The sequence below is a fragment of the Trichosurus vulpecula genome, chromosome 3 (assembly GCF_011100635.1).
Source record: "Trichosurus vulpecula isolate mTriVul1 chromosome 3, mTriVul1.pri, whole genome shotgun sequence".
Taxonomy (NCBI): Eukaryota; Metazoa; Chordata; class Mammalia; order Diprotodontia; family Phalangeridae; genus Trichosurus; species Trichosurus vulpecula.
In genome coordinates this window covers 290,031,943-290,168,441 of record NC_050575.1, presented here as the reverse complement: position 1 = coordinate 290,168,441, position 136,499 = coordinate 290,031,943, and the positions used below count along the sequence as shown (strand labels likewise).

The 136,499-nt window shown below is 43.6% G+C and overlaps 3 protein-coding genes across 3 annotated transcripts; all 3 read left to right on the top strand.

Annotated features, from left to right (window-relative positions):
* The first annotated feature begins 42,981 nt into the window (after nt 1-42,981).
* DUSP2 (dual specificity phosphatase 2) lies at nt 42,982-46,870 on the top strand. Its single transcript, XM_036751467.1, has 4 exons — nt 42,982-43,517; nt 43,929-44,056; nt 45,112-45,331; nt 45,710-46,870. The coding sequence occupies exons 1-4, from the start codon at nt 43,130-43,132 to the stop codon at nt 45,922-45,924; spliced, it is 951 nt and encodes a 316-aa protein (XP_036607362.1). The 5' UTR covers nt 42,982-43,129; the 3' UTR covers nt 45,925-46,870.
* Nucleotides 46,871-60,580: 13,710 nt separating this feature from the next.
* Nucleotides 60,581-94,641, top strand: ASTL (astacin like metalloendopeptidase). Its single transcript, XM_036749984.1, has 11 exons — nt 60,581-60,596; nt 61,630-61,740; nt 66,789-66,850; nt 75,317-75,407; nt 77,410-77,527; nt 80,558-80,739; nt 82,958-83,039; nt 83,252-83,397; nt 86,929-87,065; nt 94,028-94,094; nt 94,607-94,641. The coding sequence occupies exons 1-11, from the start codon at nt 60,581-60,583 to the stop codon at nt 94,639-94,641; spliced, it is 1,047 nt and encodes a 348-aa protein (XP_036605879.1).
* Nucleotides 94,642-98,557: 3,916 nt separating this feature from the next.
* ADRA2B (adrenoceptor alpha 2B) lies at nt 98,558-102,546 on the top strand. The gene has a single exon (XM_036752640.1). The coding sequence runs from the start codon at nt 99,136-99,138 to the stop codon at nt 100,438-100,440; it is 1,305 nt and encodes a 434-aa protein (XP_036608535.1). The 5' UTR covers nt 98,558-99,135; the 3' UTR covers nt 100,441-102,546.
* Nucleotides 102,547-136,499: the final 33,953 nt, after the last annotated feature.

Here is a 136,499-nt window from a genome sequence, read left to right as displayed (position 1 = left end):
AATGGGCTCAGTTGAACTCCATTCCTTCTCATGTGCACATACCTACTTTGGCACCTGATGTGTGTAGTGGAAATCATGGGTCTGTGGGAATCAGAATACAATGCAATTCTAGCTCTATAACCTTGATCAAATCTATTTGACTTCAGTCAGAGCTGGAAGCAATTTAGCCCTTCACTTACGAATGAGAAACTGAGGCCCAGCAAAGCTAAGTAAATTGCTCAAGGATAGCCTTCTATATTGCTTCTAAGGATTTCTTCCTTTCTCTAGTCCCATTCCAAGTCACTCTCCTCTGTTTATTGCAAGGAGCTGAGGGAAAGGGAAGTTGCAGCCCTTGGGGACCAGTTTCTGTTTTTGGCTCGACTTGAGGACTTGGCCGTTGCTTTCTGAGCAGTAGAGCTTGGGGCATGGTTTATCGCTGGGGACGGGGGTAGTACGTCACCTCCTTTATACAGTCTGGCAGCTGTGAGGCTCTTCTGTGGGGAAGTCTGTGTAGTACAGAGAGGGTGTGTATGTGGGGGGTGAGTCACCATCTGGGTCTTTCCCCCATAATTTTCTGGCTGCCAGCTTTTCATTTCTGGGACCTCCCCTCTCTATAACTAGTACTATCTCCTCCCCCACTCATCTGAAACTCTTAGCACCCACCCCTCTCACATCTGAAATGCCATAGTCGCCTCCCCTTCTATTTCCTCTTCTCTACATGGGCTTTGCCCGGGGAATGGGGCAGGGAAATAAGGGACAGGATTCAGCAAACCTCCTTTCCTCCCACCCTCTGTCTGGAATGAGGATGCCTAAGTTTGACTCCTAACTCAAAGGCTTGGAGGATGAGCAGCTAATGGGGTAGAGAGAAGCGGCACAAAGGTGTTCATTGTCTGACTGACTCACTGGGTCTCCTTCTCTGTACCTTAATGTCCCCATCCACGAAGTAAGATTCATTAAATACCACGGGCCTTGGGATATGAGTCAACACCCCACCCCATAACCCCTGGAAATGTGCAGTTCAGACCCAACTCCAAAGATTCAGTCTTCCTCCACCCCTTGACCCCTAGAAGCCTATAACCTTGCTGAAATGAGGAGGCAGTAGCTGGGATCTCCAGGCTACAGGGCACATGGCTGTCTGCACTTTGTTGCTCCAGAAACAGCTTCATGCCAACTGGCATAGACTTCTGTGAAAGTCCCAGAATTTCAGTCATTCTTTTCCCTGGAAACCAACTCTACTTTGCTACCAAAAGTGTGAGGTTTGTTTTTATATCGATGTCCTAGAATCCTAGAATGTGAGAGTTCTCCTTAGAAAATCATCTTATCCAAATGTTGTATTCTACAAGGAAGGAAACAGGCCTAAAGACATCTTTTAAAAATTATCTTTTGCTTTTGTATAGCCTTGATTTCTGAATATACCCCTCCCGTCCCCCCAGTGAACCTTGTAACAGAATAAAAAGAGAGGACATTTCAGCAAAATCAACCAACACGTTGATCTTGCCTAATAGCAAATACTATATTCTACACCCGTAGTCTTCTCCCTTTTCCTCACCTCAGCAAAGAAGCAAGGGAGGTGCATTTTTTGAAGTCTTTTTCAAGGCCAAGCTGGGTCACTATAATTATACAAGTACAGTTTCTTTTGGTGGGGAGGGTGGTTGTTTTTTGTTCCATTTACATCAGGGGTTCTTAATATATTTTTGATAACTATTTTGATATAATTAGTTTCTTTTATAAACCTATATGTTTATTTCGTGCATTTAAAAATATTTCAAGAAAGCACCCATTGGCTTTATCAGAGTGCTAAAGGGATCTGGGTCCCAAAAAAGTGAAGAATTCCTGATTTGCATTGTGGTCATTTTTTAACCAGAGTTTAGAGGATGGAAGAGGGACAAACAAACAAACAAACAAACAAACAAACCACTCATCTCCCGATTTGCCCAGAATCTAAAACAAAGCTTCAGGGCAGTCAAGGCCTCTGGGTGCCTCCTTTCCCAGGAGAAAGGCCACCCATCTGGCCATATGATGGGTTCTTTGGACAAGACCAAGTCTAAAATTGGGGGCTGGAGGATTGTGGTGATGTTTGTGTCTGTGGATAGGGTTAGACACGGGTAAGGTGGACTTAAAATGGCAAATAAGACATACATGTTTGGACATAGGTCAATGTAGGAATTTGTTTTGTTAGACTGTGCCTATTTATTATGATGGCTTTCTTTTTCCTTTTAAAAAATTATTGTTCATTGTGAACTGATTCAGCCATTCTGGACAGCAATTTGGAACTATGCCCAAAAGGCTATAAAATCATTCACACCCTTTGACTCAGCAATACCACTTCTAGGGTTGTATCCCAAAGAGATTACACAAGTGGGAAAAGGACCCATGTGTACAAAAATATTTATAGTGGCACTTTTTGTAGTAGCAAAGAATTGGAAATCAAGTGGATTACCCATCAGTTGGGGAATGGCTGAACGAGCTGTGGTATATGAAGGTAATGGAATACTATTGTGCTATAAGAAATGGGGATGATAACCCATTCATTATAACCTGGAAAAACCTACATGATACAACGCTGAGCGAGGTGAGCAGAACCAGGAGAACATTATACACAACCACAGATATATGGATTCTGTGATGACTAACCCTGATAGACTTTGCTCTTCTCAGCAATACAAGGTGCAAAGACAACTCCAAAGGACTCATGGTGGAGAGAGCTATCTACATCCAGAGAAAGAACCATGGAGTCTGAATGCAGATTAAGGTACGCTTTATGCTCGCCTTTCCGCCCCCCCACCCCGCTTTTTTTTCTCTTTTGTTTTTGTCTTTTTTGTTTTTGGTTTTGTTTCTTCTTTCTCATGAATCATTCCATTGGTAATTCTTCTTTACAACTTGACTATTGTGAAATAAGTTCAATGTGAAGTTATATGTAGAAGATATATCAGATTCCATGCCTTCTTGGGGAGGGAGAGGGGGAGGGGGGGGAAAACTCACAGTTATGTGGAACTGAGTGTTGTAAACTAAAAAATCTTAATTATAAAAAAGATAAAAAAATAAATTCATGGAATTGAAAAAAATTATTATTCAATGGGGATAGGAGATAATAAGTGCTCATAAAAATCAATATCAACAAATATTGCTGTCATTGTGTATTTCCCCTCCCCTCCTGATCTGCTCATTTCACTCTGAATCAATTCATAGAAGCGTCCCCAGGCTTCTTTGAATTCTCTATGTATATTGCTTCCTTTTGTCGTTCAGTCGTTTTAGTTATGTCCAACTCTTTGTGACTCCTTTGGTGTTTTCTTGGCAAAGATACTGGAATGGTTCGCCATTTCCTTCTCCAGCTCATTTTACAGATGAGGAAACTGAGGCAAGCAGGGTTACAGCCAGTAAGTGTCTGAGGCCAGATTTGAACTCAGAAAGGTGAGTCTTCCTGACTCCAGGCCCAGCACTCACTGTGCCAGTTAGCTGCCCGTATTATTTTCTTATGGCTCAGTAATACTCAGTTGCATTCATATACCACAATTTAGCTAGCCTTTCCTCAAGCAAAGCTACTTCAGTTCTATCCACCAAAAAAGTGCTATAACAGTATGGGAGACCTTATTTGGTTCCCTGATGTGGACCATGGGGATGATCAAATGTTTTTCTTTACTAATACAATGAATGTGAAGCCTTCCACCCTTCCCACTCTGTTACCAAATCCTGATGTATTAGAAGAAGGTCTCTCCTGAAGCTTGAGAAAATCAAAGAATCACGGGACACTCCTGTGGTATCCAGAAACCCACATTGAGAATGAGTTGGAGAAAACTTAGCCCTGATCCTCAGAGGAGGAAGAAAAAGCCATCCCACAATTGCTGCTGAAATGAAAAGGGGACAAAGACTGGGCGGGTCATGCCTTTTGTTCCAATTTGAAACAAGGATGTTGTTCAGTCGTTTTCAGTGAGATTTGAACCCAATCTCCTCACTCTTCCCACTATATCCCATCACCTCCTAAGCCTCCTCTCCTGATCCTTCTAGGTCCCTCATTTCACTAATCTTCTGGGGAAAGTTTCTTCCTGCTAATTTTAAAGAAAAAGTTATCTACAACCGACATTTCTATTTCCTCATTGTCCACCCACTCTCTTCTGAACCTCTGCCCCCATCGCTACAGAAACTTCTCTCTCTAGGGTCACCGATGACTCCTTAATTACCAAATCTTTTTTTAGTCCTCGCCACCACTGACCTTTTTTGCAGTTTTTGAGTGTTGACCACCTCCTACTACCAGATGCTCTCTTTCCTTGGCTTTAGAGACACTGTAACGCTTGTTTAGCCTCCTAGCTCTCTCCCTCTCCTTTTTTGGCTTCTTATCCTCTTCCCAGCCTGTTGTTAGTGGCCCCAGTGGTTGTTTCCCAAAAGCCTGTCCTCCATTGTCTTTACTTGCTCTACATTCTTCCCTTGGTAGTATCATTTACCCCATATTTTCAAATGCTACCTCTCTGCAGATGACTCTCAAGTCCTTTTCTTCATTTCCTCATCTTCCTTCTGAACTCTAGACCTTCCCTTCTAAAGGACATTTCCACTTAGAGGGCCCAAACCCCCCACAGAAGTCTTAAACTGGGATTAATGTCTTGACCCCCAAACCTGGTTTTCCTCTTTTCCCTTCCGGCCTCATTATTTTTCCTTGTGTCAGCACCATTTCCTGATCTCCCAGCTTTGTAACCTTGGGTTTATCTTTGACTCCTTCCTTTCTCACCTCTCATACTCATGTTAGGTCCTATCAACTCCACTTGTGAAACATCAGTCACATCTGTGTTATCTTTTTTTTTTTGGTCTAAAAAAAGTTTTATTGATAACTTTGTTTTTTATAACATAATCATTTCCTGTTACAACACTTTCTCCACTGATTTCTGCCTTGAAACAAAAGAAAACATTCAAGCAAAATTGACCACCTCATCTTACAGTATATGGAACCTTCCACTCCTATCATCTCTCCCTTCTGTATCAAGAGATGGGAAATTTATTTGTCACTATTTTCTGTAAGATAATTACTGCAATAAATGTGACTCTGACTACCTTCCAGCATTGTTTTCATTTACATTATTATGGTCACTGCACATATTACTCTCCTGATTCTGTTTACTCTGCATTATCTCATCTAAGTTTTCTAATGCTTCTCTGAATTCCTTGTATTCACCATTTAATATGGAGCAATAATAGCCCATTGTGACTTAGCTATTCTCAGCAATACAATGATCTAAGACAATCCAAAAGGACTAATGATGAAGCATACTATCCACCTCCAGAGAAAGAACTGATAAAGTTTGAATACAGACTGAAGTGGGCTATTTTCCACTTTTTTCTTTCTTTTTTTTTCAATTATTTGAGTCTCCTTGTACAGAATGACTAATATGGAAATGTTTTACATGATTACACATGTATAAACTGATTGCTTACCATCTCAGGGAGGTGGAAAGGTATAAGGAAGGAAAGGATAGAATTTGGAACTCAAAACTTAAAAAAAATTATAAAAAATTGTTTTAGCATGTAACTGAGGGAAAAATAAAATATATTTAAAAATAACAGTCCATTCTTTTCATGTACCCCAGTTTGTTCAGCCATTACCCATGAATAGCTAACTACTGTGTTTCCAGTCTTTTACTCCTACAAAGAGGGGTTGCTGTGAACATTTTTGTATGCATGGGACTTTCCTTTCTGTAACCTTGGACTGGCACATGTGCAGAACCTAATGGTTCACTCAACTGATGCAACTTCCCCAAATGGAGAGACTGGGAAGCCTGTCTCTTGGAAAGTAATGATGGAGTTTAAGAAAAATGCCTTGGAGAAACTGTGGAGCATGTACAGATATTCCATAAGTGGTTGGCTAACTATGTGGTGAGTGGAAAACTCTGGTTTCAGAGGCATTCAAAAAGCCTAGTTAGCTTTCTCAATCCTTCTTTGGCATCAGCGCTTTCCAGTGCTCTGTTCCTGATGGTGTAACTCATTTACCTGTGATGGCTGATGTGAAAGGTCTTCTCCTTTCTGAGACTGTGAACTAAGAAATGGGCCTCAATCCTTGACCTCTGAGTTTTTTCTTTTTCATTCCAAGTGAAGGGTATAGAGCTTCCATAACCTTGGGAGTTTTGAAAGGTCCAAAGTGTACTTTAACATCCTGGATAAGACCCCACCTGTAGTGAATTCTCTGTGGTTCACTCTCCTAGAGCCAGGCTGCTACATCTGCTTCCTCAGGGTTCTAAGATATACTGAGAGTTGGCTGGGTATCTTCCTTCTCTACTGCCATTGGCTTGAGTCCTACCAGCTGGGTTCCCACTTTGTTTGGGGCCAGTGACTGCTTCAATTCAATTTAACCACTTGACATTGATTAACTTTTACAAAGAGATAATTTATTTTGGAAGATACCATAAGAACAAAGTACGAACATTCCCCTCAATACTTTGAGGGGCATACCTTCTATGGGGCAGTAGGCTCAAAACTTAGATGTCTTCCTTAGCATTGAGGTTCAAATCCAAAGGCAATGTCTCTGCCAGATGAGTCTTGTCTCAGGTATTACTGGGATGGGGTCCAGAAAGTCTCTCCCAAAGGTCACTTCTTGTTTCTTAAGGCATCAATGGTGTACACTATTACTCTGTTGTGTATGGGATTTATGGATCAGTCCAACCATTCTGGAAAACAATTTGGAATTATGCTCTTAAAAAATGACTAAAAAATATACACACCCTTTTCCCCCGAGGTTGCCCTGCTAGGTATATATACTAAGGAGATCAAAGACAGAAAGATAGGACTCATACACACAAAAATATTCATAATAGTACTTAATGCTGTAGCAAAGAAATAGACACAAAGCAGATGAGCCTTGTTTGAGAAAGGGTTAAATAAACTATGATATGTCAATATAATATAGGCTATCACTACATTATAAGAAATGATGAATATCAAGAACTCAGAGAAGCATGGGAAGAAATATGAATTGGTATAAAATAAAGTAAATGGAATATGGAACACAATGTACAAAATGACTGCAGTGATGTAAATAACAAAAAGGGAAAATAGCTGTCGTGTAATTATGGTGAACAAGAAGTTTGACCCTAGAGAAGAGTTGATGAAATGTACCTCTCTCCCTTTTTTACAGAAATAGAGAACTGTGGGTGTAGAATATTACACATACTCTCACTTGATTGATGTGTTGGTTGGTTAATTTTGCTGAACTGATTTTTTTCTCTTTTTTATTTTTAGTAACAGAGGGTAACCGTTTAGAGGAGGTGGTAAGGATATATTTGAAAATAAAGGTGTCATAAAAACAAAAGATAACAATTCATTTAAAAAAATGAAGTTGATTGTCACCCAAATGGCAACGAAGGGGTAGAGTATGAGTAGACCATAGCATATTTCAAACAAGGGATTATGAAGGAAAAGCAATGTAAAGGATTTTATCAAAGAAGTGTATGACCAGAAAAAGAGATGGAGCAAATCGTGCAGCAAAAGTTAGAGATAATTCATTGGAGGACAACCTTCATAGGCCACAGAAGCATCCACATAATGTGAGCTAGGTTTCATAGTGGATAGAGTGCAGGATTTGGAGTTCAAATCCTACTTCATTCCAAAAAAAAAAAAAAACCACAAATCCTACTTCAGACATTTCTATCTATGTGAATCTGAGAAAATCATTTAGCCTCTCAGCCTCAGTTTCCTCATCTGTAAAATGAGCTTAAAATAACACCTATTTCAAAGTGTTATTGTGAAGACCAAATGAGACAACACATGAAAAGTGCATTCCCCTCTCAACCAATTTCGATGAGATGGAGATTCAAGCATTGCCTTCCCCCTCACATTTTGCCTTTCACGGTAAAAATTTGTCCTTCTACACCTCTTTTATGTGAGAAAAAAAATTTCCCCATCCTACCTCTCCTTTCCTCCTTTTCCCAGTGCATCTCTCTTTCTCACTCCATTTTTTAGATTATCCCAACATAATTAACTCATACCCATGCCTTCTGTCTATGTAGACAGCTTCTAACTACCCTAATAATCATAAAGCTCTTAGGAATGACATGTATTGTCTTCTCATATAGGAATGTAAAGAGTTTAACTTTATTAAGGCTTATGATTTCTCTTTCATATTTACCTTTTTATATTTCTCTTGAGTCTTGTGTTTGAATGTCAAATTTTCTATTTGGCTCTGGTCTTTTCATCAGGAGTGCTAGAAAGTCCTCTATTTCATTAAATATGTATTCCCCCACCCCCCAACCCGCTGCAAAGGATTATACTCAATTTTGCTGGATAGGTTATTCCTGGTTGTAATCCTAGGTTTTTTTTGCCTTCCAGAATATCACATTCCAAGCTCTCTGCTCCTTTAACATATAAACTTCTAAATCTTATGTGATTCTGACTGGTTCTGTGATATTTGAATTGTTTCTTTCTGGCTGCTTGCAGCATTTTCTCCTTGACCTGGTAGCTCCAGAATTTGCTTAAAATATTCCCAGGAGTTTTCATTTTGGAATCTCAGGAGGTAATCAGTGAATTCTTTCAATTTCTATTTTACTTTCTGGTTCTAGGATATCAGGACAATTTTCCCTGATAATTTCTTGAAATACTATGTCTAGGCTCTTTTTTTTTTAAACCATGGCTTTTGGGCAGTCTAATAATTTTCTCTCCTCAATCTATTTTCCATGTCAGTTATCTTTCCAATGAGATATTTCACAATTTCTTCTAATTTTTTTATTCTTTTCACGTTATCTTATTGCTCTTGATGTCTCATGGAGTGATTAGTTTCCGCTTGCTCAATTCAAACTTTTAAGGAATTCTTTTCTTCAGTGAATTTTTGTACCTCCTTTTCCATTTGCCTATTCTGCTTTTTAAATAGTTCTTTTCTTTCTTTTTTTTTTTGAGAAGCAGTCAGGGTTAAGTGACTTGTGCAGGGTCATACAGCTAGTAAAATCTGAAGCCAGATTTGAACTCAAGTCCTCTTGACTTCAGGGCCAATGCTCTGTCCACTGCATCATCTACCTGTCCCTTAAGGGGTTCTTTTCTTCAGTGGATTTTTATGCGTCTTTTACCATTGGACCAATTCTGATTTTTGAGTGTTATTTTCTTGGGTATTTTTTGTGTGCCTCTTTTACCAAGCTGTTAATTCTCTTTTCATAATTTTCTTGCACCACTCTCATTTCTTTCCCTAATTTTTCCTCTACCACTCTTTCTCTTCTAGGAATTCTTGTTGGGCTTGGGCGCTTAGTTAGCATTTTTCTTTGAGGCTTTGGTTGTATCTGTTTTCCCTTTTTGTTTTCTTCTGAGTTTGTCTTGGTCTTCCTTGCCACCACAGTAGCTTTTTATGATCAAATTCTTTGTTGTTTGCTCATTTTTCCAGCCCATTTCTTGGTTTTGAACTTTTATGTTAAATTTGGACTTTACTCACTTGGGGCCAGGGAGGCACTATTTCAAGCTTTGAGCTGCTGTTTTCAGAGCTAATTCTATGGGTCTGCGGGTTTTTGGTGCTTCCAAGGTGGTGTGATCCAGGGAGAGGTATGGTCAGTGCTCTTTTGGTTTGCACTCTGATTTTTACCCAGGAAGGGCCCCTACTCCCCTGTAACTGCAAGCACTTGTGCTTTTCTTGGCCCTGACCAGATCCCCTGCTCTCCTGTAGCAGTAAGTGCTAGTACTCCTCTCTGCCCTTGAACTCCTCCTCCCTTGTGACCAACCACAATCACTCCTTTCTACCCTAGAACTGTTATGGGCAATAACATTGCCAATCAGTTCCAGCTGCACCCAGTGCCAGCCGAGGGTCCCCTGTAATCTCTTTCTGACCAATTGTCTGACCCCCTTTACTGCCTCTGAGCTGAGAGTCCCCAAAGCTGCTGCTGCCTCCTCTGGCCCATTGCTGGTGCTGCCACTGCTGCTGCTGTGGCCTGGCTCCTGCCCTGGTATCACAGCTTCTCCTGGCTGGAAAAATGTCTCACCCTGACCTTTTGTTGGCCCTGCCACTCCAAAATTTGATTCGAGTTGTAATTTTTTTTTTGGGTTAACAATCTCACTTTAATCAAACATACATATATCATTCACTTAGTTCAGGGGAAAAAACCAGCACTCTGGACTTCAGAACAAATACAAATAGAAATTACAGAGACAATATCAACAGAGCAAACAGCACAAACCAAGTCTATCCATAACAATACATAGTTACCAGGGAAGCATCAACATGTGGGTTTCTTCAAAACTGGAGGGGGGGTGGAGTTGGGCGGGGGGCAGGGGCCAATGGCTATCCAGAGTCTCCATGCCAACACTCTTCAGTGAGTGAGAGCCCCAAGGCAAAATGCCAACCTCTGAGTTTATATACCCTGTTCAGGGTCAAAGGGTGTCACAGCCATGCGACTCAAACCTATGTGAACTAGGCTTTCCCTTGAGGTAAGCAGGTCATCAAAGACTCCTGATTTAATCAAAAAAAGCCCCAAAGGCTGGGCTCATCAAGGGTACTTGATTAAATAAGTGTCGAGTTGTAATTTTAAGTTTGTTTGGAGGGGAATGTTGGGAAAGTTGGGTTGTTGACTCTAATCCACCATCTTGGCTCTGCCTCCCCCATTCCCCCCATGAATTTATGAGAGGACATGGACAAGTGTTGAATAAGATGGTCAAGCATAGATGGGTCTTGACTGTGCATCGCTGAAGGAAATACCCACATTAATAAGATCAAAGATCCATTGCAGTGTTTATTATAATCTGAATCCTCATTGTGGTATGGAGGTAGTTCTGAGTTCTCGAAAGCTACGTCAGCAGAATGTACCCCAGACTGGCAAGTCCCATTAACTGAGATAGGCTTTGAATATGAGCCCAGCATTATCAAAAAGATCAGTTTAGCTAAGTTCGGAGAGGCTCATCACAGGGCAATAGGATCGCAGTAGGTAGAGTTGGTCTTCAAACCCAGGGTTTTTTGACTCCAAATCCAGGACTCTTACTACTACACCATTCTGCCTTCGTGAGAAGGTAAGTTATTAGGTGGTTAGTGGATAGAGCTCTGGACTTGGAGGTAGGGGAAGACCTGAGTTCAAATCTGGCCTCTGACACTTACTAGCTCTGTGACCTTGGGGAAGTCACTTAACCTCTGTCAGCCTCGATTTCCTCATCCGTAAAACAGGAATAGAGTCGTGAGGATAAAATGAGATCATATTTGTAAAGTGCTTTGCAAACCTTAGAGCGCTATACGAATGCTACCTATCATTGATGTTGCTGTTACTTCCCAGGGATGAATTGTTTGGCTACAATAATTCATGAAGCCCAGAAGGCGTGGAGCCATCGTTGTCTTTCTCACTGGGAAGTGTACCTATCCCCGGTAAAATCACTAATCTACAGAAGCATTGATTTTAAAAGCGCTTTCCTTAATAATATCTAGCATTTGCAGAGTATTTTACAAAGGTCATCTCATTTTATTTGCACAACAACCCTGAGAGGTTGGTGCTATTGTCACTCGCATTTTACAGATAAGGAAACTGAGGCAGACAGGGTTTAAGCGACCTGCATTTTCCCTGGCTGTCCACCTTACCTGGGGTGTTGTCCCTTCTCATTTTCCTGGCTCCCCGGGTTTCCTTCAAATCACAGCTCAAATACTACCTTCTACAGGAATCCTCTCTCGATCCCCCTTTAGACTAGGACCTTCCCTCTGTTGATTCTTTCCAGTTTATCGTGTCTATAGCCCATTTGTACATAATTGCTTCCATGTTGTCTCCCCCATCAGACTGTAATTTCTTTGAGAGCAGAGCCTGTCTTTTACCTTTCTTTGTATCCCCAGTGCTTAGCACAATGCCTGGTGCTTAGTGAATTGGCTCACCCAGACTGCAAGGACCTGAGGCAGGATTTGAACTCGAGGTCTGGTATTCTATCCACTCTACCACCTAGCTGCCTCCTTATAGCAGCCCCTTGAGGTAAATAGCAAGTACTATCCTCCTTTTACAGATCAGCACACCAGAGCTCAGAGAAATTAAATGATTTGCCCCAGTCTATCCCATGGGTAAATAGAGCTGGGACTAGAACCTAGGTTTTCTGGTTCTAATTCTAGGGCTCTTTTCATAATAACCATGCTGTCACAGGAGAAGTGAATAAGAGGGCATCTAGAAGTAGGGAGTTTCATTACATTATATTAAAGTTACAGTAGCTTCTCTACCCACCTCTTCCTTCCTTCTCCAGCAGATCTTCTCTAGGTCCTTAGCCCACAACCTCCTACTCTGGTGCCCTTTGGCTGAGGATCCCAAAGCACTTTACGAGCTTGCTGGGTTACCTGAGTCAGAGAGGGGGAGCATGAGTTATTCCTCCAGGTCACCTGAAGTGGCCTCTGAGTCTGTTCCTTAGATTGGATTTTATTCAAGAAAAAACCACATCTGTTTCTTTTGGCTTACCTGAGAGTTACCTCATTGGGTTGAAAAGCATGGTGAGTCTGGGGTGGGGATGGGGGGGGTGATTTTGTGAGAATTAAGGAAACAAAGGTGAGAGGGAGAGGAAGTTGTATCACAGTGCGCTGGGTGTCAGGATTCCTTAGTTCCCTTACCAGACCAACCACTGACTCACCATGTGACCAAGGATGAAGTCATCCTTCCCCTCTGTGGCGTCATTTATGTAAAGGAACTGCGACTTTGAAAGCCCTTGTGAGCAAGGGATCTGCCTGGCAAGCAGAGGCCCCAGGTATAGATTGAGAACTTTGAACTACATGAAACTGAGAACCGTGGGTTTCATTTTTGTCCATCCTCCACTCATCCTGTTGATCTGTGGGTTGTCTGTACCACTCGTTGGGGCCCCTATAAGGAGATTTAGTTTAGAGACTTCATGGGGTCAGGCTGTCTATAGTCTGTGTTGCTCTCTTGCCCTGCATGGGGAACAGGGCAGCTCCTTAGATGATGGATTCTAAAAAAACACTGTCAAAGTTTCATGTTATCAGTCAATCAGTAAACATGTAGTAAGTGCCTACTGTGTGCCAGACACTGTGCTAAGCTGTGGGGCTACAAAAAAAGGGAAAGGACAATCCTGCTCTCAAGGGACTCACAATCTAATGGGGGTGTTGGAAGACAGGGGAAGAGAGACAACATGCAAACAATTATGTATGAACAAGATATATACGAGATAAATAAGAAGTAATCAGCAGAGGGAAGGGACTAGAATTAAGAGGAATTGGAAGAGGGATCCCCTCTTATTCACTTCTCCTTTGAGTGTGGCGTTTTGGAAAGAGCACAGGAATTAGAACCAGAAAACCTAGGTTCTAGTCCCAGCTCTTTTTACCCATAGGACTGGGGTAAGTGGAATTTTAGTTGTGACTTGAAGGAAGCAGAGAGGAGGAGGAAGAGATTTTCTATGTGTGGGAGACAGCTCATGAAAATGCCTGGAGTTGGGAGATGGAGTGTCTTGTGTAAGGTGTAAGAAGATAGAAAAGGTTGGGGCGGGGAGGTTATAAAGGGTTCTAACAACCAAACAGAGGATTTTATATTTGATCTAGGAGGTGATAGGCAGCCAGTGAAGTTGAGGAGGGGAAACATGGTCAGATTATCGCTTTAGGAAATTCATTTTGACAGTTGAGTGGAGGATGAATTGGAATGGCGAGAGCCTTGTAGCAGGCAGACCCACCAACAGGTTATTGCAGTCGTTCAGGTGGGAGGTGAGGAGGGACTATACCATCGTGGTGGCAGCGTCAGAGGAGAGTTGACCTAACCGTGGGGATCACTGATAACATATGAGCCAATTCAGTGTAAACACTCATTTAAGAAGGGTGCAAGATTGCCCATCAATAGGGACACAACTAAACAAACATCAATGTGATGGATTCTTAGTATGCCATAAGAAACAAAGAATATGGAAAGTGTGGAGAAGCATGGAAAGACATATGAGCTGATGCAAAGTTATAGAAGTAGAAGCTGGAAGACAATGAATACAATGATTACACCAGTGAAAACAACAAAACTCCTGAAAATGTTTTATTATAATAATAATGCTTGTCCCTGAAGAAGAGAGGAAAAATCCCTTTTCCTCCCTTCTTTGAAGAGTGGGGGATTATGGGTGTGTAACATTTTTTATGTTGCTAGGCTTGGTTGATGTGTTGTTTAGTTTTGCCAAATTGCTTTGTCTCTTTTGTATTCTTTGTCACAAGAAATGGCTCTTTGTGGAGGTCAAGGGGTAGAGATATGTTTGGAAATGAAGGTGGTGTAAAAACAGGGATATCAATAACTTTTTCTTAAATCAGGGTACATTCAGTCAGTCAATAAACATTTGTTAAGTGCCTAATGTATGTTAATCTTGAAGGATACAAAAAGAGGCAAAAGACAGTCCTGGCCCTCAAGAAGCTTACAGTTTAATGGATACAAGATGCGTGCTCTCACTTTGAGGTTATTCCTAGTTCCTGACTGGCCTGGTTTGAACTGAAGCTGCAAGGCCTACAGTTTGGCCTAGCGCACCCTCTGGTTCTGGATGACCACATGATGCTCAGAACGACACCCATTTTATTCAGGGTTAGAGAGCCAATTGATAAATTTTCAGTGAGAGCATTTACACCTTTGATATCAGTAAAATGCTATACATCGGGGTTTGGTTTATTGCTTTATTGATGATCTAGATTTAAGAAAGTGAGGGAGAAAATATTAATAATGAAGATTAAAGTGTGTTGGACATTTCCCCTGACTAGAAATCCAGTTGTTAAACACTTACCTGGTTTTATATGGAAGAAGAAGGGAAATGGATGCTCCAATTGGTAGCTCTGGAGTAAGCAAATCAGATCTGTCTTTGAATACATCATTCACAGTTAAACTGGAAAAAGTTACTCATTGAGGTTAGAAGAATTCTCAGAGCTGCCCTCATGGATCAGTCACTTTAGCTGTATCTATCTGCATATCCCTGAAGGGATCCCAGATCCATGCCTGGAAGGAATCTCAGGAACATCTAGTCTAACCCTTTCCTTCATAGATGAGGAACTGAGGCCCATGGAGGTTGAGACGTGCTAAAGGCCACATCCTTTGTATCTCTTCTCTTCGTGAGTGAGCATGAGGCAGTAGGAAGGTCAAAACTGAGCCTGATAGGCTCTAAATCCCTTGAGGACAGCAGACTTTATTTTTGTTTTAGTTTGTCCATGGCCTATCACACTGCTTGGGTAATACTTAGTAGCCTCTAAACAAAAGCTTCTTGAATCGAATTCAGTCAGTCAATCAACATTTATTAAGCACCTCTGTGTACCAGGCACTGTGCTAGGCAGAACATATTTTCACTACAAGAGGAGCTTTAATAAAAGCAAGGCAGTTATCACTGTCCCCAGCCCACAGTAGGGAGAGGATCAGCAGGCAGGAGGTCCAACCAACAGGTCTTTATTTAGTACTGTGCTAGGTGCTGGTGATAAAAGACAAAACAAAAAATAGTCCTGTCCTCAAGAAGTTTCCATTCTCCTGGGTAATCTCCCCAGGGATTTCCCCATTGCTAAGCCCTACCTCAATTTCCCTCCTAGACCTTCCACCCTCATCCCTACTCCCCAGTACTGGGCCACATTGGAAGCCTTTTCCAGGGATACTGATTGACCTTACATTTATATCTGCAGGGACCTTGCACACGTAGCAAGCCCAAGACCCATGCCCAATATAGGATTTCATCTCTTTGGCACATTGTAAGTCATAAAATTGAAGGGGCAAGAGCCAGAAGGAAGATTCAAGACATTTAGTCCAAACTCTCCTGCAAGCGGAACAGTTGAGTCACAGAGCTATGAGATGATGTGCCAAAGATCACATAGCAGGTAGATGAGAGAGCTGGGACCTGAATCTGGGTCCTCTGGTTCCATCTAGAATGTCCTGTATACCACATCGTCCTCAGTGACTGCTTATGCCAACTCAGAGCCGTAACTAGGCTGTGATGATCAGTGCTTTGCTCTCAGGTGACAAAATTGAAGAGTAGGCCAACAATACTTACACTCCTTTATCAAAAAGAAAACGATTGAGTTTGTCACCTAGAATAAAGAGCCGCTGAATGGGGTGGGGGGTGGGGCTCTTCTCTACTTTAGGTGAACGCTTTCCTCATCTGATGCTCTCCTACTTCCTCCTCTGGTGGTGCCTGGGGCTGATGCTTCAGGGTCTCTGTTACTCACAGGATCTTCTGTTTCTGAGCTCAGAGGTTTCTCCCCAACTGGATTTATTTTAAAGCTTAATTTGAAACCATCTTTTTTTCTGCTCATCCTGGGTTGGCGAATTGGGTAGTGCTCGTTATGACTGTAGTTCAGCCACCTTGTTTGAGGGAGCCTGGGTGATATCACTAGGGCCAAGGAAATCCAATCCAAGAGTTAGTGGTTGTATCTCTAAGGAAGGGGCTGAGTTCTCTATAGCAGTTTGTGAGAGCTAGAACTTTGGGGGCAACTAAGTGGTGCAGTGGTCAGAGCATTGGCCCTAGAGTCAGGAAGACCCTGAGTTCAAATCTGGCTTTAGACATTTACTAGCAGTGTGACCCTGTGTGCCTCTCCCTCCTCCCTCCCCCCCAAAAAACCCAAAACAAATTAGGGTTTTGTTTGTTGGGATTAGTTACTCAGCAAACATACAGTGTATACACCAGTGTTTATGCCTGCTGAGTGGACTGGGGAGATGTTGACATATTGGGGCTGGGTAGGATGAGGAGTAAATGTGGAAGGAAACTGACCGTTGTGCTTTGGTCAGCGAGAGGTTGGTAGGAAAGGAAACAAAACTGAGCACAGGATCCTCCCGGGCCAGAGAGGCTGCGTGCTACAGGGGATAGAAACTGGTGTCTGCAGTGAGGGGGAAGGGAGGGAGAGAAAGAAGAAGAGAGGGAGCCCCTATGAAGTGCCTAATATGTGCCAGGCCCTGGGCCAAGTGCTTTCCAATGGTCAGAGGACTTGGGTTCAAATCCTGCCTCTCGCTTCTTACCTGGGTGACCCTCAGGAAGTCATTTAGCGTCTTAGCCTTGGTGTCCCCATCTGTAAAAACGAAGGCATTAATAGTGACTTCCTCACAGGGCTGTTAGGAGGATCCATTGAGATAACGTGTGTAAAGGGCTTTGCAAACCTTGAAGTGCCATCCAAACGGGAGCTGTTCACATCTGCGTAACTGTGGGCAGGTCGCCTGACATCCCTTGGTCTCAGTTTCTTTGTGCATTAAAATGGCCAGAGGGGGGACTCGACTACCCCTTAAAGTCCCTTCCTACACCAATCTCCCATCCTACGATTTGGGGTAGTATTTTTAAACAGACCTGTGAATTTATTGATTTAGGGAAATCCCAGCGAGGAAGAATCAGCTGGCCAGGGTCTGTTCTTCCACTCCCCGTCTTAGAAAGATGCCACTTTGGACACTGAGAGGTTAAGTGCCTTTCTCAGGTGACACAGCCAGTTATCAGCAGAGGTGGGGCTTGCGCCCCAAGGCCCGAGCCCTCTTATGCCATATTGCCGGCTGAGACAGTGATTGTCCTGCAAGCTAGGAGGCAATGCTGGGAACCAGATAGAGGTTCTTCGCTGCAATCTGGGGTCTGAGCTTTTTTTTACCAGTATACGTGACCATATGAATGTGTTTGTACATGTGTATATGTATGCCCCTATGCATATATACACATGTATGTATCCACATATACCTTATATACTAAGTATATCTCAATATGTCCCAGAAATATATGTATATATACATATACATATATAGCTTACATATTAATTATATCTCAATATATGTTATATATGCACATACATATATACATTATATACAATATGTGTAATATACATGCATATATACCTTCTGTATTAAGTATATCTCAATATACCACAAATATATGTATATATAAATGTATATATAAACAGACATATATACATACACATAGAGCTTACATATTAAGTATATCTCAATACATGCCATATATACACATACAGACATACCTTATACACAATATATATGCATACACATATACCTTATATATTAAGATAGATCTCAATATATATGTGAATTGTTATTTATATTTTTATATCCCTATGTTACTACCCCTTATTACTCAAGAACAATGACTTTATCCTATAAAATACCTCTCTCTTTAGTGCTTGGGATTGTGCCTTACCCGTATGGCAGCCGCTTAGTACGTGTTGATTCTGTTTGACTCAGTTTCCTGTGTCTCTTCCCTGCGGGGCCAAGTCCATCTGCCCACTTAAGGCTGTAAGCTCCAGGTTATATGGGATCGTAGGGTTTAGAGCTGGAAGAGACTTTAGAACACATCTAGCCCAAACTCCTTCTCTTTACAGATGAGGAGACAGAGACCCCAAGGAGTGACTTGCCCAAGGTCACACAACAAATTAGTGGCAAAGCCTGAACTAAAACTCAGGTCTCTGATTCTCAGTCCAAAGCTTCTAGTCCTAGCTTTACCATTAACCCACCAGCTGACCTTGCTTCATCTCCCTTGTTCTCAGCTTCCTCAAGTGAAAAGATAAGAGCTAAAAGATAAGAGGGTTGGATGATCTATTTGCCCTTTAGAAGGATTTCCAAAGGCATTTCTTGTCTTGGCTGTCACAGCAGGTCAGTGCCTTCTTTCCTCTTTGGTTTTGAATGTCCTGTAGTATAAAAAGCAGTGGATTTGTTGGAGTTAGCTTGAACCAGGGAGAGAGCTGATTATTAAATTTCCATTGTAAGCCTGTACACCTTGGAGAAGGACAGCTAGGTGGCACAGTGGATAGAGCATTGATCTTGGAATTATCAAGACTCATCTTCCTGAGTTCAAATCTGGCCTCAGACACTTACTTGCTGTGTGACTCTGGGTGAATCACTTTACCCCATTTGCTTCAGTTCCTCATCTATAAAATGAGCTAGAGAAAGAAACGGCAAAAACCACTTCCAGTATCTTTGCCAAGAAAGTCCCAGACGGGGTCATGAAGAGTCGGCAACAACAACACCCTGGAAACTGGAAATGATACACATCAGGGCTTGATTTATTGTTTTGTTGATTGGATAGACTTTAAAAAGTGATGGAGAAAGTGTTAATAGTGCACATAAAACCTAAAACTGTGTTATGGGTATATTCCCCACTCACCCACCCAGAGAGCCGGTTATTAAACATTTACTAGCACATCCTTGAAGGAAATTCTGGTCAGATGAGCAATGAGTTACACACTGCCTTAGGACTATGGAATATGGGACAGGCAGGTCTGGACTGGAGGTGGTTAGGAACTCTGGAGTATGTTCTCCTCTTTAAAAATATGCATCTCTCCCCTCCCCAACCCCTAGATGACCATTAGCTTTCTCATCTCCTCATTGTCTTGTCATCTTTCTTTCCAAGCTGATAAGGCTGCTGAGAGGTTCAAACAAGGCAATGAATGGAAAAGCATTTTGAAATTTTACAGTTCTATCTATACATGGCAAGACTATAGGAGGACTTGGGCAAAACGACACAATGTGGGCAGGTGATTGTCATCACTGGAGGGAATCGTTTGTCCTTCTTTCTCAGAGAGGACCATAGCATCAGGACTTGCAAGTGAATTGGATTTAAGTGGGGGAGGGCTTTGGGGCATCACCAGCCTCGCTTTCTCCTCCAGAGCCTTCTGGGTCCAGCGGCCAGATATGGATCAGGATGACTGGAGATGGTCCCCACTGGAGGGAATAGCCAATCAGTGAAAGCCCAGGCTCAGCTGAATGTTGGAATAGTCACATGCACCTGCACTTTCAGAACTGCTGGCAGTATTTTGTTAGAATTACGCATGTCCCCTAATAAGCTTGGCAGTGGTCATAACAGAATGCCTTTTGTGAAGCGAGGCTTGGAAGGAATGGGCAAGTTGAGGCTTGGGGGGAATGAACTTTCAGGGACAGTAAAGTACATTTTTATGGTGCTACAAGTGCTCCCCTATGTGAAAGGCAACTTAATGTTTTGGAAAGTGTTTTGGATTTGGGATCAGAAAATTTGGTTTGAATCCCATCTTTGCTACATATTATTTATTTGTCAGCTAGGTGGTGGGCCTGGAGTCAGGAAGACCTGAGTTCAAATCTGGCCTCAGACATTTACCAGCTGGGTGACCCTGGGCAAGTCATTTAACCTTGTTTGCTTCAGTTTCCTCATCTGTACCATGAGCTGGAGAAAGAAATGGCAACTTGCTTTGGCATCTTTGCCAAGAAAACCCCAGATTGGGTTATGAAGGGTTGGACACGACCAACAACAACAGTTACTTCCCCTCTCTGGGCCTTTTTCCTCATTTGCAAAATGAGGGGAGAATTAGATAATTTAATTCTGATTGGTGAATCCTTACTATATCTAGGTAGACCCTATCCAACTTTGGTTTTTCACTCTGTCCAGTTTTTCACCTGATAATTAGCATATGTTCTGCCTCTCTCTTCTCCTTTCTGCCCCATTCCTGCCTATTCTCATCTGCACCCTCATCTTCCACTTCTTGCTTTAGTTGGTCAGTCTATTAAGTACCTACTATGTGCTGGGCACTGTGCTATGCCCTGGGGAATACAAAGAAAGTTAAAAAAAAACCAGCCCCTGCCCTCAAGGAGCAATAGAAACTGAAATAGAATGGATTCTGCCATTGCTTCTGGGAAGGATGAGTCTGGTGACTGACTGGGTGTTCTATTGTTCCATTCCGCAGTCCTGTGATTTCACAGAGCAGGACACTTCCCTGGCCACCACTTCCCTATGCAGCTAGGTCCTGATCAGTATGAATAATGAATTCCCTAAAGTGGTCTTGCGTATTTGAATCTGTACTACTGGAAGTTATAGTTATGTAAAATATGGAAACCATTGTAAAAAATACAAAAAAATGATAAAAGCCCAATGGAAATATGTGATAGAATTTGAATGAAGTGACCATTTTTAAGGGGATTTATTATTCACACTTACTGGGACCTAGGTGTATGTATGAATTGTCTCTCCTTTTTTGGAACAAAAGGAAGTTCCTTGATGATAGCTAAAATTTATATGGAATGTTGCACATTATCACATTTGTCTTGAGGACAAGCATCTCTTGCTTTTGTATTTGTTTTCCCAGTGCTAAGTATAATACTTGGTACATAGCAAACCCTTAATTGAATCATTTCATTCCAGTCGTATCTGACTCTCTGTGACCCCATTTGAGATTTTCTTGGCAAAGACACTGAAATGGTTTGCCGTTTCTTCTTCCAGCTCATTTAACAGATGAGGAAACTGAGGCAAACAGGTTAAGTGACTTGCCCAGGGTCACACAGCTAGCAAGTGTCTGAGGCCAGATTTGAACTCGGGTCTTCCTGACTCCAGGCCCAAAGCTCTAACCTAGTTGTTTGTATGTTGTCCTCCCCATTAGACTATGAACTCCTTGAGAGCAGGGACTTTTTTATTTGTTTGTTTGCTTTGGTCTTTCTTTGTATTTCATCATTTAGCACAATGCTTGACACATAGTAGGTGCTTAATAAATGCCTGTGGTTTTTCAGTCATGTCCAACTCCTCGTGACACCGTATGGGGTTTTGTTGGCAAAGATTCTGGAGTGATTTGCCATTTCCTTCTCCGGCTCATTTTACATGTGAGCAAACTGAGGCAAACAGGATTAAGTGACTTGCCCAGGGTCATACAGCTAATAGTGTCTGGGACCACATTTGAATTCAGGTCTTCCTGACTCCAGGCTCCATGCTCTATCCACCTAACTACTTAAACCCTTGATAAATGTTCACTCCCTCTTTTATTCATTCATCTCTAATCACCTGTGGCTCTAAATCTATGATTCTTGCTGTCTTTAAGGTCCCTTCTGCCTCTAGCAATGTTGTTACTTGATCTGCTTGCCATTCTAAATGGAGAGACATCTGCTTCGTTGCCTCGAGGAAGAATGGGGGCCTGACAAGAAGCTGACATTTTGGGGTCCCTACAGAAAGAGAGACAGCATAATATATTGGATAGAGCACTCCACTGGAAGTCAGGAGATCTGGGTTCAAATTCTGTTTCTGTCTCTTATTAGCTATGTCATTTAACTTATTAGCAACCTCAGTTACCTTATATGGGGATAGTAATATATTCACTATCTACTTTCTGGGCTTATTGTGCAGAAAATGCTTTATAAATTTTAAAGGGCATTGAAATATGGATTTTTGGGGTAGGAGCACTGTTAGAGAGCTGAGTATTTCCTGGGGAAGTCAGACCACTAGGCAGAGTTTCTAGGGTCTTCAGATGCTGTTACCCTTGCCCTTCACCCACCTGGAAAAGTGAAAGAGGCTTTAGTCACCCTGCAGAGACAAGCCATCCACAGCAAGTTCCCATGTGGCTTTTAGGTTTACATAGTGCTTTCCCCTTAACCCCAGGAAGTAAGTTGTGCAAATATGATTGTCCTTCATGTGACAGTTTGAGGAAATTCTTTTAATTGTTTTTTTTTAATTAATTAATTAATTTTTAGTTTTCAACATTCACTTTTATAAGATTTTGAGTTCTAATTCCCCCCCTTCCCCTACCCCCTCCTCAGGATGGCATGCAATCTGATAAAGGTTATACATGTACAATCATATTAAACATATTTCCACATTAGTCATGTTGTGAAAGAAGAATCAGAGAAAAAGGGAAAAACCACAAGAAAGAAAACAAAACAAAAAAAGGAGAGAAAATGGTATGCTTCAATCTGAGTTCAGACTCCATAATTCTTCGCTGGATGTAGACAGCATTTTCTATCATGGTCTTTTGGAGTTGTCTTAGATCCTTGCATTGCTGAGAAAAGCTAAGTCTATCATAGTTGATCATTCCACAATGTGGCTGTTACTGTGTACAATGTTCTCCCTGGTTCTGATCGCTTCACTCAGCATCACTTCATGCAAGTCTTTCCAGGTTTTTCTGAAATCCACCTTCTCGTCATTTCTTATGGAACAATAGTGATGGAGTGCTTGGGTATTTGTGCTTGGACCCCAATTCCAAGATCACATTTCTCCCTAGCTTCAAAATACTATCTCTGACAGTTTTCTCCCCAGCCCAAGTACACTATGCCTAGCAATAACTCATGAGTAATTGTAGGGAAAGGTAGTTTGCCTTACTGGGGCAATGGGTTTCTCCCATTCATTCTAAGTCTTCTATACAACACAACTAATGTGAAAATATGTTTAATAGGAATGTATATGCAGAGCCTATATCAGATTACAGGCCATCTCGGGGAGGGAGGGGGAGAAAATTGAAAACTTTTGGAAGTGAATGTTGAAAACTAAAAATAAATAAGAGTTAATAAAATGTTTAAAAAGTAAAAAAAGAAGCTTACAATCGAGTTGAAGAAAGAACAATGGGACAGTAGTGCAAAGGGGATACAGAACCACCTGGTAATAGTTGGAATAAAAATTGTAAAGCTGTGTATGTCTGTGTGTGTGTGTGTGTGTGTGTGTGTGTGTGTGTGTGCTGGAGGCCTATTACTTCTTCAATTCAGTGTTTCTGTTTCTCCTGAGCCACATCTCCAGGGCCTAGATACCACTCCCTCTGCCCCTCAACACCCCCCCCAACACACGTAACACAACGGGGAGCGGGGAAACTGGAGCTTTGTTACACTCTGTCCATCATGGACATTAGGTGCTAAGACACCTTCTCAAGTCAGAATTATAAACCATAGAATGTTAGAGCTGGAAGTACCTTAGAGATCGTAAAATCCAACCCTTTCATTTTACAGAAGGAAAAAACTAAATAGGAAAGGTTCTTCCTTGTACCTGACCCAAGTCCCTTGGAATCCAACCAACACTTATTAAACGCCTACTATGTTCAAGGTACTATATGCTAGACGATAGACAAAAATGAGACCATTTCTATCCTCAAAATGCTTACTGTGAAAGGGCATGGACCCATTCTCTGACTATCCTTTAAGGAGATAAAGAGCAGAAAGCCTCTTCTAAAGAAATCTGTCCCTAGAATGGGGTCTTTCATTTCTTTATTCAGATTTTTTTTTCCTTCTATAGGATTCTGTTGAGTTCTTACCTCTGGGTTACAAAGCCAGGTTGAGCAGGAGCCAGACTCTTGGAGAGCCATTGTTTATTTTCAATATGAACAGTTGCACCAAAATTGATAAAAGCCACAAGTTAGGACTTGATTTATTGTTTGTTGATTGCATAGACTTAAGAAGTGATGGAGAAAATGTTAATAATGCAAATTAGTCTTAAAATATGTCCAATATACTTTTCTTTGCAGAGCTAGTATACCCCAAGTTCCAACCCCAATTCCTGTTGTCATTATGCTATGCTTTGGAGCTTACCCAATCAAATCAACACATTTATTTTCATTAAAAAAATTAAAACACTTTTATTGTGAACTTTAAAAAAATCAACATACATGAACATTTCAATATAGAAAGAAAAACAAAAAAAGAGATTGAACATGAAATGAGAAATTTCTGACATATATACGTACATACACATGCATATGCATATAGTTTGTCCCCCCCCTCCCCATTAGGTTTAGCTTGTTTTGTATTGTAGGATTCAGGTTTAATGTGGTAGGTTCAACACTGCTTTGTCTTTTTCTTGAGTTTCATTTCTCTCTTCTATTTATCTTACTAATGAATCATTGACATTAATTTTTTTCTTCCTTCCTTTATCTTTTTGGTATAACTATCACTTTCCTATATCCCTAAATCTTATGGCCCTGATGCTCCACCCCACTTACCAATAAAAGCCCTCTCTTGTAACAAATAGTTATAGTCACCAAGAACAAATTCACACATTGGACGTATCTGTAAATGTATGTTTCATTTCGGCAGCTAGATGGGTGGGTCCAGAGTCAAGAAGATCTGAGTTCAAAATCTGACCTTAGACACTTACTAGCTATGTGACCCTGGGCAAGTCACTTTAACCACTGGAGAAGGAAATAGCAAGTCACTCCAAGTATCTTTGCCAGGAAAACTCTATGGACAGTATGGTCCTCAGGGTCATGAAGAGTCAGACATGACTGAAAAACAACAACAAATGTCTCATTGCACATCTCTAGGCTATCACCTCCCTAGCAGAGGTGGGAAGCATACTTCATCATCAATCTTTTGGAGTCATGATTGGTCATAGCTTTGGTCACAGTTCTTAAATCTTTTACAGTTGTTTTTCTTTACAATATTGTAATCATTGCCTATAAAGTTCTCCTGGTTCTACTCCCTTCATGCTGCATCACCTTGTATAAATTCTGAATTCATTCCTTTTGTAATGTCTTATGGTAATGTAATATTGCAGTAAAACATTACGTTCTCATACTGTTTCATCATTCCCCAATTGATAGGAATCCACTTTATTTCCAGTTCTTTGCTACTGTGGAAAAAAGTGCTCCATAAATATTTTTGTACATGTGAGTCTTTCTCCTCTTCTTTGGTCTCTTAAGAGTATAAGCCTAGCAGTGGTGTCTCTGGGTCAAAGGTCATGCACAATTTAGAACCTTTCGGGGCATAGTTCCAAACTGCTTTCCAAAATGGCTGTACCAATTCATAGTTCTACTAAATGAGCCACTGTGTATCCATCTTCCCAAATTTCTTCTAACAAATGTCATTTTCCTTTTTTTCCTGGTCATCTTTGCCAATTTGTTGGGTATGAGGTAAAACCTCAGAGTCAATAAATATTTATTAAATATCTACTATTTGCTAGATACAATAATACAAAGAAAAAAGTAAGACAAACCTCCATTCAGGCATTGTCTGGTACTCTTTTTCTCTACCTTAATGAGAGGGCTCATTCCTTTAAGATCTCCTAGACACTGCCTGAACATGGGAAAAATGAAGACTGAAAAAAAAGAAAGTGAGCCTAGGGAGCCAAAAAGGGAGAACTTAGAGACAAAGGATAAGCTCTTTCAAATCGAATTCTGGGGATCAATGAACTGAGCAATCAATGCATGGTATGTAGTATTTCTTTGTGTACATGTGGCATCCTTTCAGTAGATTGCCTTGAAGTCAGAGAATGCTTTTCATTTTATTTTTGTATCTTCAGTTTCATGAGTGATGTAAAAAGTAAGTTCAGGAAAGGGAAAAATGACTATGGGCTGTTGACAGTTAAGGAAGGCTTCCTGAGGAAGACCTTAAGTGGGTTCTGGAAGGATTAGCAGAATTTAGAAAGGAGGTGAGAAGGTTCCTGGTGGGCAGACTACATGACCAAAACCAGGCAGAGGAATGGAATGTAACATGGTACATGGGGGGGGGCAGTAAATAGGTTGACCTGCTCTTGCTGACACAGGGCAGTTCATGTAAGAAGGTAGTAGGAAGATCAGATTGGAAAGGTGGATTGGGACCACAAAGACTTCCAGGTTAAGTAGTTTCATCTTTAACCATAGAAAATGGAGTCAGTGTGGTAAGTGGCATCTTTGGAATCAGTGGTCCTGGCTTCAAATCCTCTCAATAATGCTTACTACCTATGTGAACTTGGGTAAGTCTTTTAATGTCTCTGGGCCTCAATTTCCTCATCAGTAAAATGAGGGGGTTGAACTAGATGTATTCTAAGGTCCCTTTCAGGTCTAAATATACGATCCTATGAGTCATGGGAGGATTTTGAGAGGCAGCAAGGGTGATGTTATAGAAGCAGTGTTTGGGGGAAGTTGGATAAGGATTGGGGGTGGTAATGAGAAGAGAGTGGGGGAAGAAACCAGGAAGGAGAGTTAGGAAAGCAGGGTAAAGGGGAGGAGAAGAGAGAGAAAAGTGAAATGGAGATGACCCAAGGGTCATCTATGTGTCTGATGGAAGAAATAGAATAATAGAGCCAGAGTCAGAAGGAACCTCAGCGGTCAGCTGGTCCAGGCCTCCTCATCCTTTCCACCCCTTTGATAGTTGAGGGAAATTGAGGTCCTGGGAGATAAAGTGATTCACACAATACTGGGTTTGAATCCAGAGTCACTGATCTAGAGCCACTATTCCAAGATATCTTTTGAAGTAAAGGAATCAATCAGGAAAGGAAAGAAGAATTAATCTTTGTCTTAAGTTGTACCTCTAAGCTAGATGTCTGGAATCTGAGCCAATGTATTTGGGGTGGGGGAAAAAGGGGGAGATCAATGTAGTGGGTGGGCTATGAAGTGCTGGTGCTCAAGCCTCCTTCTGCCCTGCTCATTCAGGCTCCTAATCGTATCTCTGCAGGTCTTCAGCTCCTCAGCCCACCTTCACCCCCCTCGCTCCCCCTCTTGAGAACCTCTATAGGAACTCCCCCTGCTGAGTCATTAAATTGTAGGCTTGGAAGGGACTTCAGACACCATCTTAGTTCACCTGATCCCCAAATCATGTGTCTCCTGTAGTCCAGCCTCTGGAGATCTCCAGTGACGGGCAACCCAGCACCTCCAGAGCAGTTTATTTTGTTGTTTATTTCGTTGTTTAACAGCTCTAATTGTTCGGAAGCTTTTTCTTGTCTTGAGTTTAGACTTGCCTCTCTGTATTTTTTTTTTTTGATCCATTGTTCTCAACTCTGCCCTCCAGGATAATCAGGGAAATCTAATCCTTTCTCCCCAGGACATCCAGTCAAGTATTTAGAGATCACTTTCCTGTTGAGTTCAAATCTCGTGTCCCGGCTAAGATCTCCAGGACTAGGTTTAAAATTTCCTCGGCACTGCCAGGGTCCAAGCCCCAGGCTTGGAGTGGTGTCCCAGCATCTCCACCGATCTCCGGGCTCCTCCTCCGGCTGTGCTCTGGGGCGGTGGGGAGAGGGGGTGGATTAGCCAGGATGAAAGGATCAGACTAAATGTGGGTTAAAGCCCTAATTACTGTTGTCATTGCCCTGTACTTTGGGGCTTACTCCTCAGGGCCCAAGGCAGCTGAGAAGGCTGCTGCCTGTGTCTCCCTCTCTACCGCCTCCTTCCTGCCCCTCTCACGTGGGGCACATTCCTGGGCAATCTCCCATCTCCTCTCTCCACCCTCGTGACAGCAGGCTGGCAGCGCTGCCTTTGCCCTTTCTTCCCAGTGGGCCAGGGGTATGGTTTATAGGTCCCCTCAGTCTGGGTAAATAGAGGAAGGGTCTTCCTGGGCTGGGTCTTTTAGTCAGCAGTCTGAATCACAGCCTGGAATGGCACTACTCTTTCTGACCCAGGGTCAGTCCAGCAGAGGTGAGAGCAGGAAGGAGAAGCCTTGGGGCTTAGAAGTCTAAATGACCTTTCCTGACTCAGGTGGAGTTCTGACCCTTGGGGCTTTTCCTCTGGGGATTTCAAAGCACTGGCTCCAGCATCCTGGGGTGGAGAGGAGAGAGGGAAGCTTATGGGGAAACTGAGGCATGGGTGCTCCTCAAAATTGCTGTGAGTCAGGGCCTAGGATAATAGAAGCCAGGCCTCCTGACTCCTAGGCAGTAACTACCAGGCTGGCACTGACATTAGTTTCTTCCTGTCCTAAAAGCTCATTAAATGCCTTCGTCATCCAGCTTTTGCTCCATTTCTTCCAATAACAGGAAGTTCATCACCTCTTAGGGCAGCCTGTTTCACTAATGATTCTTCTTTACGTGAGAAAACCTCACTTTGTGATATTTGAAAAACACTTTGTAATTTTTGTTGACTCCAATCTGGCCTTCCAAGTGTCCTGATGCTCCTCTACATCTCTCTATAGAATGTAATCTTCTTGAAGGCAGGGTTTGTCTCTGTATGTCCATTTGCCTAAAATGCCTTGTATATGGTCCACGATGGGGCTTAGTTTACCTTTTTTTTTTTTTAAGGATCATAGGTAGGATTATAACCTTGAGCCTAAAGGGACCTTAGAGGTCATTTAATCTACCTTTGTTTTACCAAAAAAAAAAAAAAAGGAAGGTCCAAATAGGTCTTAAGTGATGAAGACTATTAGTAAAAGAGTTAGGATTTGAACCCAGGTTCACTCATTCCATACTCCAGATTCAGATATTTTCAGTCATGTCTGATACTTTGTGACCCCATTTAGGGTTTTCTTGGCAAAAGATACTGGAGTGGTTTGCCATTTCCTTCTCCAGCTCATTTTACAGTTGAGGAAACTGAGGCAAACCAGATTAAGTGATTTGCCCTGGATCACACAGCTAGTGAGTATCTGAGGTCACATTTGAACTCAGATCTTCCTGACTCCAGGCCTGGTGTTCTATCCACAAAACCACCTGGCTTTGTCTAATTAACAGGGGTTTTTAACCTGGGGTCTTCGAATTATTTATTTTTTACTGTTTGGTTGTGTTTTGATATAATTGGTTTCCTTTGTGATTCTATATATTTTCTTCTCTTTTTTACATTTAAAAACTTGAATCCGAGAAGGACTCCATAAGCTTCACCAGTTTGCCAAAGGGGTCCATAATGCAAAAGAAGGTTAGGAATGCCAGGTTTAAAGAGACTTAAAATACCATCTAATCTAGTCTATACACGAATGAAAATTCTCTCTACCTTGGACTCAATGAGTGGTCCCCTCACCTTTGTTTGAAGACATGTAATGAAGAAGAACCAGGGGAAAAAAAGTGTTAAGAACCCAGAACAATAATCCCTCTTTTGGGCACACCCCTGAAGAATATTCTCTCCAAGCTACTCAGTTCCTCTTAGACCATCTCTTCTCAAAAGCTGGCCGGAAGAAAGCCACAGGTGATCCAAAGATAGTAATCAGGAGAGATCCTCCCTCTAATCAATACCTTCCTAATCCCTTCCGGAAATGGGGAGAGGATTGCCTTTAAGTGGGTCATTACTCTAATCTCCTCTAAGAGCGGGGGAAGGCTATGATTGTAACTAGTCCTGAGGTATTTCTCATTTTATGTTTGGTTAGCACCACTATTCCATTTTCTGGAGCCTCAGTTTGCCTCTTAACCTTTTATCCATTTTCTTAAGGGAAAGGGATTTAGTCTAAGAGAAAAGGACAAAGAACATTTTAGTGCAGGGCATTATTTTCTGAGAAGTTTGATTAGGTATCGATAGAGTTTCCTTTGGCTCTGGTAAATCTGGTAGAGACTATACTGGAGAAGTATTTATTTCTTGATATTTTCAGTTGAACTAAAAAGGAAGTTTTAATATGCTCCCGTGTCGGGCAAATGATGCCTCAAAGAAATCTCCAATGTAGGATTTCCTAATTGTCCCCCCACCCCATCCTACCCCATGCCTTTTCTGTTGTCCTGATTTTTTTCTGTTACATAATGTTTGGGGATGTTTTGTGCCGTGTCTGTGTTTGGGGGGAGGAACTATAAAATACTTTGCTTTACTTCTAAAGTCCTTCATAACTGGGCCCCTTCCTACCTTTCCCAGTCTTATACATGACTTCCTTTCCAAGAACTCTGTTGTTGCTGTTCAGTCTTTTCACTTGTATCTGACTCCTTGTGACCCCATTTGGGGTTTTCTTGGCAAAGATATGAGAGTGGTTTGATATTTCCTTCTCCAGCTCACTTTTACAGATGAGGAAACCCAGGCAAACAGGATTAAGTGACTTGTCCTGGATCACACAACTAATAAGAGTCTAAAGCCAAATTTGAACTCAGGTCTTCCAGACTCCAGGCTCTATCCACTGAGCCACCTAACTGCCCTTAGATCCAGGACCTCTAGGATCCAGCCCAACTGGCCTCCTTGTTTCTCGATCAAGGCCCTCCATCTCCCACCTATGGGCATTTTCTCTGGCTGTCCCTCATGCCTGGAATACTCTCCCTCTTCACCTTTGCCTCCTGGCTTCCCTGGCTTCTTTCAAGTCTTAGCTAAAGTCTTACTGTCTACAAAAATCTTCTCCTTTATGCTGATGCCTTCCCCTGATCCCCTCCCCCAGGCACTGGTGTCAGGTGTTGGAGTTTGGTGTGGGCCCTGGTTTGGTGTTTGTATGAGTAGGATGGTGCCGACTGGGTGAGAAAATATTGGATAGATTTCACAGGAGTAGGTGGGGGGTGGGGCAGAACAGGAAATGTCCCCGAGTGATTTGTGTGCATTAGAACATGTAGGAATGATGATAATATGATGTGTCTTTGAACGGCCAGTGGCTGAATGTGCGTGAGATGATGTTTGTGTACAGATGTAAGACCATAAGGGTGTTCTTTTGTTTGGCCATCCATATAACACACGCATTATGATTTGGGGAGTCTGTGGGGTATGGTAGAAAGGACACATGGAGTCAGGAGAGACCTGGGTTCAAAACCTGCTTTTAACAATTATTAGCTACTATGACCGTGAGTAAGCCAATCAACCTCTGTGAACCTCAGTTTCCTCATCTATAAAATGGAGCTAATAACACCTGTAGTAATGACCTCATAGGGCTGTTGTGAGGGTCAAATGAGATAATATAAGTAAAGTGCTTTGCCAACCTTAAAACCCTATATAAATGTCCACTGTTAGGGTTAGCTCCACCTGACAAACATTTAAGTGCCTACTACGCATAAGGTGAGAGGCTGTGTGGCACAGAGGGGAGTGGGCTAGCCTTAGAATCAGGGAGACCCCAGTTCAAGCTCTGCCTTGGACATATACTCGCTCTGACAATTTAACGTCTCTGTGCCCCAGCTGACTCTCTAAGACAATAAATTACAGATGAGTGGCCGAGAAATCCTCTATACAGATGAAGTCACAGGTGAAGATTCCGAATCTCCTCTCCTCAACCCCCCACCCCAAACTCTACTTATAGCTAGAATGAGAAAAGACAAAACAGAGAGTTTATATCATTGTAGGGGAATTTCTGTGGGGAGCTAGGCTGGTCGTGGTAGGGGTATCCTCCTATCTTTACGGGGCCCCACTGTAGTGATTATGTGAGTATGCCCTACTTTAGGTGGGTAAAGTCCCACGTAGATGGCGCATAAAGATGAATTGTACACTAGTGAGTGAGCCAGAGAATGATAGCATTAAAGATTACCTTGTGGGGACGTGGCTGTGTGTGCATGTATGTGTGTATGAGTGTGGGTCATATATGTCTACTCATCTGTGCCAGGAGGTTACTTTGTGGTGGTTATAGGCTCAGCAGGAAAGGAACTTTAATCTAAGAGGAAATGTCTAATCCGATTTGAGGGCTGTGCTGGGTACATTTATCTCTAATCCTCTCTCTGTCACTTCCTCTCCAGCACCCACCCCTGAGCCATCTGTTCTCCTAAACTAAACTTTATTGTCCGAGTGACTCCCACCAACCTCCTTCCCTCCCCTTTCCCCCAGCCCTCAACCCTTTCCCCTTAGTGTGGTGAGCCTCCTTAGAGAGGTGAGGGCACCACTCCTTCAGCTGTCTGAGGTGGGGAGCAGTATTCTTCTCCATGCCCCCTAAAGCTGATTGTCCTCTTCCAAACAATGAGGAACTCAGGCTGAATGCCCCATTCTCCCGATGGGAACCCTGAATCATGGACACACGGAATAATTCGGAGGCAGGGGTGGGCACACATAGAAAGGGCCACCTGAGCTTTGCCCATTTGAATTGTCTGAGACCCAGGAGAAAGGCTTACCCTGGTGCAGATAGTAAAATGCCATCTTTTCTCTGCCAACTGCTCCCTTGGCCATTCTCTTCTCTAGGGTTGAGCAAAATAAGCAAAACCAGAGATTTTACCATGCGGACTCCTGCTGTAACTGATACTGGATTTAGAGGGAAATTCAGAGAAGGGGGAGCACAGCACTACAAAGTAATCTTGGAAACTGACATTTGTTCTCTAGGTATTTGTTCCTTTTCTGATTCTGGAATTTCTGGGAACATCTTTAGGGTAAGGGTGATTAGAACCTAGAGGGAAGGAGTGCATTGTTGATCATGAAAATGTTCAATAAAAGTAGTCCTGATTTAGAGATCACCTAATCAATCAATCAGCCAACATTTATTCATCACCTACTGCATGCCAGGCACTGCTCTAAGCACTAGGGATATAACAGGAGGAAATTGAGACCAAGAAGTCATTTCAAGTGACTTAAAGTGAAGGCCCAAGTTCACATAAGTAACCAGAGCCAGAGTTCCAATTCAGATGACTTGGCACACCTCACTCAAATTCAATTCACTTGTACATCAAGACATTACCCTCGAGATGTCATTGGTCATCTTTGAGAATGGAGAGTGAACCAACCAACCATCCAACTACAAATTCAGAGCTCTTCCTACCATGACTATCCCAGTCCCTCCTTTCTTGTTAGGGTCAATTTTTTTCTTTGATAATTGTTTTCAGTTCGATTTCAACTTTAAAAGTTTATTTCATTGCCTTTTAAAAAAATACTGCATGTATTTCTAGATCTACCCCCAAATGGAATCCTCTTTCGTAACTGAGAAAAAGTGAAGCCAAATCTTCCAATAAGCTTACTGCATATGACATTGTATTCAATTGTCCCCATCTTTGTACTGAGAGGAAGGAAATATATTTCATCACTCAACACATACTATTTATTGAATGCCTTTTCTGTACACTATGGGGGGACAAAAATGTATGAGAGGGAGAAGATCTCTGCAGAGAAGACTTCCCCAGTTACATAATCCAAGAACAGTAGACAGTTGGTTACATGATAAAAGGTCAGTAAGCAGAAATGTTGTGGGAGTTCTGGGAAGGAAGGGATCTCAGCACTGGGTGATCACGGGATCACAAGGTCTCCACGGGGCTAGAAAGAGCCTTAGAGATCTGATAGTCCAATCCCTTCTTTTTCCTAATGAGAAAACTGAGGCTAAGGTGAGGCCTTTCCTGAACGAAATGGGCTGTGGTGAGCTGGGCCTTAAAGATGGTCAAGATTTAAATGGGTGGAGAGCAGGGCGAGGCATGACCCTTGAGAGAGTAGGTGGAGGGTCCACACAGTGAAGCCTCCGGTCTTGCTTATTGTGCTCAAGCCTAGGGAAGAGAACAACTAAGGGAGTAACTAGGTTGGCAGAGGGAAAGGATGGTATTTTGTTTTCTCCTCCAGATGGGAGCAGGTTCTTTACTCCTTTTTTTTTCTCTCTTTCTTCCTGTGAGCTATGCTTCTGTGATATACCAGAGTAGCTATATCTTGGTGCAGGGCACCATGGTAAGTTTATCTCCTGGGTCTCAGACAATTCAAATGAGCCAGGTTCAGGTGAGGGGGCATGTGTGTTATTTTTGCCCCCCTTATGCAAAGCCTTCCCTGGGGCAGGGCTTGGCTTAGTCTCTATGTAATGGGAAGGGAGACAGGGGATGTAGAATCAATACATTTAAACAAAAATGGCTGACTGAATTCTGTTGGGTTGTGGTGAGGCTGTTAACAGGGAAAGAAGGATCTTAATGACCTCTCTTAGATACCAGGTGTCTCTTCACTCATGAACTCCCTTCTTCATTCTCAGTCCTCCTAAGACAGATTCTCCATCTCTATTGCCTGTGTCCTAATCCCAAGCCCAGGGAAAACCACAGGGCCCCAGTGTATTTGTCCCATGTGGCATCCTGTTGACTGTGCCTGTCTCCACTGTCACTGTGTGTGGAAAGTGTGAACATCACCTGTGGTAGTATACCCCTCGTAACCACAGCCTCCGTGCTATTCTGAGAATCACACGCTTGTTGCTCAACTGTTACCACGTCGGGTGACAGATCATTTCCTTAGCAACCTCTGTTCCTCCAGGCTTGTGCCATGGGTGCATGGGTGTTGGGGTAGGGGTGTGGTAGCTTAGGGGGCCAAAGTCCACAGTCCGCTGCTGGTTGCTATTGCCAGATGTAGGGTCAGGCATGTGCTGGGAGGGTGAACTTGGAAAGGAGAAATCAGAAACAGCTCATGATGACACATGGGAGGAATCCCCTTGTAGCTAACTTCTGGGAATGAGTATACTTTGTTTTCTCCACTAATTCTTCAGTTCTTTGGATCCTAAGAGTCATAGGGAAAGACCTTAAAAGTTATTTAGTCTAACTTTTGTTTTACAAATAAGTAAATCATGGCCCAGAGAAATTATAAGCTGAGATTGCCTCCTGACTCCAAATACAGCACCGTTTCTTCTTTAAAAATAAAAAAAAACTTATTGATATATTTTGTTTTTCTATCCCCAACATTTCCTATTAATACATTCCTCTCCTTTACCCCTCCTAGAAAATGGGTGGGGAGAGAAAGGAAGAGAATAAGTATTTATTAAGTGCCTACTGTGTACCAGACACTGCGCTAAGCGCTTTACAAATATTATCACATTTGATCTGTGCTTGTATTACCTCCATTTCATAGTTGAGAAGTTTGAAGCAGATAATGGTTAAGTGATTTGCCCAGGGTCATTCTGCTAGAAAGTGTCTGAGGCTGTTTTTGAACTCAGACCTGAGAAGCATTACTTATGACAAGGATTTTTTAAAAAGAAAATAATTCGGTAAAAACAAATCAACACATTGACCAAGTCTGACATTAATAGCAGAATTCCCCCACCCGTGGTTCCCCATTTCTGCAAAGAAGGAAAGGAAACCCATTCCTTTGAGACCTAGCTTGGTCATCACAACTTCGCAACATTCAGTTTCCGGTTTTTAGCCGGTGGGGGAGGGGGGTTGTTGTTCTTTCTGTTTACATTGTTGTAGTCACTATGTGCATTTTTTTCTGGGCCTGTTTACTTCTGATCTCATTTCATATAAGTCTCCCTGTTCTTTGCATTCGTCATTTGTTACAGGATTGTAAATATTCTATCACATTCATGTGCCGCAATTTGTTTATCCATTTCCCCAGAGATGTTTACTTAGTTTCCAGTTCTGCTATTACAAAAAGTCAGCAGTATTTATTTAAAATTTTTTATTTTAAAACTTTATTTTAAAAATGAAAATTTTCTTGATGTCTTTTGTTTTTGCATTTTTGTAGTCATTTCCCAGTAAACTGCCCCCCTCCAGCTCTCTCTCCTCAACACACACACGTTGAATCCTTTTTGCAAGAGCAAAAGGAACAATTCAACTAAATTGTGGCGGTTAATGTGTCCAGCAATTCACTGGGTTCTTTAATACAAAGGCAGAAAGAAAACAGTCCGTATCCTTAAGAAGCTTCCATTGTATCACTAGGAACAACACGGACACATAGAAGTTAATGTAAAAAATGTCCCATGTAAGGTATTTGGGAGTGTGGGGGTGGGGAGGAAGACGTTCACAGCTGGGCTTATCAGAGAGGACCTGGAACTGGCTTTGGAGCTAATCGAGGAAGGAAGCGAAAGATTCTAAGGAGCAGAAGTGAAGAGGGAAAGGATGAGTCCAGGTCAGGAAAGCAGGGTCTTATGGAGATGTCTCAGGATGGAGAGCCAGAGGGAGGAGTTCCCTGCAGTGGTATTACTGTCCTGCCTGCCTAGGAGTTCCTATGGGCTGTGGAGTGTTCTTCAGAATATAAGATCACAGCACCATCCAAATTCATAAAAGTTATTACTGGACAGGACTTTGAAGATCCTTTAGTTTATCTTCGTCGTTTTATAGATGTGGAAATTGAGACCCAGAAGTAACAATGTACTATTTTTTAAAGCCACGCAGGTGGCTTGGCCAAATAGAGTCAACATTTGAACACAGGTCCTTGGACTCTAAATCTGGGGCCCTTCTTTTGGAAGTGGGAGTGGAGATCCTAGTAACATCATATCTGCGAGGTTGGAAGGAGCAAGGAGTGAAGCTGGGGAGCTGGCTTTGTGTTTTAGAATCTAGGACAGGGGTGGGGAACCTACAGCCTCAAGGCCATATGAGGCCCTCTAGGTCCTCAAGTTCGGCTATAAGGAGATTCCTCCCATGTGTCATTATGAGCTGTTTCTGACTTTTCCTTTCCAAGTTCACCCTCCCAGCACATGCCTGACCATGCATCTGGCAACAGCAACCAGCAGCACCATAGACTTTGGCCCCCTAAACTATCGTACCCCTACCCCAACATAGGTGACAGTTTCCTTAGCAACCTTTGTTCCTCCTGGCCTGTGCCATGGGTGCATGGGTGTTGCAGTAAAGTGAAGGAAAAAAAATAGGGATTTTCTTTCTCTCCCTCAACCCCCATAGAGTGGGTCTCTAAATGGAGATGGTTGGGTCTTCGACTCCATATCTTTTTCTTTTTTATATATAATATTTTATCTCCCTCAATTACATACAAAAACAATTTTAACATTTTTTTTTAAAGTTTTGAGTTCCAAATTCTCTCCCTCCCTCTTTCCCTTCCTCCCTCCCCTCTCCTCTACTTGAGACAGTAAGCAATCTGATATAGGTTGTACATGTGCGATCATGTAAAATGTTTTAATTTTGTGGAACAAAGAAAGAAATTTTGAGAAGAAAGAAAAAGAAAGAACGAAGGAAGAAGGGAGGGAGGAAGGGGGAGAGAGAGAAAGAGAAATAGAGAGAGGAAGAAAAAGAAAGAAAAGAAAGAAAGAGAATATAAACCCTTTGGTTTATATTCAGATGCCATCAGTTCTTTCTCTGGAGGCAGATAGCATTTTTCATCATGAATTCTTTGGGATTTCAACTCCACATCCTGATCTTCAATCAACTCTTTGGGTATCCCTCTTGTCTCTTTGATCTCTTTAGCCACCTGTTTTGGAAAACATCAAAATTAGGGCTTTTCCTTTCTACTTTCTTTTCCCTCCCCAATCCTAATGATTTTCTGGATCATGTCCTGGGGGAGGGAAAGTCTGGAGGACAAAAGGTTTGTGACATTGAGAAAGTGTTTTAGGACGTGGGGGAAGGAAACTTTTTTGAATGAGGGTGGGTGGGGGTGTATGTGTCTAGGGGCAGGGAGGGGCTGACTGGGAACCCCCGAAGGCAGTTGGCTGAGTTTTGTTTGAACAACTTTAACACTGGTTAGAGAACAAAAGCACATTGAATCATTTTTTCCAGTTGGTCTTTTCTTTGACTTTTCTAAAAAAAAACAAAAAAACCACACCAACCTGAAAGCTCACTGAACGGTATTTCCTACTTGGGGAAGAAGCCCCCTGCCTCTCTCTGCTGCTGCCTCCTTCCCTCCCCCCAACCGCTTTTAGCTCCTGACTAGAGTCTCAGTTGGGGAGAATCTTTCTCCTGGCCTTGTCTGACCAGAGGTCCCCCCTTGCCTGGGCTCTTATTAATTGATTTGAGGACTTTTCTTTCAAAACCTTTTCCTATTTCTTTGCTGCTATGTTCACCATAACTTAATTCTCAGCATCCTGCTGGTCAGCTTGTTTGGAGGGCTTGCTGGGTTAGGGACTTGTGTATACTTGGGTATCTTCACTTTGTGGCAGAGTTCCTTGAGATGGATAGAGGAGGAAGACAGAGAACTCCATGAGTGAGCATCGTTCCCACTGGACTTGGGGATTCTCTATTGAAGTAGAATTGGATTATGTGTGTTCCTTTCCTTTGTCCTAACCATAAAGCATAAAAGCCTAGGCTCTCACTTAGTTTCCTGCCAGACATTGGGGGTAGGGGTGGGGATTTTCCCAGCTTTGATGGATAAAAGAAAGCAAATGGGGGCTTCCCCTCCCTGACAGATGTCGGACCTTGATAAGCCCAACGTCCCAAGCCTGGGAGGGGAAGGCCCCGAGGTCTGAGTGTAGGTGAGGGGTGACACATGATGGCTTCAGGGGTGACTGTACAAGAGATAAGGGTCCCATATTCATCACAGAAGGGAAGGAAACCAAACTACAGAATTGTGGATGGTTACGACTGAAAGGGCCTTTAGTCCTTAGACTTCTTGTCTAACCCCACATTTACCAAGTGAGGAAACAAGCCTAGAGAGGTGAAGATACTTTCCAGTTGTCACATGGCTATGAAGATTGGAAGTCTTAGGACTTCAAGTCCAGTGTTTGTTCTACTATACCACAGGTCCTAGGCTTCTGTTCAGGGCAGAAAAAAGAGGAAAAGGGCCAACATACCTGTTATAGTGATTAGGACAACCTAGATGTTGAGCTAACATAGACTGACCCTCAGCCCAGTCTCCCATCCATCTCCTGTGACATTTTCTTTGTGATGAAAGGAAGGGATCTAGGGAAAGCATGGGACTGGCAGAGATGCCATAACTCTTGATTCCTTCTGAGAGTGAGCCCTGGGCCTGGGAACAGGAGTGTTTTACAATTAGCTCAAAGATCCTGATTGTTAAATTTTCAGTATGAAAAACAGGAAAATCCTACAGATCAGGGCTTGATTTATCATTTTGTCGATTTGTCCAGACTTAAGAAAGTGATGAGGAAAATGTTAATAAAAATGCAAAAATATCCTTTCTCCCTCTCTCTCTGGTGTGTGTGTGTGTGTGTGTGTGTGTGTGTGTGTCCACCCAGAGCTGGTTGTTAAACATTTACTGGCATACTCCTGCCTGGGAGTCATCAAAGGACTGAACTTAAGCCTGAGATTAATCAAAGGATCGTAGATTTAGACTCAGAAGGGACCTAAGAGACCCCTTCATTTCATACATGAAGAAACTGAAGCCCAGACAGGTTAAATGATTTATCTGAAGTCCCACAGGTAATAAATGTCAGAGTTAGGATTCAAACCCAAATCCTCTGACTGAACATTCAAAGCTTCCCCCACCTGCCATGTACCATTTTTCCCACAATGTGTGTAATGGAAAGAGTACCAGCCCTGGAGTCAGAGGACCTGGTTCAAATCCTATCTCTGTCACTTACTCCCTGTGTCACTTTGTGGAAGTCACTTAACTTCTGTGGACCAAAGTTTCCTCATCTATAAAATGCAGAGTTTGGACTAGAAGGTCTTTGAGGTCCCTTCCAGCTCTGGATCTTTGGTCCTACGTGTCTCTTGGGTTTTTTGATTGGCCACTGACAGCCCTGAACTTTCAGGAGCTGCTGAATGCTGTGCCCACAGCCTGGCAGGTGACAGGCTCACTGCTCTCATTGCTTCACCTCTGATGAAGACAAGGGCCTAACCACCCCCTTGGATGCACTGTAATTTGCTGGTGGACTTAGCCATTAAGTCGTTTGCAAGGATGATCCCTGAGATAAAGAGCCCTGTATCGGCTGGTGGGATCTGGAACCCAGACTCCCCGTCTCTGTTGTTCCACTGCCTCAGCTGATGGCTCTGGAGGAGCAGCTTCTGCGTCACACTGAAGGCAGTCTCCTGGCCCCCTTGTTGCCCTTGGCCCTATTGGGAAGATCTGGCCTCTTTGGATCTTTCCTGCTTCACCCTGTGTCCAGGTATCAACTCTGTTATATCTTTATTGGACTTTTATATTCTCTCTAGAGCCTGCCAAGGGCTACTCCTTTGGCTGCCCAAAGTCAATCACTTTTAGGGAAGCTGCTCTGATTGGTCTGCTTCTTTGATTAGATGGGGCCTGAGCAGATGCAGAAGACAGAGGAAAGAGAGGAAAGCTGGTGTGTGTGTGGGTGTGTGTGTGTATAGAAGTCTGGGAATTATTAGGTACTGATCCCTATAGAAAAGTCCCAGCTTAATCACAAAGGGTGTCACAAAGTCCAGAGGGACAATGATTTAATCCTTTGAGGAAGGGGTAGGGAGATGTAGGAAGGCATCAGGCTCTGAAAACGCCATAGGTTGTCCCAAGGGGATAGGGTCCTTGGGAAGAGACTTGGAATATCTAGTTAGTGCCTCCCAAATGAGTGCTAGAAATGAGCTCCCTTTACTTTCCCTACAGAGTACTGTGGGGCAACCATTCCATCCCTATGGGAATTTTTTTAGTGGTAGCACCATCATTCTGTCTCCCTAGCTCCTGGCACAGGTCCCGGAGGCCCTTTGTGCATTGGATTTCACATTTTGTACCTAGCTTAGAAGCAGTGGGGAAGGGGTTGGCAATTGTATTGCCTAGCTCTCTTTCCTACTCATGCTCCGTTGCTTGAGATGGTACCAACTGAAACTTTGCTTGGTTCCAAGCCACCCTCTCTACCTTGACTGGCTTCTCTCACCCCTTGTCCACATGACCTCAGAAGCATTCAGTGTCTGTAGTTCAATCCCTGTAGCTGGAACCCTTCTTTTATCTTTAAGAAGTGGGGACAGTGGATGGTGGTATCTCCCCTTTGTAGCTGGCTCTTAGCTTTGTGGCAGGACAATTGACATGAGGGCAATATCTCACCACTCTTCCCAGCCCCCCTGTACCCATGACCAGCCTGTATACTCAGCCCAAGGGGTTCTATAAGTAGGAAGGCATTGGCTAGAACAAAGGACCAAAGGGGAACGGGCTAAGTTGTAAGGGAAGGATCAACTTCTTCCTTTCACCTTTCACCAAATTGTGTCCTTGCTGCCCAGTAGAGTGAGGTATTAGAACTCTAGGATTTGTCTATGACCTCGGGTTTGGGGTGGGTATGGGGGAGCTTCTGTTTGCTTCTCCTCTCCTCTACCTCTTCCTTAGCATAGGTTCTGAAATACTCATGTGTTCTGTGAAAGGACCAGGAAGCCTGGGCAGAGTGAACAGGGTTCCCCGTTTAAGGCCTGCTTGTGGGGAAGTGCAAATTATCCAGGGTTGGGATTCCCCGGGTCTGTTCCTGGAGAGGATATACTACTTGCATTACAACTGGAAACATGTCATAGGGTCCCCCCCATCCGTAAATGTTGTGGGAGAAGGCAAAGAAAACCCCTTTGGTAGTGTGTTCCTCAATGTTGTAGGAGTCATTTTGCTATATCATAGATGTACAGAATCACAGAATGTCAGAGCTGGAAGAGACTTTGGAAATCATCTAGTCCATGGGGTCCTTAACCTGGGGTCCATGAACTTAAAAAATAACTATATTTCAATATAATTGGTTTCCTTTGGTTTCCATGGCTTACTTCAAGTCTTAGTTAAAGTGTCATCTGCAAGAAGCCTCTTCCAGTCATCCTTAATCTTAGTATCTTCCCTCTGAGACTAGCCCCAATTTATCCTGTATATATCTTATTTGTACATAGTTATCAACATGTTGTCTCCTCCATTAGACTGCGAGTTCCTCGAGGGCAGGCATGCTTGTACCTTTCCATAGGTTTCACCAGACTGCCAAGAGACTCCCTGACACAAAAAGGCTTAAGAATCCCCAAATCCAACTTTCTTATTGTACTTATGAGAAAACCGAGGCCCAAGGAGACAAAAAGACTTACAATAAGTGAAAGACCTGGGATTTGAATTCAGGACTTTGGATTCTATGTTCAACGTCCTTTTCACTGCCCCATGCAAGAGCCTTGGAATAAAAGGTCCAGGTTTTAGTTCCAGTTCTCCCATGAACTTGCTGTGTGATCTTGGGCAAAATATAACCTCAATTTCCTCATTTGTGAAATGGGGAAGTATTGAAGGTTCAACATAAGGGTTAAATGAGATTAGGGTAAGAAAGAGTTTTCAAAAGAATATAAAATAGTCATTCATAAGTATGCTGTGCTAAAAATATGAGGTATAAGTGTAAGACTTTCCTTTTCTTAACAGTTCCATTTTCTTAGAAAAAAGAAATCCCAGGTACACTGCAGGAGGAGAAGAAGAAGGCACAAGACACAACAAGTAGTGGCTGGAGGAAAAAGTGGCCTTGTGGGAATAGGGGAATGAGACTTTTAGCAGCCTGGGAGGGGGGTGCCACAGGGAGAGGATAGGAAAGCTGAGATATTCCTGAGAATGGCAAATGTCTGAATAGATCACTTTTAGCTTTGGGAAACCAAACTTTCAGGAGCTCTTCAGAGCTTGGGACAGCTAAGTTAACTGGTGACATGACTTTTAAAATAATTTCACTTCTCTGGCCTTCAGTATGCCCCTTTTAAAGACAAAGAGTATTGAATTAAACAATCTCTAAGGTTCCTTTCAATATTGTAAGCTCTTTGAGGTTAGGGACTATTTTTATTTTTTATGTTTTTGGTGTTTGTATTCCCAGTACCTGGAACAGTAGCTTCCACATAGTAGGTGCTTAATAAATGTTTGTCGGATTTGATTTTTATTTGAGAGGGCCTGGAAACATATCATTTGTTAGGGAACTTTTTAGGACTCTAGAATATATAATTTGTGGTTCAGTAAAGAGCTTGGACTTGTCAAAAGATGTGGGCTGGAATCCTGACTGCCACTTCTCTTCTGTTGGTGATCTTGGGCAAACCCTTTCCCCTTCTCCAGCCCTGTAAAACAAGAGGGCCAGACTAGCCGATCTCTTTAAGGTTCCTTCCAGTTCTGACTTCTGTGATTTCCTGAATTCATTTGGGGATTGGGCCGGGAGATCTTCTAGACAACTGGTACTCATTCCCTTCCCAGAAGATGATGAATCTCTCTCCCCCTTCTTCACACGCCTCCACACCCAGTTAACATCACTAAGCTGCACTTCCCTGGCCTTTCCCCCAGTCCTCTGGGGGCGGGGCCGGCCTAGTCTAAAGCCACACGTGAGAGAGCCGTCCTGAAAGAGAGATCCTCTTCTCTAAGGACTGCCCTTGTAAGGCAACTCGGGGGCGGGCCCGACTAGTATTTAAGTGCTCTGAGGCGCTCAGAGATCAGACGCTTGGTGGCAGCCCTAGTGGTAGGAGCGAAAAAAGGAGTGGGGTCTGAGAATTCTGAGCGGACCGGAGACTGGAGTTTTTCTCTTTGCCCACTCCTTGCGTATTTGGTGTGACTCCCCCAACCAGGCAGGATCTTCTTCCTCTGCCCTTTTCAGGAGCTAACATGGTGATGGAAGAGGTGCTGCTCATGGAAAGCCGGGAGCTTCGGGGGCTGCTGGGGGACCCTCGCGAAGTGGACAGGACCCTGCTGCTGGACTGCCGGCCCTTCCTGGCCTTCTGTCAGAGTCACGTCCTGGAAGCCCGGCCTGTGCACTGGAACGCCTTGTTGCGCAGGAGGTCCCGGGGGGCTGCTGGTGTTCATCTGGACTGGCTGATTCCCGACCGGACCTTGCTGGGCCGGCTGAGCCAGGGGGAGCTGTCCCGAGTGGTGGTGCTGGATGAAGCTAGTGGCTCTGTGGCAGAGCTCCGGGCCGACAGTCTACCTCGGATGCTGCTCACTGCCTTGCTACAGGAGACTCGAGCTGGACCCACTGCTGTCTGCTTTCTCCAAGGTAAGCGCACTCGCTCTCCTGTTCACCGAAGTCCCTGCTTGTATTTGACTGCTTAACCAGTGTCCTAAGAGAGGAGTGGAGCGTAGGGGAAAAGAACAGTGGGTTTGGGATCTGGGGACCTGGGTCTAGAATATCTGCTCAGATACCTATTTCTTGTGTGAACTTGGGCAAATAATTTCACTTTGCAAGGCTTCACTTTCCTCCTCTGAAAAATGCGAGGGTTAGACTAGATGATTTGTGAGATCTTTTCCAGCTCAAAGTCCAGTGATTCAATGACACACAGCCTCGTGCCTGGGGCTCCTGCGGCTTCTCTCACACAAGCGTCATGTGTTCCTACCCTTGCCCCGTCCTGACATGCCCCGTAGTTCTGTATCCCCTGTTCATGGCTCCCCTCCGTTGTTCTCTTTACAGGGGGCTTCGAAGGCTTCCAGGCCAGTTTCCCAGATCTATGCTCAGAACCTCCTGCGCCAGCTTTACCGCCACCTGTGACTGAGCCAGAGAGCAGCCGGCCAGGCACTGGGGCCCCTTTGTACGACCAGGTGAGTGACACCCGATGGAGTCGTTGGGTTGGTCTGGGATCCTTACGGACCACAGATACTTTAGAGACACTTGCGTCTAAGGAGTTGGGAGAATCCTTCCAAATGTGAAATACTTTTGGGGAGGGCTGTAAACTGAAGCAAAGAGACTGAGATTGTGTGAGTATGTATGTGTATATGTGTGTGAGGGTGCTTATGTAGATGTGTGTTTATATATGTGCATATATGAATGGATTTAAAACATAGCTCAGGTGCCATCTCTTACCTGAAGTTTCTTCTCATCTCCACCCTTAACTTCCCAATTAGAAGCATGCTCTGTTTTGAAAACAAACAAACCTGAACTTTGCTTTACTTTGTATTGCTTACCTGTCTACATTTTTTATCTCCCTCACTATGTTGTAAGCTACTTCAGAGCAAGCTTCATTAATTATTCTTTGTCTTCCAAGTTCTTATCACAGTTCTTACACATTTCATAAATGTTTTTTGGATTGAATTATACTGGATGTGTGATATGTATGTGATGCATCTATCTATGAAACACAACACAGCATAGTTAGTGGAAGGAACACTGAATTTGGAGTGAGAGGATAGGCTCCAATCTCATTTTTGCTACTTGCTACCTCTGTGTCTGCTCTCTGGTGAGTCTCCTAACTTCTGGGCCTCCATTTCTTCAGGTTGGGCTAAATGATCCCTAGGATATTTTCCAGCTCTGAATCCTATGATCGTGTGTGTGCGCGCGCGCGCGTATGTCTATGTATGTGCGTATGTGCTTATTATAGGTCTAGATGAGATCATTCAGACTTTATCATAAGCAACACGCATATCATTATGTGAGGGCTGACATTATTATGTAAGAACTGACGCATGCTCCTCTTCAGGCTGAGTTTGCCCCTCTGGGGATGTGTTTCTGTCTGTTCTACATTCTCTGAGACCTTTAGGGCAACAGATTAGGGCCAGGAATTGTTTTCTAGTGGTGCATCCAGATGGGCTACTCAGAAGAGTCTGTGTGACAGTGGAGCTGAGCAAGGGGTCTCACCAGCTCTTTCTTTTTCCCTCAGGGTGGCCCCGTGGAGATCTTGCCCTTCCTCTACTTGGGCAGTTGCAACCATTCTTCAGACCTGGAGGGGCTTCAGGCTCTGGGCATCACAGCTGTGCTCAATGTTTCCGCCAGTTGTCCAAACCACTTTGAAGGCCTTTTCCGCTACAAAAGTATCCCTGTAGAAGACAACCAGATGGTTGAAATCAGTGTCTGGTTCCAGGAGGCCATTGGCTTCATTGGTAAGAAACTTTCCATCTTTGGAGATCCTTTGTAGAGAATCCTAGTCAGAGAATCGAGTTAAGGAGCTGGGTTTAGGGATTCAACACATAGGCTGAGGTGTGTGTGTGTGTGTGTGTGTGTGTGTGTGTGTGTAGGCAGATTACCCCACCCTGAACCTCCTACTCAGTCCTCCATCTAGAGGGGGCCTTCTCTAGGACTGTGCTCGGAGTGGTCATGGCACACACAGGTTTGGAGAAAGGTGGTGAGAGAAACAAGCCTGGTGCCAGTGGGGATGGGGTGGGGAATGGACCCCTGGAACAAGGAAAGTGCCTAGCAACAGAAGTTTAACTTCCCCTCTTTCCCAGCCTCTCTGACCACCCCTTTCTCCTCCTCTGCAGACTCAGTGAAGAATTCTGGGGGAAGAGTCCTGGTACACTGCCAGGCAGGCATCTCACGCTCAGCCACCATCTGCCTAGCGTACCTGATGCAGAGCCGAAGGGTGAAATTGGAGGAAGCCTTTGACTTTGTCAAACAGCGTCGTGGGGTCATTTCCCCCAATTTTGGTTTCATGGGACAGCTTCTGCAGTTTGAAACCCAAGTGCTTTGCCACTAGGAGGGTGGCACCATTCCTGCCTCCCCTAACCCCTGTAACCCTCTAGGCTGCCAGATCAAATGTGGGATCAGTCCTATTGCTCTCTGTGAAAGGACTCTGCTCTGGCCCCTGCCAGTAAGGATTTTCCAGTTCATAGGAAAAAGCCTCACTTGAGTGGTGGAGAGCACTGCAAGCTGAGAGTACTGATTCTCTCTCTCTTTGGGGGGTGGTTCCCCCTCCCCTCTTCTGGGTACTCTTTATTTGAAAAGCTGCCTCCCCTAGCTGTGAATAGTACCAGTGGGAGGGGAAAGAACATGAAGAAAGACAACATGCTGGGTGTCCTGATTTGGTGCTCTTCTGCTCTGGGTGTGAGGTCAAACCCTCCCCATTGAGGGAATGGAGATGAACAGAACACTAGATCTCCATTCCTCCTCTCCCCTCCTCAACAGGCAGAAATTAATTGGGCCCCCCACACATAACCATTTCTTCCTGCCTTCCTGGCCCCTGACCCTGGTTTTGGGGTCAATTGCCAAAAATTCTAAGTCTCTCTCCTTCCCCAATTAGTTCCCCCCCATTATGAGACTCACTACTTTTCTCCAACTTGGGTCTCCCCCAAACCCAAGTCACTGAGGCATTTAACTCTGTGCTGTGAAAACCTGGCTGCCCTGGGGGTAGGGGCTGGGTTAGGGGGAAGGGCCTCCCCAGGATCAGAGGGCCTTGGGAATGAACCCAGCTCATGACAATTACAGAGAATCCTGGGAGTGCTGGATGACTCAGTGGACTAATATGCTCCATCACCAGCATCTTTCTTATGCAGGAAAGCAATACAGCATATGTATGTGTGTGTGTTGTACTGGAAAACTATTTATGTTCAACTGACATTTACCACTCCCCCCTCTGCCACCTCCCCCACTTCCCCCCAAGCCCACAAACCCTGTGGGTGGGCTTGGAAAATTAGCACTTTATATTTATACAGAACATTGTGGATGTTTTAATAAAACATTGTTTTGGTTTTTTTTAAGAAAAAAAAACAAACACAAAGCAACTCTAAGCTTCCTGTCTCCATGTAAGGGCATGAAGGGGCTCATGAGCTGTTTCTAAATCAGACCTCACTCTTCCTTTTCTTCTCAGCCAGACCTGGAAGGAAAGAGGGAGGTCTGGGTGTGAGGTGCAGATAAATAGCTCTGAGAATCAGGAGAAGTGACTCCTAGATCCTGGTCCTTTCCTAAATGGCTGGGATTTTTTTTTTTTTTATGAAAAGGATGGGTCATTTTATCAGATAGAGAAGCACACACTAGCTACTCCTTTCCAATAGCGGTTATCGAGTGAGATAATGCCTGGAACATAGTAGGCATTTAAATGATTGTTCCCTTCCTCACTTCCTTTCTTCAAGGGTGGGTTATGAGAGCCCTAGAAGCCTCCAATCCCCATCATAAATCTAGGGCTAGGAGAAGAAGGGAGCAGGATGGGGGTCCCTGAGCTATTGGGGGCAGTGGATTTCTTGGTTCCCACTAGGATCCGCTTTTCCCTCTTCTGACCTGAATTACTTCACCTCTCGTGGGGGTGCTCTGGGTGATGGTACAGGGAGGTATGGGCCTAGACAGATACAGAAACAACTCAGACCATGAGACTAGCTGCTGCCCTGAACCTGTCGGGCATCAGCCTTGCTCCAAGGAGTAGTGCTGGGCATAGCCATACTTTGCTCTTTGAAAAATTCCTAGCCTCACTTCCCCACTACCCGTCTCCCCAAGGCGGAGAATCCCCGTCATTCTCCTCCCACACCTTTAAGCCCGAGTGGCCACATTGCTCTGAACTCCTTCCTCTCCCAGGGCCAGTCAAACGTCCCAGGATGAAAGGAATTAGAGCTGAGGGACTGCTGAGCTTCCTGGGGAAGCCGTGTCTAGAGAACAGCCAGACACACATGGAACAAAGCTCATTTCCCCCAGCAGCCCTGTGAGGCAGTGATTGGTCGCTTCATCTCTTCACCGTTTTACAAACAAGGGACCCAAAACTCAGGTTAAGTGACTTGCCAGATCTCACAGTTGGTCAATGGGAGAGCTAGGACTAGAACCCAGATCTCTGAATTCTGGGGCTAGGACTTTTATTTTTTATTGTCAAAACCATATTAAACCCCCTACTAATCTCTATTTTGAGAAATGGTAGGGATGGGGGTGAAGGCATCTGTTTTCATTCTGGAGCTTCATTTTCTCCCTCTCTGCATTCACAGAAGAAACTAGATGATGTAGAGGATGGAATGTTGGGCCTAGATTCAAGAAGACCTGAGTTCAAATCCAATCTTAGACACCAAGCTGTGTGACCTTGGGCAAATCACTTAACCTGTTTGCCTCAGTTTCCTCATCTGTAAAATTATTTGTAAAATGCTTAGTACGGTGCCTGGCACATAGTGGGCACTTAATACATAATCAATAAATAAATAAATTAAAATACATCAAACAAACAAACAAATAAATAAAAGCTCCCTTCCCCACCTCCTTTCTCCAGGGGATAGGTTATGAGAGCCCCAGAAGCCTGTAATCTCCATCATAAACCTGGGGCTAGGAGAAAGAGATGGATGAAGATCCTTGAGCCACTGGGGGCAGTGGAATTGTTGGTCCCCAAGACAATAACATCTGCTTCTGAGGGTTGTTGTGAGGATCAAATGAAATAATATTTATAAACCTCTTAGCATAGTTCTTGGCATGGTTGTTTTTCAGTTGTATCTGACCCTTCAGGACTCCATTTGGCATTTTCTAGGCAAAGATACCAGAGTGGTTTGCCATTTCCTTCTCCAGCTCATTTTTACAGATGAGGAAACTGAGGCAAACAGGGTTAAATGATTTACCCAGGGTAACATAGCTAGTAAAATGTCTGAGGCTGGATTCAAATTCAGGTCTTCCTGACTCCAGGCTTGGTGCTCTATTCATTGTGCCACCTAGCTGCCCTACCTAGCTGCCCCTCTTGGCATATACTACTATATATGTGCTGGGCAGCTAGTTGGTGAAGTGGATAGAGTGCCGGGCCTGGAATCAAGAACACTCATCTTCCTGAGTTCAATCCTGGCCCTAGACACTAGCTATGTGACCCTGGGCAAGTCACTTAACTCTATTTGCCTCAGTTTCCTCATCTGTAAAATGAGCTGGAGAAGGAAACAGCAAACCAGTCCAGTATCTTTGCAAAGAAAACCCCAAATGGGGTCATGAAGAGTCAGACACAACTGAAACAACTGAACAACAACCTATGAACAAGGTTGTGTGTTTGGTGCTGGGTGAGATATACAGGTGAATAAGACTAGGTCTCTCCCTGCTGGTCTGGTGGAGTATAGATGAGTGAGGTACAATGGAGTGGAATAGATTGGAATCATAAATCTAGGAGAGGGCTTAGAATTAGCAACTATGTGACCATGAGCAAATCACTGAATCTTCCTGAGACTCATTTTCCTCACGTGCAAAATGGCTTTAATAATCCTCACCTCCCAGGCAGGATCGTTGACTGTGGGGCTGGAGGAAGGGGAAGCACTATGCTCTGTAAATATGAATTGTTCTTCAGGAGTTTCTCCCCCAGGGAGCTTGGCTGTAGCTGAGCAATATTACTAGGGCTTTACTAGTATCACCGCTTCCGGTATTATTCTCCATGAATCAACATCGGACACTAATCATATTAATTAAGAGCTAAATTGTGTGGCAAAGAGTATAGGGATTCAGAGAAGGTGGGAGACTCAAGAGCAGTGGGGTGGACAAGGGAACATTCATGGTGTTACTTTTCTTTTACTTCTTCCTGTTTCTGAACCTCTTCATGCTCCCTGTCACCAGCTTCTTTCTTTCCTCCTGCTGGTAGATGATTGGAGGAGTGGTCCTTAGATGTGTGTGGGTCTCCCTCCATCCTCCCTATCCCAACGCACCATCACACACCTACACATTTCCTTCCATTTTCTTCTGGGGCCAGAGGAAACAGCCGTGTTGGATAGAACTCAGGCATTCATTTAACAATCGATAAATATTTTGAAGGCACCTCAGAGCCTCTGGGAAGAGGTGGTACTGCATAACAAAGGCAAAGAATCACTGGCTTCTAGAGTCAGAGGAGCTCGGTTTTAATTTGTTGTTGTCCAGTTGTTTTCAGGCACATCCGACTCTTTGCCACCTGATTTGGGGTTTTCTTGGCAATGATACCAGAATGGTTTGCCATGTCTTTGTCTAACTCATTTTACAGAATAGGAGAACAGAGTTAAGTGACTTGCCCAGGGTCACATAGCTAGTGTCTGAGACAAGATTTGAACTCAGGAAGATGAGTCTTCTTGACTCTAGGCCTAGCACTTTAACCACTGTGCCACCTAGCTGCCCTTCAGTGGGTTTTAATACTACTCTGCTCCTTACTACCTTACCTGTATGACTTTCGCCAAGCCATGTAATCTTTTAGGAATCACATTTTCCTTAGGAACAAAGTGAGGGAGCTGAAATCAATGATTTCTAGTTCTAAATCCTTTGATTTTATTTATCTTTGTATATCCTTCCTTTTCTTCCTTTAGGACACGGCTTAAACACCTTTCTCCGTGAAGCCTTTCTTGAAACTCCACTGCATCCCCAAACGCCAACTGCTGGCACTCTCCCTCCCAACTTACATTGTATTTAATTTGTACTTATTCACTTTATTTTTATTCTACATTTATTTTAATATGTCCTTGTTTTTTCCCTCATTAAAATGTAAACTCCTTTTGGGTAGAGATGATCTCATTCTTTGTACTGGTATCCCCAGTGCCCAGCCCAGCTCTGGGCACATAGTAGGTACTTAATAAATGTGTTGATTGATTAATAATGAGTAACCTAATAAATGTATGAACAGTGTTGGTCAGAGAAAGATGAGCCTTTTGTAGGCACTCTCAGTTATGGCTCAGTAGCTAATTAACTCAAGGCCTCTCTTTTCAACCAGAAGCTTACAGCATTTCTTCACTTGTTTGCAACCAGGGAAAAGAAAGCTGAAGTTTCTCTATGGAAGACTTTTGTATTCACTTTCTGTTCTGGATCAGCAGACAATGAAAAAAAACTTTTCTTCATCGTAAAGTAAGCAGGTGGGAAATAGTCACAGAATATAACTGCATGTAGTCTGAATGGGGATGGGGCAGAGCCCCTATATTAACTATAGCATACTTCTAGAAGGAGGTTCACCAAGCCCCCCATGCCAGTTGGTAGAAGGTAGAATTCCATCCCTCCCCCCATGCTCTGAGGAGTGGACTCCCATTGGTCAATCCACCATTAGAACAACAAAAGGAGGCAGTATAACCAGAGGCCCCAAAGATATTTTTCTATCTTTAAAAAAATTGTCCTTGATGGAACAAAAGAAATGTCTCATTTTTGTTTAAAATTCAACGTGTAATCTAAACAAAATACATTTTTCTGGTATTATTTTATACCCACTTCTCTATCCAGAAAAGCATGACCCTGAGGCCTCATGACTGGGAAATAACTGGATTTTTTCTTGAAGGCTGTGCCAGGGTACTATTAGCTCTTGCAGGAAGACTTCAAATATGGTGCCAGCAAAAGACAGTCTGGTGCCTGAGGACCAGAGAGACTTAATGCCAGAGGCTTGAGCACAAGGCAGTTAACTCTTTAATAATCTCTGAAATGAGGAAAATTGCAAAGTAGCCCAAATTCCTGTGAGTCCCTCTACAATAATCATGGCAGGGTGATGGTGAGTTCAGAAGGTGTTAAAAATCATATAGAACAAGACCAGCCATGGATATGGTAGTGCTGCAAGTGTGAGACAACTTGAACAACTGAACTATATCAAGATTTACATTTTTGCTATAAATGAAATTAGAAAACACAACAAAACCAGGTTTAATATTAGGTGATCTCTCAGGTACCTTAAATCCTATGATCTTTTGCATATTTTCATAGACTGGATCCTTTGATTGGGTTGTCTGAGATAGTATGCTGTGGTGGAAAGAAGATTGGATTTGGGGTAAGTGGAACTCAATTCTCATCCTGGGTACCCATGTGAGGGAAGTTGCTTACCTTCTCTGGGCCTTCCTTAGGTACAAAATGAGGGATTTGGACTAAATGATCTCTACAATACCTTCCAGTTCTAAATTGTTGATCTTGTGATCCTATGATCTTTTCCCTTTAAAAAAATTTTAAAAATTACTTCATTAAATATTTCCCAATTACATGTAAATTTTTTACATACAAATAATACAATACCTATAAATAAGCCAAAAAATTCATTAAAAAAAGTGAGTTCCAAATTCTCTCTCTTGCCTGTCCCTCTCCCACCCATTGAGAAGTCAAGCAATATGATACTATGATTTTTTTCAATCTCCTCCTTGTTCTGGATTCCTTGAAGTTTGATGCCTTCCTTACTTCCCTGGCATTGTAGGTGAGTGGAATCCTGAAAACTGTTTCCCGAGCTCCTGGACAAGGACATTCACTCCCTCAGATGAGTCGGGCAGATGTCTGCAGCACTTAGTCATCACTCACTTCCCACTCAGCCGTGACCTTTCACACTTGGTACAGATGCCAGCCCCCCTACCCAGGAAGCCTCAAATCCACTTCCTTACGCTTTAGCCCTAAATATCTCCACCCCCACACTCCGTCCCAGACTGCCTGCCTTGGGGGATTCACCAGACCCAACCCAAGACACCTCAGCTGATACCCTTAGGCTCTCTGGACACCCCCTCTTGTCTGACCTTTGTTCTTCCTTCTCCTGATGCCCTAGATATGGTATAATCCTTCCTTCCTCTCTTCTGGGGGTGACCTGGCTTCCAGCCTTCACTCTTTCACTCTCTAATTGTGTGACCTTAAACAAGAAAATGAAAGAGAGAGTTGTCTAAAGAAACTGATATGGATAAACCTGAAATTTACCTACCAACGAAGTTTTTTTTTTAAAAAGGTACATACACAGGAGATGGAAACAAGGTCAGGGAACAGAGGATGAATAGAAAAGCATAGCCAAATCCTGTAAGAACAACGTCAAGAATGTTAATGCTTGAGACAGGCTGAGGAATTTTAGTTTGGAATGCTAAAGATGAGACAAGTTTTGTGGGTTCCCTTCCCCCAAAGCAATACTGGCAAGGAGATCCCAGGAAGGATCGGAGGCATTCTCAGAGCACAGAGCCATAAATGGGAATTCTAGCACTTGGGGAGGAGGGAGGGGAGAAGAGACAAGACAAAGACCTTGAGACACTCTGGGGATGACAAATGCTGCCAGAACTGCTAATGCCAGGTATCCTTTTATGGGTTACAATTTCTTTTAATAATTTTTAAAACTGGATTTAAAAAAAAATTGAAAAAAACTTTTTTTCTCTCTCTCTTCCACCTTCCCCCCTCACATTGAAAAGAACAAAACCAAAACCCTTGTAACAAATATTCAGAGTCAAGCAAAACAAATTCCTGATGATATTTGTAAAGGGCTTAGATATTTGTAAAGTGCCTCACAGTAGGAGCTTAAATGCTCATTCTCCTTTCTCTTCCTGTACGTGTCTAAAAAAACATAGGTCTTCCTCTGCACTGAGTCCATCATCTTTCTGTCAGGAGAAAGGTCGCATTTTTTCATTATCAGTCCTCTGGAATTATGGTTAGCTATTGAATTGGTCAGGATTCTTAAGTCTTTTACCATAATCCCAGATGTCCTTCACGACCCAAGTCCCCATGCCAGACCACCCTTGGGAAATCTGCCTAGTTGGATGCATTTGCACTAGGATGGGGAGAATCAGACCCTGGATGCTCATGTATAACGAGCATCCTCTCTATGGTGGTCCTCTAACCTCTTATGGTTCCTACAAGTTTGGTTTACCTTCTTTAGGGAGGAAGCCCACTTTCCTCCTATCTACTACCCACCCCCCAGTCCCCACTTCCCTTTCCATGCTGGTTTTCTGTTATCAGTGCCTCACTGGCCTTCTGCTAACTATGGCTAAAGGCAAATGGGAAGATGATAAGGAGAGAAGGTAGAACTTATGATGGAGAGAAGATAGAACTATTCTGGACTGAAAAGGATGGGATAAAAATGACCAATAGAAATCCAAGATAAGTAGGGGAAAATAAGAAAGGATCTAGCTATCCTTCACAAGTCCAAGTCATCTGGCCCAGATGAGTAATATCCTAAAGTACTGAAGAAAAATGGCAGTTATGATGGTCAGTGATCACTGAAAGACCACTGAGAACAGAAGTATCATAAGACTAGATGCCTATAATAATAGCTCATATTTGCATTTATTTCTTTGATAGGATTACTATATTGATAGGTCAGAGACAGGTAGGTGATTCAATGGATAGAGTCCAGATCCTGGAGTCAGGAAGACCTGAGTTCAAATCCAGCCTCAGACACTTAATAGCTATGTGACCCTGGGCAAGTCACTTAACCCTGTTTGCTCCAGTTTCTTCATCTGTAAAATGAGCTGGAGAAGGAAATGGCAACCACTCTGGTATCTTTGTCACGAAAACCTCAAATGGGGTCACAAAGAGTCAGACATGATTGAAACAACTGAACAACAACTACAAAAAGGTCAGGTGAATGATGTAGCCCTTGACAAAGTCTCTCATGCCATTTCTGTGCACAAGATGGAGAAATGCTGCTAGATCATGGTACAATTAAGTGGATTCATAGCTGGTCAAATGACAAACCTGAAAAAATAGTCATTAATAGTTCGAGGTCAACTTGGAAGGAGGACTCTATAGTTGAGTGCCCTAAGGATTTGTGCTTAGCTCAGAGCTGTTAAATACTTTTTATCAGTGACTTGAATGAACTCATGGATGGCCTGCTTTTCATACCTGCATGTGACACAAAGCTAGGAGTCAGAACCAATCCAGATGATAACTCTTGACAAGTGAAGGCACTGGCTTGAATAGAAAAAGATGAAATTTAATATGAATAAATGTTGACTCTCACACTTGGTTTCAAAATATCACTTCCTAAGTACAAAATAGGGGAGACAGATCCAGACAGAAGTTTTTCTGATTGGAGATTTTACGGAATTAACTCAATATGGCTCTATAGTATGCCATTGCACCCAAAAAGAATCAAAGCAATTTTTTTTGCTGCATTGAAAGGAATGGCTTCCGGGATATGGGTGATTTTCCCATTGGAATTGGCTTCAGTTCTAGACACTGTATTTAAGAAGGTCATTGATGGGGGCAGCAAGGTGGCACTGCCCTGGAGTCAGGAGGAACTGAGTTCAAATCCCAACTCGGACACTTACTAGCCGTGTGACCTTGGGCAAATCACTTAACCCCAATTATCTCCAAACAAACAAACCGAAAAACCCTAACAACAACAAGAAGGACACTGATAATCTGGAGAGCATCCAGAGAAGAGAGACCAGCATGGTGAAAGACCTCGAGATCATGTCATGTGAGAATTATATGAGGGAAATGGAAAAGATATACTTTAAGTCAGGACATGAAAGCTATTTTAAAGTATTTGAAAGGCTGTCTCATGGAAGAGGGATCAGACTTGTTCTGCCTGGCCAAGGAGACCAAAATGAAAAACAAAGTGTAGAAGCTGTAGGGAAGCAGAGTAGCCTCTTTTAAGGAAAAACGCTCTGGAACTACTAGCACTTTCTACAGTGGAATGGCCTGCCTCAGCAGGCAATAGTTTCTCCCTCTCTAGAGGTCCTCAGGTAAAGATTGGATGATCACTTCTTGGATGAGTTAAGTGTATTCTTGTTCAGATATGGTTGAACTAAGTGGCCTCTAAGGCACCATCAACTCTGAGACGCTGTGATGCTCTGTGTGATATCTCCCCAGGCCCTAGTTTCCTCACTTTATAAAGGCAGGTTTGATGAGATGACCTCCAAGGTTTTATCCAGCTCTAAATGTACATTCCCTATGATTTTAAGATCAGAACTCCCTCCAAGGATTCTTGGTTAGGGTAGAGGCTTTGGCAGCCAGCCTGTCTCTGTAGGGTTCCCTTGAAATTCAGAAATGACTCACTTGGCCCCACTGTCCCCCTCAGCCCAGCCACTTACCAGGCCTTAGGGGTTAGTGGCTGCTATGCTTTCTTTCTGAGGTTAGGCCTTTCTTTTAATGTTGTTTCTGAATCCACCCGTTAATCAAAAGAGCTATGTGGGTCTAGTTACTTCACTTCCTGATAGTCTGTTTTCTCATCTGTAAAATGAAGTAAATGGACAAGATGATCCCTTAGGGCCCTTTCAGCTCTAATGGTCTACTGTTCTAAGTATTTATTGAAGGTCATGGTTCTCAGGGCTGAGCTAAGAAAAACCAATATGGTACAGTGGTGCCAAGAGTGCCCTGGGTTTGAATCTTGGCTCTGATACTCATTATATTATCTTAGGCAAATTCAGTTGATCTTTCTGAGCCTCAGTGTCCTCACCTGAAAAACAGGCTCACAGTGGTGTTTTGAGGAAAGTGTTTTGTAAACTTTAAGGTTCTAGAAAATTTGGGTAATCACCCTGTGGGTGATACAGAAGTACTCTGCAGAAAGAAGAATGTCTTGGAGACCTACGCATAAGACACAAAACAAAATAAACAAACACAATGAAGAACAAAAGGCAGAATGCAATTAAGGGCTGGCCTTAGCCTCTACAGAAGGGGAATTGTGGCCCAACAATCTGGAAAATTAAGATGGGGACAGACTATGGAGAAGTCTCAAAAGCCAAGCAGAGGAGTTTGGGTGCATGGGAATGGTAATGATGAAAGTTATATTTTCATTATAATAATAGTTTACCCTGGGACAGCTAGGTGTCAAAGTGAGAGCACCAGCCCTGGAGTCAGGAGGACCTGAGTTCAAATGTGGCCTCAGACACTTGACACAGTTACTAGCTGTGTGACCTTGGGCAAGTCACTTAACCCCAATTGCCCTACTTTTCCCCTTCAAAAACAACAAAATATGGAAACATTTCTCTCACATCTACCCTGTAAAGTAGATAATGCAGATGAGGGAACTGAGAAGTGTTGAATCTCAGAGTCATAGAACGTTAGAAATGCAAAAAGGACTTTGGGAGTCATCTTGTCCACTCTCCCCATTTTAAAGATAGGAAGCAGGGTCAGAAAGGAGGCGAACTTGCTGGTTAGAGATGAACCAAGGGGTTCTGACCAATGCTCGTTCCACTACAGGGCACTGACCTGCTTTTATTTTTTTTTAATTATTAATTTATTTATTTTTAGTTTTCAACATTTACTTCTATAAGTTTTAAATTTTCTCCCCTTCCCTCCCTAAGATAGCATGCAATCTGGTATGGGCTCTACACATACATTCCTATTAAACATATTTTCACATTAGTCATGTTGCACAGAAGAATTATCATGAACGGGAGAAACCACAAGAAAGAAAAACAAAACAAAAAAGAAAATAGTCTGCTTTGCTCTGCATTCAGATTCCATAGTTCTTTTTCTGCATGTGGATGGCATTTTCCATGATGAGTCCTTTGGAATTGTTTTAGGTCCTTGCATTGCTGAGAAGGGCTAAGCCTATCAAAGTCATCACTGACCCTCTTCTAGATGTGGGATGTTGGATAGATTGAATGGGAGTTGGTGAGGAGGTTAAGTAGAGTTAGAGGGAGAAAGACAAGTTGGGCTGCTGATTTTGTCATCATCGAAGAAATCCCCATCAAAAGCCTTATTTTTTTGGTCTCTGGACAGGGAAGGTCGACAGGGAAGAGTTCCTTACTTATTGGGAGGGGAATAAGCATTTACTAAGTACCTACTAAGTGCCAGGTGCTACGCTAAGCAATTTATAAATATTATCTCATTTGCTTTTACAACAACCCAGCTGGTGTCATTTTATTTTTCTGTTTTGTTTTTGTTTTTTGGAGTTAAGGTGAGGGCCAGAGCTTTGGAGATGGCATGCTATGGTGGAAAAAATGTTAGATTTAGAGTCCGAAGACTTGGATTCATTCTGTTTCTGCCACCTTTGTCAGTTCCTTCAGTGAGGGGGTTGGACCCAAGAGGCTCCTTCTGGCTCTAGAGCTGTCATTCAATGGAGTGGAAGAGGCCCCTTTCCCATAGCTTTTAGGCATCTCTCCATTCAGACACACTTAAATAGCCTTGTGATTGGGGCTCCTTTCTTGTGATGTTTCCCTGCCCCCTGGTGGCCTGATTGGATCTCTTCCCAGCCTTTGGGGTGCCTTGGAGGGGAGAGAATATTTTCAGAGAAGTGCCTTTTTTGCCCTTCTCTCATTCTCATGCCTACAGAAAGAAACTGAGGTACGTGGCAAGGTATGTGATGATGTCTTCTGGGTTGCCTAACAAAGTGCAGGATCCCTGGGTTCACCTGTGCTAAGAACATCAATGCAGAGTCTGGCGTAGAAAGGGCGCAGTGGAGTGGAGGGAAATGATCCACTGGGCCTGGATGTTAGGCTTTAGAGGGGGAAGGATTGTTAGAGTTTCTTCAGTCCAGGGGTCCTTAACCCTTTTTGTGCCATGTACCCCTTGGACAGTAAGTATGGTGAAGCCTATGTCCTTTAACAATGTTTTTAAACGCATAAAATAAAAAAAATAAAATTAAAAGGAGACTCAATTATATTGAAATATAGTTCTCAAAATATTTTAAAAACATATTTGTGACATAGTAATATACCCTGCAGCGGGCATAATAGCCAGAGAAATTTCAAAGCAGTGACGAGCAGCAATGATATTTCTATATCTGCGATAACTGTGATGTGATATGAAAATATCTGTGATTTTTTTAGTGATAACGTCACATGTGCTGCTGAGCTTTGTTGCCTGTGTTTATATTGCAGAAAATGCTAAATTTCAGTTAGAGGTTAGGGAAATTAAGGCTGTGATCCGCACCCTCTACTTGCAGGTTAAGATCCCTTGATCTAGTCCAACCAATGGCCTCGTTTGATAGATGAGGAAATTGGGACCCAGAGAAGGGAAGCTTTGTTATTGTTCAGTCATTTCGGTTGTGTTGGACTCTTTGAGACCCCATTTAGGGTTTTCTGGGCAAAGATACTGAAATGATTTGCTATTTCCTTCTCCAGCTCATTTTACAGATGAGGAAACTGAGGCAAAGAGGGTTAAGTGACTGACTCGGGGTCACACAGCTAGTGAGTATCTGAGGCTGGATTTGAACTTAGGTCTTCCTGACTCCAGGCCTGGCTCTCTATCTGCCTTTGAGGGGAAGCTTACAAGAGTGATTTAAAAAAAAAAAAGAGCAGAGTCTAGATTCAAACCCAGGTTTTCTGACTAGAGACTCAAAATCTAGTATATTTCTGTGCAGGGTTCAGTGGGCTGTACCCTCAACATGCCCCTTTAGGCATAGAGAGAATGGGTCCCAGATCCCCAAATCAAAACTAGGGCCAATGTTAGTGACCAGAGAGGCTTCCAAGGGGTTAACCAGGTAAACTGGAGAGGAGATTCAGGTGAGGAGCCCCAAGCATTCTGGGATTTAAGGTGGAGTGGGTGGTTTGTTTGTTTTTAAACTGAGTGGATCTTTCTGGTCCTGAGCCAGTGGGCTGCTGGAGGAGGGAGCTGAGCCAGTAGCCCCTGTCAGTGCTGGTGGTCCCAGGGACCTGGCCATGAGGTGGGCCTTGGACCCCTGGCCCTTGCTGCTTGGTCTACTCACACTTGTAGGAGGTAAAAGGGCCGAACGACCGGGAACCTGACTAATTCCTTCCAGGCTTCACTTCTCAGTTTCTGGTTCCTGGAACTGGGACTGTGGGTGTTGGAAAGGGGGACGGGGAAGAATCATAATTGATGTTAATGGTATCTGTAAGCTCTTCCCCAGCTGGGGGCCATTCCAGGAAATCTGGGCTTAGCTCCTCAAGCCACAAGAGAAAGGAGGGGTAGAGAGATGGAGAGGGGGGGAAAGTTCATGGAGTCATAGGATATAGAGAGCTGGAAGGATCTTAGAGACATCTAAGCCCACCCCCATTTTACGGGGAGGAAACTGGGAGGAAACTGAGATTGGGAGAGGTTATGATACTTGTCCAAGGTCACACAGGTAATCAGTGGAAGAGCCTGAATCTGAATTTAGCATGGGGCAGGGGAAAGCATGCTGGATTTAGAGTCGGAGAACCTGAGTTCAAATTCTGCCTCTGACACTGATAACCTGTGTGACTTTGGTTGAGTCATAATCTCTCTGGGCCTCATTTTCCTCATCTGTCACATTGATCAAATGACCTGTAAGATCCTTTCCACTGCTCAATCTATCACCTCAAATGCAGCAGTCTTCATTCTTTTCAGTCACTTTGGACTCTTTGTGATCCCATTTGGGGTTTTCTTCACAAAAATATTGGAGTGGTTTGCCATTTCCTTTTCCAGCTCATTTTACAGGTGAGGAAATTGAGGCAAAAAGGGTTAAGTGACTTGCCCAGGGTCACATAGCTAGTGTCTGAGGCCAGATTTGAACTTAGGTCTTCTTGACCCTAGACCCAGGGCTCTATACACTGTACCACCTAATTGTTCTCTAGAGAGTAAGTATATAGAAGTTATATGTAACATATATAGAATACCATACACATAATATGTATATGTGCATGTGTTCTTCGAGTATTGGCTTAGTTTTGTTAAGTGAAATCTTTGACCTCTTTCAGTTCTTGTCTCTAAACAGCGTGGAGCCATCCCATCTCATTAGAGGCAATGTGGTCTAATGGAAAGAGCTCTGGCTTTTGAGTCAGAGGACTTGGGTTCAAATTTTGCTTCTTAGTGCCAGTGTGACCTTGGACAAGTAACCTCTATGAGCAGTTAGGTATCAGTCAACAAACATTTGCTAAGTGTAAGGCACTATGCTAGATGTGGGAGGTACAAAGCAAGGTGAATACCCCTCCCCCCAAACAAAAAAACATAGTTCCGGTCCTCAGAAGTCCTTTTCCATCCCTCCCAGCTCTAAATAAACCATCCTGTGATTATCTATTGTGCCTAAGGGTTTAGAGCAAAAAGGGACTGTAGTAGTCATCTTGGCCATCCTGACCATCTCCTGAGTCTCAGAGAATTAAAGGAACTTGTCCTTGAAGCTAAGTGATCTGACCAAGATCACACAGTAGTAAGAAGCAATCAGGAGTCAAAACTATATCCTCCGACTGCAAATGCCTTTTTTTCCATTACCCTACACAGTCTTGGTGACTTGATTTAGTGCTCATATAACACTACATATTGGGCTGTGTGGGTAAAAGAGTTGAGTTTGGTAGGATGACCTTATTTTCCCCTACATCCTGTGAGGGGGGAGGGTCCTGCTCACAGAACAACATCCTAAAGTGAAAAGGACTAAGGTACTGCCCAGTGCTGGGGTATCCCGGCTCCCGTGGGTACTTCTGTCTAGGCTTTTGTCCCTTCTTCCCTATCTGGGTTTAAGGGAAGCCTCTGTTGGATTGGAGCTACAGCTGAGGGTGATGGTCAGTTTGAGTCACGTGGAGCTATTTGGCCTAAAAGGCGGAGCGGCCTTTCTGGCAGCTTTGCAGTCAAGGTGTGAGAAAAAGAGCTTCTCCTAGGAAAAGTGACTTTGCAAAGTGCAGTCATGAAAAAAGGTCAGACATGCTAGAATTTGATGTTCCTCTTGGTCTGCCACAGTGAAGGAGGTACCTGGATGAACTAGGATGAATTTGTTCATGTGGAATTGGGGGAAACAACACTGCTGTGTCTGCCTGAAAGGCCTATTTACTAGCTGCGTGAACTAGGGCAAGTGATGTAACTGCCTTGTGCCTCGGTGTACTCATCTGTAAATTAGGGGTAATACTTATATTAACTTACTTCACAGGGTGATGGGAAGGAAAGTACTTTATAAACCTTAAAGGGCTATCAAAATGTTAATTGTCATTGTTATATCTTTCTCCCCTAGGTTTGGATCCTACAAGACCCCCAGAGGAAAATGCCACCAGTTTCACGAGCCATGTCACTCCTGAAGGGACCCAGTCCACTTGGGATGGGGATATCCCTGCTATTAACCAAGGCAAGAACACTTTGCTTTCTTATGCTTGTCCTGGAGAAAGTGCCTAGGATCTTTGGAGATGCCTGAAATGGATTAATTAGCAACTAATAGGATGCCTACCATAGTCTGTCTGTGTGGGAATGGGAGGGAGCGAGAAGGGAGGCAGTGGTGATAACAGCGGCCTAAACACATACCTGTGTGCTTAGGCTGGTACTATATATTATGTATAGCTATTATATAGCTATATATATCGCTAATATATACACACACACACACACACATATCACTTTGTTAAAGAAATACGCAAAAATGATCTCATCTAAACTTCCATAACTTTGCAGTGGGTAGTATAAGTGGGTAGCATCATTCTCCCCATTTTACAGATGAGGGAACTGAGGCCCAGAGAGGTGGAATAGCTTTCCCAAGGTCACACAGCTACTATTAGAGTTTGGACTTGAGCCTCCTGAATTCAAGACACCACACTATGTTTAGATTTATAAGATGGGACCCTGGATCTCAAGGAGGAGAATCCTATTTAGTTAGGGAAATAAGACACGGATATGTGGTAAGATAATGAATAACATAGGCAATATGAGATTAGGAGAGTTTCTCCTCATACTAACAAGCGTAGCCTTGGGGACCATCCTCAAGTGGAGGTATTGAAGGCAGGGATTGATGGCCACCAGGGGGCACTCTGGGCAGATATGCTCAGGTCCCTCTCTGAGTCCAGCTTAGACCTGTGCTTAGAAGCCAAAACTCTAAGGAGAATTGTGGTCTCATCTCTCCAACCCTCCTGCCCAGTTCCTACCCCCAACTCCCCAAGCCCCTTAGGAATCCTTTTGTTTTGTTTTCAGATGAGGGAAGTCATCTGATTCCTATGTTTCTGGGTTGGCTTTTTAGATCCTAATTAGGGGCTAACGGGGCAACCCAAGTGTTAGGCATTGAAGGATTGAACAAAGGCACTGGCACATGTACAAAGAAGAGTTCACACTACCTCTCCCCACCAAGAGGAACAGAACTTACTGCTAAGGCCCAGGGTCTCACCTCCAAGAGCCTCCTTAATCTCTAACAGGCTCCACTGGGCTGGCAGCTCTCTGTCTTCCTTGGCCTCTGGAATTCCCAGGTTCCCCTGGGCAAGAAGAGAAAACCTGTCCTCTCTTAAATCACATTAATTGCTGACATTTACATAGCACTTTTATGGCTGTCAAGAGTTTTATAGATTTTATCGCACAAGAACTTGGAGTGACATGATATAGATAAAACTCTTAGAAAACTTTATTATCTGAACACTCTGACCTTATGTGGGCAACTAGATGGTGCGGGGTTGGAGCTCAGCACTGAAGTCAGGAAGACTCATCTTCCTGAGATCAAATCTGGCCTCAGACGCTTATTAGCTGTGTGACCCTGAGCAGGTCACTTTACCCTGTCTGCCTCGGTTTCCTCATCTGTAAAATAAGCTGGAGAAGGAAATGGCAAACCACTCCAGTGTCTTTGCCAAGAAAACCCCAGATGTCTGACTCACAAAGAGTCAGATATGACTGAAACGACCAAACAATAACAACATAACCTTACATGTGATGGTCTAAACGTAGAGAGCAGAGTAACTTAATTTTTTAAAAAATTGAACATCTTGTAGGCACCTAGAATTCAGCATGTCTAAAACTGAACTCATCATCATTCCTCAAACCCAACTTCCTCCCAAATTTCCCCATTTCTGTCAAGGCCACCAGCATCCTTCCAGGCCCCCAGGTTTGCGACTTTGGTGTTATCCTCGATTCCTCAATTCTCATTCACCTTTTAGGTCCTAATCATTTTCAGATCTTGTCATCTCCATAACTTCTTTCCAATCTATCCCTTTTTCTCCCCTCAGACTTAGTTTGAGGGGAATAAGCATTTATGTAGCGCCTACTATGTGCCAAGCACTGTATTTCTGTGTACTTTTTAAAAATTCAATTTATTTAATATATTTAGTTTTCAGCATTGATTTTCACAAGACTTTGAATTACGAATTTTCTCCCCATTTCTACCTTCCCCCCCACTCCAAGATGGCTTGTATTCTGGTTGCCCCGTTCCCCAGTCAGCCCTCCCTTCTGTAACCCCACTCCCCTCCCATCCCCTTTTCCATTCCTTTCTTGTAGGGCAAGATAAATTTCTATGTCCCATTGCCTGTGTATCTTATTTCCTAGTTGCATGTATTACGTACTTTTTATAAATATCTCATTTGATCCTCACAACAACCCTGGGAGGTAGATGTTGTCATTATCATTCCCATTTTACAGTTGAGGAAACTGAGGCAAAATGGATGTTAAGTGATATGCCCAGGGTCCTATACCTAGTGAGTATCTGAGGCCATTTGAACTTGAGTCATCCTGACTCCAGTCAGTACTCCATTCAATGTGCTACCATTTGCCTCTATGGTCCTCATCGAGGGGGACAGGGGAGAAATACAGTTACGAGATCAAGTCCTCATCATCCCTAGTCTAAATTATTGCAATAGCTTCTGACTTGGGATCCATCCCTCTAGTACAGCTTCCCCTCTTCAATCCATCCTCCACAGGGCTGCCAATGTGGTTTTCCTACAGTAAAGGTCTGACTGTGTCAGTCTTCTATTCAATAAACTACAGTATTTCCTTATGAAGTTTAGAATCAAATATCAATTCCTTTGTGTGGCATAGAAAGTCCTGAATCTGGCCCCGGTCTATCTTTCCAGTCTTCGGACACCTTTTCCCTCTAGTACAGCTTCCCCTCTCCAATCCATTCTCCACAGTGCTGCCAACGTGGTTTTCCTACAGTAAAGGTCTGACTGTGTCAGTCTTCTATTCAATTAACTACAGAATCAAGTGTGAATTCCTTTGTGTGGCATAGAAAGTCCTGAATCTGGCCCCAGTCTATCTTTCCAGTCTTCGGACACCTTTTCCCTCTTCATACACATTATGATCAGGTCCCAACGTTCTTCTTCCTGGTCCTCTTATGTGATGCTCCATCTCTCCTTTCTGGATTTCTGTGCTGACTCCATGCCCACGATGCATTCCCTCCTCATTCCAGACTCAGAGAATCCTTATTTGCCCTCAAGGTACAGTTCAAGTAACCGGGCCTTCTCAGAGAAGCCTTTCCTGATTTCCTTCCTCCCCCTTTCTCCCAATATAGTTCTTTTATACATACCCATATAAGCTCATGTTATTCTCCCTGGCTAAAAGGTAAGCTCTTTGAGGGCAGAGACTCTCTTACTTTTGTGTTTGTGGTCTCACTTCCTAGAATGTTGCCTGGCACATTATGGGTGCTTGTTGGTATGTAGTTAGTCTTCTCTGACCCTGTTGAGAGGAAATGGTAAGAAGGGACAAAGACTTCAGTTTAGAGCATGGCTCCGGCACATAGTGTGGCGCCTTGATCCAGGACTCCATCTTATAAATCTAAACATAGTGTGTGCCTGGTCAAATCACTTAATTTTTCTGAGCCTCAGTTTCTCCATATGTAAATGGCTATAATAATACTAGTGACATCAGGGTTTTTGTGATGATCCAATGAGATATTGCACATGAAAGTGCTTTTCAAACCTTAAAGCCTTATAGAAAGGCCGGATATTATTATTATCATTATCATCATGAAGACTACACGAATCTTCAACCTTTCTCTCCAAGTGGGGAGGAGGAGCTGGAAAAAAGGGTGGAGCTAGGCGCTGCCACCTTCCCTTGCCTGTCCCGTCTCTAGGAACAAGGGGTTCAGTGATGGGAACAGTAATACTACTTCTTATAGGTTGTGGTTGTTCACTTGTGTCTGTCGTACTCTTCGTGACCCCACTTGGGGCTTTCCTGGCAGAGATCTTGGAGTCGTTTGCCATTTTCTTCTCCAGCTCATTTGACAGATGGGGAAACAGAGGCAAACAGGGCTAAGTGACTTTCCCAGGGTCACAGAACTATTAAGTGTCTGAGGCCAGATTATGTTTACATAGCATTTTACCAAAATTGTTTTATTTAATCCTCAAACAGGTCTATGAGGTAGGTAGTATAAACATTATTACCTCCATTTTAGGCTTGGAGAGGCTAGGTAATTTGCCTACAGTCACACATTTAGTATCAGAAAGATTCAAACTGTGTCTACTTAACTCTATCTAGTTCTCTACTATGGCACACTGTCTAGTTTCCAGTCATTTGTACCAGTCCAGGGAATCACTTTCTTTCCTCCCTAAGGATCCATTGAACATGAAACAAAGTAACAAGCAGCCAGGTACTTTGATCTCTTTGGAGGTGGGTGGGGCAAGAGAAGATCCAAGAAAGACTGGGGAATGAAACACCCGGGGGATAGGGTAGGGGGGGCAGGGGAAGAAAGACTTCCAGGCTAAGCAGAGCAAGTGCACTGACTTCCTCCAACATCTCAGGAGGGCAGTGCTCCTGGAATGGCTCCTGGATCTGGTAGCTGCTCACCACATCTGTTGTAGGAGGGCCAGAGGAGATAGTCTGTCCCACAGTCGTCCTGCGCCTTGGTGCTGCCTTGTGTGGCATGAAGGATATGAGCTAAGAAGGTGATTATGGATTGAATTGTGGCCCTGGGCTCAGGGTCAGTACTGTACTGGGACCAGAGAAAATGGAGAGTCAAGGAGAGCCCTTGCCCTGAGGCTCTGGAGAGAATAAGTCCAATGGTACGCAGGGCATGGATGGGACCTAGTTCAGGGAAAGGGAGAAGAGTGAGTACTAGGGGAAGTGCCTGAGCCCAGGTAGATGACACAGAACCTATACCACTTACCAGTCAGGTCTCCAGCTGGACTTTGATGAGCATTGAAGGTTGGGTTAAGAAAAGGAGGCTAGTTGAATTTCCACCCAGGTTCTTGTAGATGAACCCTATAAGTCTGCATCAAACCTCCTCCTTTCTTCCTCAATTTAGTTGTGGAAACAGTAGGAAGAGTTCCACCATCCCCACTTTTAGTATATGGGGAGAGGGTAGGTGTTTACCTTAAATTGTTCTGGCATATGAAACAAAGGCCAAGGGCTCTTTCTGGTCCTGTTCTTATTGGGGGGGAGGGGAAGCAGGGCTTCTCTGGTAGGTAATCTTTATCCCAAATCTCTTCTTTATAGGTCTCATCCCTGAAGAATCTCCAGAAAGCAGCTTCCTTGTCGAAGGTGACATCATCAAGGCAGTAAGTAGGGGGGAGATAATTATGAACCATTTCTATAGCACTTTGAAGTTTACCAAGTGTTTTCCCCATTAAAGTCTGGAGAGGTAGTTCAAACAAGAAGTAGTATCCCCATTTTATAGATGAGGGAACTGAGTCTCAGAGGTTGTGACTTGATATATATATATCTATATCTATATTTTATATATATGGAATATTCTTAAATGCCTTTGTTTTATGCTAGTCCAAGATTCTATTCCTAATGGGGGAACTAAGGGATATAGTACAAAGATGCAAGATTGGCTTCCTTAAAGCTTCTATCCAAGATTAGGCATTTTAAGCATCCCAAATTCCATTTAAAATTTTTTTATTAATATTTTCTGTTTCTTACATCACCATCTTCCCCTCCTAGAGAGCCACTCTATGTAATATTTTTTTAAGAGGGGAAAAAAGGTCCACACAACTGATCAGTATATTAAAACAGATTGAAAACTTGTGCAATGTGTGACACCTGTGGACCTCTCATTTCCTCAAAGAGTGTCCTTACACATGTCCTCAATCAAGTCCCGCATGATCTTTATAATTTTGTTCCATTTTCTAATTTTTTTGGTTGTGTAGTTGTTCTTTCCACTTAAGTTGTTATAGTCATGTTGTTTTCTTTGTTCTGCTTTCTTCAACTCTGCCTTAGGTCATACAGATCTTTCCATGCTTTTCTGTATTCATCATATGCATTATTTCTTACAAAAATTAATATTCCATTACATTCATATACCACAATTTGTTTAGCCATTTCCCAATTGATGGGCATTTGTTTTGCTTCCAATTCTTGGTAATCACAAAAAGTGTTGCTATAAATATTTTGGTGTTTAGAAACTTTCTTCTTATTAATGGCTTCCTTGGGATGTAAACCCAAGAATGGAGTCTCTAGTTCAAAGGGTGTGGACATTTTAGTCACTTTATTTGTAAATTCCAAATAGCTTTTCCAAAATTCTACAGCCTCACCATTAATATATTAGCGTGCTTATTTTTCCACAATTCCTCCACCATTGACTATTGTTATTTTTTGTCATTTTTGGGTCATTTTTGCCAATTTGCAGAATGTAAAGTGAAATTTCAGGATTGTTTTGCCATACGTTTCTCTTATTAGTTATTTGGAGCATTCTTTCATGTGATTCTGAATATTTGGTGATTCTTTTGAGAACTGTTTGTTCATATCCTTTGACTACTTATGTATTGATAATAGCTTGTTGTTATTTAGTTGTTTTTCAGTCATGCTTGACTCTTTGTGACCCCATAAGGGGTTTTCTTGGCAAATTTGCCACTTCCTTCTTTAGTTCATTTTACACATGAAAAAACTAAGGCAAATGGAGTTAAGTGACTTGACCAGGGTTACACATCTAATAAGTAGCTGAGGCCAGATTTGAACTCAGAAAGATGAGTCTTCTTGATTCCAGGCCTGGCAGTCTATCCACTGTGCCACCTAGCTGCCCCAGTGGATAATGGCTATTTGTTTTATATAAATTTATTCTTTATGTGTCTTAGATACTAAACCTTCATTAGAGAAATTTGATGCAAAGATATTTTCCCTATTCAGTCACTTCCCTTCTTATCCTAGTTGCATTAATTTTGTCTATGCAGAAGCTTTTTTAGTTTCTAGTAATAAAAGTTATCCATTTTGTTCTTTATAATTGCCTTTATCTCTTGTTTGATTAAAAATATATTTCCTCCCCATAGTTGTAAGAGGCATATAATCTATTTGTCTTCTAATTTTTTTTAAAACATGATCTTTCTTATTAAGGTCACATATGCATTTAGAATTTATTGTGGAATGTGGTATAAGCTTAATTTCTATCAGACTGATTTATAGTTTTCCCAGCAGTTTTTATCAGATAAGGAGTTTTTGCCTAGGTAATTGGTTTTCCACTAATCAAACAGTGGGTTCTTAAGTTCTATTGTTTCTGATTCTCCCTTATCAAGTCTGTTCCATTAATTTATCTACTTTTTAACCAATGGCATGAGTTTTAATTTTGAGCTTATTATGGTATATGCTGTAACATGTTGGTCTAAACTTAATATCTGCCAAACTGCCTTTCATTTTTGCCAGCAGTACTTGTCCAATAGGGAGGAAGTTATGTTCTTGGGTTTGTTTAACATTGAATTAGTAACATGTGATATGAACCAAACATTTCTTATTTTTCTTTGTCTGATCCATTAACCTACTTTTCTGTCTTTTAACCTAGAACCAAATAGCTTTGATCATTACTGCTTTATAATATAATTTGAGATCTGGAAGTACTATTTTCCCTTTATTCCTTCCACTTAAAATTTTTTCCCTTGACATTCTAGACCTTTTCTTCCTCCAAATGAATTTTTGTTATTATTTTGCCTAGCTTCATAAAATATTCCCATGGCAGTTTAATTGGTATTTAGCTTGGGTTTTTAACTTCCTGTTAATTGTCTTTTATCCTTCCCATCCAGAGAAACCAGAAGCGAAATGAGTCTGGTAGTTCTGTATTCTGTCATTTGCTGTCCTTCCATCCACCCTGAAGAAGGGTCCTGTCTCTTTTTTGTTTTTCCTCTTGCCTTTAACATTGTTTAAAAAAGGGCTTTTCCCCCTCTCCAATGTCTTTAGCATTCTTTGCCAGCCTTAGCTCATTCTGAGCTATAGAATTCCTGATAAGAGTCCTCTAGGGCCATTTTTTTCTTTTGTATTCATCCTCTAATACCTGCCCTCGCTTCCATCTTCTATGCATGCCTTAAAAATAAAAATAAAAATAATTTTCATTGGAATTGTTTGTCACTTCAGAATTTCATTTTCGAGACTGACTTCTCATCCCTCTTGGGTGTGCTTTCGTTTGTATTCTTGCCCACTTTTATGCTCTCTCTCAAAGCTTTTTGTTTTGTTTTGTTTTCATGTCAATCATTTTATCTTACTCTTGTGTATCCTCCCTCCCCTACCACCATTACCTTCCTGGTAGCAGTACACAACATCTAGGCAAAGTTAATTGACACAGTGACCCTGCCTGACAGCATATATTGTATTCCATGTTTGTAGTTTGGCCTGACTTTTCCTGAAGAATCTAGGGCCCATATACAGATTCATTCTCTGACCCTCTGGATACCTGTTCTCCCCAAATCTAGGATGTGTGTTAGGTTATACACAGCTCTCCTCTCTTTCTCTGTGACACATTTTAAAGTATATTGTTCCTTTCCTTTAAAATTCCTCTCGCTTCTGGTTCAGCAAACTACTTGTGGGAGAGGCAAATTTGGGCCTGAAAGAAAACACTTTAACCGTTATGGCTCACCCAAAGTGGAATGGGATGCCTCAGGGGTGGCACATTCTTCACTAGAGGACCAGAGGTCTTCAAGAGGTCTTGCTGGCTATGTTGTAGAAGGAGTTCTTTCAGGTTAATGTCAGACTAGTTACACTCTGGGCTACTTTGTGTGAATCTGAGAGTTGTGGTGACCAACTCTGGGTCCCACTCAGTTAAGGACAATGTATCCTGTTCACTTGCATCTTCTTAATGGATCCCTGTCATACATTGCCTCTGGTAGCTAGACAGGGAACTCTCAGAGCCCTAGGTAGTAGCTTAGGGGATGGGAATCTGTTCAGCAATAAGTTTCTTCTGAGATGTAAGGACTGGTGTGGAGGTAGAGAAAGAAGACCAGCTTAGTGAGGAGTCTGATGGGCTTTGTGGAAAACTCCAGTCAATGCACTGAATGCCCATTATGTACAAAGTACCAAGCTTGATCCTAAGAGAAGAAATGCAGGTATGGTAGGGTCCCTGGCCTACTAGTGGCTTCTAATTGGAAGTCTTTGGCATAGTCAATTCTAAGCAAAATTGTGAAGTTTGAGGAGGTTTTTCTTTGGCCACCTTCACTTCTCCTTTCTGTATCACTTTCTCTACCCCCTCCCCCCACATCCCTGCTTCTCCAAAGGATCTCATATTTATTGCTTAAAATATTTAAAAATTTAAATCAAGGACTTACCCTTCAAGATCCTTTGCATTTTAAACCATTTATCAACATATATATGTGCGTAGACACACATATATACACACATATATGCATACATAATGTACACACCTATAGTACCTGGACCACTCCCTTATATGTAAAGTCTCCTTTAGGTCCAAGTTACTTTGTAGATCTCCATTCACCCAAAAGTTATAGTTAATGAGCCCCTACCAATGTGCTTACTTTTACTAGTAAGTCAGAGACACAAATAAGTTCAAAGCAAAGGCATTTAATAAAATAGCATTGTAAGAAAAGTAGCAATAGGAAAGTTCTCCTTGTGTGTCTAGGGCACACTTTCCTACAAGCATACATACTATCAGTGGAAGAATGGGAATGCATTAGACACGCTCATAGGAAACATGAGGCCAGCTTATGTCTCTGACAGTACAGGATCACTAATATCTTCTGGTGATATTATCAAGTTTTTCTCTCTGAACTTGCTTCCTGTTGGGCTTGCTTCCTGTTGATCTCCCTTTCCCAGTTTGGTGCTGAATCTGTGAACCTTTGGACATCAGTTCAAGAATATGTTTACGGGCCTAATATTCTTCAGGGAAAGTCCTTGCTTCTTGATCTCTCCTGGGTTTTTCTGTTTCTGCTAGATGTGTCACCCTGCTATTCTCATACTCTTTTCTGGGTAATTTTCCCTTCCACCAGCTTCAAGTTTTCATCGCTTTAGGGCTGTGTGCCTGCCATCTAGTTACCATACACTAGCAGACTAGAACTGAGAAGCCTCTCCTTGACGAGGGCAGGCTGATAACTCCTTAGTGACAGCCCAATCACCCCCAGCTAACAAAAGATAGACAAAGAATGGCCCCCAAAATGATATTTAACAATTTTGTCTTCACCTTATATTTGGAGTAGTCCTTTGTCACCAATAACTCTCTGACTTAGAAATTCTCAAGAGCCTCTTGGCTCAACATGCAAATGAATTTGGGTCAGCACAAGAGGTAAACAAAGGTGGCAAAAACATTGTCAGCTACCTGCTTCACCTGAATTCCAACTTTTATTATGTATGTTATTATTTAGTACGTCAGCTGGAAAACCCTCTAAATTTGCCATTATATTTTGGCCGGTGGGGGTGGGTGGGTGCAGGGAAAAAACTTATTGTCTCCCTCTACATATGAAACAAATTTTAAGTCTCAATCAGCAGGTGAGGGAGGCCTTGGCAAAGGAAAGGTTCTACTTACTAGGAGTTACATAATTTCCCCTGAAACTTATCAATTGTATAAAACAAGATATGATTGGATTTAGTTTGTATGATATAATTGTGAATTAGCTTTTATCCTCTAGTCCAAAATTTGCCAACATATGGGCGGTGAACGTCCAGGTACAGTGGGGCCATGGAGCTATTACAATGGCTCCACCAATCCCTGTATGTACCAATGTTCCAATTGCTTGAGACATTGAGAGATGAGATGACTTGCTCAGGATCATATGGTCAAAATATATCAGTGGTAGGATTTGAACCCAGGTCTTCTGGCTTTTAGGCCAGCTTCATATCATCTATGCTACCCTGCCTTTCTGTCAAGCATGTTTTCTCCATCAGCAGATAATAATATAACTATTTTCATGTAGGAGTTGGTAATATATTTTTTTAACTTTTAAAAGGGCCTTCCTAATCAAAAAAGTTGGAAACCACTGATTTAGTTGTTTTCTTTCTTATTTCCTCAACCAATTTGTTAATTCCTTGAGGGCAGGGGCTGAATCTTTCTTCTAATTGTCCTACAGTACCTTGCATAAGACTAGCTACCCAGGTATTCAAGTGCTAGGTGTTCGATTCCACACCCCCATCAAGCTCCTGACATTGGTAACCCTCTTCTTGGTCTCCTGTAAGGCTAGTTCTGCTCTTTGTCCAGGAACAGTGAGAGGAGGTTTGAATGTGGGGTCAAGATGGGTGGCTATGGTGGGAGGTGGGGGAGATAGAAGCTGTAGGGCTAGCTGTTGACCACTCAGTTCAAAACTAGGCTGCAAGCTCATGGGATGGATAATATTTGGTGAGTATCTACTATGCATCTGGCCCTGTATTAGATGCTGTGAGAGCTGTGGATAAATTCCTTCCATAAAGGAGTTTATAATCTGATTGATGAAGTCAAAGTGATACACACAGGCTATGAACACATATCCAAGAAAGAACCATCTCATCTATACAATGGATATTTTTAAAAATTGCACAGAAATCCTAATATTTAATGTGTTAAGAGTGCTCAAGACAATTTTATTGATGCCTTTTGTTTTATGTCAGCCATTTCCTGATATTTCTCCTCCCTTTCCCTCTATTGAATTGCCCCTAATAATAAAGAAAAACAAGCCAAACTAACCAACCAACCAAGTTACTATGTCAGGCAGCAAATGCAAGATTTTGCATCATAAATCTTCCCTCTCCCTAAAAAATGCTGGGAAGTGTGCTTCATCATCTGTTCCCTGGGGTCAAGTTTGGTCATGACAATGGATTGGGGTCTAACTGGTAATTTTTTATTTGTATTCTTGTAGTCATAGAATATACCATTCTGGTTCTACTTTCTTTGTTCTGTATCAATTCATAGAAGTCTTCCTATGTTTCTCCAAGTTCCTTGTATTCATTGGTTGGGGTGCTCAATTAATTAAAGTTAACCTTTTAAAAAAGTAAATGACTGTATCCTAATCTGTTTTCTAAGATCAAACTTTCATGAAATGGAGTATGAATGTGCAAAAGGAATACCAAGTTAGGGTACTATCCCGATCCAGGACTGAGGTGAATGAGCCAATAAAAGTTCCCATTTATATCATGTCTCACAGTTTAGCAAAGGGCTTTCCCTCACAACTGCCTTATGATGTAAGGGCTCACACCACCTCTCTTCTGGACTATTGCAATATTCTGCTAAATGGATTCCCTCCCTCAAACCTCTCTTTTCTTCATTCCATTGTTCATGTAACTACCAAAGTGATTTTCCTTAAGTGAGGGTCTTCTCTTATACTTTCTAAACTCCTATGGTTCCATGTTGCTTCTTGGAGAAAATATACACTTACCTGTTTGATAAAGTCCTTCATAACTGGACCTCAACCTATACCTCCAGCTTCATTATACCTTACACTCTTTTCTTTCTTTTTGTTCTTCATGTAACATCACATCTCCCATTTCTCCTATCTCTACTGGTCATCCGCCATTGCCTGCAATACATTCCTTTTTCACTTCTACCTCAAAAAATCCCTTGCTTCCTTCAAGACTTAGTACAAACACAGACTTCTAAATATAACTTTTTTATTTCTTCCTCCATGAATCCCCATTCATTAGTGCCTTCCTTCTCTAAACTTTATTCAGTTATTTCAGTCATATCCAACTCTATGTGAGCCCATTTGGGGTTTTCTTGGTAGAGATACTAGAGTGGTTTGCTATTTCCTTCTCCAGCTCATTTTACAGGTGAGGAAACTGAGGCAAAAGGGTCACATGACTCCCCCAGGGTCACACAGCTATCTAGTAAGTGCCTGAGGTCAGATTTGAACTCAGGAAGAGGAGTTCAGTTTTGGCACTCTATCCACTGTGCCATCTCAAAGACCTCTTTAAAATACTTTGTATTTATTCTGTATGTACTTACAGATATATATGTGTTGTCCCCCTAGATAGAATGTAAGTTCCTTGAGAGGTAGAGATGTTTTCTTTTTGTCTTTGAATCCCATGTGCCTGGCCCATAATAGGTGCTTAATAAATGCATGTTGATGGATAGGGTAGAAATGTAGAGGAAGGAAGTGAGGATGGTGACATTGGACATGATTTGTTATTCAATTATTTTGTGGTGTCTGACTCTTTGTGACCCAATTTAGAGTTTTCTTGACAAAGATACTAGAATGGTTTGCCATTTCTTTCTCCAGTTCATTTTACATATGATAAAGCTGAGGCAAATGGGCAACTAGGTGAGTGGATAGAGTGTCCAGCCTGGAGTTGGGAAGACTCATTTTTCTGAGTTCAAATCTGGCCTCAAACACTTACTAGCTGTTTGACCCTGGGCAAGTCACTTAACCTTGTTTGCCTCAGTTTCCTCATTTGTAAAATAAACTGAAGAAGGAAATGGCAAACCAGTCCAGTTTCTTTGCCAAGAAAACCCCAAATGGGGTCTGGAAGAGTTGAGCATGAATGAAAAATGACCAAATAAAAAAAAACTACTTAGAAGAAGGAAAGACTCTAATAGAAGTGATAAGGGACAACTCTTCCTTCTCTTCATCATAGACACTGAAAAGTAGCTCAGTGGGAGTGGATCCCCCTTGGATACCTGGATTTTCTTCGATGACTTTGCTCCTGTCTATGACTATCTCCCTTTTTAGACTTCCCTTGGTATGAAGGGTAAAGAGCACTTGGCTCACCATTATAGGTGGACGAGGGTAGCAGATAAGTGACTTGGGTGTCCTCTGATGTTGAAGGGTGGGGGTGGTAGCTGAGGAGGGGACGGGAGCATTTGAGGCTCGATGGGCTCCATTTATCTCCTCTTATTCTATCCTCAGAGTCCCTTCCAGTTGTTTTCTGCTGCCAGTTTCAAATGGCCCAAGAAGGATGGAATTGTAGAGATCCCATATCTTTTCTCCAGCAAATATGGTGAGCAGAGGCCCTGGGAGAAGGTTATTAGGCTTCTTCCTAGATGTTGGGAACCTGGCAGGGTGGTGTGGGCAGCAGGCTGGGGAAATAATAAAAAACTTTGTGGCTTTTTTACTTATCCTGTTTGGGTCATTCTTGGGTCTCCCTTATTTCATGCCCTATGCCTGGTGTTTCTTTGTGTCTTATCTTTCCAACTCTGTTCACCTGGACCTCTTCCTTCACAATCTCACTAAGGACTTCCCTAGTGATAGTCCTTCTAGGGGCATCTCTGGGCTTTGAAGAGCTTTAAAAAATTATTGTTGTTGTTGATCATTTGTTCCAGTTGTGCCTGATTCTTTGTGACCCCATTTGGGGCTTTCTTGGCAAGGACATTGGAGTGGTTTTGCCATTTCCTTCTCCAGTTCATTTTATAGATGAGAAAACTGAGGCAAAGAGGATTAAGTGGCTTGTCCAGGGTCACACAGCTGGTATGTGTCTCAAGCCAGATTTGAACTCATGAAGATGAGTCTTCTTGGAAAACTAGAATTGGAAGGGGCTTGAGATAACATCTGGTCTGGGTCTCTCATTTTACAGCTAATATGTTGAATGACAGAATCAGGTTCCAAAAATATCTTAACAGGCTAGAATCCAGCAAGATGAAAATTAACAGGGAAAAATGTAAAGTCCTGCATTTAAGTTAGAAAAAAATCAATATTAAAAGTACAGTACATCCAAGAATGTTCAAGAGTCAGCTTGAACTAGCCCTTGAGAACCTAGTGTTAGAGATTTTCAATGTGAGCATTTACACGTTGGAAGTTGGTAAATGCTCCAAATCAGGAGTCAGTTTATAGCTTTGTTGAGAGTCTAAACTTAAGAAAGTGAGGGGGAAATGTTAATAATGCAGATTAAACTTAAAAGATTTCATGTACAATTTTTTTGGAGAGCTTATTGTTAAACAGTTACCACATCTCTGAGTATAGCTTAGTATAGCTCAATGGCGGTTCATGTGAGAGACTCATGGGTATTAGCTGATATCAGGTTAAATATAAGCCAACAGTGGGACTTATAATTATAGCGTATACCATACTTCTTGTTCTACTTGCTTTGTTCTGTATTAATTCATGTTTTCCCATGCTTTTCTAAGTTTCTTATATTTATTGGTCAAAGGACTAGGTATTTTTAGTGAAGCCCCCAATGTCTAGAATAATAGTGTTGGTACAAGGAAGGTAATAGTCTCACCCTAGTGGTCTGATCCCACTTGGGCCCCAGAACTGAGGGTTCATTCTGGGTGCTACATCTGAAGAAGGACATAGCTAACATATTCAGAGGTCATTTGCTAGGACGGTGAAAGGTCTGGCTGCCATGCCACAGAGAGGAGTTGGAGAACTAGGGATGGATGGTCTGAAGGAGAGAAGACGTAAGGGGCCATGATGCTGGCCTTCAGCAGATGAAGGGTTTTCAATGGAAAGAGGATTCTGGTTAGCTCCAGTCTGGTACTAATGAGTAGACATCATAGCGAGGTTGATTTCAACTCAGTATCAGGAAAACCTTAATACAAGAGTTATCCAAAATTAGAATGGGTTGTCTCAGGAAGCGCTAAGTTCTCCATCACTGGAAGGGTTCTAGCAGAATTGGGATGACCATTCATGGCCTTGAAGAAGGGATTTAAATAACAGGGGGTTGGACTAGATGACCTCCCTGGTCAACTTTAACTTTAGGACTTTATGAAATTAAGGCTTAGAAGATTCCAACTTGCTCAGGGCCATAGAACTAATTAGTTCATGTATCCTGATTCCCAAGACAGTGTTCTTTTTCTCTATTCCACACTGATCTTCCCTGAGATTCCATTTTGGGAGGTTTTTTCCCTCCCTACAAATTTGGGTTACCTACCCTGAAAATATGGAATGGGCAAGGGCTTGGGCATTTGGGGTGAAGGTAAGAGCCAGATGCTGTGTCCTCCATCTATTTGGTGGGGGGGGGGGGATGCTGCAGACAATTCACATGTGTTCTATCTTCCTTCCAGATCAGCCCAGCCGGGAAGTCATTCTGGAGGCTTTTGCTGACTTTGAGCACTTCACTTGTGTTAGGTTTGTTCCTCGGACAAACCAGAAGGACTTTGTTTCCATTATTCCTATGTCTGGGTAAGTATCTCTGATTGGTGGGCAGGGATGGGATTCAGACAACCCTTTACCGCATCTGTTCTTTTTCCTCCTGGTCCCATCCCCCTATACCTTTCCATGGAGCATCATGGATACAGGATATCTGAGCAATAATCTAATGGCTAGGTCCATGTTCTTTCCTACTATCCCCAAAGGTTGTTTCTCATATCTATCCGACAGCATGACTGCCCAGGCATGTACTTGTTGTGTGTGTGGGGTAGTTTCAGAAGGGCAGCTAGGTAGCACAGTGGATAAAGTGCCAGGCCTGGAATCAGGAAGACCTGAGTTCAAATCTGACCTCGAACACTAGTTGTATGACCCTGGACAAGTCATTTAACCCTGTTTGCCTCAGGTTCCTCATCTGTCAAATGAGCTGGAAAAGGAAATGATGAACCACCCTAATGTCTTGGCTAAGAAAACCTCAATTAGGGTCACAAAGAATTGAATGTGACTGAAACAACCAAATGACAACAAAGTTTCAGAAGGAGGTTTTGAGAATTATAGTAATAGGAAGTGGAACCCCCAACTTCAGGAACCAGCTGGGAGGGGACCTAGTCCAACTTGCTGCTTGAAAGATAAATTACCTATATAATATTCCTGGAAAATGGTCAATCCAGGTTGTAGAAGGTTCACTCTCTATCTGTGTGACCTTGGGTAAATTATTGAACTTTTCTGAAAATCGGTACTGGGGCCAGGAACTGGGAAGGTATGAATCTCTCTCACACTTGCTCTCACTCACACACACACTCACTCACACTCAGACACACACACTCATGCACACACACACACACACACACACTCTCTCTCTCTCTCTCTCTCTCTCTCTCTCTCTCTCTCTCACACACACACACACACACACACACACACACACCCACCCACCCACCCACCACCACCACCACCACCACCACCACCAGCTAAGACTGTTGTGCAGACCTGGGGTAGTGGAGGTTCTGAGTGGTCCATTGTAGCAGAATGATGCCAAATAGCAACCCTGACTTTGGTCATTGGCAATAAGTGTGGGACCCTGTGCAATGGCCTCTCTTTGAAAGAACTGCAGAGGGCAAGAGGATAGTGGTCCCCTGGCCTTCAGCAGCCCAGGCTTTGAAGAGGATAATGACCTTAGAACTTCACAGACAGTAGCAAGATGATGGGCAAGGCAGTGGTGCCCTAGCCTGTGGCACAACAGATCTGGTAGTGGTGACAATGTGCACTGGCAAGATAATGGGAAAATAGGTGTGCCCTTTCACTAGTAGGAGCTCTGAGATGATGACCTTGTGAATGTTGCAAACAGCGGTTTTGATGGCACCCGTAGTGAGGCAGAGAAGAGGACAGCAGGAGCCTAATTTGCAGGCATTGGCAACTTGGGACAGTAGTGTGGGTCCAAGGCAGCTGTGGAAAGGCCCCAGAAGCAGCCTCTGGCACAGTGGTGGGGTCGAGTGTGGGCCAGCTTGAAGCCTAGTCAGCCTAGTTGCTGGCAAATGTATTAGGTCCACATAGACACTTTTTTGGGGTTTTTTTTTTGGGCAGGGCAATTGGAGTTAAGTGACTTGCCCAAGGTCACACAGCTAGTACATGTGTCAAGTGTCTGAGGCCGAATTTGAACTCATGTCCTCCTGACTCCAGGGCTTGGTGCTCTACTTACTGTGCCACCTAGCTGCCCCCCATGTAGACACTTTTTGCCCTTTTGATGGTGACCCCTCAGCATTATTGCAACAATGAAGCATGGGCCATGTGCTACGAAGCTGATTTTTATGGCTCTAGTTGTCTATGATGGTGGCTGGGGGGAGCAGCGCTGTGTGGCAGGAAGTGGGGAGGTATGAGTTAACCTCTTAAACTTCCATAACACCAACTAGCATTGTTGTAATTGAGGGATCTGTGGTACAGAGCTGGGGCAGTTGGGGTTAGTTTTGCCCCCAAGTGGACTAATCCGGGATGCAGCTGTGGGTCCTCTGGACAAGAGGACTAGAAAAGTAGCTTTTGAGACTGGTCAGGGAGCTCCTGAGACCCCACCCCTCCAGGGATTTTCTTGTTGACATCTTTTTAACCTTGGCATTGGCTTTTATTTGTTTTTATCTTCTAGCCTGTTTTTAGACTGCCTTGAAAATTGCTTCTACATGAAGGTATCAGCATGATTTTAGCAAAAGGATTGTTTATTCAGATCCTCTGGCTCTGAGTGGCCCGTTGTGCTAGATACAAGATAGTGACCTTGGTAACTGGTTTCCCTCCTTTAGAGGGAGGGCCTTGGACCATATTGTAGACAAAGGGAGCTTAGAGATCATTTAGTCCAGTCTCTGCATTTGACAGATGAAGAAACTGAAGCCTAGAGAAGTTAAATGATTTGCCCAAGTTTACACAGGTCAGTGGGCATCAGAAGCAGGATTTGAACCTGGATCCTGTAGCTTCAGAACCAATGTTCTTTCTTTTGTACCAAACTGCCTTCTTTTAGACCAGAGGTTCTTAACTTGTGATCTACAAACTTGTGTTAAAAATATTTTTTTCATCACTATTTCCATATAATTGGTTTCCTTTGTCATCCTACGTATTTTATTTTATGCATTTAAAAGCATGTTTAGGGGCAGCTATGTGGCACAGAGCACTAGCCCTGGAGTCAGGAGAACCTGAGTTCAAATTTGACCTTAGACACTTACTAGCCATGTGATCCTGGGCAAGTCACTTAACCCTGACTGCCTCCAAAAAATAATAAAAAACATTCTTTTGAGAAAGGGTCTGTGATTCAAGAGGTCCATGACAGAATATGGCTAAGAACCTCTGCCTCAAGGGATTGTAAGTTTCCTTCCAGCCCTGAATCCTAATGCTCCTTCCTCATGACATTCCCCAGCCCCCACCCAACCCTGGTCCCTCTTTTGGACAGCTCTAATGAATACTTTCTTTATGTTGTGTCTCCCTCTCTGTTGGGCAAGCTTCCCCTCTTCTGCCTGGTGATTAAACGATTCTTTGGTACTCAGGCAGCTAGAGGGAGTGCCCACTCTGCTTCTTCCTACCATACTCTAGGTGCTTCTCCAGTGTGGGACACAGTGGTGGGATGCAGGTAGCCTCTCTGGCCCCCTTCTGCCTTCAGAAGGGCAAAGGCATCGTCCTCCATGAGCTCATGCACGTGCTGGGATTCTGGCATGAGCATTCCCGGGCTGATCGGGACCGTTATATCCGTATCTCCTGGAAAGAGATCCGGCCAGGTGAGTCCCACTGCCGGTTGCCAGGTGTCACTGTGCATGTACACTTAACCAGGTGAGGCTAGAAAGTTTCAACTTCAGGTTGGGGAGGAACAGCTAATGGAAGGGGGGCAATAGTGGTGTGGACCCCAGAAACACCACTTGGGGACCTGAAATCAGGGAGTTTGCCTGGCCTCCTTTTGTGGGGTTTCTACTTCAGGCAGTGAGACTGTCTGCCCCTTTTCTAGCACATAGCTAAGGAGGTCTAATTGTTGCCCCTGGTTATTCCCCTGTGGGTTACTCTGGTCAGGCTGAACACTTCTCTTCTCTCTGGCTAACATCTAAGCCAGGATCACCGGGTTTAATTTGTGTGTGTCTGTGTCTGTGTGTCTGTGTGTCTTCCTATTGAGTTTTTAAAGCAGGGGAGGTATCTTATCAATGCTAAATATTTCAATGTTTCTTATGTACAGGGCACCATCCTAAGCATTCTGGGGGATTTAAGTGCCTACTATAGGTAAGGTGCAGTGCTGGGTATAAAGACAAAAACGAAATCATCTCTGCCCTCAAGAAGCTTTTGTTCAATTCGGAGTAACACAGATAAAACTCTTACAACAATATTCAGATAAGGAAAAGGCTCTGAGACTTAGCCAAGATCGCCCAAGTACTGTAAATAAGAATACAGAATGAGATAAGTAATTACAAAGCAGTTTCAAATGGAAAAGAATATCCACAAGGTGGAGAGGAGATCAGGAGAGTCCTTCAGATGGGTAGCGGCACCTGAGCTGAGCTTTGAAGGAAGCTGTGGCTTCTAAGAGGCAGGAGGTGAGGAGGAGGAACATGCCAGACATGGAGGACAGACTTACAAAGGCCGGACATGGGAGATGCCGTGTGGGGATCAAACAGCTAGAGGGTAGTTTGAGAAGAATGAAGGTTGTGTGAAGGGAAATAATATGAAATAATACCAGAAGAGTGGGTGGGAGCCACAGTGTAGAGAGCTTCAAATGCTAGACTGGGGATTTTGTATTTATTCTGGAAACAACAGGGGACTGCTGGAGATACAAAAACAAAAATTCAAACCTGCAGTCTGTGCCCTTAAAGGATGAATCTGTAAGATGTAATCCCTGGCCCCCTGTTGGAGGTCTCGGTTTAGTTAGCATGGATTGTATATACGCACACGCCCCAAAGGAGTGCCAAAGGAATGATAACCAGTAAGTGGTGTAGCATTTTAAAGTGGAAGAAGAGATCGCTAGTCATCGAATGCTTTCTAGGACAAGTAGGATTTGAGCTGGGGCCAGAAGAATCCATAGAGCACAGGAAGAGAGAGAAGAAAAGACAGACATTTCCTTTGTGGGGAAAAGTATATGTCAATATATAGAATGGCAAATAAGATCTGTCTGGGGGACAGTGAGCAGACTAAATTGACTAAAAAGGAGAGTTCTCATAGGGGAGTAGTAGGAGATAGAGTCCATGCCGGGTCAAGGACTTTGGATTTTATCTTATAGATGGTGGGGGGCTACTGAAGGTCAGTGAGCAAGTGAGAGGGTGAAAGCCTGTTTTCAATGTCTTAGAAAGAATACTGAATTTGGAGTTAGAGGAAGTGGGTATGAATCTCAGTTGCTCTGAGATTAAAAGTCACTTTTCTTTCTTTGGGTTTCTCCAGGTCATCTGTACAATGGTAGGGTTAGACTAGAACTAGTCCCTAGATGATCTCAAAGGCCCCTTCTAGCCATGATGCTATGAAAACAGTGAATTAACTTGGCACAGCATACAGTGTGGGAGCCTGACTTATACCGAGGAGAGATTGGAGGAAGGGAGACCAAATAGACAACTACTAAAGTAGTAGAATACCACCACCACCACTACTACTACTACTATTACTAACACTACTACGACTGCTGCTGCTGCTGCTGTTACTACAACTATTACATACTAGGTATAGTGGTATCACTACTAGTTACTACTAGTACTACTAGTAATAATCATAACAGACTAGTCATCTGAGTGCATGAGGTTGCCGAGCACTGGGATTCATCCTGGCTGGGGAGTAGCTAGGGAAATCTATAATTTACCTTTGTTGCTATTTCCTCCCTCATGGTCCTTCTCCCACTGTCTAAGATATTGACACCCAATTGCCTAGGCCTCCAGGAAGAAGTGGTCCTTAAGACCCAGGCCCACCAGGCAGTGTTAAGGGTATAGGACGGGGGAGGATCCAGCCTACATCTGTCTCTTTTTTGGCTTTTAGGCTTTGAAATCAACTTCATCAAATCCCAGAACAGCAACATGCTCGTGCCCTACGACTACACATCAGTGATGCACTATGGGAGGTAAAGATTCCTTGGTTTTAATAACTTGGTCCTTGGTTTTGATGATCTCAGGTAGTTTTCGTCCCTGTCCAGACCTCTTCCCTAGGAGGTGGTGGGCTGTGAGTCAGGAAACTCTATGGAACTAGCCTGATTGTTTTCCTTTCTTCCTGGCCACTGACCTTAACAAAGTTGTCTTGTCTCTCTGGCCTCATTTACCCACGTGGGACGCTCAGATATGCTTTTAGCAAGAATGGTAACACCACCATCATGCCACTGGCTGGACCGGACATCCCCATTGGTCAGCGCTGGAACTTAAGCACTTCAGACATCATTCGGGTCAATAGGCTTTATGAATGCACCCAGACTGTGAAGGAGCCAGGTAAGAAAGAGGAATGAAAGGGAGAGAAGCAGTGTGAATAGGTGGCTGGCACCTAAGCTTACATGGAAGGGATGAGGAGCAACAGAGTTCCTCATCACTCTGTGGGAAAGAGGAAAAATCAGGAGAAATGCTTTGGATGATGGAGTCAGAATGAGAAGGGGGGTCCTGTAGAAGCCTTCTGGACCAATCATTTTCCAAATGTGGGGACCTTTCTCTAGCACCTTGGAAGGTAGTTTCTGCTTGAATATTTATGGTGATGAAGTACTTCCTTCCTGAGAAGGCAGCCTATTCTATCTTAAAAGTAGTTGATATTTTTAAAAGTTCTTTTAAATTCTACCTCCCTTCAACGTCTACCCTCATGTTCAGGGAATTTTCCTTTTTTTTTTTTTTCTTAAGAGGCAATTGGGGTTAAGTGACTTGCCCAGGGTCACACAGCTAGTAAACATCTGAGTCTGGATGTCTAATGGAGTTTCATAGTTATATGTATAACTGTACAAGCTAACATATCCATTGTCACTTCTCCCCAATTGTGTAAAACATGACTTTCTTTCTGCTGTCTTCATAGGATCATACCTATTGGGTCATATTTCCATCATTGTGTTAAAATCCCAAGCAAAGTGTCACATTAAAAAATGCATCTAGCATTAAGTAGTAGATATCTGAGGCCCTACATTATTGTTCTTGATTCACTTCCTTGTTTTCCCCTGAGAATTAGGGGATACCCCACCCACTATAGTTCTTTCAGTCATATGTGTCCTTCTGAGGCTCCAATTTTACAGTTTTATTTGGACATTTTTCTTCTGTCCCCCTTGAATTTCAGTTTAAAGTGCCTTTGATCAGGTTGGTGAGTCTCCTGCCAAATACATTTTCATCCATCTTTGTCCTTCATCCTTTGCCAAGGGCTTATCATTCTGGTATCATAAGCCATAATCCAGCAAATAAAATCCTGCTTAATACCACTTCCTTCACTTATCAGTTCATAGCCATTTGGGAGCAGGTAGAAAAATTAATTGCAGAAAGTTGGAGGGAACCCCAAAACTCTCCTTGTTCCCCTCTTTCTGTCAAAAGCCTGGATTTTGAGGAACAGGACAAATCTAAGCTTTGTGCCCTTCCTTCGTCTAGGGCTAGACCAATCTATGTTTGGATGCCAGCCTTTTTGTGCTTAGGAGCACCAATGAAGTGGGAGGATGGGGCATATGGTTGGGAAGATTTGGCCCCATACTTGGTCTGAGTATGGATTTCTGTCTGGCATAGAGCTTACTATTCACTCTGTTTGTTCCAGCCTAGACTTGCAGGGGGAGCTCCCTGCCTGAGAGCTGAGAATTGGTAACCAGAGACCAATACCCACTGTTGTATAGTGAACGTCCTATTGTGGCATGAGACTCAGGGGCTATATCTTTACTCTATTAAAAATTTCAGTGGTTTACTTTGATATTATAAGAGATCATTTGATTTGGTAGAGGAAAATGCTTTCCTCCCATGCACATGTCAAAATCACGCAAGAATTCTTGAAAGGGCAAGCACAGAGGAAACTTTGTCCAGCAACTCTCTGATAATTAATACCAAAGTGAGGCCTAAAACAGGAGGCATATGCTTGCCAAAGGTGTTTGCCACTCTAATGGAAGTTATACTTCACAGAGTCCAAATGGAAAAAAGGATACTCTATGGTAGCATCACTCAAACATTTCTGATCCTGGAGAATTTCAGAATCTATAAGCTCCAGTCACCCAAGAATTTGGAAGGAAAAATTACGTGGAAAACTTCTCATAGTATGCTATACAGTTAAATGGGCAACTTAGAGAATTGGCATCTCTCTGTCTCTCCGTCTCTGTCTCTCCGTCTGTCTGTCTGTCTGTCTCTCTCTCTCTCTCTCTCTCTCTCACACACACACACACACACACATGCATGCACGCACGCGCGCGCGCTCGCGCACACATAGTAAAGAGGCCCTTCTCTGCCCCATGTCTTACCTAGCCTTAATCACTGAATGGGTGCTGCCTTAGTTAAACTGAGAACTATTAAATATTTTAGCTTAAAAAGGCCAAAGTCTCCCACTGCATCCAGAGCTATATCCAGTTGTTCTGATCCGTATCTGGCCCCTGGACCCAGATGGCTCTGGAGGATAAAATGAGGCTGGTGACATAGACCTCCCTCACATTAATCCAATTCACTTGCATGTCATGGCATCACCTCCTTGATGTCATGGCCCTCTTTGAGAATGAAGGACAAACACCAACCAACCAACCAACCAACCACCACCACCACCACCACAACTGTATCTAGCCTGTACACTTAGATAGACAATGAACTGTTGCTAGAACTGAATAAGAGATTAGGTTGTATTACATTGGGAAAACGGCATTGTGCTTTTAACAATTCCGAGCTTCCCCTTGGAAAACTGCTATATCTATTTAACACTGCTGTTTTGTGTTTTCTCTTAGTAATTACAGAATATCATGACTTCTGTGAACCACAGGGCAATGGAGGGTATGGTGCACATGAACAGAGTGTAGTATGTTTCCAATGAAGTATCATGTAGGAGAGGGGTGGCGAACCTGTGGCCTCAAGGCCACACATGGCCTCTATGTCCTCAAGTGCAGCCTTTAGCTGAACCCAGACTTCACTGAACAAATCCCCTTAATGAAAGGATTTATTCTGTAAAACTTAGACTCGGTCAAAAGGCCACACCCAAGGACCTAGAAGGCCACGTGTAGCCTTGAGGCGGCTCTGATAAGAGGGTGTGATGTAGAAGTGTCAAACTCATGGCTTTTGGCCAGCACATGGCTGTCAAAACTCTCAGCAGAACCAACATAAAAATTAATTAGGAAAATTTTAACAAAATAAATAAAAATATAACATGACATAGATTACGGTAATTTGTGATTTTCTAAGTTAATATGGCCACAGGGATCTGTTTCTATTTGTCTGACACCCCTGATGTAAAGAGCTACATGAGACCAGCTCCGCCCTGGAGGCTTAACAGACTCAAAAAGAGGGGCTGGGCTAGAATAAAAGATTCATTGGGGATGACGGAGTACTCAACAACCTGGGTCATGTCAGAGCTATACCTAGAAATTGTGGTACTTGGAACAAACAACAGGAAATGTGACGACAAATCAATGTTGTAGAGAAGGCCGGGAGAGGGGGTGAACTAAGAGGTCTAAGTAACTTGTCCAGGGTTACATCTAGAATATGTGTATGGGGCCGGATTTGAATCCAGGTCCTCATGACTTTGAGGCCGTTTCTCAGTCCTCTGCTTATGCTGCCTCTATGAAAAAAGAATTGAGAAGTAATTTAAACACATCTAGTTGAGCTAGAGGGGGGAGGTAGTTGACATAGTTGTTCTTTACTCCTGAAAAAGGAGTGAATGGGTAAAATTCTGGGGCCCTTTAAATTTTGACTCCCCAGGGGAAAAGCCCAGTGCCTCACTCTAGTTAGAGCTGTTGCTTGGGTCCTGCTTGACTCCCACCCTCACACTGTCATTCTCTGGCAAAGTTTTTTACACGTGCCTTTCTTCTTCTTTTGTTTCAGGACTTCACAGTGAGAATAAGGGGGGCCGCCAAAAATTGGGGGTTATGGACTTAGTCAACCGAGATGAAAAGAAGCTACATCTAATGGAGGCCCCTTTGGAGGATTTCCCCTCCCTGAAAGCTGTGAGTCAGCCTGAGGTAGGGGATGGGGTATCTCCTGGCTGGCCTGACTTTGATCACAGTGCTCATCCTTGGGGGAAAGAAGTGGCAAAAAATACATGGCCCGCCTGGCTTACCTCAACTTCTTCTCCTGGAGCAGCCCAGCTATCAGAGTTAGTCTCCTCCTCTAAAGCAGTCCCTCAGGAGTCCACGAAGAATACACCCATTAGCTTAAACAATACAGAAGCTACTCTGCCTCTGATTGAACCAGTCCCAAGCACCCCTGTCCCTCTCCTCCAAGTGCTTCCTAGAGGGACAATGGCCAGTTTTCCAAAATCCAAGCTTCTTCCTGAGACCCACAACAGTATTCTAGTAGAAATGGGAGAGAAAGGTGGATTGCCAAGCACTCTGATTCCTGGCAGGGGGGACTGGCCTGAGGGTACAGTTCTCTTGCTTTCTGGGAATTCCTCTTTCTCCTTTGAGTTACAGAGCTCCAGCCCAGATTGGAGAGCTAGACCTGAGAGCACCATAGCAGATATTCAGACATCCCACCCCAGACTTGGCAGCATCCCAGGACAACTTCATAGATGCCAACTGTGTTGCCAGAAGGAAATGGACTCAGCTCCTACTGCTGGAGGTGGCGTCCTGCCAAGTGGAGGGAAGGGGTTGCTCTGGCGAATTCTGAAGGCCTTGACCATGGTATCAGCCTCCAGGAGCTTGCCAGTCAGCAGAGGGGTCAGAGCACAGGGTCTAGGGACTAGAGATCAACTCTTTTCTGTAGAACTGAGAGAAGATACTACTTTGCCAAAGACCCTAGGCATGGTGTTCCCTGCCCATAGGACACACAACCCAGAGGCCCCTGAAGAGCTAGCCCAGACCCTGATGGAGGGAGGAAGAAGAGAAGCAGATTCCAGGGAGGGAGAAAAACTGAAACGCTTAGCCTTTGGAGATGCAACTGGTGTCCCAAATGTAGCAGCCAGGCATGAGCCCTCCCCAAGCACAGGCCAGGGCAGTACCAGCTGGGGATCCAGGCATAGGAACCAGCTGAGCTCAGAGAAAGGCATTCTAGAACAGCCTAGGAGGGACAATTCCTCCAGGGGTCATGTGGGAGTACTTCTCTCTGGGGTGATGTTGCCATCCAGCAGCCACAACCTAGGTTGGGCATCAAGCATGTCTCCATCACCAAGAGGAGGAATTTCTGCTCTAAGGAGGGTAAACAGAGATTTCATGGTCCCCTGGGCAGTCTCAGGAAACCCAGTTACTCTAAGCCTGGGTACTGCTGGCAGTGACATCAGGAAGGAATTTGGAAGTACCCCTTATACTCATCCTTCAGTGGAGAAGGCACCAATCATCTCTCCAGAGGGGAAACTTCATTCTCTAGGGATCCAGAGCACCCAAGGTGAGGGAGGTTTTCTAAATGCCTTGCCAACAGCCAACAGTCAGAGTCCTTCCTCTAGCCACATGGTACCTGCCCTTTTCTCAAAGCCTCAGAACAAGATTCTAGTTCAGATGAAGTCATCTCCACTGGCTGCCTTCACCCAGAACTTTCACCAGAGCCATCTGATGGAAGATGTGACAAGTAACCACTTTATTTTCCCCGTTCCTTCAAGAAAAACCCACTACCTGGGAATGGAGACTCCAGATGAGGTTTTTCAAAGGTCTGGAAAAGCTCCCTCTGAGGTCAGGACCACCACAGTTGATGGAAAGGAAATGAGACAAGCTGTCTCCCCTTCCACTGTGGGGTCAGCATTTCCTGAAGGGGAAGTGGCTGGCCCCTCTGTCTCTGTAAATCCAATCCTGTCCCTGGAGGATTCTGGGAACCAAAAGCCACATTCTTCTGGAAGAATAAAACAGGGGGCCCTGGGAGTAGCTGGAAAGAACTGGATTCCTTCCTTTGTCCCTCTCAGGAGATGTCCCTCTGGAGGGATCCAGCTTTTCCTAGAGGCATCGATGATCCCCCTGTTTCCTGTGGAGCCTGAGAGAATCTCAAGGGTGTGTAAATCCAAAGGAACTTTGACTCTCCTTGCTCTAGGGGCAGAGAGAAAGGTAGCATCCTTTCTTTCCTGCATCTCCAATTCCAGCAATGTCACACTGGGGCATCCCATGCCTCCACTCCAATCTCTAGAGGATCCTGAGAGCCAAACTTTTCTTCTTGCTGAGGCCAAACCAGAAATACCAAGGCAAGAGAGGGTTCCTGATCCCAAGTCTGCTGAGTCAGGAACTGTGCTTTTAAAAAGCCCATCAGGCCTCTTGAGCCTGGTGCCCCTTTGGGAATGCCAGGGCCTAAGCAGAATCAGAAAATTGGCTTATTTTCCAGAACCTGAGTCTATGGAGAAGGAATATCCCTCTGTTTTTGGTGAGAATCCCTCTTCAGCTGTAGAGGCCATGGTCCTAACCCCATGGGCCCTCAAGACTCAAACCCCTTTCTTGGATGGACCACAAGATGACAGAGGGAGGGGCCAACTTGGAATTACATCTGTTCCTTTGATCCAGACAAAGGTAACAATGGCCAATCCAATGAGGGATGGAGTAGCACAGACCCTGGAGGAGGAACATGGAACCTCAAAGGAACTGGGAGGCAAATTCCCTCCCTTCAGGTCTGGTTTTGACAGTGATGCTCTGCCCTTGAGAAATGCTTCCTTAGGGCTTAATTCCTTCCAGGGGTTACCTGATGCCAAGACCCTGACAGCTTCAGGGGCTCAAGGGACCAGAGGGACACTTTCCCCTTTGGCTACCTCAGGAGTGGGGTCTGAGACAATGGAGTGGCTGCAAGAAGGGGGTGCTGCTTGGACAGCAACCCTCCACGGGGAGCCCAGGGTGAATGAGGGGCTCCCAGAGAGCAGACTCAACATTCAAGCCCACCCCAAATTGCTGTCTCTAGGGCCCTTGCTTTTCCTGACTGGGTCTGGGATGGACCCCCAGGTTACTGACATGCCCTCTCTGTGGGAACCCCACAATGAGAAGGATAGAGAAGAAGGCAAGACACCTTCCCTGAGCCCTTCAAGAGCTGGACATGGCAATGTGCCCTTGACAGACCACTTCAGCTCCAGGGAGCCATTTAGTGAGAATCTACTCCACCATATGGCTTGGGTGGGGAGGCAGGGGGTCCAGAGTAGGCCTACTGATGATAAAGAACATATCAGCCAGTTCCTCTCACATGGAAGTCTCCCATCTGTAGGGAGGGAAGCTGTCTCCAAGTCCCTCACCACTCTTAGAGCAGAGAGAGAGGTGGAGGAAGGTAGAAACATGGTAGGGAAAAGTAGGAGCCTGGCTGTGTCCTCTGCTGTCTATTCAGAAAGAACTAAGTCAGCTTCAAGCCAATTACATTTTGTCAACCTGTCTTCTCCTCTGGAAAGGCTGGACCAGACTCTAAAGCCCACAAGGATTAGGCCAAAAGTTCATGGCTCCCAGGGAGGGAAAGGGGCACTGGCTTCTTTTCCCCTAGTGGGTATCACTTCATCTTTGGTCAAAACTTCTGATGTCAGCATGAGGCTTTTCCCTTCCCCTTCTTCTTCCCTTTTCCCTTCTGCTTCCCTTTTCCCTTCTGCTTCCCTTTTCCCTTCTGCTTCCCTTTTCCCTTCTGCTTCCCTTTTCCCTTCTTCTCCCCCTTCCCCTTCTTCTTCTCCTTCCCCTCCTTCTTCTCCTTCCCCTCCTTCTTCTCCTTCCCCTCCTTCTTCCCCTCCCCATTTCCGTTCCCCTTCCCCTCCCCTTCCCACTTCCCCTTCCTTCTTCTCACCTATTCCCCAGCACCTAGAATTCACTAGGATTCATAAACTGTCCACAGCTGCTTCAATTACAAGGAAAACAACCACTGGAGGGAAACTACAGAAACACCAACAGGGCCTTCCCCTCCAGAAAAGTGGCTTTTTGCAGGGTCCAGGAAAGGCTAACATTGATCATCCTGATTCAAGGACTCCTCAGACCCTTCAGCGGTTCCAGTCCTGTGACCAGACAAAGCAGGGAAAGGACTGTACCCAGAACCAAGAAGGACCTGCTTCTGGGGACTTATCAGGGAACATCAACTCTCAAGGTCCAGGGTTGGGCTCCTTGCCCCGAGCAGGCTGGTTGGAGGCTGTAAGACTGACAGCACAAAGACAAAGCTCTGAGTGGGAGGCTACATCAGGGTATTCTTGGCTCTGTCTTGATGGAGGCTGCTGGGAGGTCATTTTGCAAGCCCTAGACTCTTCCCAAGACCTTGACGCCACTGATGTGAAGAATCTACTGGCCGGAGTCCTCTCCTCTAGGCCAAAGCCTCTCCAGATGGAGGTGGCAGGTGCCACCCCCACCAAAGATGTACAGATATCACAGGTGGGACTTGGGTCTCTGCCGCTGCCACCCCATGCAGAGTCCTTTCATGCAGACTGGGTCACACAGTCTCCAATCACAGGGCCCCATTCTATGGACAGTCTCTCCTTGAGGCCTGCCCTTCCTGGGAATGGGACAGATCCTTGGTCCTTTGACTGGTTCTGTGACTTTGAGACAGACTTCTGTGGGTGGCAGCAGAATGGGACTGGTGCTGCCTGGGTGCTCACTCAAGGCCATAACAGTTATCCCTGGAGTGGCAGCCCCACCTTGGAGAGCTCTTGTCATCTCCCTGGAGGTAAGTGGACTCTGAGGCTGTTACCTAGTTACATGAGGGATCATGTGTCCTGAGAATGAGAGAAAAGGGCCTGAAGGAAAGGAGGCAGTGAGAGTTAAAGATACTTAACTTGTCTGGCTTAGTTCTTCCTCTTAGCACATGTCTTATAAGTGGAAGCCTGTGTTTAGTGGGAGGGGTGAAGTTCTGAGTGCAGGCACATAGATGTCTATTAGTAGAAAGAGCACTGGGTTCAGAAGACCTGGTCCAAACCCTATCTCTGAAACTAGGTATGACGCTGGGTACGTCACAACTTACCCTCAGTTTACTCATCTGTAAAGTGGGGATAATATTTGTTCAGCCTTTCTCACAGAGTTGTTAAGATCAAATGAGTTGACATAGCTATAAAAAGTGCTTTGTAAACCTTAAAGCACTATATAAATGTTAAATTTCCTTCCTCTATTGAAGGGAAGAGGTGGATATGCCAAGGTCAATAAAGACTGCTGTGAGCCTCTATAATCTTTCAGAACATTCCCTTCAAACGAGACCCCCAACTTCCTGCCATTCAGTACCATTTGCTAAACCCACAAAATACAAAGGCTCCATGTTTGGTACCGGTGATGATACCAAGAAAATGATATTTTAATCTAACCAAAATGCTTGGTACCTTTTCTTTTTCTTCTTACAGATAGAAGGCAATTAGGCTCTGGAGAAAATAACTCATTTTACAGATGAAGGAAATGGAGATTCAGAAAAAGTAATGTGCCTTGTTCAAGTTGACATAGCTAGTCATTTGAACCCAGGTGTCCAGGCTCCCAATTCAGTGATTTTTAGAAAATTTCAATGGTCTGTGTCTGTTTTTTTTATTTGTAAAATGAAGTTAAGAACAAAGGAGTTCCAAAATGATCTTTAATGTTGATGTTTTGGGATTTTGTGGTTCCTGTCCAATGGACAGTAAAAATCCTAAAAATGTTTTTATACTGGAGATGTTAGGTCTTTTATAGTTAGATTTCTGTTTTCCCCTTGTCTTCTTCCATACCCTAGGAAACCATCTGTCTCTACAGAACCAAGCTTCTCCACAAACAGTCCCCAAAGCTATTCTGATTAGCCCAATCTTGCATGGAGCCAGATGGGTTCGATTTTGGCACGGTCCCCTGAAGCCAGGAATGGGTAGGTATCAAATGTAGCTGGGGGTCTTGGCTGCAAGGTTCTGAGAGCCTACGTGGCTGGACCCTTCTAAGGGTACTTCTGGATGGCATTCTTCCATCTTTCTGGACTGGGGTACAGGAAGACGGGAGCATTTAGTCCAGATCTGGTTGGGTGTGCTGGCTGCTACTTGAGCCTGTGTGAAGATAACCATCTCTCCAGTTCTTTGAGATAGATTAACTATTACCTGGATTCTGTTTGGAATGGAGCAGCCAGTTGAAAGCTGAGACTCTTTCCACCCTCTTCCTGAGGCATAGAGTATCACGGCCCCTATTTCATCTGGCTCTATGCCTCCATTTCAGTGGGATTCAAGACCTTGGGCATCTCTTGTCACTGGGCTCCACTTGGGACCCTCCTTTCTGGGGATGATGCCTAGAAATGAGATAAAGCATATATAAAGTACTGTGAAACCTTAAAGTGCCACATAATGATAACTGTTATGAGTAGCAAAAGATTTTATGTACCTTAAAGTATGATAAAAATGTCATCTATTAATAATAGAGCATATATACACATACGTACTATATATTTTGTATACTTATGCCTGGCATACATAATATATGTGCATCTGTCATATATTCACATATATAACACACATGTATGTATGTATGTCAGTTTGTCCATTCTATTCCATGAAATAAGGGGGCAGGGACTAGTGTGCCTATGTTACATAAGACAGCAAGAGGCATAGGTTATACACACATGCACACACATATATACATTAATAATTTATATATACAATTCATATAACATAATATATGCATATATCTATATATGTATACAAATATATTATATACATAGAATATATACTTAATATATAGTATGCATAAAATGTATATATACTCTATAAACATGACTGTACTCTATAAATATATACTATATACACATTCTACAAACACAGATAACATATACTCTAAACATATGTATGTATGTGTGTATATATAGCTTCTTGCTATCTTATGTAATGTAGGCACATATATCCCCCCCTTTTCTCTTATTCCATGAAGTAGAAAGGACAGAGACAGACACAGAGAGTTACTGGTGTCCAAGTTTATACAATGAATTGGAACCATTCCAAACTTGGCTTCTGCTAAGGTGTGTGATCTCTAAGAGTCCCTGATTCTGATCTCCTTCCAAGGAGGTGGGTTTCTTTGACAGGAACCATTAGTGTCTATGTCTACTCTCGGGCTCAATTTGGGTGGCATCTAATCTGGTCCAGTGTGGGGCACCGAAGCTCATCCTGGAGCTGGGTGGAAGTGAAGCTGTGGGCATCACGGAAGATACAGGTGAGTATTTCATTCTCTATTACAGCTGGGAAGCTATGGACATAGGTTCTGGGACTACAGTCTCCAAAGCTTTGGGAACTCTGGGATACTAAAAAATAGTTCACCATGTTCTTGGAGGTTGGAAATAGGTGTGTTGGGCCATTTAGGAATAACTGAATCAGAAAGAAGTAGATAATTAAGCTGTTGTCTAAAGAAATATCCCCTGGGAGGAAAAAACCAAGAAGATATGTGTCTTGAATTCTTGAATTTATTATCTACTCATTTCAGCCCAGTTTGATTTTAGAGTGTAGTGGTAAAGTACAGAGAGAATGTAGATCCTTTTAACCACATGGTAACTGATGATCTCAAGGATATTTATAATTCTCTAAGGATGTTTGGTATCATATAAGAGAAGAACACTAAAGAGACAGTGAAGGAAGAAGGGCTTTAAAATGTGGACCAACATAGTTGATTATGAGACTTCTTGTCCATTTTTTATGACCTTGAATATCTTTCTCTGTACTTCTCTACAGGTGATGGTGGAGGGGGTTCAAGGCCCAGAAGATGATGCTTGCTTGAGCATTGATAACCTTTCTGTCTCTAGCCACCAATGGCCAAAGGGAGAAACCAAGTTTCCTTGCCATTCCCTTAAGGAAGCCCTAAATAAAGCTTGAATTAAGAAATAAGTTCTGAGGTATCATGTTTGAGTTTCAATATTAAGGGGAATTTCCACATCAATTTGATACACTTATTAAATACCTACTGTGTGCGCAAAGCATTTTGCTAGGTGTTGGGAATACGAAAACAAGATAGCCTCTGCCCCTCAAAGAATTTACATTTTATGGGGATTTCTAAATAAAATCAAGATAATTTGAGAAGTTAGGATAGATTGAGGCAGAGGAGATAGCAAATTAGAGGTGAGGTGATGAGGGCCTGAACAAGGGTGAGGGACGTAGAGGAAGATTAGAAGAAATTGCAGAGGTAGAATCCACAAGTTTTGACATCTAATTTGACAGATGAGGGAGAAGAAATTCATGGATGGTCCTGAGGTGATTGGGAGGATGGTGGTCCCCTCCACAGGAGTAGATGTTTGGTGGGTCCCCAGACTGCCTTACCTCCAGTAGAGGTAGTGAAAGCAAGATATTCCATTACTTAGTCCTTCTACTACTACCTTTAACAGTTCAAGTGGACATATTTGTTGGCGCCTTATACTAACTGAACAGACTTTGTGCTACCTTCAGCTTCAACTGTAGGGAAAGTCTTGAGCCTTGCCCTCCAGAGCAAAGTACTCCCCGGTATATTTTGAGAAGAGGCCTGGTGTAGAGTGCTGTAGAACCATTGCCCATCTTGGGAGCTTCCTCAAGGTATAGGTAAGAGTATGTGTATACGTGACAGTGATAAGACATGAAAGATGACCAATAGCCAGAGACCTCTCTTCATCTATTTAAGAGGAATAATTCATTCCTCTACCATCCACTTCGTGGAAGTAGTTATAAGCAAAATGTTTTGTAAACTAGACCAGAACCTGTGATTTCATTGGTATAGGAAACTCCCAGGTGAGGGAAGTCCCTCTATTAAATGCAGGTCAGCACCTTCTCTGCAATTTATACTTGTCAACAGCAGTGAGAAGGCAGGTAGGTGGCGAGCAGTGGATAGAGTGCCCAGCCTGGAGTCGGGAAGACTCATCTTCATGAGTTCAAGTCCAACCTCAGTCACTTATGAGCTGTGTTGCCCTGGGCAAGTCATTTAACCCTGTTTGCCTCAGTGTCCTCATCTATAAAATGAGCTGGAGAAGGGAATGGCAAACTGCTCCAGTATCTTTGCCAAGAAAACCCCAAATGGGGTCACAGGGTCAGACGTGACTGAACAACAACAGTGAGAAGTTAAGTGTCTTGTCCTGGGGCGCACAGCCGGTGTGTGGCAGAAGTGGGATTTGAACCCAGGTCTTTCTGTCTTCAAGGCCAGCTCTTTATCTCCTCTACCAGCTTGCTTCTTATTTTGTAAATGTGAAAGCCTTATAGAAATGTAAACTAGGAACTACTCTTTCACAGGAATTTCTAGTTTGGACATTAGTGTTGCAGCCTAGAAGGGGATCTAGAGGAAATCTGGCTCTTGGCCGGGCCCTGCTGTGAATTGTTCTTTCTTCTTGGTGGATTAATGCCTATTTCTACAAGGAGTGTCATGTTCTTGTCTCAGGCAGACATTACTGGGCTTCAGGAAGTGGCATGAAGCATGCTGCCTAGGCTGGTCCAGGCTCAAGCTCAGTGCTCAGGATTAAGAGGGTGGTGCCTCCGAGGCTTCAGCATCAGCTCCATCTCAATGATACTAGCAAGACTAGTAACAGCAATTTTGGGGCCTGGGGCAAGCAACACAGAAGGGACCCCTCAAATCAACTTAAGACAAATCGAGTCATTGTTGGGGGTGGGAGAGATCCCAGGTGTGCATGTGCATGTTTGAATAAGCAGACAGACTGGGAAACCTTGAGGCTTTGGGTGGTGGTGGGTGAGGGTGGAAAGGAAGAAAGCCATCTGCTGGCTTCCTGCTTTAACAAATTATTTTGCTAACCAGGTGCTAAGCTGAATTGTTTCGAGTTGCTAGAGTGTGGCTCTAGGGCAAAGTACAGTCTGCCACCTCCCCCAACCCCCAAAGCCAAAGTTATAGCTTTTAGTACCAGGATTAGTACCTAGTCATCAAAGATCCGAGACTGAACAGGCTGAGGGACAGGCGGTGTCAGGCTGAATATAATGGTGAACTGGGGGTGGGCTGAGGGATAGATGGAATGGGGAAGGCTGTGTGTGTGTGTGTGTGTGTGTGTGTGTTGGGGCTGGAGGCACCAAGTTAAAGATATTCTTTTAACTCTTTCCCCTCCAGTCCATTAGTCTCTAGCACTGAGACTAAGACTCTCCCAGAGCTGTTTTAAAGTGTTTTGCAGAGATTGCAGGAGACTACAGCTGCAGGGTGTTTCTCTCCCTCACCTATAGGTGGTTTGGGGGGGGGGGAGGAGTTACTGAGTGAGAGTGATGTGGACCCTGCTTCTAGGAAGGAGGCAGGACAAAGAAAAAATCCATCCTCTTAATTTTTCTCCACATCACCTTCCATTTGCAGACACCGTTGTCCATGGGTCAGAGGGACACAGGATGACAGGTCAGCCTTCTCTTCACCTATCCTTACTATGAATTATAAGGGCTGTTTCTGTGGGACCAGATCGGCACATGTCTTATCTCATTTGTCCTCAGGCTGGGAACAGAGAGTGTATTTCTCAGACTCTTGGAGGAGAGGGCAGGAGGGCCTGAATAAGAAGGGAAACTGAGGCACGAACTAGGGAAATAAATGAGAGCTGCTTTTTCTTTGCATCTTAAGACCCCATTTGACGGAGAGAGGAAAAACTTGCTCGTGCGACTTCGCTGCAGATTCGGAAACCTGGGCATCTCTCCTGTTGCTTTTCTGGGATGGGGGCGCATTTAGATGCCCAAGAAGAGATGAAGTCTTGCCCCTCTGCCTTTGGTAGGGGTATCTGGAGGGAGCCCTAGCCTCGGCGGGGGTACTGGGTGCTCCGAAGGCAGCAGGGGGCGCTCTCTAACCGGCGATCTAAGTGGGTCTTGGGCTCAGCCTGCGCTCCACGAGGAGGTGCCCGGCCTAGGGGGGCGGGCGGTGGTGGTTTCCGTGCCAAAAGTCGGGTGGTCTTTGGGGGGCTGTGTGCCCACCAAATCTCTTCTGGATCCCCAGAGCTGGGGCAACGCAGGAGGGTACTGGTTGCCTCTCCCCAGGCCCCCATGCTTGGAGAGGCTAGATGGGTTCCGCCTGCAAGCGCAAGCCAGCCGTTCGTCCCACCACACCCCACGCTTCAATCGGCTCCCCCCTCTACCCACGCCCCTTGCATGGGGCCGCCCAGTCCGCATAGATGGCCCAGCCCTGGCTCCTCGCTCCCAGTCCCTCTCCCCAATACAGCCAACCCCACACATCTTCCCGCCCCACCTCAACTGACTGACCTCTGCAGCCACACGTCTTGAGCCCCCTCTTATGTAACGCTCGACGTCCAGCACTCTTGACATCCCCACTCCCCTCGAACAGTCTTCCCCGCATCTCTCCCCTTCCTGGAGCCCCGCGGCTGCAGGCAAGCTCGCCACACCCAGCCCCCCCTCCCTCTAGGACCCCTCGCCACTAGCCCTCCAAAAATAAGGGTGAGGGGAAGAGCGCAGGAGGCAGCGGAGCTCCCCAAGAGGAGGCTGCGCCGCTGCGGGCTCCCCGGCTGTCCGCCCTTTGGCCGTGCTCACCTTCTCCCCACCTCTTCCATCCCCGCTTCCCTCCCTCTTCTTCATCCCTCCCTCCCTCTCTTCCTGCCCCCCTCCTCCCCCCACTCCTTTCCTTCCCTCCGCTCCGCGTCTCCTCCCTACTCCGTCTCCTCCCTTCCACTCCCCCTGCCCGGGGCTGTCTGCTCCGTTGCCTGCCTGCCTGCCAAGCCTGCCTTGCTCGCCTGACATCACGGTTCCAGCTCCGCTCAGGGTTGGAAAGGAGAGAGTCTGCACCTCTCACAGAGCTTTTGTGGAGGAGCAGGAGATGCTCGGAGCTTCCCCCTCACTGCCCTCCTACCCCTAGCCCACCAAATCTGGGCTTGGGACAGCCTCACGTCCGGAGGTCGCAACTTTCCCCAGGAGTAGAGCGCACGGCTGGGGCACCCCAAAAGGGAAGGGGCAGAAGCCCCCAGGAACTTCACAAACTTCTTTGGGGCAGACCAGAGGGAAAGCAGCAGCCTAAGCCCACAGGAGGATGTAGAGCCGCAGCTACTGAACAAAACTGTGCCCTCATTCCTCTCCGCCCCACCTCCGACCTCTAGCCAGTCATGGGGGCTGACTGCTGCGCTTCGTCCCGGGACAGAATGGGCTGGTCCTCCAGGTCTCTGGCTTAGCCCCTGGGGTGCCAACCCCAGGGACTGCCCCCTTCTCCAGCCCCCTGCTGCTGGATGTCCTGCTTTTAACTCCATATTGTCCCTCAGCAAGGCGGCAGGGCTGTCACTCACAGCCTCTCCCTGGCAATCCTCTTTGGACTACTCCTGTCCTCTGCTATGGATAGCCCAGAGCCCTACTCTGTGCAGGCCACTGCGGCCATCGCAGCCGTCATCACCTTTCTCATCCTTTTCACCATCTTTGGCAATGCACTAGTCATCCTGGCGGTGTTGACTAGCCGCTCCCTTCGAGCCCCACAGAACTTGTTCCTGGTTTCCCTGGCTGCAGCTGACATATTGGTGGCCACCCTCATCATACCCTTCTCACTGGCCAATGAACTGCTGGGATACTGGTACTTCCGACACACCTGGTGTGAGGTCTACCTGGCCTTGGATGTCCTTTTCTGCACCTCCTCCATCGTGCACCTTTGTGCCATCAGCCTGGACCGCTACTGGTCAGTGAGCCGTGCCCTGGAGTACAACTCCAAGAGGACCCCCCGAAGGATTAAGGGCATCATTCTCACTGTCTGGCTTATTGCTGCCTTCATCTCACTGCCTCCACTCATCTACAAGGGTGACAAGGGCAAGAAACCTGGAGGCCGGCCGCAGTGTAAGCTTAATGAGGAGGCCTGGTACATCCTCTCCTCCAGTATCGGTTCCTTCTTTGCACCCTGCCTCATCATGATCCTGGTCTACTTGCGGATCTACCTAATTGCCAAGCGCCGCAACCGCCAGGGGCCCCATGGCAAGCGGGCCCTTGGTGATGGGGACACTGGGCCTTCTGGCCCTGGTGGGGCATCTGCAATATCTAAGCTACCACCTTCTGTTCTCTCAGCTGTGGGTGAGGCCAATGGACATTCCAAGCCTCCTGGGGAGAGAGAGAGAGGGGAACAGATTGGAGACCCACCTTCTACACCTCCCAACCAGAGCTCTGTGGGGCCAGAGGATGGCAGTCATAGGCAGGAGGAAGAAGAGGAAGAAGACGAAGAAGAAGAAGAGTGTGGGCCTCCAGCCCTTCCAACTTCCTCCTCTCCCCAAGGAACCTCAAACTTTCAGCCTCCCCAGGGCTCCCAGATGTTGGCCACACTCAGGGGCCAGGTGCTCTTGGCCCGACAACCTGCCTCCCTGGGGCTGCAGCCATGGAGGCGTAGGACCCAGATGAACAGAGAAAAGCGTTTCACCTTCGTGCTGGCTGTAGTGATCGGAGTCTTCGTCCTCTGCTGGTTCCCTTTCTTCTTCAGCTATAGCCTAGGAGCCATCTGCCCCCAACACTGCAAGGTCCCTCATGGCCTTTTCCAGTTCTTTTTCTGGATTGGTTATTGCAACAGCTCCCTCAACCCTGTCATCTATACAATTTTCAACCAGGATTTCCGCAGGGCCTTCCGCAGGATCCTTTGCCGCCAATGGACTCAGACAGCTTGGTGAAGTGGGATCCCAGTTAGGGTCCTTGAACCTGTCCTGTTTTATACAGTGGAGCCATTGAGCTGGGTAGCTCCCAGTGGCCTTTTCTCTCTACCTGGTACCTGATTGTAGCCCTAAGCTCTTTGAATCCCCCTCTTCTTGATCAACTGGGGAGCCTGCTAAGGAGAGTATTGTGTGTGGATGAGTGTGTGTTTGTGAGTATGTATGTATGTGTATGTGTCCTGGAGCATAATTTTATTTTTCCAGAACTTGGTGGGATGGAGCATTTGCTTTCCACTCTGTGCAGAGGGTGAGGCAGAGTGAGATCAGGATCAGAGGCCAAATCCTGGAGAAGACCTCACAATGGAAGAGAGACAGCTTTTTTCCTTAGCCCTGCAGTCCCCAATCAAACTGGGTACCTTTCCCTTCTCAGGCTTCCCCAGTCAGCCTTGTCTGAATTCCCTGGGAGGGCACCTACCTGGGAATGTTTCCAAAGAGCAAGGAAGGCCAGACTTGAACATTTCCAGGGAAGGCAAATATCTGAGGTGATAGCGGAGCTGTATCCTCCCTCCCCAACAGTACCCACTGCCCTGCAGGGCTCTGAGAATTGTCGGCGGTTTTGTATCCTGGCGCTTCCCTTTTTTCCTCCCTTCCTTTGGTTTGGGGCTCCTTTTCAGGAGAGCCTATGCTTTGTTCCTTCGACTAGCTCCCCTGTGGGAGTCAGCATGCCCTGCCTCTGCTTCACCCGGTGAGCCTGGATCACAGGCACTTCCCTACTCGGTGCCTCAGTCTCCCCCCTCTGCAAAAACCAGGGCAACAATAGCTCGCCGCCTACTCACAGCAAGAAGATGAAAGGGTTTGCAAAATGCTTTGAGCTCTGTGGGGGAATGGGCTGGAGAAATAGAGAAATAGAAAATGTGATTATCCGGTGATATAAAAATCTCCTTTTCTCTGTGTTTACCACCACCTGTCTTCCTATGGAATTTAGTTCTGTGCCTGTGTTGTATGAATCCCTACTCAAAACCTGGAAGCCAAGAGAAAGAAAGAAGAAAGTCGCTCCTTCTTTTACAGGGTCTCATTGAAAATGCGCTCCTCTTGCCTCCAAAGGTTTGAGTTATTATTTTGCATGACAACGTCTTGACATTTCACCTGAACACCAGGAGTTTCTTCTGCTGCCTTCTGTCCCCCGACACTGGATAAGTCTTTTGTCATCAGCCAGGCAAATTATTTCCCCTAAGATGGTTAAAAATACCCAGTCTGTGGGAACAAGCTGAGAGGGATGGATGATAGATGGGTGTCTGAGATTTCAGGGGAATGGGGGCTGTGCACTGGACTGGGCTGCTGTTGTCAGAGCAGGTAAGGGGAGCTCTGCATTTCTTGTGGAAGTGCTAGGGAAGTCAGGTTGCTGGAGCCCAGGATGCCCTGGCCTTCAGAGCCTTTCTCCATTTTGACCTCAGTGTGTACACGGGGATCAGCGCCTTTAGAGACTGAGTTTTGTGGCTCCGAACCTCTGTGACTGGGAAGTCTCAAAGCAGCTTATCTTTTGACTCCTTCCCAGTCTCTGAACGTGGTGTCTGGTACAACTGAGAGTATATGAATGATATCCCCAGTGCCCTCCCAGGGGAGTGTCTGGCTATCTGCCTATGATACAGAACTCCTGTAGTAATGGACAACTGGAGCCCACTTGGCTGTTCATTTCCTAGATGGGTGTGGGCAGTTCTGTAAGTCCGACTGCCTTCTAGCACTTCTGTGGTCTTGACCTCAGGCTGGCCTCAAGGGAGCTTTGGTTTTGGTGAAGAGAAGAGAGAAAGTGAGGAGGGTCCCTGGCTTAACAACTGGGGGATGAGGAGAGAATAGATAAATGGGCACCACCAAGCCCAGAGAATGTCTTCTTTGGGAGGAGGGGCAAACTGGCCTTGACTGTAGCAGTCAGCAGGAAGGTGAGGAGCATTCCCGAAGAGTAGACATGACCACCATTGTGGAGCCACAGACTATGGGAAGGGACAGCCAGGCAACCTATGCTTTCTCATCTTGTTATTTGTGCCCTGTGGCATTCTCCTGTTTTGTCCTGACCCAGCAACGCTGCATGCAGGTGTTTCTAAGAAGTCTGAGCTTTTTTTTTTTTAAACAATAAAGGATATTTTTTAATAAGGAAGTTGTGTGCTTAATGCCCAGGAAACTGCTAGGAGACTATTATGCCCATTCTTCCCCAGCTCCTAGCACTGAGGTCTCAGGGCCTTGGACGAGATGAAGAGGGGGCAACTCTGTTTCTTCCCTAGGCCCTGAGCAACTCTGGGAAATCCCAACCTTATAGCCGAATTGGAAAGGGAATTTAAGAACAGTGGAAAGACAAAGGCTGTGTGTCTGCCCTTCTTGTGGGGGCTCTGGGATGGTGTCTCTGGAACTTCCTGTCTCACGGCCTTGGCCAAAGAGAATGGAGGGTGGGATAGGCAGCCTTTCTGCCATGCATAGATTGGCAAGGCTGAATGTGTGGGCTGGGTGGGCTAAGGGTGGGCTCCTCTGCTGGGGACAATTTAAATGATAGTTCTGCTGGAACACAGGAGAGAAGGGAAAGTGGGAGTAGCTACTACCTCTCTTCAGAGAAGGCTCCCTAGGCTCCTTTCAGATTTAGAAGAGGACAAATGAGATGTGTGTCCAACAAGGAGACTCCCATTGCCCTGTGACTTCCTAGGCATATTGGGGTTCTCACTTCTCCCCTAGGCATGAATAAAGCTAAAAAAGGAGGAGGGGGATGGAGCATGTTCCTTTATCCTTCCCCAACTGGCAGAGTTAGCTCCCCTTCTTTTTGCTCATTTGCTGTGGGCAATCTCCTGGCTAGGCTTTGCTGGGTATTTGGGACCCTGTCAGGAAGGGAACAAGTAGGTTAAAAAGCTAGATTCTATTTGAGTTCCTGTTGTAAGGTAGATGCCCGTGAAGCTGAACAATAAGCTGTAATCTTTTGACCTGGGCAAACACAGACTTTATCGGGTGCTCAAACACAGAAGACAAACAGTAAATTACTTGTAAAATAAAAAAAAAAAGGTGGGGAAAGGGAGCATAAAATATTCAGCTTTTGGGCCTGACTTAATGTCCTTGGAGACCCATTCCCCAGGGGACCTTTTCTATAGTCCCAAGATTTTGACCTTCCATTATCTTCTAAATTTGCCAAATCATTGAACTCAGAACTTGAGGCACTATGCTTCCTGACTCTCCCGGCTCTTAAGGCAGTTCGACATCTTGAGTTCTCATGCTTAAAGTGCACTGACCATTTCCCTTGCAGCAGCACCATTCCCCCATATCTCCCCCCACAACAATGTTCTTTTTCTGTTACCAGTACCAGCTTTTTTCACTTGCTTCTGCCCAGTTCCTTTTCCAGCTCCCTCCACATACCCCAAGAGACTTTTCTAGGGCTTATTCACCAGGGGAAAGAGAATATGCAAATTAAGGAATAATACACCAGAGTAAGGTAATTAGAAATGTCCAACAAATAAATCTACCTAGCTCCAAATTAGTTTGTCTCTAAACTTCCTAAGCATTTCAGCCTAGCTATAATTCCCTAGCTCCAGCACAGATGGTTCACGATTGTCTAGATAGAAGACTTGAGTGTCCAGGGGACTCAGACAAGACTTGGTCTTTTGGACCAAACTGCTTTGGGGATTGGAGTTGGTAACCCGGGTTCTCTGGACAGAATTCATAGATCCATTTCACTGTCTCAGGCTTACTCTCAGCCAATCAGGAACTCTGCAGATGGCATTGCTGGTTTTTGGTGTTCCACCCATTCTGAATCTCCTAGCTAACTCATTTCTTCCCCTGACCAGAGGGACAGACAAGGAGATAGAGCAAGGTGAAGAGGTAAGTGCTCCTTTCACTTCAAAAATCAGGCTAATTCAACTCAGTGCACAAGTCATTCCCAAAGCTCACAGAAGACAACCTGTTTCCTTACAAGGGAGAATATACATTGGTTTCTTCTGGGTCTCTTCCATCCCTGTACAGTTGTGAGAGAGTGAGGCAGGGAGGATGTATGAAGAAGGGCTGGCTTCATATGGAGGACAAATAAGTAGCCAGGAGGCAGGGCAGATAGAGCCCTGGATCAGGAGTCAGGAAGGCCTGAATTCAAATTCAGCCTGAGACACTTTCTAGCTGTGTGACCCTGCCAGGGGCAAGCCATAACCTCTGTTTGCCTCAACTTTTCATCTGTAAAACAAAGATAATAATAGCATCTACCTCCTAGGGTTATTATGAAGATAAAATGAAATATTATTTGTAAAGCTCTTTGCAAACCTTAAAAAGCACTGTATAAATGCTATTATTATATTATAATTGCCTGCATGAAGTAATTTGAGGGTTCTACACCATATCTCAATCTCCACCCCACCCCGCAAGATGCCTTCCTTAGCCAAACTTGTCAAGACCCTGCCTTGCTTTGCCTAGCCCTCTTTTTTTTTAATCACATTGCTAGCAATTAGGTTGGGGTAGGTTGGGATTCATTTGTTACATTATCTGGCTGGTCCTTAGAGAGAACTAAGCTTAGTCTAATGTAGTGCTTGTCACACAGTAGGCACTTAATAAATGCTAGTTGACTGACTGACTATCCTTGAGGGGATGGAACACAGGGTTAGTAATTTTCATGGGAGGCAGGGAAAGCCAATAAAATGGGATGAGGAAAGCCACTTTGGGCAATCAATATCAATCAGAAAGCATTCATTAATCACTTACCATATGCTAGGCATCCTGCCAAGCTCTGGGGATACAAAAAGAGTTAAACCCACCAAAACCCCAGTTATTGCTATCAAGGAGCTTACATATGAATCCACAGCTTTTTAATTTGGAGACTATGAATTTTAAAAATGTTTTGATAACTGTATTTCAGTATAATTGGTTTCCTTTGTTTTCCTATGTATTTTATATTATTCATTATTCTGAGAAGGGCCCTGTAGGCTTCACCAGACTGCAAAAGGGGTCCATGACACAAAAGGACCCCTATTCTGGTGGTGGCATCAGCATATAAATAACTAGGTCCAAACAAGATATATACAGAGTAGATGGAAGTTAATCTCAGAAGGGAAGGCACTAGCAGCTGAGGTAGAGGGAGAGGAGCTGAGAAAAGCCTCCTTTAGAGGGTGATATTTTAGCTAAGACTTGAAGGAAGCCAAGGGAGCTCAGAGGTGGAAGGGTTAAGGGTGAACATTCCAGGCATGGGGCACAGCCAGTACAAAAGTGTGGAGTCAGGAGATAGGGGTGTCTTACTTGAGGAACAGGAAGTGAACTAGTGTATTTAGAAATTAGAATGGGTGGAAGGGTATAAAGCAGAGTGTGGAACCTGTGGCCCTGAGGCCACATGTGGCCCTCTAGGTCCTCAAGTGTGGCTCTCTGATTGAATCCAAACTTCACAGAACAAATCCCCTTAATAAAAGGATTTATTCTGTAAAACTTGGACACAGTCCAAAGGGACCTAGAAGGCCACATGGGGCCTCAAGGCCACAGGTTCTCCACCCCTGGTAAGGAGTAGAAGGATGGAAAGGTAGGAAGGACCAGGCTATGAAGAACTTTAAGTGCCAAACAGAGTACTTTACATCCTGCAGGTAATAGGGATCCTCTTGAGTTTATTGAGCAGGTAGGTGACAAGGTCAGACCTGTGCTTGAGGACAGCCACCCTGGCAGCCAGAGGTCAGGTCATGTTCTCTTTGGGTGGGGACTGAGTGGTTGATAAACATAATTTTGCTTAGGGATTATACTGGGGAAGTCTCCGGTAAACAATTGAGTTGATGGTATGGGGTTAAGGGATACCAAGCTCCCCCAAACTATTTCTCAGTTATATAGTGATAACTCTCAGAGACCCCTGAGGTAGTGCAACCAGTCCAACAATATCTACTGATATTGACTTAGTGGATAGACTGTTAGACTAGGATTCAGGAAGACCTGTATTCCAATTCTACATACCTTATAGCAGTATAGAGGTTGGTCCCAAAGTCTTAGTGCAGTTTTAAGCTTTAATAATTTAAAACTGCACTAAGACTTTTGGAATGCCCTGTATAAATGGACAGGCATTATTATTACTGAGAGGCAATGTCTCATACTGGGTAGAGAGCCATCCCGGGAACCGTAAAGAATGGGCTTCAAGTTCTGCCTTTGACAGTTATGTGACCCTCAGTGCTCTAGAGATAGCAACTCTCTAAGATAATGAATTGCGGAGAAGGTGCTGAGCTGCATTGGTAGAATCTGGGAGTTCTAGGTTGTCAAGTCAATAAGCATTTATTAAATGCCTACTCTACTGAGCCACTATTTTCAGTGCTGGAGTTACAAAGAAAGGCAAAACCCAGTCCCTTGCTTTGAAAGAACTCACACTCTAATGGGGGAGACAACATGCAAACAACGGTGTAGAAACAAGATATATACAGGATAAATTGGAGATACTGTCACGGTGGAGGCACCAACTAGCTAGGGATCAGGAAAAGCTTCCCTGCAGAAGGTAGGATTTTAGCTGAGACTTAAAAGAAGTCAGGAGGCAGAGATGAGAAGAGAGAGAATTCCCTCTCCCAGGCATGGGGTGTACTCCTCTGTTGAGGCATGGGTTATAGCCAGTAAAAGTGAGTGGAGGGAAGAAATGGACAGGCATGTGTGAGGAACAGCAAGGAAGCCAGTAGCACTGGATAGTACGGTATAGTCCATGTATTGATGGCATCATAGGTCCATTCTCTATCCCTATCTCCTATTGCCATATGATTAGCACTGGGCTGGGCACTAGAGGCAAAGACAGAGAGACAAGAAGCTCTCTTGCCTCACCAAATTTCTCTTGGTGCCAGAGATATACTCAGAATGCTAAGAGTACCCTTGGTTTAGAGCAGGGAAGAAGGTATGAATTGTCTGCCAAATGTTGGATAGTGGGAAGGGAAGGTCAGAGTGGGGTGGTAATATTCATTCACTTAATGAAGCACCTGGAAGGATGGTGATTATTGAGAGGTTTTTGGCACCAGAGGCAGGATACGGTCCTAGGGACAAACAGATCATTTGTCTGAACTTGGACAGCATTTTTCTGATTACCTGTTCTTTTTTTTTCATGTGAAGCCATGCAAATCGTACTTCCACATTAGCTTTTGTTGTTAAAAAAAACCACAAGAAAAATAAAGAAAGTGAAAAAAAATTATGCTTCAATTTACACTCAGAGTTCATCAGTTCTTTGTCTGGAGGTAGACGGTATTTTTCATCATGAGTCCTTTGGAAGTGTTGTGAATAATTGTATTGATCGGAGTAGCTAAGTCACATTTGATCATCGTTACAATGTTGCTGCTACTGTGGACAACGTTCTGGTTCTGCTCGCTCTACTTTGTATCAGCTCATATGTCTTCCCTGGTTTTACTGAAATCATCCCCTTCATTATTTCTTACAGCACAACATATTACAGTATTCCATCACAATCATAAACTTGTTCAGCCATTTCCCCAATTGATGGACATTTCCTCAATTTCTTTGCCACTACATAAAGAGCTATTATAAATATTTTCGCACCTATGGGTCCTTTTACTTTTTCCTTTATCTCTTTGGGATACAGACTGAGTAGCGGTATTGCTGGGTCAAAGGTTATAAACAGTTTTATAGGTCTTTGGGTATAATTCCAAATTGTTCTGTAGAATGGTTGGCCTGTTCACAACTCCACCAACAGTGTATTGGTGTGCCTATTTTTCCACATCCTCTTCAGCGTTTGTCATTTTCCCTTTCTGTCATGTTAGCCAATCTGACGAGTATGAGATGATACCTGAGTTGTTTTAATTTACATTTTCCTAATCAATGGTGATTTAGAGTATGTTTTCACATGATTATTGATAGCTTTGATTTCTTCTTCTGAAAATTGCATGTCCATATCCTTTGACCCTTTGTCTATTGGGGAATACTCTAATTTTTATAAATTTGTCTCAGTTCCCTATATATTTGAGAAATAAGACCTTCATCAGAGAAACTTGCTGTAAAATTTTCATGTTTTCTGCTTTCCTTCTAATTTTGACTGCATTGATTTTGTTTGTGCAAAAACTTTTAAATTTAATGTTGATTACCTATCTATTTGTGGAAGGTAGTGCACTGAACTTAGAGTCAGGAGCCACAGGTACCATTAGCAGATTTGCCTCAGACTCCTTGCTTGATCTATGGACAAGTCATTTTGCCTCTTTAGGGTACAGCTCAGTTATCCCCAGAGGTGAGTCAGCTCAATTTAACAGACATTTATTAACTGTTGTTGTACTAGATGCTAGAGATACAAAGAACAAAACAAAATAGTCCCTGCCATCAAAGAGTTTCTGGTCCCTCATGGATCATGAAGGGCCTATAATATGCATGCAGATAAGCAAATGCATGGTAATTTCAGGAGGGAGAACAGGAGAGATCAGGGAAGGCTTCTAGAGGTAGCACTCAATCTGAGCCTGGAGAGAACATAAAGATTCTGAAAATCTGAGATGGGGAAGGAGGATAGTTTGACCATGGAAGATGAATTGTGCCAAAGCACAAGGGTAGGAGATGGAATATTGATTTCAGGAGCAGCTAGTAGATGTGTTTGGTTAGAAAGTAGACTTTGTAAAGAGAGAAATGTGAAACACTAGAAAGGTAGGTTAGAACCAGCTTGTGGAGCACTTTAAATACCAGGATGAGGAGTAATATTGCAATTTAAGATAATAAATAATATAGAAGTAATATTAAAATATAAAGTTAAAAAATTATCATTTTATCCTGGGGTAATAGGGAGCCACTGAAGGTTTTGTTTTTGGTTTTTCAAAAAATGACATATTCAGATCTGTGATTTAGAAAGATAATTTGGTCAGCTGTGTGGAAGTAGGGTGGCTAAATGAAGAAGCTATCATAATAGTGATGAAGGCTTAAACTAAGATAGTAGCTGCCTGGGGCTCAGAGAAGGTTCAGGTATGAGGAATATTGTGGGGATGGAATCATCTTCAAGACTTGCCAGTGGATTGGTTTTGGGGGAAGGAAAAGAAGAAGTGGGAGTCAAAGAAGACTTCAAGGTTACAATCCTGAGTGATAGGGAAGGTGCCATCAGTGGAAATAAGGAAGTTAGAGTAGGTGTAGGAGAAAGAATGAGTTCCATTTTCAACATCTTGAGTTTGAGATGCTAACTATATATGAGAAAGATATCAAGTGGGCAGTTGGTGCTCGGTGTCAGGGATTCAGGAGATGTTGGGACTGGATATATAAATTTGTGAGTTATCTAATTAAACCTATAAGAGCAGTTGAAATCAGCAAGGGAGGAAAGCAGGTAGAGAAAGAAAAGAAGATGGCCCTGGTCTGAGGCCTAGGGGAGACCTGCTCTTGGTGGGAAGGGACAGGAGGTGGACAATGATCCTACAAAGGGGACTAAGAAAGAGCTGTCGGACAGGTAGGAGGAAAACCAGGTGAGAAGAATGTTACAGAAGCCACAGGGAGAGTGGATACGTAAGAGGATGGGGTAGACAACAATGTCGAATACTACATGATCGAGAGAAGAAAGTTAAGAGACCATTGATGACCTCAAAGAAGGCAATTTCAGTAGTGTGGTGGAGTTGGAAGCCAGATTGCAAGAAGTTGAAAAGTAAGCTGGTGGTGAGAAAGGGGAGGCAGCCAGTGGAGACAACTTTTTCCAGGAGTTTGTCAGGGAAAGGGAGGGGGAGATACAGGACAATAGCTTGAGGAGATGGTGGGTTAAAGTGAAGGCTTTTTAAGGATGAGGATAAATGATAGCGTATAGTGATATCTGTATTACCCAATAGTGATGGTTACTAGGCAATGAGCCAGTAGGTAGGGAGAAATTGGAGATTATAGAGAAGGAATGATTGCTGGGGCAAGGAGATGGGAGGATATGGGATCCAAGATACAAGTTGAGGGGTTAGCTTTGGCAAGGAGAAAGGCAACCTTTCACTGGGATACTTGATCGAGTAGTAGAGTTTTTAGACGTAGTAGAGTGTTTAATCAAGGCTTCCCCCTCCCCCTCCCACAAAGTAGGAGGTAAGGTTCTCTGTTAAAAGGGAGGAATGGATTGGTGTTAAGAGTCTGATTAGATTGACTCCATTTCTGGTGTTTCAGGGCTCATGAAAGCTGGTAAGGTTGCATTAAACAGGGAGGCTAGGGACTTATTTTCTTTCAAAGAAAGCCAGGTTTCTATGAGTACAAGAAGAGGAATAGAAAATAAGAAGAAAAGATCTAAGATGAAGGGGAGTTTGGTAATGACAAAACTAAAGTGCCTGAGGGCACAATGAAAAGGGAGGGAAAAGGACAGGGACTGGGTAGGCCTAGGCCTGAGCTGGACAGGGATGAGAATTCAGGGAGAGGTAACAGCAGGTGGAGACTTTGAACCATGTGGATTAGGGGAGCAGGAGGACAGATTTTTTTAGCTCAAGAACAGGGGACACGCCTATTGATGCACTTCATCGAATAGAGTCAATTTAATTCAGTAAGCATTTATGAAGGGCCTACTATGTAGCAGATCCTGGGGTAGGTTCTGGGGATAGGCCGAAGACAAAATGAAAATAGTCCTTACCCTCAACGAGTGTTTATTCTATTATTTGTATAACTTGTATAACATCCCCTGTAAGTTTTCAAAGAAACTGAAGCACGAAGAGGTTGGGCTGTTTGCCTATGATCTCAGAGAATCTTACTCTTCTGGTTCCCTGCCACAGTGTTTCAGGGGGCCAAGTGCCAGAGCCCAGAGAAGGGTGTAGTAAAGGTAGCCTGTGGTCCCGCCATTTTTCGTCCGTTTCCACCCTCTACCACAATCCTGGTGATGGGCTGAGGTCAAGGCTGGGATGGTGGTGTTGGGGCCAGGAGTAAGGACACCTCCTCTCTTCTGAGGGGCAGTAGCTCCCATCTTGTAGTTGGTCCTTCGGTGGTGGTGGTGATGATGATGATGATGAGAGAAAAAAGTGCCAACTTTGCAAAAATTAGTGGCAGACTGGTAGCTTACAGTGATGGGGGAAGAGTAGGTGCCACCTCAGAAAATGGCGGCTCTCAGGACCGTGTGCTGAGCAGTTCTCTAATCCCAGTCCCCTATCCACCTCCTGAGAGTATAGAGCTAGCGATGGGGCAAGTGTTTCATCCTTGTCAGCATCAGCAAGACTTCTTTTCAAACACAGAGCAACTGGGCTGGGGAGTCTGGGCTGGGCATCTAGATCATCAAATACCTGGTGGTTATGTCCCTGGGGGCTGAACCCAATTCTCACACCAGTTCCGTGCCATATTCCTACAATGGCAGAGTAGAGGGTTTACACAGAAGTTATTGCTCTGGGCCAGGCAAGTCCAGGCCAGGCAGGCATCAGGCAGCAGCATCAGCTCTGCTCTGTATATAATCCAATGACTGGGTAATTGTTAAGCTCCCTTGCAGCTCTAACGTTTGATGCTTTTCTATTGATACGATAACTCACCCACCTCAACAAACTTTAATCTAGACTGGGCTTCAATTGCTTTCCAACGTAGCTAGTCTTGCCTCCAGGAGCAGGGCTGTAATCATGGAAAAAGGAGATGTTACAAGAATAATCTGGCCTAGTCTAGTCTATTTGTAAGCAGATCTGAAAGCATCACTCTAAATCTCAATGATACTAGGGTTCCATCTTTGTGAGGAGCACAAGGATAACCAGGCTTGGGTGATCACTGCCTCGATCACTTATTTTCAAGAGGGATATTGAGCTGAGAATTCTATCTATCACAATCAGATATTTGTACTCTAGGGGTACAATTCTTTTTGGGACGGTCAAGATAAAAATCGTTTTCCTTGGTTGCTTGGAGGAGAGGGACAGATCTAGAAAATGTTAGCTTAATCTTAGTGACTTAGTTTACCTCTTCACCAAACAAAGGACAATCATAGATAGCAGCAAACGTACTAATCAAAGAAAGAAAGTAAAACAATTATTGGGGAAACCATACAGATTTGTTTAGGTGGTAGATTATACAAGAATAAAGGGAGTCCTGTGATCCGGAAGCGAGATAAAATTTCAGCTTAAGCAGGGGCAAAATACTCTCATCTGATCCTCTACTCTTCTCAGTCTCTGGGGGTGCAGATGCTGGGAATCAAAGACCATATGGGGTATTGGCTCCTCCCCAAATCTCTATTGCCCCAAGGACCTTCTGTTTGCCATTCAGTCTGCTCCTCTTCTCTTGGAAGTCTCTCATCCAATCAGCAGACATGTTTCTCTCTTCATAGGAAACATCACAGGGCTGTCTTTCAGGAAACCACCAAACCTGACTGGGGGGTGGGGTTACAGAGAGGCAGCTTTGTCCAATCTCCATCAGGTCAGATCAGCGGGTGAGTTCTGTTTATCTAAACTAAACTCTTTATTCAAACTCTTCCTCCTCCTCTGTTCACCATTGTTGTCCCTTCCCAGACCCTGTTCCAAGCCTGGCATCTTCATGGTTGCACCAAGGCTGCTCCTCATGACTCTATTTCTTAATAAGTGAACATTTATTAAGCACCTGCTATGTGCTAGGCACTGTGCCGAGTGCTGGCAATATACAAAGAAAGGAAAAAGACCATTCCTTCTCTAGAGAAGCTGACAATCTAATGAAGGAGACAACATGCAAATAACTATGTACAAACAAGTTCTGCACAGGATAAATTGGAAATAACCAACAGAAGGATAAGGAAGGAATTTTGGGAGAATGTAAGATTGTAGCTGAGACTTGAAGGAAGGCAGGAAGCAGAAATGAGGAGGAGGAGCCTTCCATAGGAGTTCCACCTCAGTTCAACAAACATATATTAAGTGCCTGTTAGATGTAAGGCAGCATGCTAGGTGTCAAGAATACAAAGACAAATCAAACAGTTCCTGTCCTCAAGGGGTTTACATGTAAGTGGGGGTGGGAGTAGAATACCACCTGTATACAGATAAGTAGAGACAAGATTATTTGGAGACAGACACATAGAGTAGTTATCTCTCTCTCACCCAGGCATACAAACATACCCCTCTGCATTCACTGCTCACAAGAAGTTTCATCTTCTCTCAACAAGCTCCCTCCTACTCTCTTCTCCTTCCATTTCTCATTTGCTAATGGTGCCCTTCATTTTTTTCATGGCTGTCATCCGAAAATGTTCATCTGTGGCCTCTCTTCCAGAATCAGTCCCTTCTTTTACTCCTTCTCTTCATACATGTTCCAGGAACTAGAGGCTAAGTATCTCCTTTAAAAAAGAGAAAGACAAAATTATGATTACTTTGGCAATTCTCGCTCAGGGATTCTTGATGTTTTCATGAAAAAAGGAGCTACTTTCCTTTCTTCTTGTAATAACCTAGAGGATGAGGGGTTTGGGTAATGAAGGTGGTTCCATATGCTGACTGTGAAGTCCTGAAGAGGGTTCCAGTGCCCAGAGGACAGCAACCAGAATGGAGAAGAGCATGAAGATTGTGATATCTGAAGATCCATCAAAGAAACTGGACATGGTTAGCTGAGAGAAGAGAAGATTTGGGTTTTGCAAGGGAAAGTGAAAACCTTTGCAAACTTTAAAGAGCTGTTACATAGAATTATACTCATTCTGCTTGTTTGTAGAGGGTAGACCTAGGAGCAACGAGTGCAAGCTATAAAGAAGCAAATTTTGGCTTGATGTCAAGAAATACTTCCTAACAATCAGAACTCTCCAAGAATGAAATAGGTTGTCCTGGGAAGCAGTGGCATCCCCCTCTCTAGCAGTCCTTAGTCAAAGGCTGAGTGACTACATGTTGAGTTTGTTGTAGAGAGAATTCTTGGGTCAGTCATGAGACATCTTCTCAGGGCTATTCCAATGCTGAGATTCTGTGACCCTGCCCTAATTCCAGAAAGAGTCAGGGGTTAGGGAGAATGATGGCGGCAGCCAGCTTGGAAATCTTCCAGAAAAGATCTCTCAAGACAGTTCTATTTAGTGGTTAGAAACCTCTGATCTGAAGCCTTCTTATTTGGGGAATGGGGTGGGGAGGAAGGATATGTAGGGCAACTCTAGTTGTGGAGAGGAAGAGTGGGGATGTTGACCTTTAAAGAAAGCTCTCATATAGGCAGTTGAGAAACAGAGTTCTCAGGTAGAGGATTGTTAGAAACAGGAAGTTGTCCAGAGAGGACCTCTAGTCCAGCATTCTTTCTCAAAATAATTCTCCCTCATTCCCACCCACATTGATATATAGCACTTTAGGGTTTGCAAAGTGTTTTATGAATATTATATCATTTGATTCTCATGACAATTCTGTGAGGTCGGTGATATTAGTACCTCTAATTTATGGATGGGGAAATGAGGCTGAGAACGGTGAGTGATTCGTTTAGGGTCACAAAGCTAAGTTGAGAACTAGTCCTTTTTTCAGTGAAAGTTTTTTAAAATTTATTTTTATTTTTAGTTTACAACACTCAGTTCCACAAGTTTTTGAGTTCCAAATTTTCTCCCATTCCCTCTCCTCCTCCATCCCCACCAAGATGGCATAGAATCTGATATAGGTTCTACATGTCCCTTTGCATTAAACTTATTGACACAGTAGTCAAGTTGTAAAGAAGAATTATAACCAATGGAATGAATCATGAGAGACAAGAAACAAAACCAAAAAAGAAGGAAAAAAGAGAGCAAATAGTTTGCCTCAATCAGCATTTAGGCTCTGTAATTCTTTCTCTGGATGTGGATAGCGTTTTCCATCATGAGTCTCTTGGAGCTGTCTTTGGACCTTGTATTGCTGAGAAGAGCCAAGTCCATCAAAGTTAGTCATCACAGATACTGTGTGCCTGTAATCGTGTATAATGTTCTCCTCGTTCTGCTGCTTTTAAAAAAAATCATCCTTAAGAAGGCAATTCCATTCCCGCATCACCTTTCTGCAGAGGCTTCAGTAAGTTTAATAGCAAGGCTAGTTTCAAGTCTCTGGTACTTAGGGGGTAGATAATATAGTCTATGGATTACCTGGATTCCTTACTGTGCCTCTTCTTCTGGTAGACTACATGCTTCCAGTCTCATCATTGTAGGTGCAATGGTACTGTTGTTCATCCTTCCTTTTTGAAGAGGAACAATGGCATCATGGGTGGTGTATTGACTTGCATGTGAATTGGATTTAAGTGAGGCAGAGTTGCATAAAATTGTCAGTCTCATTCTCCCTTCCAGAGTCATCGAAGTGCAGGGGCAAGACAAAAGTCAAGATGACTGGCGGTGGTCTGGGATGCAGTGGATGACCTTGGTATCTTTGATGTCTGACCAAGCTCTAAGCATTCCATAGAGCCTGCTTCAACTACCTTCATGGCCATTGGAACAAATTTTCTCATCTGCTCGTTCCACTGGAGGAAGTCTTCACATGCTTGGGGTAGACACCCCCTAACTGATCAATGGGTTTGAGGCCTGTTGGTTAACCTCAACCTGGTTTAACCCATCTGCTGATACAGTTTTACCTTACTGGATGTGGCTGCTGTGTGTGCTACAGCTTCTTGGAGACATGGATGAGAGCAGAATGCCATCCAAAGGTGGATGAACTGCCCTGAAAAGGGCTTGGCAAGCCCTCACACCAGCACTTCCCACTCTCCAGACCTGATGGTTGGCAGAATTCTTCTACCTTCTAGACTGACTCCAAGGTCTTATTCTATTAAAAGGCAGAAAATGTGTATAGATAGGAAGGGAAGAGTCAACCACAAGGGTCAAATGAAATAACCTATATGAAAACACATTGAAAAGTATAAAGTGATGTATTTGCTTCCATGTTGTTTCCCTCATTAGACTGCAAGCTCCTCAAGGGCAGGGACTGTCTTTTGCCTCTTTTTGTATCTCCAGTACTTAGCATAGTGCCTGGCACATGGTAGGCACTTAATAAATATCTACTGAACTGAAATATGAAAGCACATTGAATAGTGTAAAATGATATATTTGCTTGCATGTTTTTAGCCTTTAGACTGTAAGCTCCTTGGGGGCAGGGATTATCTTTGACCTCTTTTTGCATCTCCAGTGCTTAGCATAATGTGTGGCACATAGTGGGTGCTTAATAAATGTTTATTGATTGGTAGTAGCTAGCATTTATATGGAACCTTGAGATTTGCATGGTGCTTTACAAGTATCACCTCCTTTTTTCTCACAACAGCTCTGGCAGGTAGATGCTATTACTACTGTCACTTTACCCATGGGGAAACAGACTGGGGGATGTTTAGTGACTTGTGCAACTAGTAATGACTGGGAAGTGTCTGAGACTGAATTTGAACTCAGGTGTTCTGGCTCCAGGTCCGGCACTGTCTCCACTGTGCCACCTGTAGAAGCTGTACTGCTCAGTAGTGGAAAGAGTCCTGTCCTGAGTGTCAGAACTTTGGTTCTAACTTTAGGCCACACACTTAGTTGTGGAATCTCACAGTTGGAAGGTCCAACCTATACAATCTAGTGAGGTGTAATCTCCCTGAGGGCAGGGGCCTTGGCTCTTTACATTTTATATCTCTTCAGTGCCTACTGCAGTTGGGTTGTACATAGTGCTAAATTCAGTAGGAGTTTTTGGTTGAATAAATGAATGAAATTAACTCCTCTGCGCCTCAGTTTCCTTATCTGTAAAATGGGGAGCTTGGGTTGCCTAGGACTGCATTCTGTGATTCTGTAAACAGAATTGTCTGGTAGGGAACTTAAAACTTCCCCCAATGCCTAGCACAGCACCTTGCATATAACAGGCATCCAGTAAATATTTATTGAATGAATCTATTGGAAGAACCATGCCATTTTGCCCAAGGCCAGCCCTCTCTATCACTGCTGGTTAGTACCTCTATCAAAGGGGAAAGCAAGGTGAGCTCAGATCTTTCCATTTTGTCTCTTTTTAGCAGTTCTGGTAAAAGGTTGTGTGGGGAGGAGGTTGGAGCTCTTGGCTAAAATTAGACTTCTGGATTCTTCATGCTTTCCGTGTCCCCCATTAGGAAGGATAATTGACAGTGGGCCAGAGTTTAAAGGAGTTAGAATTAAGGTTCTTCCTCCCAACTTGTGCACTGTGTTCCTTTAACACCTACACCCAGGGTGCATTTCTAAATCCTGGGACCTGAGAGGGAAAGTCTCCTTATCCTCTATTAATAAATGGAGATTTACTTGAAGAAGGCCCCTTCCTTATTTCATAGGAAACCTTTTCTCCACTCCCTCTACAAATCTCCCTCCCTCTCTTTGTCTTCCCCTTCTTCCCCTTTCTCTGTCCTCTCTTTGCCCACTTTGCTGCTTTCTGCTACTCTCTCACTTTTCTTATAATATTTTATTTTTTCCAATTGTATGTAAAGACAATTTTTAATATTCATTTTTACAAAATTTTAATTTCCAATTTTTTCCCCTCCCTTCCGCTTTTCCTAAAATGGTAAGCGTTTTGATGTAGGTTATATATGTGCAATCATATAAAATATATTTCCATATTAGCCATGTTTTGAAAGAACAAATAGACCAAAGGAAAAACACAAATGAAAAATAGAGAAAGTGAAAGTACTATGCTTCGATCTGCACTCAGAGCCCATCAGTTCTTTCTCTTTCTCTGGATGTGGATAGCATTTTTCTTCATGGTGACTCTCTCTTTTGCTGGTTTTTCTCCAGTCCTTTCCTCCTTGTCCCCTGATCAGCCTAGTTCCCAGGATTGCCCAGGGATGACAAGGCCTTTCTTGGGCCTGCTGTAGAAAAGACATCAGAACAAACTTTAGACCAAAAAAGTCTGGAAACACTTCATCACTGGAAGGTTGAAGCTATTTATGGTGCTGACGGATCCCTCTCTGGGGCCTTCTCTCGGACAGGGAAAGGGAAACCATGTCTCAATGTCCCCAGGGAAGCCACAGGGTGCTAGGCTTTTAGGAAACTTTGACTATTCCTTTCCCAGTGTAAGAGCACTATTTCTGAGCCGATGACATGCCCCTGAATTGATAGGACACCCCTGAGCTCAAGATTGCTAGGTTGATAATCCTGACTTCTTGACTTTCCTGATGTGTAAAGGAATACCAATGATAATAGCAAGCATTTGGATAGTATTTATTTTATTGTTGGAGGCAATTAGGTTAAGTGACTCGTCCAGGGTCACGCAGCTAGTAAGTATCTGAGGCTAGATGTGAACTCAGGTCTTTCTGACTCCGGGGCTGGTGTTCTATCCACTGCGCCACCTAGCTGCCCTGATGGTGTTTAAAGGATTGCAAAGCACTTTACAATTATCATCTCATTCTATCCTCACAACAACCTTGGAAGATAGGTGCTATGGTTATCTCCATTTTTCAGATGAGGAAACTGAGGCAAACAGCTGTTAAGTGACTTGGCCAGGGTCCCACAATTTTATGAAGTTGGATTTGAACTTGATTTTCCTGATTCCTGGATTGGTGTGGTAGGGAACCAGATCTGGAGCTCTTACATCGAAGTGCCCCAGTTTTTAGCTAATGGACCCAACTTTAGAATGTGAGGAAGGGGGTGTGAGAGCCAGTTGCTGTTAAAGGAAAGGGAGAGTTAATCTCCTTTCCTCCACCACCACCACAGCAGAGTCCATATGTCCTAGTGAGAACACCAGAATGGTGGTCAGGAGAACTGGGCTTGCCACTGGCCAGCTGTGTGGGCATTAGTAATCACTGAGACTCTCCGGACCCCAGATTCCTCATGCATGATACCTTTACCAACATGGCTACGAGTAGAGAGCGTATGTGAGTACACCTAGGATAGTACCTTGGTTAACAGGGAAAACAAGTTCTGGAGAAATGGAAGTCATCAGAAAGGTTAGTTTTCTCCTTTCTTGTCTAGGAAACCTCTGAATAGGGTTAGAAAAAGCTAAATAACGTGAGGTAGCAAGCTGTAGGGGAATGAAAGAACCTAGGTTTTATAGTTGGAAGACCTGAGTTCAAATCTTGACTCTTTTATTGCCTGTATGGTCTTGTAGAAAATCACTCCATCTCTCTGGACCTCAGTTTCTTTAAACATAAAATGAGAGAATTGAACTAGATAATTTCTAAAATCCCTTCCCACTCTAGATCCTGGGGCCTTATGATGGCACTTTGGACTTAGGGTGGGCTGTGGGTAAAAATTCTTTTGTTTCTTCTATGTTGCTCATCCTTCAACATTCTTTCTTGCTCCCCAGACTCTTCCATCTCCCAAGATAACTCACTCTCCCTTCTCCTCTTTCTCTCCTGTCTCTCTCAATCTTTCTATCCTCTCTCAATCCCTTCTCTCTGTGTCTCTCTCAGTCTCTCCTCACTCTCATTCTCTTCTCTCTCTATTTCTCTCTTTCACACACACACACACACACACACACACACACACACACACACTTATCCCAAAGGGATTAACCATCATTTGAGAGCCAAAACTGGGGAAATCATGCTGTGTTTATCCCTGCTCCACCCAGAGGACATTAAATTAAAATGAAGATTTGGGGCAGTCTTGAAAGGGAGAGCCACCAAAGAGTGACCCAAAGCGTGTGTGTGAATCAGGAAGGTCAAGGACTCTGCATTCTTGGTGATTGTACATAGGGGTGGCCAGGGCTCTGAGCATTGCTTACATAAATGCACAATGTATACATCATATATGTATAACAATACAGATAACATATCTACATGTATAATATATGCATGTATACATATACATTTAGCAAGGGTGATGAGCATAATGGGCAGTGATGAAACTAGTTTCATTGTGTACTTTGTACACGATGTAATGTGTATTTTGGCTTCTTGGGAAAATGTGCTCTGGTCCTCTGCTAAAGCACTTACAGATTTTAGCAGGGCTGACCATCGAGTCAGCTCTTCCCTGACCAGGCTAAACCAGGACCCTCATTCTCCACCATTTCCCTCTTTGAGTCACTTGGTAGTCTCTTCCTGATCCTATTCCATACTCTTCTTCACTGATTTTTCTCGTGTCTCAATTCTGGCTCATGTCTGGTACTATGAAGCTGAGATGACTGAGGAGATTCTGGGGACAGTTTGGGCCCCTACTCAGCTCTGCTTTTGGGGAGTATTAGTGAGTAGTCAGAGATTAGAATCTGAACCAGATAATCCACACTGCGCCCCGCCCCCCCCAGTCCCTACCTGCTTGGAAAAGCCAATCTTGGCCCCCAATTCAACCTGATGTTGCTGACGTTACCCAGATAAGGCATTCTGTGGGGCTGCTCTGGACTAGTCAGTCTCTCTTCTTCCCTTACTCCATTAGTGTGTCCTGACTCAGCTCCAGTCTGGAACTTGGGTGACCTCAGGGATGGAGTAGCTGGAAGGGTCCCCAAAGTCAGAGCCACAACTAGGGCAGGACCACCAGGAATTTTCCCCAAGATTCCGAATTTAGAGAGGGGTACCGATGATCCTTGTAGTCCTTCAGGAACATAGAAACATCCACACTTGGCACCGTGTTAGCAAGAACAATCAGGTAAAGTTGGAAACTACCAGATGATCAGAAAGAGAGATAAAGTATTTATTAAATGCTTACTGTGTGTTAGGTACTATGGGAAGTGAGAGAGACGGTCCTTCCTCTCAAGGAGCTTACACTCTAAAGTGGGAAGAGAACATGGTAAAGGGGAGCTGGGAAGGGAGAGTGAGGGGAAAGAACAAGGTGATAGACCAAGAAGATGCCGGGAGAGTGGAGTTGGGAGTGGAGGGGAGCACTCTTGTGGTTCCTCCTGAAATGACGGTCAGGGCAGGCTGTCACTGCTCAGGAAATGGGGGCAGGAGACTGCAGCAGAAGTCTATCCAATGTGAAGAGTTGGTTGGTGAGGAGGTTAAAAAAAAGTCTATAGAGTCAAGCTGGGAGTGAAGAGGGAATGATGGGCTGGGATGAGCTCCAGCCCCTGACTTCCTACACTTCCTATGATATACCTGCTCCTCCTTCCCCACCCAGCAGCGGCCTCATGCTGGTGCCCCAGAAGGTGCCATGCCACTTCCACTCAGGGCTGACCCCAGGTGCAACAGTTGCCCAGGGCAGCCATGCTCAAAGCCCTGACATCTCCTCAGAAGAGTTGGGGAGGAGGTGAGGTGAGAGAACTTAGAAAGAGGGAGAAGACTGAGCCGGAGGCCTCCAGGATCCCTGCACTGCTGCTTCTTGGGAGGCTTCTTGGGAGGCTTAGAGAAGCAACAGCTTCTCTAAGAGGGTCAGGGGTCAGGGACCGGCAGGGTTCCAAGGATCCTGAGAAAATGTACATCTGGAGGAAAGCAGCTGGAGGAAAACCGGGAGAGTGACAGGGAGAAGGGCAGCCAGGGAGTCAGGTTTAGCCCACAGCTGGGTGTGGGGGGTGGGGTGGAGGATAGGGACAACAAGAAGTCCAAGGCTTCTCACAATCAGCCCAGGGCCCTCGGAGACAAATGTGGGAGTGGAATGAGTGTGCAGACACCCAGGCAACCTGTACGGGAGCACGGAGATGGGAGATGCTTGAGGATAATGTAGCCATCCTCCTCAGAGTGCTTTGCCGTCTGTTATCCTTCTGAGTTTCACAATGCCCCTATGACAAATGACATTTCTATAGCATGGTTCATTTCTCAAAGCACTTTACACCAGTCTCGCAAAGTGAAAGCTTATTGTTAACCCTCATTCTATAGACAGGAAAACTGACAACCAGCATCAGATGAAATATTTTAAGACGTTTTTTATTTTTTCAATGAACAGAAATCTGTTTCTCTCCTCCTTACTTCTCTCCCCTCTGCCATCCCATTGAATAAAAAATAAAAGAAAAACAAAGCCTTATTCCAAATATGCATAGTCAATTAAAACAAAGTCCTGCATTGGCCGTGTATGACAATGTCTCATTCTGCAGCCTGAGTCCATCCCCTTTCGATCAGGAATAGCAAGCTTCATCATCAGTTGTCTGGAGTAGCTGCTCAGAGTTCTTAAGTCTTTCAAAGTTGTTTGTCTTTACAATTTATTGTATAAATTGTTCTCTTGTTTCTAATTGCTTCCCTCTGTGTCAGATGCAGTATTTGAATTCAGGTCCTCCTGACTCCAGGTTCGGCACTCTAACCACTCAATCACACTGCCTTCCCTTGGTGATATACAAGAGGCAGGGTGCTATGGAGAGGGAGGCGAGTATGGGCCTGAGAGTCAGAAGACCTGCTCTTAAACCCCAGCTCTGTCACTTCCTAGCTGTATGGCCTTGGGCAGGTTCCCTACTTTCTCTGGGCCTCCTCATCTCTAGCTGCAGTAAAATGAAAGCGTTGGTCTGGATGACCTCTAAACTCCCATTGGGCTCTGAGATTCTATGAGTCTATAAATTAACCCAGAGTGGACACATTAATATCCACATTTTACAGATGGAGAAACTGAGGCCCACAAAGTGACGTGACTTCTCCGGCATCCTGTATCCCATGAATGGCAAACCAGTCTCAAGCTAGAAATTATTTTCCCTTTCTGGGACTCGGTTTCTTCCTCTATAAAATGAGGCGGCAAACTAGAGAATTTTTAAAGTCCCATCTAACGCAAACATTATTATTTAATGATCCCGATCCTGGCTTCCCAAGTCCAAGTTCAGTATTCTTTCTACCACATTGTGCTTCCACCAATGGTCTGGCTCCATACATTTGGGGGGAGGCAAGGACAGTCTTCTGGGGAAATCAAGGGGAAGGTGTTGATGGTGGAGGACATGTCCAGGACCAGAGATGAGCTGGCTGTAGAAAGTGCTGGTTGTGCTTTTGGGAGCAGAGGCCTAGTGGCAGAGGATGGGACCAGAAACCAATCATCTCTGGCAAGATTAGGGCAGTAGGATAGAATGAGATTGTCTCTGCATCTCAGTCACCCTGTCTAGAAGAAAGAACAAATCTCCCCTTATTGCAAAGGTGGGGGATTACTGATATTTAATGAGTTGTAGTGTGTTATTTGATTTTACTGAAGTTGTCTTAAATCTTTATTGATCTCTTTATATAACATTTTCACATATATCCTACCCTACCCCCTCCTGTACATAGTGATCCATCCCTTAAACAAATAATTGGGGGCGGGGGGAGGAAAAAGCATAAACGACTGTTTTTTCTTGTCCTTTTTTTAATCTTTACTCCATGAATTCTCACTGGGTAGAAGAGAAATGAATATGATGTAAAGACAAAAGCATAAAAAATATAATTATTTTTCAGACAACATGAATCAAAAAGGGCCTTAGATAACAACTCAAACATCTGGAAATCTCAAGGAATATATCATTCTGGACAGGAGAGTTTCTTAAACAGCTGAAGGTTTACCCCTTCAGACACGAAAGGTTTGTATTATCTACTTCCCTGCCTTAAATATGTAAAACCTAAAAAGCACAATGTAAATGTCAGCTGTGTTCATAAATAAAACATCTTGTATATGTATAAAAAAAGAAAACACATTTTCTCATTTGTTGACTATCCAAGGAGTCTGGTGGTCAGAAAATAATTAATAATAATAATGTCTCTATCAATCAATCAATATTTATTAAGTACCTGCTGTGTGTTAGGCATTGTGCCAGGCACTACGAATACAAAGACAAAAATGAAATTATCTTCAAGGGGTTGGTATTCTATTGGGAAAAATTAAAATAATGAAAATAATATACAAAATATGCATACGCGCATATATTGTACCCATATGTGCACATATACAAAATAGATTAAAGGTAATTTTAACTGACATTCATAGGGAGAGGGATTTCTTTGCTATAGGAAACTCCCAGCAGGTTGGCCCCTTTTCTGCAATATGGAGTGTTAGGTGAATTTGCCTAGAACACTGAGAGGTTAAGAGAACCTCCCCAGGTTCATGCAGAATAAGCATTTATATAGTCTTTTAAAATCAGCAAGGGTTTTAACATACATCAGCTAGCTTATTTGAGTCTCACAGAAAGCCTATGAGAGCGTTCCTTCAGATTCTTTGTATTATTCCCATTTTACAGATGTGGAAACAGAGCTACATTGAGAGGCCTCAATGACCTGCTAAGTAAAGGTCAGATGCAATATTTGAACTCAGGCCTTCCTGACTCACAGATTCTGCACATCGGCCACTAGCCAATCTTGCCTCAAGATACCTCTTTCAAGGTGTTTAGAAACCTTTGGGGGAGAGAACCTGTATGAATACTCCCGGAGTGGTGGGGTTTATCCTGGGACTTAGCTTTTCTCCAACTTGGACGTAGCAACTTCTGGTCTCTTTAGCTGTGTGCGCCTGGAAGAGGAGGCCAGCTCTCAGACAGGCGTTTGAGTTTAGCACAATACCTGGCACATAGTAGGCACCTAATAAATGCTTCTTGACTGACTGATTGACTGAATGGCGGGTTGATAGATCTTCCTTGAGCCTCAAGTAATGCATGTATGTGGGTTGCTGGGGGACCTTTCGTTGACTTATTGATTCATTTAGCCAGTATTGACAGAATACCTACTATGTACAAGGCCTAATGCCAAGTTCTGTGGAGCACAGCAGGGTTCAGATAGGCCTTCAGTTTGAGGAGGTCTAGGGGTTGTCTCCATATACCATTTTGATACTTGGGGTTCCTCTCCTCTGACAGTGAGAGGATCTTTGGCCTCCAGAATTAGTACTGCTGAATGCTAGATAGATCCAGAGGGTTTCAGGGCCTATAGGAGAAAGTGAGTAGATTCCTCAACAATGTTCTTGGCTCTGGCTCTGCCTCTGTGATAGTTACTGGTCCCGGCCCTGCCCTGTGCTTTGGGGATAAGGCTTGTGGTCATTTATTTTGGTGTCAGGAACAAAGAGTCGTCACCCTCTTCCCCTCATCTTCTTGCGTCTTTCCATGGGAGCACGGGTCAGGGGATAAGAGGGTAAATGAAAAAAGAAATATTCAAAGTTCTCTTACTTGACAGTTTTGCTATAAACTGGCCCTGCATGACCCCAAAACACCAAATAACAAACCAGGAGGCCACTCACTTAGTAGTATCAGCAAGATTCAAGGGTCTAGAAATCCAATAACAATCCTCCCCACTCTGTGTAAAAAGTCTTTGGAAAGAGTCCTTTCTTTGGATTAAGACATTGTAGGCCTGAGATTCCTTATCTGTAAAATGAGGGGGTCTGGGGCCTCTTCCAGTTCTAGGTTTATGAACCTCTGATCCCATGTCTCTCATGCTTAGGGTATCCCCAATTCCTCCCTTCCCCTCACTGTTCCAGGAAGGACTGAGATGAAATCCCAAGTCTCCCGATTCTCTGTTGCTGCAGCAACCAACATTCGACAAAGATCTATCACCTCACTATGTGCAAGGCCCTGGGAGGGAGGCAAAGATGAAAAATACACAAAGCCTACCTTCCGGTGCTTATAGTCTAGAAGGGGAGATAGGATCAATATACACATAAATGTCACCCATGGCAGCTGATAAGAGAGGTAGGAATAGTGCATTAAGGGAATTAAAGAGAAGATCATCACCTCCTGGGGAGAATCAAGGAAGGCTTCCAGGAGAAGGTGGGATTTGAGCTAGGCCTTAAAGGATGAGGAGGTTTGGATAAGTAGAGTAGAGGAAGGCTCACAGACATCATTTGGTCCAATGTACTCATTTTATAGAGGGAGAACTGTGGCAGAAAGGTTGTGACTCACTGAAGGTCACACAGTTATTAAACAGAACACCCAGGATTCAAACCCAGGACCTTTGGGACCCAGGACATGAGAGGAAGTGAGCCTGGCTTTACTGTGGATGTGAGATACATGTCCCAGCTGTGGCCTGGGTGTGGGCTCCTTCACGTCTGAGATGGCCTTAGAGTGCACCATTGAGGGCAGAGAAGGAGGCCCGGGGCAGGCCGAGGTCTGGAGCATCCAGCTTCCAACCCAGCTCCGTAGGCGTGGGGATAAAAATAAGATGGGATGTCAGGATCTCCTGTCTCCAGGAAGTCAGGATGAGCGATGGGTATCAGGGGACCAGCTCAGCAGAGGAGGAGGGGAAGCCGTAAGCAGAGGGACTCGGACAAACATGTTTGTTTATTATTCTTCTCCCTGGCGCTGAAATCCCTGAGGCTGCTCTCTCTCTCTCTCTCTCTCTCTCTCTCTCTCTCTCTCTCTCTCTCTCGTTCCAGTGGAAGGGAAATGTCTCTGTCGGACCTGCACTAACTCAAGGCTTCTCAGCGCCCTTCCTCCTCCAATCGGATCTTAGGCAGCCATTATTCAGGAGGTGCTAGGAGCTGTACTCTGCCCTGGTCAACCCACATCTGGAGTAGAGCCTTCTGTCCTGGGTGAAGCGTCTCAGAATGGACACCAATAAGCTGGAGAGTGTCTGGAGAAAGGAGACAAGAATGATGGAGAATCCTGAGACTGCGGTTGGAGGAATTGGAGAAGATTTAGGAGAGGCACGATAGCCGCCCTTCAAGTGTCTGAAAGGCCGTCCCATGGAAGATGAATTAGGCTTGCTCTGCTTGGCCCCAGAGAGAAGAATTAGGAGCATCTAGTACACGTTGCAATGAGGCTGATTTAGGCTCAAGGGAAATAGAAAAAAGAAAATAACCAAAGTCCTAAGAATTATAGTTGCTCTAAAGTAGAACGGGTGACTGGGGGAGGTGGTAGGCTCCCTTTATTGGAACTCTTCAAGCAAAAACTAGACCACAAGGTGTGGGGGGTGATTTTTGGGCAGCTACAGGTTGGAAGGAGATGGCTTCTGAGGTGGCCCCCACCCTGGCTCTGAGATGTTTTAGCCCTTTAGTATGGGTGAAGTCTAAAGCTGCTAGAAACTCACCTTATCCCTGGCAAACAGAATTTCATAGGATTTCCATCTGTAAAGTGGAGACAATAATAACACTTACCTCCAGGGCCATTGTGAGGGTCAAATGGATGTAAAGTGCTTTGCCATCCTCAAATCACCTTCTTATTGTTATTATTATAATGTTATTATTTATTGTTATTATATATCATGGTTGTTTTTTAAAGCTGAAAGGGGGCTTAAAGATCATTCAGTATAACCCCCTCATTTTATAGATGAGTGAGATAGATACCCTTTGTTCTGTTCTTGGCCCCGAGAGCCTCTCCATGACTTTGGCAGGTAGCCCTCGGGCTGGTTAAAGAGTGCCTTGTATATTATTCTTTTTTGAAATTCTGAACTTAACCAAATACCAAATAAGATGATAATTTCTACATAAAAATCAGAACAGAAGAGGAGGACAGTATATGAAGTCTCAAATATGTATTATAAACAGCTTGCATTTCTCTTAAAGCCTACAGTACATTCAACATGTATCTGCAAAGCCGTCTTGCCTGTCTGTGTTTCCTACTGATTTTCTATTCTCTTCTATGCATTTTATATGCTTAAATGACTCTCTTCTCTCACTTAAATTTTTTTTGGTAATTCCATCACTAGTCCCCATCTTCCTCACAACTAAGTTCCTCCACCTCCAACTGAAAAAAAAATAAAACCTGAAGGGTGACTTATGGATACAATTGTCAAGTTCTGCTTTTCTTCTTCTAGAAAATTTCTTAAATCATCTTATTTCCATTCCCACTGCCACTACCTTAGTTTCAGCCTTCATTAGGGCTTGCCTGGGCTATTTCAATTGACTACTAATCAGATCTGGTCTCCTTGCCACTTGTTTCTTTCCTGCCCATACATCTTTTATAGTAAGTCTTTCCCTTCCCTCTTTCATTATTTCCTATTTTCCCCTCATATAGCTTGTTTGTATATAATGGTTTGCTTGTTTTTCTCTCCCATTAGATTATGAACTCTTGGAAGGCAGGAACTATCTTCTTCTTTTTCTAACCCCAGAGCCTGACACACAGTAGGCACTTAATAAATGATTTGCTGATTGTTTAACACAGAGATATCCCTACAGAATAACTCCAATTATGTTACTTTTCTGCTCAAAATCCTTCAGTGGTTCCCTATTGCCTACCAAACAAATTCTAAACCCCTTTGCCAAAGAATCATGATATATCCAAATTTACTTCCTAGCAACTTTTGCAATCTTATCTCCCCCATTCCCTTACACAGAATCATACAAAATTAGAGGTGGAAGGGGTCTCAGAGGTCATCTAGTCTAGCCCATATATGAAGCAAGAATCACCTCTCCAACATTTCTGACAAAGGTTCTTCCAGACTCCATTTGAAGACACCACCGATGGGGACCTCAGTATCTCCCAAGGCCACACATTCCTTTTTAATTCAACTCTAATTATTAGACAGTTTTTCCTTATTTCTAGCCTGAATTTTGGTCTCTGCAATCTGTACTCATTAGTCCTATTTCTGCCCCAGATAAAGTCTAATTCCTCTTCCATATGACAACTTTTCAGATATTTGAAGACCGCTATCATGTCACCTCAGAGTCCTTTCTTCTCCAGGTTAAATATCCCAAACTCCTTCAAATAATCTTCCTATGATATAGTTTCAAGTCTCTCAATATTCTGACCACCCTCCTCCAGATTCAGTATCATAGTACTTAGAAAGGACCTTAGGCTGCCTAAAATGTGGCACCGTAACTGATTACAATACTCTAAATACTGTCTAATCAAAGCAGAGAACAGGGAAACTATCATTCCCATTGTTCTAAACAGTCTACTTCTTCTAATGCTGTCTACAATCATATTGACTTTTTGGTAAACTAATCACTCACATTGAGTTTGTAGTTCACTAAAACATTCAAGTGCTTTCCACATGTTCTATGGCCTACCCATACCTCCCCTATCTTTTTCTTCTGGGATCCATTTTGTGAGCCCATATATTAGGACTTTACATTTATGCTTATTGCATTTCATCTTATTCAACTCAACCTATTATTTCTTTCTGCCAAGATCTTTTTAGATCTAAATTTTGTCATCCTGCTCTCTGTCATCTGCGCATTTGATGAGCATGCAAAGTAATTGGTTAAAAAATATGTTGAACAAAACAGGGCCAAGGGCAGAGTCATGTGGCCCTCCATGGGGGGAAAGTTGTAGAGAGGCAGATGGCTACAGACCTTTCTCCAGGTTTACATCAATTCATTAATCAGCACTCTTTGGGTCCAGTCAGTCGACCTGTTCTAAATTCTCTTAACTGTGCTGCTTTCCAGCTGACACCTATCCATCTCACCAGCAAGGATATTGTGAGATACTTTGTTAAATGCCTTCTTGAAATCCAGGCATCACACTACGTAGACACAAATTGATAAATTGGATTCACCTGATCTACCAATCTTCTGATTTTGGTTTGGTTTGGTTTTTTTAGGTAGTGAGGCTTACTTGGCATTATTTTTTATTTTATTTTACTTTTTTATGGACTAGACTTGTGGTTAATATAGAGATCTCCCAGAAAGGAGACTCCTTTATCAATGCAGGTCAGCACCAACTCTGCAAATTTTAGTCAGAGAGTTGCCCAGGGGCACAGAGACATTAAATGACTGGCCTACCATATGCAGCCAGTGCATTCCAGAAGCAGATCTTGAACTCAGGTATTCCTGACTCTAAGGCTCTCTATCCAGCTATCAACTCTTATCTCCAGTGTCTAGCAGTGTCTCTTGCTTAATGAACCCATGATGATGGGTTTTTTTGTATGTGTGTGTGTGTGTGTGTGTGTGTGTGTGTGTGTGTGAGAGAGAGAGAGAGAGAGAGAGAGAGAGAGAGAGAGAGAGAGATCACCAATTCTTCTTCCAAGTGTTTGCAAACCATTCTTTTGAAATGCGTTCTAGATTTTTTGCCAGGAATCAAAGTCAAGTTCTCTGGGCTATAGTTTGAAGGATCAACATTTTTTTTTTCCTTTTTAAGATGAGGCCAACACCTACCTATTTCCAGTGTGATGGGATCTTTCCTGTTCACAATTGTCCAAAGACTGCTTCAGCAATACCATATGCCAATTCTTTCATTATCTCTGGACTATAGTTGACCTGGGCCTGGTGAATGGAACTGATTGAGGGCAGTATGGTTCACTTTGATTCTTTGCCCACTTTTTGGGGGGAATTTCATTAGCCTGCTAGTCACTTTCATTTTCTTCCCCATTCTGAAGACCATTCTCTTTGGTAGAGAAAACAAGCAAATTCCTGCAATCTATTGTCATCAACACCCTATCTTTCTCTTCTTTCTTTCTTGGTGATCTCATTGGGTCCCATATGTTCAATGACCACCTCTCTGCAGATGACTCTTGAATTTGTATATCCAGCTCTAATCTCTCTCTTGAGCTCCAGTCTCACGTCATCAGCTAGCTACCTACTGGACATTACCTGAGTCACAAGGTCACAGAACTTAAGAGCTGGAAGGGACCTCAGTGGCCAATCTATACAGGAAAGGAATCCACAACTAGGTAGTGCAGTGAGTGGATAGAGTGGTGGGCCTGGAATCAGGAAGACCTGGATTCAAATCCTGACTCAGACACTGACCAGCTGTTTGACCCTGGGCAAATCACTTAAACTCTGTCTGCCTCAGTTTCCTCAATTGTAAAATGGAGATCATAAGAGCACCTACCTCACAGGGCTGTTATGAAGAGCAATAGAGTTTGGCATATAGTAGGAGGTTAATAAATGCTTGTCTTCTACCCTTGCTCCCTTCCCAAAACTATAACTTGAACATTTCCCAGAACGGGGAGCCCACAGCCTCTCAAGGCAGACTATTTCACTATGGGACAGCTTTAACTGATAGAAAGTTTAACTAAAATCTCCCTTTTTGCAGTTTCTACTCACTACTCCCATTTCTGCCCTCTGGGACCAAACAAAACAAATCTAATGCTTTCTCCTTATGACAACCTTTCAAATACTTGAAGGCAGCTATCATCTTCTCTCTGAGTCTTCCCTTCTCAATGCCCAGTTCCTGCAAGTGATCCTTATATGACATGGACTTAAGGCCCTCCAGAATACTAAACTCAGCATGTATAAAATAGAATCTGTTATGTTTATATTTGTCCCAAATATTTATTTATGTTTACTATGATATGTTATAATAAATATATTCTGTAAATATATATTTTTTCCATTATATTCATCCCCAAACCCCTCTCTCTTCTAAACTTTCTTTTTTAATGAGGATGCTAACAACTTTCTAGTCTCCCAGGTTCATAACCTTGCAATAATTATTGTCTTTTCCATCTTCCTTATCCCCTATATCCAACAAGTTACAAGACAAAGTCTTGTTAATTGTTCTTCCACAACACCTCTCATGTTTTTCCCCTTCTCTCCACTGCTTCATGTCCTCCTCACCTCTTGCCTATACTATTGTAATAACTTTTCAACAGGTCCCCCCTACTTCTAATCTCTCCCCTTTCTAATATACATTCCATAGGCTGCCAAAATGACACTTTGAAAACACAGATCTGACCATCTGACCACATCCTTACTTAAAATGTTCAATGACCCCCTCTTACCTCTAGGATGAAATCGGAAATTCTCACCTTGTTATTTAAAGACCTCCACAATCTAGCTTCAGCCTACCTTTCCTATTATTTGTTATATTATTCCTGTTTATACCCGCTCCATTCCAGAAAAACCAGCTACTACCTGTTATCTGGATATGCTATTCCATCTCTGGCCTCTATGCTCTTGCGCAGGTGGTCCCCCATGTCTGGAATACACTTGTTAACAGGAGGCTGGCGAGTAGGTATCAGTGAGTTTGGCTGATGCATTCTCTACTGGGAAGCCAGTTTCTAGTGAGTTGTGATAACATGTAATAAGTGCCTTGGAGAGATTTGGAGCATGTGCAGAATTCTATAACTGGTTCCAGACTGCTAACCATGTGTTGTGGAGACTCTGCTGGATGCATAGACAGATGTCCATTCATTCAAAGGGCACTGGTCCACTTGGTCCTTCTTGGTCTGACTCTAGAAACAATGCTGTAAGGAAAGAGGCCTTGGGCTTTGCCCCATCTGGGGCAGACATGTAACCCCTGAATACATGCCTCCTTTCTTTACCTCAATGTTTGTTTTTGTTTTAGGCGAAAGAGAGTAGGAATAATTATGATCTTGTGAGTTTTGAGAGGTCAGTAAATTTGAGCTATCCAAGGCTGGGATACAATTGGTTTCTGAGACAGCAGAAATACTGCATTTGAATAGGAACTTGGTGGGACCAATGCTGTGTAGAAATTGAATTCAGCTGGTGGTTACCACTCTCCCTGGGGACCAAGGAGGTATAGGAGAGAGTGTGCTCCCCCAGGTATTGGTGGAAAATGTTTGTCTTTCTGTTCTTGCTCAGTCTTCTAAGTAAATATCCATTTGTAGAAAGTAATGGATGTTAATTGGTTAATGGAACTAGGGCATTTGAATCATTGGTAGCTAAGGGTGGGAAGAACATACTGGAATGGGGACTCAAACTGATAGTAGAGAAAGACCCTCATGGATACCCCTAGATCCCTGAAGGGGAGAAGTAGCTGGCCTTGCTCTGGAAAGTGACACCAGAGCAATTACTACACACTCCATCCTCAAGGTTGATCAGTCAGTTGATAGGCATTTAAGTGTCTACTATGTGCCAATAATTACACTAAGTGCTGTGTATACAAAGAAAGGCAAAAACATTGACCCTGTTCTTAAAGAGCTCACATTCTAATGGGAAAGAGTAAGGGAAAGGTAATCTGAGATGGGAAGGCACTGGGGGATGCAGAGGGTGAGGGGAGACCAGGGGGACCAGGAAAGGCTTCCTACAGGAAGTGGGATTTGAGCTAAATCTTGAAGGAAGCCAGAGAAGTTAAGCAGAGGAAATAAAGAAGGAGAGCATTGCAGCCATGGTGGAAGGCTCAGAGTTGGGAGGTGGGGTGTGGTGTGAGAGGAATAGCAAGAAGGCCAGTGTAGCTGGACAGTAGAGCTCTGGAGGGGTTGTCAAGTCTAAGGATGCTGGAAGCTTCCTTCAAAGTATAGTTTGGGTGCCTCCTCTTACACAAAGCTTTTCTTGATCTCCAGTTGTTAGTGACCTCTCTCACTTGAAATTGCTTTTTACTACTTGGATATACTTTGTTTTTGCCTAACTGTGCATAAATTGTGTCACTGTGGTAGAACGTAAACCTCTTGACGTTAAGACTGTGTTGTTTTTGTCTTTTTATATCTAGTGATAGAGGTTTAAAACTATTTGTTCAGATGCCCCAAAGGCTTTAACACAGTGCATACCCTTTGGCCCAGCAATACCACTACTAGGTCTGTATTCCAAAGAGATCAAAAGGAAAGGAAAAGGATCTATTTGTACAAAAATATCTGTAGCAGCTCTTTTTATGGTGGCAAAGAATTGTAAATCGAGGGGATGCCTATCAACTGGGGAATGGCCAAACCAATTGTAGTATATGATTGTGATGGAATACTATTATGTTATAAGAAATGACAAAGGGGATGGTTTCAGAAAAACCTGGAAAGATTTACATGAACTGATACAGAGCGAAGTGAGCAAAACCAGGAGAACATTGTACACAATAACAAAAATGTTGTAACAATGATCAACTGTGAAAGACTTAGCTGTTCTCAGCAATACTATGATCCATGACAAATCTAAAGGATTCATGATGAAAAATGCTATCCATCCCTGGAGAAAGAACTGATGAACTCTGAATGCAGATTAAGGCATACTTTTATTTTTATTTTGGGGGGCCTTATTTTGGCGACATGGCTAATATAGAAATATCTTTTGCATGCCTTCACATGTATAATGGGTATCATATTGCTTGCCTTCTCAATGAGTGGGAGAGGGGCTGGAGGGAGGGAGAGAATTTGGAAATAAAAGTTTTAAATGAATGTTCTAAATAAACAAATAAATGCTGTTTGTTCAATTGAATCAAATTGATGAGTTCAGTTACATTGTGTTCTTTCCAATAGTTATTATCCTGGGGTTCATGAACTTGTTTGAAAACTATAACTATATTTCAATGTAATTGGTTTACTTTGTAATCCTACATATTATATTTTATACATTTAAAAATCTATTCTGAAGAGACCTTAGGCTTCTCCAGGCTGCAGCAGGGGTCCATGACTCAAAAAGTTAAGTTTCTTTTTATCTCTCATGGGAATCATTTATGTCTATATCTTGAGGGCTTCCTGTACTACTTTAGCTCACTCTCTGGACTCTTCAGCTATGAGATCTTATTCCTTTCTCTGAGCTCCCTGAAATAGACTCTTAAAACCCTAGGGCTCTTGTCAGACCATGACTGGCCATCTCCTCCTGGTCAGTCACAAACTCTAATCTAGCACAGTTACTTTTTTCCCCAGGTTGCCATTATTTCACATATAAAACCAGTCCTGTCTTATCAATCAAAGACTGGGTCCACAATAGCAGTTCTCCTAATTACCTCTATCTTCTGAAGGATGAACTTATCAGCAAAGCAAGTCAAGAACTAAGTTTCCTAAAAACTCTGTTTTTAGATGTTTCTCACTCTGGAAATGTCTGGATAGCTGACATTCCACATCATAACTAAATCTGCCTCTAATTCAGCTTTGTGATCTGCTTCTGTAATTCATCACCTAATTTCTACTTCTGGCCAGGGTTTCTGTAATGTGTTTTTACTATAATATCACTTTTATTTTTCCCTCCTTTGATCCTCATCCCAATATTCCCCATGCTAATTAATTTCTCAGGTTTCTGTTTTTCCATAGAGAAATGATTGTGTCTCTACTGGACTCTATAATTTTTGCCTTTTGAATTGGGCATATACATTTCCCATCATGAGTTACATTCTACAAAGTCTCAGTCTCAGTGAGGAAAAGAGGGTGTCTATCAATAACAATCGTTGTTCAGTTGTTTCAGTCATGTCTGACTGTAGCTCCATTTGGAGTTTTCTTGGCAAAGATACTAGAATGGTTTGCCATTTCCTTTTCTAGCTCATTTTTACAAATGAGGAAACTGAGTCAAACAGGGTGACTTGTCCAGGGTCACACAGCTAGTAAGTATCTGAGGTCAGATTTGAACTCAGGAAGAAAAGTCTTCCTGATTCCAGACCCAGCACTCTATCCACTGTACCATCTAGCTGTCCTGTAAGAGTCAGAGGATCTGGATTCAATTACTACCTCTGATATTTGCTACTTTAAGTTGACTTAGATCAAGTCACGTAACCTTCCATCCCTCAGTTTCCTCATTTGTAAAATAAGGGTGTTGGACTAGATAGTGCCTGAGGTCCATTTTAGCTTTAGATCTATGAGCCCTATAAGTCCTAGAATTCAAGGATTTGGGTTTGTCACTATGACTTACTTAAGTCAATCTCTCTGAGCCTCGGTTTCTTTGTCAATTAAAACAGAGGGTGGAATTAGATGATCTTTAGGGTCCCTTCTATCACAAAATCATTTTATCCTTTCTAAGAAGTTGGGGCACTGCCCTCTCACCCAAAGATTCTGCAGATGTTGCCGTAGGTTCATGCTATTTTATGGGTCTCATCAATCAAGCCCCAGATTTTGAGGCTCCACTAATATGTTTACTTTTACTAGTCAGCCAGAGGATCTAATTGGCTCAAAGCAGAGATCCTTATTGAAATAACACAGTAAGAAAAGTAGCAATAGGGCATTTCCCCCATAGACCTGGGATATCTTATCTTCACAAATACTCAGATCATCAGTGGGGAGAATAAACATTGGGGACCACTCATAGAAGTGCACAAATATGGAACACACATAGCCAGCACATACTTGTGGAGGGCCAGGTCATACCTTTGATGCTACAAGCCATCACATTGTGTCTCTTCTGCTCTCCCATTAGATATCATCTCTATTATACCTTGACTTTCTCCCATCCTCCTTAGGTTTCCCTACCCTCCACTGGGTATGGCCTGTACAACTTACCAGGCATTGCTCCCTGTTATCAAATTCTGGATTTCCTCTCTTTCGGCCACCTGGCCAGACATTTCATTTCCTTGTCTGTTAGGATGCAGTGAGTAGAAAAGCGTCCGCAGGAAAAAGTCAGGCTTTGGGACAAGGGAAGACTAATAGCTCTTTGGTTATAGACAAAGGCTATGAATCATCACACACAGTTAAGAAGAGGCAGGAACAAAGTCAGGCAGAGTACCCTTAGACTAAGATGAAATATTTTCTTTTAATCACTGTATCTGAAACAGAATGACAGTCCTTTGTCCCTAGCAACTATCTTACTTAGGGTTAAAGATTCCCAGTAGCCCTCCTGGTATGGAAGGCAAATGAACTTAAATCTAAACAGAAACTAGGGAAAGGTGGTAAGGTCACTGAGGCAGCTAGGTGGCATAGTGGATAGAGCACTGCACCTGGAGGCAGGAAGACCTGAGTTTAAATCTCCCCTCCAGTACTTAGTAGCTGTGTGATCCTGGGCAAGTCGCTTAACTTCTGTTTGCCTCATTTTCCTCAACTGTAAAATGGGGATGATAACAACATCTACCTGGAAGGGTTGTTGAGAAAATCAAAAGAGAATATTTGCAAAAAACACTTGCATTAGAGTCTGGAATATA

Excerpts from the sequence above, each read along its gene's own strand:
- DUSP2 (XM_036751467.1), top strand. The coding sequence starts at position 43,130 with ATGGTGATGGAAGAGGTGCTGCTCATGGAAAGCCGGGAGCTTCGGGGG. Across the intron at positions 43,518-43,928 it reads TGCTGTCTGCTTTCTCCAAG|GGGGCTTCGAAGGCTTCCAG; the intron begins GTAAGCGCACTC and ends TTCTCTTTACAG. Across the intron at positions 45,332-45,709 it reads GGAGGCCATTGGCTTCATTG|ACTCAGTGAAGAATTCTGGG; the intron begins GTAAGAAACTTT and ends CCTCCTCTGCAG.
- ASTL (XM_036749984.1), top strand. Across the intron at positions 77,528-80,557 it reads TCCATTATTCCTATGTCTGG|GTGCTTCTCCAGTGTGGGAC; the intron begins GTAAGTATCTCT and ends ACCATACTCTAG. Across the intron at positions 87,066-94,027 it reads AAGCTGTGAGTCAGCCTGAG|TGTGGGGCACCGAAGCTCAT; the intron begins GTAGGGGATGGG and ends AATCTGGTCCAG.
- ADRA2B (XM_036752640.1), top strand. The coding sequence starts at position 99,136 with ATGGATAGCCCAGAGCCCTACTCTGTGCAGGCCACTGCGGCCATCGCA.